This window comes from Coregonus clupeaformis, chromosome 16, assembly GCF_020615455.1.
Source record: "Coregonus clupeaformis isolate EN_2021a chromosome 16, ASM2061545v1, whole genome shotgun sequence".
Classification (NCBI taxonomy): Eukaryota; Metazoa; Chordata; class Actinopteri; order Salmoniformes; family Salmonidae; genus Coregonus; species Coregonus clupeaformis.
Genome location: NC_059207.1, coordinates 55,976,745 through 56,120,923, shown reverse-complemented (window position 1 = coordinate 56,120,923; position 144,179 = coordinate 55,976,745). Strand labels below are relative to the sequence as shown.

General features: G+C 44.3%; 3 protein-coding genes and 1 pseudogene across 4 annotated transcripts; 3 read left to right on the top strand and 1 right to left on the bottom strand.

Annotated features, from left to right (window-relative positions):
- Window positions 1–60,969: 60,969 nt before the first annotated feature.
- Window positions 60,970–75,296, bottom strand: prodhb (proline dehydrogenase (oxidase) 1b). The gene is made up of 14 exons (XM_041901669.2): window positions 74,877–75,296; window positions 73,651–73,859; window positions 71,575–71,609; window positions 71,328–71,471; window positions 70,949–71,013; window positions 70,719–70,835; window positions 69,012–69,082; window positions 68,807–68,888; window positions 68,214–68,306; window positions 65,829–65,975; window positions 65,341–65,516; window positions 64,791–64,889; window positions 64,374–64,462; window positions 60,970–63,760 (listed from the first exon to the last, which is right to left on the bottom strand). Exons 1-14 carry the CDS (start codon window positions 75,198–75,200, stop codon window positions 63,558–63,560), a joined length of 1,854 nt encoding a protein of 617 aa, XP_041757603.1. The 5' UTR covers window positions 75,201–75,296; the 3' UTR covers window positions 60,970–63,557.
- A 1,063-nt stretch (window positions 75,297–76,359) lies between these two features.
- On the top strand, window positions 76,360–107,741 carry scarf2 (scavenger receptor class F, member 2). 2 transcript variants are annotated; one of them, XM_045225797.1, is made up of 11 exons: window positions 76,360–77,196; window positions 79,976–80,034; window positions 80,481–80,582; window positions 80,726–81,245; window positions 85,271–85,489; window positions 85,978–86,106; window positions 88,725–88,828; window positions 91,085–91,199; window positions 91,765–91,889; window positions 96,890–97,048; window positions 104,061–107,741. In XM_045225797.1, the coding sequence occupies exons 1-11, from the start codon at window positions 77,087–77,089 to the stop codon at window positions 105,350–105,352; spliced, it is 2,934 nt and encodes a 977-aa protein (XP_045081732.1). In that variant the 5' UTR covers window positions 76,360–77,086; the 3' UTR covers window positions 105,353–107,741. The 2 variants fall into 2 exon arrangements, with proteins under 2 accessions (XP_045081732.1, XP_041757602.2); XM_041901668.2 differs by having other exon boundaries at window positions 76,361–77,196; window positions 96,887–97,048.
- A 9,015-nt stretch (window positions 107,742–116,756) lies between these two features.
- On the top strand, window positions 116,757–118,871 carry selenoe (selenoprotein e). The gene is made up of 4 exons (XM_041900089.1): window positions 116,757–116,920; window positions 117,142–117,218; window positions 117,794–117,872; window positions 118,548–118,871. The coding sequence occupies exons 1-4, from the start codon at window positions 116,804–116,806 to the stop codon at window positions 118,689–118,691; spliced, it is 417 nt and encodes a 138-aa protein (XP_041756023.1). The 5' UTR covers window positions 116,757–116,803; the 3' UTR covers window positions 118,692–118,871.
- A 3,300-nt stretch (window positions 118,872–122,171) lies between these two features.
- LOC121584019 lies at window positions 122,172–127,678 on the top strand (annotated as a pseudogene).
- Window positions 127,679–144,179: the final 16,501 nt, after the last annotated feature.

The window sequence follows — 144,179 nt, the reverse complement described above, 5'->3', positions numbered from 1 at the left end:
CTTCAAAAGCCACTCTGCTGCTTTCCCATTCATATTTTTAGATATTTACATGAAACGATAGGACCAGGTTCTCAGTGTTTTTCATCTACGTGTGCATTTGTGTTGGCATGTCAGCAGTATACCATATGTGCATCCATGTGTCAGTGTGTATATGCATTAGGACGTGTGTGTATCAGTGCGTTCGTGTATGCGTGCATGTCTGTTCGCAAGTGCTATGATGTATGCAGTGGCGGCTCCTGAAAAAATTCTCAGGAGGGGCAATTTTTCTGATGATTTAGGTGACCTACACACATTTAAAAAAAGATATGTCCAGCAACAACATGAAGACAGGGGCAGCATATAAGTCAATACCAGAAGCATTTATTGACTGATCTCAAAAGTGTTGGCTTACCAGGGTTGGTGGAGCCCTCAGTTTCATCTTTGCCTCGCAAAGCTAACTCAAACACTCCGCAAAACTTCACACACTGGATTAGCCGGCTGAGGATGTGGCGGTTCTTGCTAATATATTTGTTATAGTGAATATGGAATATGATATGTTGAGTAAAATGTTGTGCTAAGATCTATTTAGGTCAGGAGCTGGTTATAAGTTCTGTTCCTATCCAATAACAATGGACAAAAGGGTCCTATCTTGTCAGCCTTGTCAGCAGGTGGCCAAGGACAACACCCACGCCATAGGCCTCTCAGTTCTTCCAACTCACGAGTTCTTGCTCTGAGGACACACACACACACAAACACACACACACACACATCATCACTGTTAAACACACACACACACACACACATCATCACTGTTAAACACACACACACACACACACAAAAATCCCCTCTCTTAGGCTGAACATTTGAAGACAGAGAACCCGACTCAGAGCCAATGCAACAGTGACAGTAGCCTGCAGGGGACCTCGCCCAACTCATCAGGACCAATCAGAAGATCAGAACTACTAGATTGAACCTACTTCATTTATTGCATAAAATGTCTGCACACAATGTTTCGGGGCTCTCTTCAGAATAATAATAATAATAATAATAATAATAATATGCCATTTAGCAGACGCTTTTATCCAAAGCGACTTACAGTCATGCGTGCATACATTTTTGTGTATGGGTGGTCCCGGGGATCGAACCCACTACCTTGGCGTTACAAGCACCATGCTCTACCAGCTGAGCTACAGAAAGTGGATACTCATGGATGCGCATTGCAATTGTAAAATGTCAACACAATTGGAGACACCACGTCATTTTTGGAGACATGTTATTGACAGTAAACTATTGTAGATGCGACTGCTAACTAAATAAAACATTTTAGCTGGCTAGCTAATCATCTTAGCTAAATGTGGGGCAAACAATTCAGTTATTTACCGTTAATTTGAGGGATTGGGGTGAAAGAAATCGAGTTACATAGTGATACTTTACGATATACTGTATTGACAATATCGCAATATTTTAGCGCTAGTTGGCTGTACCTGCACCAAAACACCATTATTGTTCCTTCATAGCTTGTTCTCAATCTTTTCACATTGGGAGCAAATTTGTTTTCAGCACTTTTATTTCCATGACTGATCAAAACTCGTTCTCATGGCTTTCTGATCCCTCTGCAACAGACATATGGTGCGCAATAAAATCACAGTATCGAATCGCAATACGTATAGAATCATGAGACTCGCAATGCTGATGCATATATCTTATCGTGAGGTTCCTGGCAATTCCCAGCCCAAGTTCATTTGCCACAACAAATTTCTTCGCTAGCAAACGCGATGTCTTCTCCAAAACGGCAATGTGTCTCCAGCAATGTTTACTTTTTTGACGTTCTATGGCATCTCCACTTTCCAAGCATATATGACCACATGTAATATTTTGGTAAGTGATGCAAATAGTGAACTATGTAGGGCCAGGATGTAAAATATATGTAGCTGCAGCAATTTCTCTTATCTGATATGGTAAGTAATGGGGCTTAATTTATAGCTCCCTAAGAGTTTGACGAACGGGTCCGTGAACGCGATTCCAGATATATTTACCTCTGAATAAACTGCCTTTATTACACCATATCCACATCCAGTAAACTTGTGATTATCAACACTAACCTCATCGTTGTGGCGGCGGACAGCTAGCCTGTATCCCTCGTCATCCAGTTGAGTGAGTGGCAATGTCTTTTTTCGTTCGTACCAATTTTTGGAAAATCCTCGGGTGTAGGACTTTCCGCCTTTAGTAGAAACCTGTTGAATTATTAAATTTGGTCTGGGAGGTCCTAATTGTTTCGTTGCCAATTTATCTCCATTTGTTCGCCGACAAAAAGGAACTTCTTTCAAACAATCCACTCTTTTCTCAGTTACGTTCATGGTTACGTAACGTATGACGAAAGCGCGTAAGTGCAAGCCCACAGACACCCATTGAGATTGTATTGAAGGCTCTGAAATTTGAAAAAATAGATTTTACATGGGAGTCTATTACAGACTTCTGGGCGATTTTCAACCTGACTGAAATCGCCCCAAAAAGGGGGGAGCCATTTGAAGCACGACTTTAGCCTGATTCGACATTTAGTGGCAGTGTGGCACTGTGGCAGATCAGACGTATAGATTACAACACTGATAACTACTGTTGCCGTGATATAATTGATTAGAAAAAAAATCCCTTCCTTTTCCCGTTTGGCAGTGCGTCGCCCATATCGCCCTATTGAACAGGCCGCCCCTGGATGTATGTATGGATGCCTTCATGTCTGCAAGATGGCCTTTGTTCATCTGTGCCTGACACAGGAAGTACCCGTGCTAAGGACTATTCAACGATGGTCTGACCAATCGGAATCCATGCTTCAAGATTGTTTTAATCACGCGGACTGGGATATGTTTCGGGTTGCTTCTGAGAATAACATTGACGTATACATTGACATGGTGACTGAGTTCATCAGGAAGTGTATAGGGCATGTTGTTCCCACTGTGATGATTAAAACCTATCCAAACAAAAAAACGTGGATATATGACAGCATTTGCACAAACTTAAAGCGCGAACCACCGCATTTAACCACGGCAAGGTGACTGGGTATATGGTCGAATACAAACAGTCCAGTTATGCCTTCCGTAATGCAATCAAACAGGCAAAACGTCCATACAGAGACAAAGTGGAGTCGCAATTCAACGGCTCAGACGCGAGACGTATGTGGCAGAGGCCTCTCCCAGGTGGTGAAAGTAGGCAACGGCACTTCCATTACGCTGATCCTCAACACAGGGGCCCCACAAGGGTGCGTGCTCAGCCCCCTCCTGTACTCCCTGTTCACCCATGACTGTGTGGCCACGCACGCCTCCAACTCAATCATCAAGTTTGCAGACGACACAACACTGGTAGTCCTGATAACCAACAATAACGAGACAGCCTACAGGGAGGAGGTGAGGGCCCTGGAGGAGTGGTGCCAGGAACCTTTCCCTCAACATCAACAAAACGAAGGAGCTGATCGTGGACGTCAGGAGACAGCAGAGGGAGCATGCCCCCATCCACATCGACGGGGCCGCAGTGGAGAAAGTAAAAAAGCTTCAACTTCCTCGGCGTACACATCACTGACAATCTGAAATGGTCCACCCACACAGGCAGTGTGGTGAAGAAGGCGCAACAGCACCTTTTCAACCTCAGGAAGCTGAAGAAATTAGGCATGGCCCCGAAAAAAATGTTAAAGATGCACCGGGCTGTATCACCGCTTGGTACGACAACTGCAGGGCTCTCCAGAGGGTGGTGCAATCTGCCCAACGCATCACCAGGGGCACACTGCCTGCCCTCCAGGACATCTACAGTGAGGGAAAACAGTATTTGATCCCCTGCTGATTTTGTACGTTTGCCCACTGACAAAGAAATGATCAGTCTATCATTTTAATGGTAGGTTTATTTGAACAGTGAGAGACAGAATAACAACAACAAAATCCAGAAAAACGCATGTCAAAAATATTATAAATTGATTTGCATTTTAATGAGGTAAATAAGTATTTGACCCCCTCTCAATCAGAAAGATTTCTGGCTCCTAGGTGTCTTTTATACAGGTAACGAGCTGAGATTAGGAGCACACTCTTAAAGGGATTGCTCCTAAGCTCAGCTTGTTACCTGTATAAAACACACGTGTCCACAGAAGCAATCAATCAATCAGATTCCAAACTCTCCACCATGGCCAAGACCAAATAGCTCTCCAAGGATGTCAGGGACAAGATTGTAGACATACACAAGGCTGGAATGGGCTACAAGACCATCGCCAAGCAGCTTGGTGAGAAGGTGACAACAGTTGGTGCGATTATTTGCAAATGGAAGAAACACAAAATAACTGTCAATCTCCCTCGGCCTGGGGCTCCATGCAAGATCTCACCTCGTGGAGTTGCAATGATCATGAGAAAAGTTTTACATTTAAGTCATTTAGCAGACGCTCTTATCCAGAGCGACTTACAGTTAGTGAATGCATTCATTATTTTTCATACTGGCCCCCCGTGGGAATCAAACCCACAACCCTGGTGTTGCAAACGCCATGCTCTACCAACTGAGCTAGGCCATTCCCTCCCCTACCTTGGACGACGCTGGGCCAATTGTGCGCCGTCGCATGGGTCTCCTGGTCACGGCCGGCTACGACAGAGCCTGGATTCGAACCAGGATCTCTAGTGGCACAGCTAGCACTGCGATGCAGTGCCTTACACCACTGCGCCACTCAGGAGACGATGAGGAATCAGCCCAGAACTACACAGGAGAACTACACAGGAGGATCTTGTCAATGATCTCAAGGCAGCTGGGACTATAGTCACCAAGAAAACAATTGGTAACACACTACGCCGTGAAGGACTGAAATACTGCAGCGCCAGCAAGGTCCCCCTGCTCAAGAAAGCACATATACAGGGCCGTCTGAAGTTTGCCAATGAACATCTGAATGATTCAGGGGAGAACTGGGTGAAAGTGTTGTGGTCAGATGAGACCAAAATCGAGCTCTTTGGCATCAACTCAACTCGCCGTGTTTGGAGGAGGAGGAATGCTGCCTATGACCCCAAGAACACCATCCACACCGTCAAACATGGAGGTGGAAACATTATGCTTTGGGGGTGTTTTTCTGCTAAGGGGACAGGACAACTTCACCGCATCAAAGGGATGATGGACGGGGCCATGTACCGTCAAATCTTGGGTGAGAACCTCCTTCCCTCAGCCAGGGCATTGAAAATGGGTCGTGGATGGGTATTCCAGCATGACAATGACCCAAAACACACAGCCAAGGCAACAAAGGAGTGGCTCAAGAAGAAGCACATTAAGGTCCTGGAGTGGCCTAGCCAGTCTCCAGACCTTAATCCCATAGAAAATCTGTGGAGGGAGCTGAAGGTTCGAGTTGCCAAACATCAGTCTTGAAACCTTAATGACTTGGAGAAGATCTGCAAAGAGGAGTGGGACAAAATCCCTCCTGAGATGTGTGCAAACCTGGTGGCCAACTACAAGAAACGTCTGACGCCAACAAGGGTTTTGCCACCAAGTACTAAGTAATGTTTTGCAGAGGGGTCAAATACTTATTTCCCTCATTAAAATGCAAATCAATTTATACCATTTTTGACATGCGTTTTTCTGGATGTTTTGTTGTTATTCTGTCTCTCACTGTTTAAATAAACCTACCATTAAAATGAAAGACTGATCATTTCTTTGTCAGTGGGCAAACGTACAAAATCAGCAGGGGATCAAATACTTTTTTCCCTCACTGTACAGTACCCGGTGTCACAGGAAGGCCAAGAGGATGATAAACGACCTCAGCCACACGAGCCAAGGCCACCCCGTTATCATCCAGAAGGCGAGGTCAGTACAGGTGCATCAAAGCTGGGACAGAAAGACTAAAAAACAGCTTCTATCTCAAGGCCATGAGACTGTTAAATTGCCATGACTAGCCGGCCTTCACCCAGTACCCTGCCCTGAACTTAGTCACCGTTACTAGCCGGCCACCACCCGGTTACTAAACCCTGCACCTTGGAGGCTGCTGCCCTATGTACATAGACATGGAACACTGGTCACATTAATAACGTTTACATACTGGTGTACCTATTTCACATACTGTTTTACCTATTCTAGTCAAGGCCATCCTTTTGAACTATTGCTGTACATACACTTTATATGCAAAGGTATGTGGACACCCCTTCAAATTAGTGGATTCGGCTATTTCAGCCACACCCGTTGCTGACAGGTGTATAAAATCGAGCACACAGCCATGCAATCTCCATAGACAAATATTGCCAGTAGAATGGCCTTACTGGAGAGCTCAGTGACTTTGAACGTGGCACCGTCATAGGATGCCACCTTTCCAACAAGTCAGTTCGTCAAATGTCTGCCCTGCTAGAGCTGCCCCGGTCAACTGTAAGTGCTGTTATTGTGAAGTGTAAACGTCTAGGAGCAACAACGGCTCAGCCGTGAAGTGGTAGGCCACACAAGCTCACAGAATGGGACCGCCGAGTCCTGAAGCGTTATAGCGCCTAAAAATCGCATGTCCTCGGCTGCAACACTCACTACTGAGTTCCAAACTGCCTCTGGAAGCAACGTCAGCACAATAACTGTTTGTCAGGAGCTTCATGAAATGAGTTTCCATGGCAGAGCAGCCGCACACAAGCCTAAGATCACCATGTGCAATGCCAAGCGTCGGCTGGAGTGGTGTAAAGCTCGCCGCCATTGGACTGGAGCAGTTTCAGCATGACAATGTCCCTATGTACAAAGCGAGGTCCATACAGAAATGGTTTGTCGAGATCGGTGTGGAAGAACTGCACAGAGCCCTCACCTCAACCCCATCGAACATCTTTGGGATGAATTGGAATGCCGACAGCGAGCCAGGCCTAAACTCCCAACATCAGTGCCGACTTCACTAATGGCTGAATTGAAGTCCCCGCAGCAATGTTCCAACATTTAGTGGAAGCCTTCCTAGAAGAGTGGAGGCTGTTTAAACAGCAAAGGGGAACCAACCCATGATTTTGGAATGAGATGTTCTATTCTATGTATTCTTTAGATACACTACATATTCTATCCTCATACTGTCTATAATGTCAATACATCCCATCATAATACAGTACCAGTCAAAAGTTTGGACACACCTACTCATTCCAGGGTTTTTCTTTATTTGTACTTTATTCTACATTGTAGAATAATAGTGAAGCCATCAAAACCATGAAATAACACATATGAAATCATGTAGTAACTAAAAAAGTGTTAAACAAATATATCAAACAGCCACCCTTTGCCTTGATGACAGCTTTGCACAATCTTGGCATTCTCTCAACCAGCTTCATGAGGTCACCTGGAATGCATTTCAATTAACAGGTGTGCCTTCTTAAAAGGTAATTTGTGGAATTTATTTCCTTCTTAATGCGTTTGAGCCAATCAGTTAGCACTATTTGGTAAAAGAACAAGTCCATATATGGCAAGAACATCTCAAATAAGCAAAGAGAAACGACAGTCCCATCATTACTTTAAGACATGAAGGTCAGTCAATCCGGAAGATTTCACAAACTTTTCAAGTTTCTTCAAGTGCAGTCGCAAAAACTATCAAGCGCTATGATGAAACTGGCACTCATGACGACCGCCACAGGAAAGGAAGACCCAGAGTTACCTCTGCTGCAGAGGATAAGTTCATTAGAGTTACCAGCCTCAGAAATTGCAGCCCAAATAAATGCTTCACAGAGTTCAAGTAACAGACACATCTCAACATCAACTATTCAGAGGAGACTGCATGAATCAGGCCTTCATGGTCGAATTGCTGCAAAGAAACCACTATAAGAAGAAGAGACTTGCTTGGGCCAAGAAACTTGTTTGGGCCAAGAAACTGTCACGTTCGTTCATCGACGGGTCAGACCAAGGCGCAGCGTGTTATGCCTACATGTTTATTTGGAACGAATAAACAAGCGACAAAACAACAAACTAAACGAAACGTGAAGTCCAAGGTACACAAACAACATGCCTCACACGGAACAAGATCCCACAACCCACTAGTGCCAATAGGCTGCCTAAGTATGGTCCCCAATCAGAGACAACGAGCGACAGCTGCCTCTGATTGGGAACCACACCGGCCAACATAGAAATACATATACTAGAATATCAACATAGATATACACCAACATAGAACATACACACCCTAACTCAACATATATGAGTTCCCTGAGTCAGGGCGTGACAGTACCCCCCCAAAGGTGCGGACTCCGACCGCGCAACATAAACATTACAGGGTAGGGACCGGGTGGTCATTCCGCCTCGGAGGCGGATCCGGCTCAGGGCGTGATGACCGCTTACTCTCCGCCTCCCTGTTGCGCCCCTGGTCTGGTCTGGACCTCGGCGTGCTGCTTCCCCTCTCCTTCCTCCCACGAAGTACCAAGCCCTGTCTGGACCCTGGTGTGGGAGACCCCGAACCTGGAGAGGGGCTGACGTCTGGGTCTGGACTGGAACCGCTGACTGGAGCTGGACCCGACGACGGTGGATCGAACTGCTCTGGCTCCGGAGTGGAGCCGCTGACCGGAGCTGGATCAGGCACCGGTGGAGCGGACTACTCTGGCTCCGGAGTGGAGCCGCTGACCGGAGCTGGACTGGACCCCGGTGGAGCGGATTGCTCTGGCTCCGGAGTGGAGCAGCTGAACGGAGCTGAACTGGGCACCGGTGGAGCGGACTGCTCTGGCTCCGGAGTGGATCCGCTGACCGGAGCTGGACTGGACCCCGGTGGAGCGGATTTCTCTGGCTCCGGAGTGGAGCAGCTAACCGGAGCTGGATCAGGCACTGGTGGAGCGGACTGCTCTGGCTCCGGGGTGGAGCACCGGTGGAACAGGCACGGACCGTGCCGGACTGGACACACGCACCACTGGCTTGGTGCGGGGAGCAGGAACGGGCCGTACCGGACTGGCGACGCGCACCACTGGCCTGGTGCGAGGGCAGAAACAGGCGGGGCCGGGCTGGTGACGCGCACCCCTGGCTTGGTGCGAGGGACAGGAACAGGCCGGACCGGGCTGGCGATGCACACCACTGGCTTGGTGCAAGGGGAAGGAACAGGCCGGGCCGGCGACGCGCACCACTGGCTTGGTGCGAGGGATAGGAACAGGCCGGACCAGGCTGGCGACGCGCACCACTGGCTTGGTGCGAGGGGCAGGAACAGGCCGGGCCGGGCTGGCGATGCGCACCACTGGCTTGGTGCGAGGGGCAGGAACAGGCCGGACCGGGCTGGCGACGCGTACCACTACCTTGGTGCGAGGGGCAGGAACAGGCCGGGCCGGGCTGGCGACGTGCACCACCAGCTTGGTGCGAGGGGCAGGAGCAGGCCGGGCCGGGCTGGCGACGCGCACCACTGGCTTGGTGCGTGGAGAAGGAACAGGCCGGGCCGGGCTGGCGACGCGCACCACTGGCTTGGTGCGTGGAGCAGGAACAGGCCGGGCCGGGCTGGGAACACGCACCACTGGTTTGGTGCGAGGAGCAGGAACAGGCCGGACTGGGCTGGCGACGCGCACCACTGGCTTGGTGCGTGGAGCAGGAACAGGCCGGGCCGGGCTGGCGACGCGCACCACTGGCTTGGTGCGTGGAGCAGGAACAGGCCGGGCCGGGCTGGCGACGCGCACCACTGGCTTGGTGCGTGTAGCAGGAACAGGCCAGGCCGGGCCGGGCTGGGAACACGCACCACTGGTTTGGTGCGAGGAGCAGGAACGGGTCAGGCCGTACTGGGAACATGCACCACTGGCTTAGTGCGGGGAGTAGGAACGGGCCGGACCGGACTGGCGACACGCACCACTTGCTTCCTTCTGCTGCCTAACCAGCTCCTCTCGCCGTGCCTCTACACTTTCCTTCTCCCTTTTAGCCTCCTGTAGCCTCGTCATCCACCCCGTGTGCACCCCCAACATTTTTTTTGGGGTTGCCTCTCGGGTCTCCGTCGTCTGCACTCCTCTTCCCGTGAGGACTCCTCCGGGAACCCCCACGAGTTAGGGAACAGAAACTTGTCGTCGTCATCCTCTGACTCCTCAGTATAATACTGTTCCCAATCCTCTTCCCATGGTCGTGGGGACCCAATCTTGAAACCAACCGGGTGCAGTGGTCGGGGCTCTTCTCTCACGCTCCCCGACCACCCCTTTAGCCCCCCCAAATTTTTTTATTGGGGCTGCTTCTCGGGCCTCCTCCTCGGCCGGCTTCCGTGTTGCCATTGCTCCTCTCCTGCCTGGGCATCTACCTTCGCCCATGGCCCTTTCCCCGCGAATATCTCTTCCCATGACCACAATTTGCCCACCTGTGCCATGGCTATTCGCTCCTCCTGGGCACGCTGCTTGGTCCTCATTTGGTGGGATCTTCTGTCACATTCGTTCATCGACGGGTCAGACCAAGGCACAGCGTGATATGCATACATGTTTATTTGGAACTAATAAACAAGCGACAAAACAACAAACTAAACGAAACGTGAAGTCCAAGGTACACAAACAACATACCTCACACGGAACAAGATCCCACAACCCACTAGTGCCAATAGGCTGCCTAAGTATGTCCCCAATCAGAGACAACGAGCGACAGCTGCCTCAGATTGGGAACCACACCGGCCAACATAGAAATACACACACTAGAATATCAACATAGATATACACCAACATAGAACATACACACCCTGACTCAACATATACGAGTCCCCTGAGTCAGGGCGTGACAGAAACACGAGCAATGGACATGGTGGAAATCTGTCCTTTGGTCTGATGAGTCAAAATTTGAGATATTTTGGTTCCAACCACCGTGTCTTTGTGAAACGCAGAGTAGGTGAACGGATGATCTCCGCATGTGTGGTTCCCACCGTGAGGCATGGAGGAGGAGGTGTGATGGTGTGGGTGTGCTTTGCTGGTAACACTGTCTGTGATTTTATAAAAAATTCAAGGCACACTTAATCGGTATGGCTACCACAGCATTCTGCAGCTATACACCATCCCATCTGGTCTGCGCTTAGTGGGACTATCATTTGTTTTTCAACAGGACAATGACCCAACACAACTCCAGGCTGTGTAAGTGCTATTTGACCAAAAAGGAGAGTGATGGAGTGCTGCATCATATTACCTGGCCTCCACAATTACCTGACCTCCACCCAATTGAGATGGTTTGGGATGAGTTGGACCACAGAGTGAAGTAAAAAGCAGCCAACAAGTGCTCAGCATATGTGGGAACTCCTTCAAGATTGTTGAAAAAGCATTCCTCATGAAGCTGTTTGAGAGAATGCCAAGAGTGTGCAAAGCTGTCATCAAGGCAAAGGGTGGCTACTTTGAAGAATCTCAAATATAAAATATATATATATAAGTATAACACTTTTTTGGTTACTATGTCACACCCTGATCTGTTTCACCTGTCTTTGTGATTGTCTCCACCCCCCTCCAGGTGCCGCCCATCTTCCCCATTATCCCCAGGGTATTTATACCTGTGTTCTCTGTTTGTCTGTTGCCAGTTCGTTTTGTTTTGGCTTGCCTACCAGCGTTTTTCCCCTTGCTCCTGTCTTTCTCAAGTTCCTGTTTTCTAGTTTTCCCGGTTTTGACCTTTCTGCCTGCCCTGACCCTGAGACTGCCTGCCGTTCTGTACCTTTTGGACTCCGATCTGGATTACTGACCTCTGCCAGCCCTTGACCTGTTTCTGTAATAAACTTTTGTTACTTCAACACTATCTGCATCTGGGTCTTCTCCTGAAATGTGATATACTACATGATTCCATATGTGTTATTTCATAGTTTTGATGTCTTCACTATTATTCTACAATGTAGAAAATATTACAAAATAAAGAAAAACCCTGGAATGAGTAGGTGTGTCCAAACTTTTGACTGGTACTCTATGTGTATGCGACAATAACATTTGATTTGATCGCGGATTTGTGTTTACATGGATCTGGCGTGACTGAGATCATACACCAGTGGCATGTCATCCTTTATCCATTGAAACATCCCCATTTTGCCAAACAGGTGATATGCTTGTTTACATGGGCTAACATTAGCCTCTGACCCTGGGCCTAAGGATCTGTTTCTAGCCTCAGAATCCTAACTCATAGATTTCTATACAACCGAAGTGGAGACACGAATACCTTATCTTCATTTTCTTCATATATACTGCTCAAAAAAATTAAGGGAACACTTAAACAACACAATGTAACTCCAAGTCAATCACACTTCTGTGAAATCAAACTGTCCACTTAGGAAGCAACACTGATTGACAATAAATGTCACATGGTGTTGTGCAAATGGAATAGACAACAGGTGGAAATTATAGGCAATTAGCAAGACACCCCCAATAAAGGACTGGTTTTGCAGGTGGTGACCACAGACCACTTCTCAGTTCCTATGCTTCCTGGCTGATGTTTTGGTCATTTTTGAATGCTGGCGGTGCTTTCACTCTAGTGGTAGCATGAGACTGAGTCTACAACCCACACAAGTGGCTCAGGTAGTGCAGCACATCCAGGATGGCACATCAATGCGAGCTGTGGCAAGAAGGTTTGCTGTGTCTGTCAGCGTAGTGTCCAGAGCATGGAGGCGCCACCAGGAGACAGGCCAGTACATCAGGAGACGTGGAGGAGGCCGTAGGAGGGCAACAACCCAGCAGCAGGACTGCTACCTCCGCCTTTGTGCAAGGAGGAGCAGGAGGAGCACTGCCAGAGCCCTGCAAAATGACCTCCAGCAGGCCACAAATGTGCATGTGTCTGCTCAAATGGTCAGAAACAGACTCCATGAGGGTGGTATGAGGGCCCGACGTCCACATGTGGGGGTTGTGCTTACAGCCCAACACCATGCAGGACGTTTGGCATTTGCCAGAGAACACCAAGATTGGCAAATTCGCCACTGGCGCCATGTGCTCTTCACAGATGAAAGCAGGTTCACACTGTGACAGACGTGACAGAGTCTGGAGACGCCGTGGAGAACGTTCTGCTGCCTGCAACATCCTCCAGCATGACCGGTTTGGCGGTGGGTCAGTCATGGTGTGGGGTGGCATTTCTTTGGGGGGCCGCACAGCCCTCCATGTGCTCGCCAGAGGTAGCCTGACTGCCATTAGGTACCGAGATGAGATCCTCAGACCCCTTGTGAGACCATATGCTGGTGCGGTTGGCCCTGGGTTCCTCCTAATGCAAGACAATGCTAGACCTCATGTGGCTGGAGTGTGTCAGCAGTTCCTGCAAGCGGAAGGCATTGATGCTATGGACTGGCCCGCCCGTTCCCCAGATCTGAATCCAATTGAGCACATCTGGGACATCATGTCTCGCTCCATCCACCAACGCCACGTTGCACCACATACTGTCTAGGAGTTGGCGGATGCTTTAGTCCAGGTCTGGGAGGAGATCCCTCAGGAGACCATCCGCCACCTCATCAGGAGCATGCCCAGGCGTTGTAGGGAGGTCATACAGGCACGTGGAGGCCACACACAATACTAAGCCTCATTTTGACTTGTTTTAAGGACATTACATCAAAGTTGGATCAGCCTGTAGTGTGGTTTTCCACTTTAATTTTGAGGGTGACTCCAAATCCAGACCTCCATGGGTTGATACATTTGATTTACATTGATAATTTTTGTGTGATTTTGTTGTCAGCACATTCAACTATGTAAAGAAAAAAGTATTTATTACGATTATTTCATTCATTCAGATCTAGGATGCGTTATTTTAGTGTTCCCTTTATTTTTTTGAGCAGTGTGTTAAACCAAATTAATAATATGCCTCCGCTTACCTCTTGTTTTGTGTGTGACTCCCTAGAGTCTAGTGTATGTGCGTGGTTGTATACTTCCGTGAGTGCATTTGAAAATACATTACACAATATCCTGTCATATTCTATCATCCTCCTCCTATTACTAATCATCCAAGCCTGTCTGCTGTATCTGTCAGGTGATTGCACCCTGGGGCTCTCTGGAATTCTCAACAGTGAGACGAGACAAGAGCAGTCCCTAAACACAAACCTATAAAGAGTGAAGACGTGCATATTAATTGAAGATGTTGTGTACCAGACCTGGGTTCAGTATTTAAAATCTCTCAAAACACTTTGAGCATTTGCTCTAGCATTCATAGGCCAGATGTGTTGGGGTTGTGCTTTTGAGACTGCTGTCCTACTGTATCAAGCCAGGTAATCTCAATTATGCACAGTTTAGGTATTTTAAAGATTTTCAATAGTATTTGAACCCAGGTCTGTTGTGTACCCATAAACAGCTGTGTCATCACACAGCAGGGTAGCAGCAAGGCCCAGTATGGAATAAACTATCTCACACAACACAGCCAGTCTCTTAAATAGCCACTGTGGATCAACAACATGTTTCAGGGTGCCACAGCATCGCCCCACAATGTGTGTGTGTTTGTGTATCGTGCTGATATGAGGCACTATTCTTTACACCACAAATCATATTTTACCTTTACAGTCCTTCCAGGCTGCGATATTCAGTGTCTTCTAAATTAAGGACATGAGAATTGCAGTGTATGTGTTAGAAGGGAGGAGAGGAGGGGAATATAAAGCCTGTTTATAATGAGATCATAAACATAGTGCCAGCACATCAGCAGAGGCTGAGGATCGCAGCCTTAATTGGCTGTATAGGATAGGAAGCCCCCCTTACAACCCCCTCCCACCCTCCTTTTTTCCTTCATACAGATAGAGTTACCTGGTAGTTAATTGCATATGGGCCGGTCTGAAAAAAAAGGCTCAGGACGGAATTGAAGAACCCTGCAGTAAACACTCACACAGGTAGCCCTTTTATAAATTCATAGTATGTTTTTATGGCACCTTTAATGTCAGCTTATGCATGCATACCCATACATTATGCACACACAAACACTAACATACACTCTCTCTCTCTCTCTCTCTCTCTCTCTCTCTCACACACACACACACACACACACACACACACACACACACACACACACAGTCATGAGGGTAACATTTAACTGGGGTAAATAGGTATATTGTGCTTCATTGTTACCTCAAGAATCGAAATAATTGCTAAGGCAAGTATCCTAGCTTGGGCCTGCAAAATAATAATTAATCGTTCCAAGAAATTGACAAAGTATGATTTATGAAACTCTCAGTCCGTAATCAGTCTCGCCATGCCCTGGAACCGTCTTGGGGTAGCAAATAAGGAGGGGTTAAATTGTGCTAACCCCTCTCTCTTTAGGAAGTGCAAGGAGTGCTTTGGCAGCCCTGAAAAATCTAAACGTCATTAATCATCGCTGGAGCACCAATCTCTCTCCAGTACCCCAAAAGAGGTAATATGTACGTGTAGGTAGAGATATTAAAGTGACTACGCATAGATAATAAACAGAGAGTAGCAGCAGCGTAAAAGAGGGGGGGCAATGCAAATAGTCTGGGTAGCCATTTGATTAGATGTTCAGGAGTCTTATGGCTTGGGGGTAGAAGCTGTTTAGAAGCCTCTTGGACCTAGACTTGGCGCTCCGGTACCGCTTGCCGTGCGGAAGCAGAGAGAACAGTCTATGACTAGGGTGGCTGGAGTCTAGGGCCTTCCTCTGACACCGCCTGGTATAGAGGTCCTGGATGGCAGGAAGCTTGGCCCCAGTGATGTACTGAGCCGTACGCACTACCCTCTGTAGTGCCTTGCGGTCAGAGGCCGAGCAGTTGCCACAACAGGCAGTGATGCAACCAGTCAGGATGCTCTTGATGGTGAGCTGTAGAACCTTTTGAGGATCTGAGGACCCATGCCAAATGTTTTCAGTCTCCTGAGGGGGAATAGGTTTTGTCGTTCCCTATTCACAACTGTTTGGTGAGTTTGGACCATGATAGTTTGTTGGTGATTTGGACACCAAGGAACTTGAAGCTCTCAACCTGTTCCACTACAGCCCCGTCGATGAGAATGGGGGCGTGCTCAGTCCTCTTCTTTTTCCTGTAGTCCACAATCATCTCCTTTGTCTTGATCACGTTGAGGGAGAGGATGTTGTCCTGGCACCACACGGCCAGGTCTCTCACCTCCTCCCTATAGGCTGTCTCGTCGTTGTCGGTGATCAGGCCTACCACTGTTGTGTCATTGGCAACCTTAATGATGGTGTTGGAGTTGTGCCTGGCCATGCAGTCATGAGTGAACAGGAAGTACAGGAGGGGACTGAGCACGCACCCCTGAGGGGCCCCCGTGTTGAGGATCAGCGTGGCAAATGTGTTGTTACCTACCCTTACCACCTGGGGGTGGCCCGTCAGGATGTCCAGGATCCAGTTGCAGAGGGAGGTGTTTAGTCCCAGGGTCTTTAGCTTAGTAATGAGCTTTGAGGGCACTATGGTTTGAACGCTGAGCTGTAGTCAATGAATAGCATTCTCACATAGGTGTTCCTTTTGTCCAGCTGTGAAAGGGCAGTGTGGAGCGCATTAGAGATTGCATCATCTGTGGATGTGTTGGGGCGGTATGCAAATTGGAGTGGGTCTAGGGTTTCTGGGATAATGGTGTTGATGTGAGCCATGACCAGCCTTTCAAAGCACTTCATGGCTACAGACTTGAGTGCTACGTGTCGGTAGTGATTTAGGCAGGTTAACTTAGTGTTCTGCGGCACAGGGACTATGGTGGTCTGCTTGAAACATGTTGATATTACAGACTCAGACATGGAGAGGTTGAAAATGTCAGTGAAGACTCTTGCCAGTTGGTCAGCGCATACTCGGAGTACACGTCCTGGTAATCCATCTGGCCCTGCGGCCTTGTGAATGTTGACCTGTTTAAAGGTCTTACTCACATCGGCTACGGAGACCGTGATCACACAGTCGTCCGGAACAACTGATGCTCTTATGCATGTTTCAGTGTTACTTGCCTCGAAGCGAGCATAGAAGTAATTTAGCTCGTCTGGTACGCTCGTGTCAATGGGCAGCTCGCAGCTGTTCTTCTCTTTGTAGTGTGTAATAGTTTGCATGCCCTGCCACATCCGACGAGCGACGGAGCCGGTGTAGTACGATTCCATATTAGTCCTGTATTGATGATTTGCCTCTTTGATGGTTTGTCGGAGGACATAGCGGGATTTGTTATAAGCTTCCGGGTTAGAGTCCCCCACCTTGAAAGTGACAGCTCTACCCTTTAGCTCAGTGCGGATGTTGCCTGTAATCCATGGCTTCTCATTGGGGTATGTACGTACAGTCACTGTGGGGACGACGTCATCGATGCATTTGTTGATGAAGCCAGTGACCGATATGGTGTATTCCTCAATGCCATCGGAAGAATCCCGGAACATATTCCAGTCTGTGCAAGCAAAACAGTCCTGTAGCTTAGCATCTGCTTCATCTGACCACGTTTTTATTGACCGAGTCACTGGTGCTTCCTGCTTTAGTTTTTGCTTGTAAGCCGTCCAACTCATCCCAAACTATCTCAATTGGGTTGAGGTCGGGGGATTGTGGAGTCCATATCATCTGATGCAGCACACAATCATTCTCCTTCTTGGTAAAACAGCCTTTACACAGTCTGGAGGTGTGTTGAGTCATTGTCCTGTTGAAAAACAAATGATAGTCCCCCTAAACCCAAACCAGATGGGATGGTTTATCACTGCAGAATGCTGTGGTGGCCATGCTGGTTAAGTGTGCCTTGAATTCTAAATAAATCACAGACAGTGTCACCAGCAAAGCACCCCCACACCATAACACCTCCTCCTCCATGCTTTACGGTGGGAACTACACATGCGGAGATCATCCGTTCATTCTTCTTCTTATTGGTGTCCTTTAGTAGTGGTTTCTTTGCTATAATTTGACCATGAAGGCCTGATTGACACAGTCCCCTCTGAACAGTTGATGTTGAGATGTGTCTGTGACTTGAACTCTGTGAAGCATTTATTTGGGCTGCAATTTCTGAGGCTGGTAACTCTAATGAATTTATCCTCTGCAGCAGAGGTAACTATGGGTCTTCCATTCCTGTGGTGGTCCTCATGAGAGCCAGTTTCATCATAGCGCTTGATGGTTTTTGTGACTGTTCTTGAAATTATCCGGATTGACTGACCTTCATGTCTTTAAGTAATGATGGACTGTTGTTTCTCTTTGCTTATTTGAGCTGTTCTTGCCATAAAATGGACTTGGTCTTTTATCAAATCGGGCTATCTTCTGTATACCCCCCCCCCTCCCCCCTACCTTGTCACAACACAACCGATTGGCTCAAATGCATTAAGAAGGAAAGAAATTCCAGAAATTAACTTTTAAGAAGGCACACCTGTTAATTGAAATGCATTCCAGGTTACTACCTCATGAAGCTGGTTGAGGGAATGACAAGAGTGTGCAAAGCTGCCATCAAGGCAAAGGGTGGCTACTTTGAAGAATCTCAAATATAAAATATATTTTGATTTGATTTGTTTAACACTTTTTTGGTTACTACATGATTCCATATGTGTTATTTCATAGTTTTGATGTCTTCACTATTATTCTACAATGTAGAAAATAGTAAAAAAAAATTATGAAAAGCCCTTGATTGAGTAGGTGTGTCCAAACTTTTGACTGGGACTGTATATCCTGGTGGTATACATGACACTGGGTGGGTGAGATTCTGCCCCACAATCGATCCCATGCAATTGGTATTGCTCTGCAGGTAGAATGATTTTAAATATTTTGGGCATTAGAAAGTGTTTTCCAATCTGATTGTAGATCTTAAGGATATTGAGGAGTCAGGCTTTGAGACAGGGGATTGGGAAACTCTTAAAGGGTCATTGATCGCCATTGCTGGGGACAATCTCACTATATTTGTGGGTTTACAGAAAACTTTAGCTGTACTAAGTATTTCTGCCAATACTGCTTAGTTGACAGTGTGTCATTTCAAAGAGCACCTCGCAAGCTTGGCCCAAACAGAACAATCAGTAACTATCAAGACAGTGTTGAGGAGCTGTCCACCACTGACCAAGACATAATTCAAGGGATCAGGTTTGATTCTGTGTTCAACACTTTGAACCACTTCCATGTGTGTAAAGGGCTTCCTCCTTGTCTAGGCCACAAATTATTTAAAGGAATAGTGTCCTATGACTTGGCCCTTTTCATTAAGTATCTAGTAACTGTAGAAAAACATCACACATGTCCAGTTAAATAGGTGCATGTCACAGCTCAGACATACAGGGAGCGATGCACATAATAAGCCATGTGAGATCAAATCAAACAGAGAAAACTTGGTGGCCATGCAGCCCAGAATTTGTGTTTTCTGCGACTACTATCAGTGTATGTTGGCGATAGGATTAAAAAAACAGTAGACAGTGAGGTCTGGCAGTTGTGTCTCAAACTGAGGGAGATGGCTGAGCTAATTTGTGGCCACAAAATTAGTCACAATCAGATTGCATACTTGAGGGTTCTGATTGACGAATATGTGCATTTGAGAAGCGTTATGATCCCTGACTCCAAACTGAAACCAAAGCATAACTACTTGATACATTACCCAGACCTCATCCTGCACTTTGGGACACTCATTCGTTTGTGGACACTGAGGTTTGAGGGCAAGCATTCCTACTTCAAGGAGTGTGACTGAAAACTTCCTAACTTTAGAAACCTGTGCAAAACATTGTCTGAGAGGCACCAGTTACTCCCATCATACTTATGCAGTGGCCAGTTGTCTCCACAAAGCATGGAAGTTGTTGGTGTCATGAATGAATTTGTGGAGCAATTATATAACGATACCATTCATGGAGCTGTACAGTCAAAAGGGTTCACAAAGCAAAGCACCGCAGAGGTGTCTACAGTTGTATACAAAGGAACAAAATACACTAAAGGCCTTGTTGTAATGGGAAAAAAATTATGACGGATACACATTTGGAAAGATCTCACTGATTCTGGTCACAGGTCCATTTAATCGTTGGGGTGTATCAGTCTGTGTCACTGGTCGATCCCGGGGTTCATTTTATACCAGATTCTGTGATAAATTATGTGTGTGTTAATGCAGATAGTCTGAGTGATTATTACCCAGTACCAGTTTATAAAGTGTTAGGTTTCTCTGTTGTTTCCCGGCATCACTCAGTGTGCTCTCCTTAAACCAGTGTAGGCACGGAGGGTATTCAAGATGCAATTAAACACCAATTGCCTGAGTTGGAGACCGAGATGCTGATATCTTTGTCGGAGCATCTGAGGGTAAATGTTTGAGTGGAGAATATTAAAGACCTTGAATATGTTCAGCCGGAGGACATAAAGTACAATTTGACGCCAATACAGTGCCAGAAATTGCTTCAGTCCTTCAAGCAAAGAGGAGAGACCTGATTGATAAATGTAACATGTTCATATAATTATTACACTGACTCTCTCTCACACATACACACAAGGTTAAAAAGTAAATAGTTCATTTGTTTGCCTTCAAAATAAATGGTTTATGCTATGAGGGAGTGAGGCATATGCAATAAAAGAGACAGAAATGACCAAAAAAATACATAAAAGAAAGTAAAACAAATATACAAATGTTTCTGTAAATAGATTGTTTGTCCTCTTGTGCTGGGATGGAGTGCAGCGCATAGCCTAACAGACAGTTTTGTCTTTGTATTTGTTTTAAGACAAATGAAGAATGGATAGGTTGAATTGTTTTGGATCTGTACATAGTTTGTCATTTTCTAACGATCTGTCCCTCGACAAACATGGGTAGCCGGCGAAAAGATGAAAGATTATTAGTTAATTTTGATTGTACAACATTGTGGCATCAGTGTCAGGAGAAGAAAAGTTTTACTCCTCTCGGAAGTGAAACGATATATGGGGCAATCAAATACCTTTCTGTGTCTGGAAATAATGCAGGCAGCAGTAGCCAGCCATGCAGGGCTCTACGCTGATCTTTTTCACAAGGAGTGTGTGTTGAAAATGTAGGAGTACAATGAAAAATTAGGTGTTAAATCTAGAATCCTTTACATTTTTCTAGGCACACTGCTGTTCCTAAATTAAAATTCAAGATCGCACAGCAAAAATATTAACGCGCATATGTGAGTAAAATGGTCTATTTCATTGATAATTCAATAGGACTAAGTAAATAATCTACATTTTCAGCTGTGATCATTTCTTACTTTTGGACAATCTGTGAATGAGTAGGAACATATACCACCCTAATATTTACCCTCAAATAAAAGGTGACATCATATTCATAATCTGATCTCAAAACCAAAATGCAGATGTATAGCGCCAGTGCTCTACTCTTCACTGTTCAAATACATATGGTGAGGACTGTTTCTTACACATTGTAATTTTTGCCTAAATTGTTTTATATTTTCTTCTTTAAAGATTGGTCGCTCATCATCCCCTCTGCCTTGTGAGTCAGTCAGTGGTGTGAGTGAACTGCTGTCCCCTCCTAGTCCGGCCTCTTCTTTGCCTACAACAACAACGATTAACATGAGCACAATCTGGGTCAACAACTTCCAGGTACCTTGGCAGAAGATGCCCTCCAGCCTCAAGCAGGCCATTGCCCAAGGAAAGAGGGTAGAGGCGGCAGATAGGCAGCAGATGGTGAGGGAGACTGTCGACGCCATGCGTGAGCACTGCCCCAATCCCAACAAGGCTGAATGCAGTGAAATTGCAAAATCCATTGTAACGCAGTGCCCAAAGACTTTTGGAGACCTAACCGAGGAAGGAGAACCACTTGGCAGTGGGTACCACACCATGTTCACTAAGATTAAGACCAGAGTGGAGCATAAACATTTTAACCGCACCCAAGAGGAGCAATGAAGAAGAAAGGGACATCAGCGGATTGGCAAAAACAGCAAGAACCAAGGTAGACAGTTATGGCTGCATCAACTAGCAACCACAGGACCTTCCAGAGAAAGAAACCCCTGACTCCCTAGAAAACAAGAGGTAGGCATTGGCAACCATTTTCAGCTGTGTGGGCCCCAGAGGTGCAGGTAAGAGGGAAGTGGATGACCTGATGAAGCTGACACACTTATCAACGCTACATGATCAACACTTTACCTCCTTAAATCATCAGTGACCTCCAGGAACAGTGGACTTTCCTTTTCACCAAGTTATGGCTCTGCGACCACTTCAATACCCTCACTGGCATCGAGATTGACAGTCGCCTAACTACAGCTCTCCTGAACATGGGTGAGAGAATTGTCAACTTTTTTAAAAGACCAAGTGGAGGAGAGAGATCCAGTGCTTGCTGAATGATATCGACGGTAACATCAGAGGCAATGACGATCTAACTGCCACTGCTGCCATTCCTTTGTTTATTGTTCACTGCTGCCATTCTTCAAAGAGAAGGAGGAATCTCTGTTCCTCTTGGCAGATGTAAGGAATAGTGTTTTATACTTATAAAGTGTATATATGATTAATCATGTTTATACTGTACTACTACACGTTTTTAATATTTTTTTATGTAGTTTGGGGGATTTTAGGTCACTGCAACTCGGGTTGATGTCAAGGCGCAAAGTCCTTTGCCGGACACCCCAAGGCTGATCATGCTTGGTAATACAATTATTTGATTGTGGTACCTATCTATTGGTATCTAGTGCGTATGTACTAACACTATTACTTTTGTGTATTTCAGGAAACACTGTTGGATTCTTCAAAGTGAATGGTGTTGATCGAGGAGACAGTGGTCTATGTTTTGGACAATGAGTCCAACTTTGCTGCTGCCCTCTCTGTGCTCTTCAGCACTTTCTATCTTTTTAACATAGAATACCAGGAGTCTGCCTCTGCAACCTTGGAGCTGATACAGAGGTGAGCATTGAACATTCATTGATCCAACACTTACATTTAGCATTTGTTACAGTTACATTGCAATTATATTTCGTATTGTTATTTGTTAAATTCCTCAACTGATTTCATATATTCTGTGTTGTGTTGTACAGGTTCCTGGTGCGAATAAACACTGAAGGAACTAAATGCACAGTGGAAGCAGGAGTGAGCCACAAGACCGGAAAGGTCGTCCAGAGGACGCCATTGCCAATTAACCCCCATTTTACACACTTCCTCGCAGACCTGAAGGAGTTTGAGTGGAGAAACTCCAATATGTAAGTATACAAACACACACACACACCTGATGAACTCATAAGCTTGATTTGTGTATGGTGAAGTACATTATTGGCCAGTTTCTGTCAAAGTTCTTACCACTGTATCTCTCTCTTGCTCTCTCTCTCTCTCCTACCATCTGCAGTTGTAATGTTGCTCTTTTCAAATATTGTTATTTTTTGATTAAAGTGCAATTCATGTGAAATCCATGTTATGAATTTGAATAAATATATATATATATATATATATATATATATATATATATATATATATATATATATATATATATATATATGTACACATACTGTTTTTCTTACAATATTACATTTCAGGGAGCTTTCTTCTAAAGACAACCTGCAATGCTGCTTAGTACTGTAAAATAATTGTATATTACTGTAGGTATTTCCATGTAAATCTATAACATTATACTGGCACCAGAGTTGCAGTGGTGTGTATTCATGGAAGCCAGGCTTCCCCAATAAAAAAAATAATCTTTAGTCTCTCTGTGTTTCATAATTTTCCTTCAATTCGCGAGAGGCTGAATGTATCTCACAGGAGAAAGCATCCAAGCGAGCGAAAGAGCGCCCCTCTGTATCTCTACGTGTATGCCATCTGTCTGGTCCAAACGAGTATGACATTGTTGCCGCCCGTAGAATTGAAGGCAAGGGACGCCAGCGAGCATTTGGCCTCCCTTGATAAAAAGAGGTATACAAAATTAGCCAATCAGCATTGATCTAAACTGAGCGAGTTCAACTGTGAATGGTCCTGGCGCACCAAAACCAGTTTGGATTTTGGCGTCACGCCTATCAAATCCCATTGAGATCATACTTCACTGACAGAAAAACCTGAATTGTTGCATCTCGTTGTGATGTTGTCCTCCAGTGGCTAGCTAGCTAAAATTGGCCCTTTCCTAAATTAGCCATGGATGGAGATAGGGATTTGGACTTGTGGCCAATGATTATAACGACGGTTCTGATCCAACCATTAATTCATACATTGTTGTGCCCCTGGCTTGAGAAGATGGAAGTTCAATTTGTAGCTAGATGTAAAACAGCTAATGTTAATTAGCTAATGTTGCCTATGAATGGAAGTTAGGCTAGCGAGCAAGCATTTTAGCCAGGTAGCACATGACAACAAAATATAAAAGTGTACTGCATTGGTGTTTCTTTACAAGTAGGGTGAATCAACATGTTTTTTACTTGCACGAACGCGCACACACACACACACAGAAATCAGAACCATGGATAGCCACATTATATTTAGCTTACTTGTTGTTGGTATCTTTTAGTTGTAACTGTATTAGACTAAGCAGAGGTGATTTGATGATGTGAAGTTAAAATGGTACTGGAATAGTGGAGGCATGCTCCTGTTTTCTTTGCGACTTGCGGTGCCTCTCTGTGGTTCTAAATCAATAGTTGTTTAGTGGTCCGAAAATGTCGGAAACATGAACTTGCTTGACCATGCTGTAGGTCATGTAACTGTCTGTAAAGCAAAATAACAGTATTAAGCTGGCAACTGTGGTGCCAGTATAATGCTGTAAATCTACAGGGGAAAGTTTTACAGTGTCTGTAAAAAAGAAAAGCATAGTTACACATCCTTTTCACAGTGCCTTATTAATGAAATAACCATTTGTAGTCTACATTTCAATACTCTTGCTAGCTTGCCACTGAGCATGAATGCCTACATTGCACTGCTTTTAATCTAAGTGGTATGGAAGTGTGGATATTGCAACAGAGCCCATTAACCGTAAATAATTCAAATTGATAATTCAAATTGAATAAATAATTAAAAAGTAATGTAGCTTATAATTGTGTCATGACATCAGTACACAAGGTAAGTAACACGTCTGTACTTTCATGTTCCATACAGTGATTGATTTTTACTATACTGTAGCCTACTCTATAGTATATCTATTTAGATATAGGAATTTGATTTATAGTTCCGTAGTTATTCAAGTGATGGAGCATTGGTATTGCATTGAGATCTGATATATAGCTTTGCACTGTATAGTTTAGCAAACCAACTGATGACTCTCTCTCAGTCAGAAAGTATGGACTGATGCTGTGATGCTGTGATGGGGTGGAAACCGACCGGGGTGACAGTCATTAAGTTTCAGCGTGGCTTTCCATTTATCAGTCAAATATTCTCATTATCGATCGCTGACCTGTGACAGGCAGAGGCTGCCTGCGGGCGGTTTTGTCAATCAGACACATGACTCACTCAGAGCTGCCTGGTGTGGCCCTGGATGACAGCTGGATGAGCTCCCTGTGTGGCCCATAGTAATAGAATAACTAGAATGATATGGCCGCTGGTTCACCCAGCACATAACATTGACTTGTATGGGAATGGCGGTTCTAGTAATTATATTTACATACCCCCAGCTCTTTTTAGTTAGGAACAGTGCTTTATTTGAGCCGAATCCTGTTCCCTCTCAGTTTTTGACAATTTTGTGCCAGGATCCGGTACCTCTCTTGGCATAAAGAATAATTGTCACTGTTTGTGTGACACTCTGGCTCTAGGACTTTTGTATGTGAGCTAGAGTGTATGTTGTTTTGTTGGGGATTTGGGTGTTTTTCTATGTTGGTAGTTCTGTCGGGTGTATTTCTATGTTTGCAGGTCTGTGGGTTGTTTTTCTAGGTGTTGTATGTTGTAGTCAATGACTCCCAATCGGAGGTAACTGAGTGTCAGCTGTCGGCTCGTTATCTCTGATTGGGAGCCATATTTAAACTGTCAGTTTTCACCTTTGTTTTGTGGGTTATTGTTCCAAGTTCAGTGATATTGTTACGTTAGGACTTCACTACTCGTCTTTTGTTGTTTTACGTGGTTGCTTTATAAATAAAGTCATCATGTTCACTCCACGCGCTGCGTATTGGTCCGCTCCTTCCGACGATCGTGACAGAATAACCCACCGTAAAGGACCAAGCAGCGTAACAAGCGGCAACAGGACCTACCTAGACAGGATTTGTGGACACCTCCCTAAGGATTCATGGACTTGGGAGGAGATTCTGGATGGAAAGGGTCCTTGGGCACAACCGGAGGAATATCACCGCCCTCGTGAAGAGCTGGAGGCAGCTAAAGCCGAGAGGAGGTGGTATGAGGAGGCAGCACGGAGTCGAGGCTGGAAGCCCGAGAGGATTACCCAAAAATTTCTTGGGGGGGGGAAGGGAGTATGGCGAAGTCAGGTAGGAGACCTGCGCCTACTCCCTGGACTGACCGTGGAGAGCGAGAGTACGGGCAGACACCGTGTTACGCAGTAGAGCGCATGGTGTCTCCTGTACGCAGGCATAGCCCGTAAGGTACATTCCAGCTCCACGTATCGGCCGGGCTAGGGTTGAGCATTGAGCCGGAGGTCAGGCGGCCCTACGCATCAAGCCACCAGGGCGTCTCCTCGGGCCGGCTTACATGGCACCTGCCTTAAGCATGGTGTTCCCCGGTTCGCCCACATAGGCCGGTGCGGGTTATTCCTCCTTCCCCGTACTGGTCGGGCGACGGGGAGTATACAACCAGGTAAGGTTGGGCAGGCTCAGTGCTCAAGGGGAGCCAGTACGCCTGCACGGTCCGGTATTTCCGGCGCCACCTCTCGCTCCAGCCCAGTACCACCAGTGCCTACACCACGCACCAAGCCTCCTGTGTGTTCCCCGAGTCCTGTGCGTCCTGTTGCTGCTCCCCGCACTAGGCGGTATGTGAGTCCCCAGGGTCCAGCATGCCCTGTTCCGGCTCCCTGCACTAGGCGTTATGGGAGTCCCCAGGGTCCAGCATGCCCTGTTCCGGCTCCCCGCACTAGGCGTCATGTGCGTTCCCAGGGTCCAGCAAGCCCTGTTGCTTCTCTCCGCACTAGCCCTGAGATGCGTGTCCTCAGCCCGGTACCTCCTGTTCCGGCACCACGCACCAGGCCTACGATGCGCCTCAGACGGCCAGAGTCTGCCGTCTGCCCAACGGGGCCTGAATTGTCCGTCTGCCCAACGCCGTCTGAACTGTCCATCTGCCCAACGCCGTCTGAACTGCCCGTCTGCCCAACGGGCCTGAACTGTCCGTCTGCCCAACGCCCGTCTGAACTGCCCGTCTGCCCAACCCGTCAGAGCCTTCCGCCGACAGGATCAGCCAGAGCCTTCTGCCAGACAGGATCAGCCAGAGCCTTCGCGCCAGACAGGATCAGCCAGAGCCTTCGCCAGACAGGATCAGCCAGAGCCTTCCGCCAGACAGGATCAGCCAGAGCCTTCTGCCAGACAGGATCAGCCAGAGCCTTCCGCCAGCCAGGATCAGCCAGAGCCTTCCGCCAGCCAGGATCCGCCTGAGCCAGCCAGCCAGGATCTGCCCCTCAGTCCGGTGCTGCCCTTTAGTCAGGTGCTGCCCCTTAGCCCGGTGCTGCCCCTTGGTCCGGTGCTGCCCCTTGGTCCGGTGCTGCCACTTAGTCCGGTGCTGCCCCTTAGTCAGGTGCTGTCCCTTAGTCCGGTACTGCCTACTAAGCAGTTTGTGACTGTGGTGGGGTGGGGATCACGACCGGGGCCAGAGCCACCACCGTGGACAGACGCCCACCCAGACCCTCCCCTAGAGCGTATGCTGGTGCGCCCCGGAGTGCGCACCTTTGAGGGTACTGTGACACTCTGGCTCTAGGACTTTTGTATGTGAGCTAGAGTGTATGTTGTTTTGTTGGGGATTTGGGTGTTTTTCTATGTTGGTAGTTCTGTCGGGTGTATTTCTATGTTTGCAGGTCTGTGGGTTGTTTTTCTAGGTGTTGTATGTTGTAGTCAATGACTCCCAATCGGAGTGTAACGAGTGTCAGCTGTCGGCTCGTTATCTCTGATTGGGAGCCATATTTAAACTGTCAGTTTTCACCTTTGTTTTGTGGGTTATTGTTCCAAGTTCAGTGTATTGTTACGTTAGGACTTCACTATCGTCTTTTGTTGTTTTACGTGGTTGCTTTATAAATAAAGTCATCATGTTCACTCCACGCGCTGCGTATTGGTCCGCTCCTTCCGACGATCGTGACAGTTTGCAATGTAAACATTATAATAAAAGCAATCAGAGTTAATTCAAGTCTCCTGCCTCCTAAAAAACGCAATGTGAAAACGTGGCTGATATATTCTACAAATGTATTTGTGTTGGGCCAGCCCGGGTTTATGGTTTGTGCAACATTGTAGCCTACATAGACCAACACGTGGCCATTGCTGTGGTGAGAGAGAGAAGCACGTCTGTATCTCTCACGGTAATAGAATGAGATTCCCTTTCTATGATCTCTCTCCATCTCTCTGCTCTGATAGATATGAGCCTGCAACTCTCATCTCTCCAGCATTGCACTTCATCATTTATTTCCTTATAGAACCATAGCTATGGGAAGTGTGCCTGAGGTGCTGCAGCACCCCTGATAAATTGAAATAAATTTGCCAAAGTTATAGAATTACTGCTGTCTGTTCAGAAATAAATGAAATCATTCCGAATAGTACACCAGGAGTAAGCCTATAATTTAGCCACAGAGGATCAATAGCTTACTGTAGGCATGCGTTGTGCCCAATCACAACGCATGCCTACAGTCGGGAACGCGCTGCAAATCTGTCAGTTAACAGTATGCAGCCAAAACAGGCCTTTCGCAATATTTCAAATACAATCACGGGAAAACACAGATTGGAAAGCAAATGGATCCTGCTGAAAAGAGATTACTAATCTGTCTGTAGGCTGCCAAGTTATCAACTTCCAAATACGCCTATTGAGCGAACAGCATTGTTTGACAAAATAAACAAGAGAGATAAGCTTTTGGCACCAGCGCATCGGCCATCTCAGGTGAGTGGGTGCGTCACTGAAACTTTTTTAGGAATATAATTTCCTCCTCAAATTGTACAATATGTGTCTCCACACACCTAGGCCTGGGCTATTGATGGATTCAAGACAAGGTCTGCAAAAGTGTTGCCCTCCACTTCCTGGAGGACCGAGTTTTGAAATCAGTGGAATGTCCGGTGGAAGCAGAGTATGGTAGCTAAGGACATGGAGAAAATTCTGACGTTTGATTGCAAATATGCGGAGGGAGTCGAAAAGAAAACACACAGAAGGCTGTTGTATAAAACACCTGTCACCGGATTACATGTTAAAACTAAGGGCAACCATGGCATTTGTGAGAGGGAGAAGCGTTCATCCATGTACAGTATATGGGTAAGAGAGTCTAGCTAGCTACATTTTCAGATATTATATGTTTCTAATTTAGTCAGAAAGTCATTTTCATTGCAAGTTAAAGTGTACTGTTAGCTAGCTAGTATGATCTTTGTAGTAATATTATTCGTATCTCAGAGGCATTTGCATTGCTAGTTATAGCCTAATATTAGCTTGCTAGCTAACATTGTATCTAGTTGGTTAGCTACCTGCAGATTCATGCAGAGTAGTAACATTATGAGTTGGGATTATGGTTCATTTTCTAGCTAGCTAGCTAGCTAGCTACATGTCTAAACAAAAGACTCCACTATGCATGATACCATTTCAATATACCGTTTACAACTTCTGTATCCTCTGCATGTGACAAATAAACATTGATTTGATTTTATATAGTGTGTGTTTACAAGAGACGGTAATCTGAAGAACAACATGACCTGCACCAAAGTCAAATTAGGATATAACGTTAGGCCAACGAGACAGTGTCCAAGTTCTAAAATTATCCGGTAGAATGCCCTGTTTTTATCTCGTCACACTCACAGCCGTAAACTGTTTTCTGTAATTAGCTTGCCATTAACTTGTAAATAATGATCTCGTTGTGAGTTTATTTTCTTGTAATAATGAATACAAATTATCTAAAGTTAAGACGGTGTCAGCTATATGATGTGTTCATTATTTGAACTGGCTAGCCAGCTAACTTAACGTTAGCTAGTCTCGAGTGTGTCTCGAGTGAGCCCCATCTCAGTAGGCTACGTCCTGGATACTCGCACCAGACCCGTCTCAGCGAGGCTGGAAGCCCATCAATTCAGAGTTTAACATTGGCATGCGTATTCAAAAGTCCTCCACCTGCTTTTCAGTCTTATTTCATAACAGACACAGCGAATAGAAATGGTTTACACAGGCCTATACTGTGGAGTTGCTTGTTTGTCAAGTCATGAACAATACAGTGAAATGGTACCTTGCATAGTGGAGTCTTGCTATTCTGTATTCTAGGCCTATATAATTGTATAAAAAACTGATTAATTCCCGAAGCTGTTCATGAGCTATGTCATTTATTTATCAGCTGAATAGAGCTTGCGAGCTTGTTACCTCTGGTTCATTCAGCCATCCCTATGGGGAAAATTAATGGGGAAGGAATAGGTTTTTGGGATAAACACCGAAAACAAGGTCTGAGGTGAACACAGGCTTTGGAGATCTTATATGTTTTGTTCTATGAGATAATTCCAGTCAGTTAACATGACCTTTATGAATTATGGAGCCTTTATCTGCTTTTTAAAAATCATATAAACGCTTCAAAATTCACTAAAAGTGAGTTAGCTGATGATTATCTCATAGAATAAAAGGCCATTCATCCGGTGCCGGAGAAGATGGCTGCTGTTTTACAGCCCTCTAACCAATTGTACTATTACAGTGGGGAGAACAAGTATTTGATACACTGCCGATTTTGCAGGTTTTCCTACTTACAAAGCATGTAGAGGTCTGTAATTTTTATCATAGGTACACTTCAACTGTGAGAGACGGAATCTAAAAATCCAGAAAATCACATTGTATGATTTTTAAGTAATTAATTTGCATTTTATTGCATGACATAAGTATTTGATACATCAGAAAAGCAGAACTTAATATTTGGTACAGAAACCTTTGTTTACAATTACAGAGATCATACGTTTCCTGTAGGTCTTGACCAGGTTTATACACACTGCAGCAGGGATTTTGGCCCACTCTTCCATACAGACCTTCTCCAGATCCTTCAGGTTTCGGGGCTGTCACTGGGCAATACGGACTTTCAGCTCCCTCCAAAGATGTTCTATTGGGTTCAGGTCTGTTGACTGGCTAGGCCACTCCAGGACCTTGAGATGCTTCTTACGGAGCCACTGCTTAGTTGCCCTGGCTGTGTGTTTCCGGTCGTTGTCATGCTGGAAGACCCAGCCACGACCCATCTTCAATGCTCTTACTGAGGGAAGGAGGTTGTTGGCCAAGATCTCGCGATACATGGCCCCATCCATCCTCCCCTCAATACGGTGCAGTCGTCCTGTCCCCTTTGCAGAAAAGCATCCCCAAAGAATGATGTTTCCACCTCCATGCTTCACGGTTGGGATAGGGTTCTTGGGGTTGTACTCATCCTTCTTCTTCCTCCAAACACGGCGAGTGGAGTTTAGACCAAAAAGCACTATTTTTGTCTCATCAGACAACATGACCTTCTCCCATTCCTCCTCTGGATCATCCAGATTGTCATTGGAAAACTTCAGACGGGCCTGGACATGCGCTGGCTTGAGCAGGGGGACCTTGCGTGCGCTGCAGGATTTTAATCCATGACGGCGTAGTGTGTTACTAATGGTTTTCTTTGAGACTGTGGTCCCAGCTCTCTTCAGGTCATTGACCAGGTCCTGCCGTGTAGTTCTGGGCTGATCCCTCACCTTCCTCATGATCATTGATGCCCCACGAGGTGAGATCTTGCATGGAGCCCCAGACCGAGGTTGATTGACCGTCATCTTGAACTTCTTCCATTTTCTAATAATTGCGCCAACAGTTGTTGCCGTCTCACCAAGCTGCTTGCCTATTGTCCTGTAGCCCATCCCAGCCTTGTGCAGGTCTACAATTTTATCCTTGATGTCCTTACACAGCTCTCTGGTCTTGGCCATTGTGGAGAGGTTGGAGTCTGTTTGATTGAGTGTGTGGACAGGTGTCTTTTATACAGGTAACGAGTTCAAACAGGTGCAGTTAATACAGGTAATGAGTGGAGAACAGGAGGGCTTCTTAAAGAAAAACTAACAGGTCTGTGAGAGCTGGAATTCTTACTGGTTGGTAGGTGATCAAATACTTATGTCATGCAATAAAATGCAAATTAATTACTTAAAAATCATACAATGTGATTTTCTGGAGTTTTGTTTTAGATTCCGTCTCTCACAGTTGAAGTGTATCTATGATAAAAACTACAGACCTCTACATGCTTTGTAAGCAGGAAAACCTGCTAAATCGGCAGTGTATCAAATACTTGTTCTCCCCACTGTATGTGTGTTTTTTCGCGTTATTTGTAATTTATTCTGTACATAATGTTTCTGACCATAAAGAGCTTCTGGATATCAGGACAGCGATTACTCACCTTGTATTGGAGGAAGATTTTTTCTTCAACAAGTGGGGCGCGAAGGATATTCTACAGACACCCGACAAGGCCCAAATCCCCATCATTCGCATGAGAAAGAGACAGAGATATCGTGGACGTAGGTCAGGGTGCCTTGTAAGGATCCGACGGCGAGCGAGTAAACTGCCTCTTCTATCAATCCTATTAGCCAATGTTCAATCATTTGAAAATAAATTAGATGACCTAAGATTAAGGTTATCCTACTAACGGGACATTAAAAACTGTAATATCTTATGTTTCACCGAGTCATGGCTGAACGACGACATGCTGGCGGGATTTACGCTACATCGGCAGGATAGAACGGCTGACTCCGGTAAGACAAGGGGTGGCAGTCTGTGTATATTTGTAAACAACTGCTTGTGCATAAAATCTAATACTAAGGAAGTCTAGGTTTTGCTCGCCTGAGGTAGAGTATCTCATGATAAGCTGTAGACCACACTATTTACCAAGAGAGTTTTCATCTATATTATTTGTAGCTGTCTATTTACCACCACAAACCGATGCTGGCACTCAGATTGCACTCAATAAGCTGTATAAGGCCATAAGTAAACAGGAAAACGCTCATCCAGAGGCAGTGCTCCTAGTGGCCGGGGACTTGTGCAGGGAAACTTAAATCCGTTCTACCTCATTTCTACCAGCGTGTTAAATGTGCAACCAGAGGAACCTGCAAGTTCCCAGACATTTCTGGGGGGAATGGCCCTAGCCCTCACCCTCCGATCCAACAGGTCCCAGACGTGCTCAATGGGATTGAGATCCGGGCTCTTCGCTGGCCATGGCAGAACACTGACATTCCTGCATTACAGGAAATCACACAAAGAACAAGCAGTATGGCTGGTGGCATTGTCATGCTGGAGGGTCATGTCAGGATGAGCCTGCAGGAAGGGTACCACATGAGGGAGGAGGATTTCTTCCCTGTAACGCACAGCGTTGAGATTGCCTGCAATGACAACAAGCTCAGTCCGACGATGCTGTGACACATCGCCCCAGACCATGACGGACCCTCCACCGCCAAATTGATCACGCTCCAGAGTACAGGCCTCGGTGTAACGCTCATTCCTTCCACGATAAACGCGAATCCGACCATCACACCTGGTGAGACAAAACTGCGACTCATCAGTGAAGAGCACTTTTTGCCAGTCCTGTCTGGTCCAGCAACAGTGGGTTTGTGCCCATAGGCGACATTGTTGCCGATGATGTCTGGTGAGGAACTGCCTTAAACAGGCCTACAAGCCCTCAGTCCAGCCTCTCTCAGCCTATTGCGGACAGTCTGAGCACTGATGGAGGGATTATGCGTTCCTGGTGTAACTCGGGCAGTTGTAGCTTAGTGCTTAAGAGCGTTGTGCCAGTAACCGAAAGGTCACTGGTTCTAATCCCCGAGCCGACTAGGTGAAAAATCTGTCGATGTGCCATTGAGCAAGGCACTTAACCCTAATTGCTCCTGTAAGTCGCTCTGGATAAGAGTGTCTGCTAAATGACTAAAAATATTAGTAATCCTGTACCTGTCCCGCAGATGTGATGTTCGGATGTACTGATCCTGTGCAGGTGTTGTTACATGTGGTCTGCCACTGCGAGGACGATCAGCTGTCCGTCCTGTCTCCCTGTAGTGCTGTCTTAGGCGTCTCACAGTACAGACATTGCAATTTATTGCCCTGGCCACATCTGCAGTCCTCATGCCTCCTTGCAGCATGCAGTTTTTTAATGTAAGGAATCCCTCTTTATCTCCATCTCTATCTCTATCTCCATCTCCATCTCCATCTCCATCTCCATCTCCATCTCCATCTCCATCTCCATCTCCATCTCCATCTCTATCTCTATCTCTATCTCTATCTCTATCTCTCTCTCTCTCTCTCCTTTAAATTACAGCATTACCCGCCCGCCGTTCATTTACCCCGACCAGACCGTAGCCAGATCGTTAATCAGGGTGACCTTTTAACACGTCATTTGATACAGCTTAGGGAGCCATTTTGTGCCCTAGCTCCTCTCCGTCATGTCATTGGTCAAATATATGTCGCTCTGTAATGGCAGGTCAGAACTCATTTTTTTGTTGGTGTTAGTATTGATGAGATTAGTGAAGCGAGAGAGAGACCGCGTCTAGTGTGCTCAGACAGCATTCTGTCTGGATGTGTCCTAAATGGCACCCTATTCCCTATGTAGTGCACTACTTTGACCTGGACACACAGGGAATAGGGTGCCATTTGGGACAAAAGCAGACAGTCTCTCGCTAATACCATCAAGGTTGACTGGGATAGCAACAGCTGGAGTGGGGGTCCTTGTCTACTGTAATACAGTGTGGCATGATCTATTCTGTCTTTCTATTGGTGATGACTGAGCCAGCCAGCCAGGGTTGGAGTCTGAAATTTAATCACAGAATTGGGGAGTAATTCTATTTCCTTTCAGTCCAATTTGTGTGTTTGCATGTCTGTGTGTGTCTATTTGTATCTGTTTGTGTCTGTGTGTATTGTGTGTAATGTGTTTGAGAGTCGCTGTTTATTTCAGTATTTTTGTCCTGGTTTTACCCTAACCACACAGTGTATGTTGGTCCATATCAGACCTGTATCAATATCTGCAGCAGCCCATATCCCTGTAGCTCTGAGCATTTGTGTATTAGCGTTGGGTACAGAGTGCTGTAGATGGCATGGGAGCAGCAAGGGAAGACCAGGGATGATCTCTCCTCTGGGTGATAATGAGGAACTATTCAGTACAGTAATCCTAGCCTGGAAGGAGCGTCAGCCTGCCTGCAAAACACACACACTAACTCACACTCACTCACACACACACACAAACACGTCCCAGTCCCCACTGACATCTCCACAGCAGGAAATCACAGCCACACAGTCGTACCTCAAGCCTCGCCCTGCCGAGGTGTTATGATATTTCTCATCTGCTTTGCTGCTTATCTGAGAGGCAACCAGATTGATAGTAAAGCACCAAAATAGATTCTGGGGAGAAGAGAGGAGGATGAGGGGCTTTCTGTTGACTAATGAAAGCCTGGGGTTAAGCCCTCTTTTAGAAAAGTGTGTAGAAGATACAAGGGGAGTTGAAATATTAGCAGTTTTGTGAGTGTGTGTGTGTGTGTGTGTGTGTTCCTACATATGTGAGCACTTGTTGGCTGCTTTTCCTTCACTCTGCCCTCCGACTCATCCCAAACCATCTCAATTGGGTTGAGGTCGGGGGATTGTGGAGGCCAGGTCATCTGATGCAGCACTCCATCACTCTGCTTCTTGGTAAAATAGCCCTTACACAGCCTGGAGGTGTGTTGGGTCATTGTCCTGTTGAAAAACAAATGATGGTCCCACTAAGCCTAAACCAGATGGGATGTATCGCTGCAGAATGCTGTGGTAGCCATGCTGGTTAAGTGTGCCTTGAATTCTAAATAAATCACAGACAGTGTCACCAGCAAAGCACCCCCACACCATAACACCTTCTCTTCCATGCTTTACAGTGGGAACTACACATGTGGAGATCATCCGTTCACCCACATCGCGTCTCACAAAGACACAGCGGTTGGAACCAAAAATCTCAACTTTGGACTCCAGACCAAAGGACACATTTCCACTGGTCTAATGTCCATTGCTCGTGTTTCTTGGCCCAAGCAGGTCTCTTCTTCTTATTTGTGTCCTTTAGTAGTGGTTTCTTTGCAGCAATTCGACCATGAAGGCCTGATTCACACAGTCCCCTCTGAACAGTTGATGTTGAGATGTGTCTGTTACTTGAACTCTGTGAAGCATTTATTTGGGCTGCAATTTCTTAGGTTGATAACTCTAATTAACGTATCCTCTGCAGCAGAGGTAACTCTGGGTCTTCCATTCCTGTGGTGGTCCTCATGAGAGCCAGTTTCATCATAGCTCTCGATGGTTTTTGCAACTGCACTAGAAGAAACTTTCAAAGTTCTTGACATTTTCCGTATTGACTGACCTTCATGTCTTAAAGTAACGACGGACTGTCGTTTCTCTTTGCTTATTTGAGCTGTTCTTGCCATAATATGGACTTGGTCTTTTACCAAATAGGGCTATCTTCTGTATACCCCCCCTTGTCACAACACAACTGATTGGCTCAAACGCATTAAGAAGGAAATAAATTCCACAAATTAACTTTTAAGAAGGCACACCTGTTAATTGAAATGCATTCCAGGTGACTACCTCATAAAGCTGGTTGAGAGAATGCCAAGAGTGTGCAAAGCTGTCATCAAGGCAAAAGGTGGCTATTTGAAGAATCTCAAATATTAAATATATTTTGACTTGTTTAACACTTTTTGGGTTACTACATGATTCCATATGTGTTATTTCATAGTTTCGATGTCTTCACTATTATTCTACAATGTAGAAAATAATAAAAATTAAGAAAAACCCTTGAATGAGTAGGTGTGTCCAAACTTTTGACTGGTAGTGTATGTAAAGATAATAATCCTTGAAATATCAATGTAGGGATTATGCAGTTTATGGCGGCTGATATCACAGGGAGTAGAGTCCTGTTATCCAGCGACATTATCGTATTGTGACTGCAAGAGGGTTAATGGAAGGAAATGTGTGCTGGACATAAAGAGAAGAAGTGAAGTGTTGTGTGCTTCTGTACGTGTTTGTTGTAACATTCTTTAGGAAACCTATATTACATACTTTAAGATAAGAGAAAAACATACATCTGTGCCTGTGGTTTATGCTCTTCTGCTCTTACAGTTAAATATATTCTGGATTCTGCCCTTATTATACTATATGGCTGGAAGTTTTGAATCATGATGTGCAATAACACTGAGAAGCATGTCCAACCCATAAGAAAAAATGTAACATATGATATTTCCCTAACTAAAATAGGTCAGCATGAAAATTCACACACTAAAAACGGCTTTTGGAGGACTAGTGATGGGCTGGAAGCTGGATGGGATGTGTGAGGTTCATTCACAGCTCGAGTCTTATCATAGGAAAGGGAAGATCACTACTACCACCTAGTGTTAAATTCTGGTACTATATTCCCCTACCGGAATGTATTCTATCCAGAGCACTGCTCACCTCTATATTTGCTTGGTCTGAAGTGTGTGGGCTTAGAGGTATGAATCATAATTTCAGCTCGGCCGTGGGTGGCAGAACGCAACAGAAAAATAAAGGATATCCTTTTCTTGTGGATCACATGCCGCCTGCCCGCCGAATCTCTCGAAGCCCACACACAGAAGAGAAATCAATGAAGATGTTTTAGACTTGGCTGCTGTACAGTCGGCTTTTATATGCTGGATTCTACCCTTCTGCCCAGGGTCAGGAATAAAGAGTGAGGAATAAGGAACGGTAGGAGTGGAGGCACTGTGCCGTATCTATGTCCATCATCCTTCAATAACAATAGCAATTATTAATATCCTGTTTGGAGATGGAGAGGTATAAACGTATCTTTCTTTTTCTCTGCTCGCTTCCCCCATAACACATCTAATGACATTATAAGTCCACAGTCCCTCTAAGGAAGGAAGCATTGTAGAGGTATAGGAGGTCATTGTAGAGGTATAGGAAGTCATTGTTGAGATATAAGTAGGATGTGATGATGATGATGTGGTTCTCTTCTCTGCTTCCTCCCACAACAAATCAGTCCATTTGATGAAGTTCTAAGTTCAAAGTCCCTCTGAAGTCATCAGGCAGGAAGGAACTAAAACATGATAGGCCCTTTGTAGTAATGAACAAACACTATAATATAGAGTAGGCACAGTATCATCAGCCTTCGTCTTCCCAAGGTGCAGGTGCTAGTGCAAGAAGAAGAAAACCAATCTGCTGTCTTTCTGTTTCTGTTCCTTTATCTCTCCTCCTATGGCTATGGCGTCTCAAATGGCACACTATTCCCTACTTAGTGCACTTCATTCGACGAGGGCCCATAGGAATCTGGTCGAATGTAGTGCAGTATATAGGAAATAGCCTAGTTCTCCCCTGCATCAGGTATGGGATGATGGAATCCATCCAGCCTTGGAGGTTTCTTTTTCTTCTTTTTTTTCTTTTTTAAGAACAGGTGGCTTGGACATAAGACAGTCTCATTTTTCACAAGCATCCTCGTTGAGCTGCTGAAGGCCAGACTAATGATAAAATAATTTGCCCGGTCCCATTCATTCCTCAGCCCCTGACTGATAGATAGATGGTTGGGAGAAATCAAGGCCCTGAAATAACTCCTGGATGGTTGTTCTTTTCACCACCCACTACCCACTAGTTTCTCTGCTGGGTAGTGTAGCTCTAACAGTGGGTATCCTCCTTCATTACAACGCACACACACGAGTGAGCACACAGACACGAAGCATGAACGCACACACTCTCACTCTCACACACACATTCAGACACATGGACACACACCACATGCACACACAGGCCTAAACACACGCACTAGGGGAAACAGTGAGCTCTGTTACCTTCAAGTAGGTTTCGGTTTTGCTAGGTTGTTGTTTTTTCAGATTTTTGTTTTAAGTCTATCTCAAACCTTAACCCTTACCTTAACCATTCGGAGTTAATGTCTATACCAGCTACTGATATCTGACATGCTGATATCGAAACACACATGGGCACACACGCCCAGGAGATCTGTAGCCTATGACAATCGGAATGACTCATCGTTCATAGTAAAATGGTGTGGCTGAGAGCAACAGCAACAACGTGATGCCAAATAATCTCTCTCTCTCTCTCTTTGCCTTTAAACGTCGCTGGCTGTGAATGCCTTACTCTCAACGGACCAATGAGATTTGTTAGCGCCCATCCCATCTGTTGCGTTTACGTGTTATTTGTTTACTCATTGGCTGACATTAGAGCCGCCAACCAAGGGGAGCTGTGTGTAATGAGTCTTTCTTTCCTTCTTAATGCGTTTGAGCCAATCAGTTGTGTTGTGACAAGGTAAGGGGGTGTACAGAAGATAACCCTAATTGGTAAAAGACCAAGTCCATATTATGACAAGAACAGCTCAAATAAGCAAAGAGAAATGACAGTCCATCATTACTTTAAAACATGAAGGTCAGTCAATCCGGAAAATTTCAAGAACTTTGAAGGTTTCTTCAAGTGCAGTCGCAAAAACCATCAAGCGCTATGATGAAACTGGCTCTCATGAGGACTGCCACAGGAAAGGAAGACCCAGAGTTACCTCTACTCCGAGCATGCGCTGACCAACTGGCAAGTGTCTTCACTGATATTTCAACATTTCCCTGACTGAGTATGTAATACCAACATGTTTCAAGCAGACCACCATAGTCCCTGTGTCCAAGAACACTAAGATAACCTACCTAAATGACTACCGAACCGTAGCACTCACATCTGTAGCCATGAAGTGCTTTGAAAGGCTCACATCAGCACAATTATCCCAGAAACCCTAGACCCACTCCAATTTGCATACCGCCCCAACAGATCCACAGATGAAGCAATCTCTATTACACTCCACACTGCCCTTTCCCACCTGGACAAGAGGAACACCTACATGAGAATGATATTCATTGACTACAGCACAGCGTTCAACACCATAGTGCCCTCAAAGCTCATCACTAAGCTAAGGACCCTGGGACTAAACACCTCCCTCTGCAACTGGTTCCTGGACTTCCTGACGGGCCGCCCCCAGGTGGTAAGGGTAGGTAACAAAACATCTGCCACGCTGATCCTCAATACGGGGACCCTCAGGGGTGTGTGCTCAGTCCCCTCCTGTACTCCCTGTTCACCCATGACTGCATGGCCAGGCACGATTCCAACACTATCATTAAGTTTGCCGACGATACAACAGTGGTAGGCCTGATCACCGACAACGATGAGACAGCCTATAGGGAGGAGGTCAGAGACCTGGCCGTGTGGTACCAGGATAACAACCTCTCCCTCAACGTGATCAAGACAAAGGAGATGATTGTGGACCACAGGGGGAAGAAATAGGAAAAAGAAGAGGACTGAGCACGCCCCCATTCTCATCGATGGGGCTGTAGTGGAACAGGTTGAGAGCTTCAAGTTCCTTGGTGTCCACATCACCAACAAACTATCATGGTCCAAACACACCAAGACAGTCGTGAAGAGGGCACGACAAAGCCTATTCCCCCTCAGGAGACTGAAAAGATTTGGCATGGGTCCTCAGATCCTCAAAATGTTATACAGCTGCACCATCAAGAGCATCCTAACTGGTTGCATCACCACCTGGTATGGCAACTGCTTGGCCTCCGATCGCAAGGCACTACAGAGGGTAGTGCTTACGGCCCAGTACATCACTGGGGCCAAGCTTCCTGCCATCCAGGACCTCTATACCAAAGACTCCAGCCACCCAAGTCATAGACTGTTCTCTCTGCTACCGCATTGCAAACGGTACCGGAGCGCCAAGTCTAGGTCCAAAAGGCTTCTTAACAGCTTCTACCCCCAAGCCATAAGACTCCTGAACAGCTAATCATGGCTACCCGGAATATCCACATGTACATGTTACCTCAATTACCTCGACTAACCGGTGCCCCCGCACATTGACTCTGTACAGGTACCCCCTGTATATAGCCTCCCTACTGTTATTTAATTTTACTGCTGCTCTTTAATTATTTGCGATTTTTTACTTATCTGTTTTTTACTTAACACTTTTTTTAGTTTCTTAAAAGCTGCATTGTTGGTTAAGGGCTTGCATGTAAGCATTTCACTGTAAGGTCTACACCTGTTCAATTCGGCGCATGTGGCAAATACAATTTAATTTGATTTGAATTGATTTGCAGAGGATAAGTTCACTAGACTTAACTGCACCTCAGATTGCAGCCCAAATAAATGCTTCACAGAGTTCAAGTAACAGACACATCTCAACATCAACTGTTCAGAGGAGACTGCATGAATCAGGCCTTTAGGGTCAAATTGCTGCAAAGAAACCACTACTAAAGGACACTAATAAGAAGAGACTTGCTTGGGCCATGAAACACGAGCAATGGACATTAGACCAGTGGAAATCTGTCCTTTGGTCAGATGAGTCCAAATTTGAGATTTTTTGGTTCCAACCGCCATGACTTTGTGAGACGCAGAGTTGGTGAACGGATGATCTCCGCATGTGTGGTTCCCACCGGGAAGCATAGAGGAGGAGGTGTGATGGTGTGGGGGTGCTTTGCTGGTGACACTGTCTTTGATTAATTTAGAATTCAAGGAAAACCTAACCAGCATGGCTACCACAGCATTCTGCAGCGATATGCCGTCCCATCTGGTTTGTGCTTAGTGGGACTATAATTTGTTTTTTAACAGGACAATGAGCCAAAACACACCTCCAGGCTGTGTAAGAGCTATTTGACCAAGGAGAGTGATGGAGTGCTGCATCAGATCACCTGGCCTCCACAATCACCCAACCTCGACCCATTTGAGATGGTTTGGGATGAGTTGGACCACAGAGTGAAGGAAAAGCACCCAACAAGTTCTCAGCATATGTGGGAACTCCTTCAAGACTGTTGGAAAAGCATTCCTCATGAAGCTGGTTGAGAGAATGTCAAGAGTGCGCAAAGATATCCTCATGTCAAAGGGTGGCTACTTTGAAGAATCTCAAATATAAAATGTATTTTGATTTCTTTAACACCTTCGGAAAGTATTCAGACCCCTTGACTTATTCCACATTTTGTTACTTTACAGCCTTATTCTAAAATGGATTAAAACATTTTTAAAAACCTCATTAATCTACACACAATACCTCATAATGACAAAGCGAAACAGGTTTTTAGACATTTTTGCAAATGTATTAAAAATAAAAACGGAAATACCTTATTTACATAAGTATTCAAACCCTTTGCTATGAGACTCGAAATTGAGCTCAGGTGCATCCTGTTTCCATTGATAATCCTTGAGATGTTTCTACAACTTGATTGGTGTCCACCTGTGGTAAATTCAGTTGATTGGACATGATTTGGAAAGGCACACACCTGTCTATATAAGGTCCCACAGTTGACAGTGCATGTCAGAGCAAAAACCAAGCTATGAGGTCAAAGGAATTGTTCGTAGAGCTCCGAGACAGGATTGTGTCGAGGCACATATCTGGGGAAGGGTACCAAAAAATGTCTGCAGCATTGAAGGTCCCCACGAACACAGTGGCCTCCATCATTCGTAAATGGAAGAAGGAGGTGACCAAGAACCCGATTGTCACTCTGACAGAGCTCTAGAGTTCCTCTGTGGAGATGGGTGAATCTTCCAGAAGGACAACCATCTCTGCAGCACTCCACCAATCAGGCCTTTATGGTAGAGTGACCAGACGGAAGCCACTCCTCAGTAAAAGGCACATGACAGCCCGCTTGGAGTTTGCCAAACGGCAACTAAAGACTGTCAGACCATGAGAAAGAAGATTCTCTGGTCTGATGAAACCAAGACGGAACTCTTTGGCCTGAATGACAAGAAACACGTCTGGAGGAAACCTGGCACCATCCCTACGGTGAAGCATGGTGGTGGCAGCATCATGCTGTGGGGATGTTTTTCAGCGGCAGGGACTGGGAGATTAGTCAGGTTCGAGGCAAAGATGAACGGAGCAAAGTACAGAGAGATCCTTGATGAAAACCTGCTCCAGAGCACACAGGACCTCAGACTTGGGCGAAGGTTCACCCTCCAACAGGACAAGGACCCTAAGCACACAGCCAAGACAACGCATGAGTGGCTTTGGGACAAGTCTCTGAATGTCCTTGAGTGGCCCAGCCAGAGCCTGGGCTTGAACCCGATTTAACATCTCTGGAGAGACCTGAAAATAGCTGTGCAGCAACGCTCCCCATCCAACTTGACAGAACTTGAGAGGATCTGCAGAGAAGAATGGGAGAAACTCCACAACTACAGGTGTGCCAAGCTTGTAGCATAATTCCCAAGAAGACTCAAGGCTGTAATCGCTGCCAAAGGTGCTTTAACAAAGCACTCAGTAAAGGTTCTGAATACTTATGTAAATGTGATATTTCAGTTTTATTTATTATACAGTACCAGTCAAAAGTTTGGACACACTTACTCATTCCAGGGTTTTTCTTTATTTTTACTATTTTCTACATTTTAGAATAATGGTGAAGACATCACAACTATGAAATAGCACATATGGAATTATGTAGTCATTATGTGGTATTGTGTGTAGATTGCTGATTATCATTATTATTATTTTTAATCCATTTTAGAATAAGGCTGTAAAGTAACAAAATGTGGAAAAAGTCAAGGGGTCTGAATACTTTGCGAAGGCATTGTGCATATATATATATATATATATATATATATATATATATAAAGTGTTAAACAAATTAAAATATATTTTAGATTTTAGATTTTTCAAAGTAGCCACCCTTTGCCTTGATGACAGCTTTGCACACTCTTGGCATTCTCTCAACAGCTTCACCTGGAATGCTTTTCCAACAGTCTTAAAGAAGTTCCCACACATGCTGAGCACTTGTTGGCTGCATTTCCTTCACTCTGCGGTCTGACTCATCCCAAATCATCTCAATTGGGTTGAGGTCTGTGTATTGTGGAGGCCAGGTTGTCTGATGCAGCACTCCATCACTCTCCTTCTTGGTAAAATAGCCCTTACACCGCCTGGAGGTCTGTTGAGTCATTGTCCTGTTGAAAAACAAATGATAGTCCCACTAAGCCCACACCAGATGGGATGGCGTATCACTGCAGAATGCTGTGGTAGCCATGCTGGTTAAGTGTGCCTTGAATTCTAAATAAATCACAGACAGTGTCAACAACAAAGCACCCCCACACCATAACACCTCTTCCTCCATGCTTTATGGTGGGAAATACACATGCAGAGATAATCCGTTCACCCACACTGCGTCTCACAAAGCCACGGCGGTTGGAACCAAAAATCTCCAATTTGTACTCCAGACCAAAGGACAAATGTCCACCGGTCTAATGTCCATTGGTCATGTTTATTGGCCCAAGCAAGTCTCTTGTTCTTATTGGTGTCCTTTAGTAGTGGTTTCTTTGCAGCAATTCGACCATGAAGGCCTGATTCACGCAGTCCCCTCTGAACAGTTGATGTTGAGATGTGTCTGTTACTTGAACTCTAAAGCATTTATTTGGGCTGCAATTTCTGAGGCTAGTAACTCTAATGAACTTATCCTCTGCAGAAGAGGTAACTCTGGGTCTTCCATTCCTGTGGCGGTCCTCATGAGAGCCAGTTTCATCATAGCGCTCGATGGATTTTGCGACTGCACTTGAAGAAACTTTCAAAGTTCTTGAAATGTTCCATACTGACTGACCTTCATGTCTTAAAGTAATGATGGACTGTTGTTTCTCTTTGCTTATTTGAGCTGTTCTTGCCATAATATGGACTTGGTCTTTTACCAAATAGGGCTATCTTCTGTAAACGTTTGACTGGTAGTGTATATATACAATTCTTCTATCCTACGTATTCTACAGATATACTAAATATTCTACACACACACACACACTGGACTCTGATTTTGCTCATCCTAATGTTATATACTATATTTCTTAATTCCATTCTTGTACTTTTAGATTTGTGTGCATTGTTGTGAATTGTTAGATTTTACTGCACTGTTGGATCTAGGAACAAGCATTTCGCTACACCTGCAATAACATCTGTTAAATATGTGTATGCGACCAATCAAATTTGATATGGATTTTTTTTTGTACTGCTATTAGCCCATACAAATGAATAACAGATGGAACAACAGTCCCATTTTAATTTTTTTTAAGGAAGTTTGTTCTGAAGTGTCTGTCCTATATCTGAGAGATATAAGAAAGATCAGGATTTTATTTTACATGTATTTAACCCCTTATTTTTGGAACTAAACAGCAGAGTTGTGGACTCAAGACACATGACTTGGACTCGATTCTGACTCGAGTCACAAATTTGATGACTTGACACTTGACTTGGTATAAAATAACTTGGACTTGGAGCCTCAAGACTCGGTACTCGACTTTGACTTGAGACTGATGACTTAAAATGATCTGGGCTGGTTTTGTAATGTTTTGTCACTCATTTTGTGGCACCGAGTCTACTTGGATTGATCTACATGCAGCCAGAGATAGTAGCCGCAGCATCGCCCTTGCAAAAAAACTGCAACAGATTGGCTAGTGAAACGCACACTCTGCACTCTGATTGGACCAGCAAACTGTCAATCAACACAGGTTGGGTGAGCTAGCGAGCAGATTGCTGATTTGCTGTACAGCTATAGGATCGGGTGCAGCACAAACGTCAGCCATTAATAAATAAATATACAGCTCCAAATATTGTTTGGTGATCAAGAATATTAACTGTTTACTTTTCAAGCTCACCAGCAATGGGGCAACAATTACTAGAATAGGTCTACTGGGCTTTTGGTATGTAACAATTGCTGGATATTGATAATTTACTCATGAAGCTTGCATTTGGAATTTGTTCAAATCAAATATTACTTTGGCGAAGACGCACCATAAGCGTTGCTCTTCACCTGCACTCTCCAAACTCCCGCCAGTGGATATTGCTTTTTTTCTCGTGGTAAATCTATATTCCATTTAATACTACAATAATTGCTAGTGCTTCATCATTCCATTACCTTACTGTTTATTGCAAAACGTAGACATTTCTGTTTCATGTTTGATAGGCCTACGCAGTGGCGATTTTAGCATGTAAATCTTGGTGGGGCAAACTAAAAATAGTTTTTTTAGATGCATCCCAGCAAAGCCACTACACAACACAACACAACACTAAACAATACATTAATGGCACTATAACGGTGACAAACGGTGCCCACAAACTGTTAGGGCCTACATAAAGCTGTCCCAACAGCAGAGCTTTCTTTTCAGCACCATGGAGTGAATCTTTACCACCGCTACACCTGGCTATCAGCGTAGCCTTGTCTGGCAGTGAAACAGATCATTCAGCATCATTTACTGCCTTTAAAAAAACATAGCTGATATGGTTGACTTGTTTAAATAAATGTGGTTTCTACTGACAATTGAGATGTACAAACTATGGCATAAGGGAACGACGAGTGGATAAGAGGCAATCCGTAATTTCAATTAAGACATTCATGAGCGAGCTAGGACGGACGTAGTTAATATAACTATTTGTTCAGCACTTTTGAAATGTACAGCGACAGAATTCAGAACATGGACCGTTCTTACAGTATTCTCCCTGTACATGAAGTCAGAACCGTAGGATAAATAAAGGGGGCATATAAGCAGACAATGAAATCCCTTACAATATTCAATGATTACATTTCTCTAAAACAGGCTGTAGGCTACATGTGCAACAACAAGTCAGAACCGTAGGCTAAGTTATGAGGGGGAAAGGGACCAAATTATTAGGGTGAGGCAGATGGGCTACTAACAGCTTACTACACAACATACACTTAGTATTACTTTATTAGTTACAGTATACATATCTCCCTGGCATATTACATATTATGCAGCAGCATACAATACATTTTGGGACTCACCTTGTTGTGCTGTGCTCACTTGAATAGGAAGGTGGCGCGGCGGTCCTTGTGGGCAAATTCTGTCATCAAACTTTGTCATCAAAGTCTTGCATTCTCTGGATTTATGCTGCTTTCAAGACAACTGGGAATTCTGAAAAAAACAAGGTCGAATCATGACGTCAGTGATCTACAGGTCAGAGCTCTAGAAAGAGGCCAGAGTTCCCAACTTGGAATTCCGAGTTGGATGACCGTTCAAAACGTATTTTCCCAGTCGGAGCTCGTTTTTTTCAGAGTCCCAGTTGTCTTGAACTCACTGAAGTCTGACATTTCCCAGTTCCGAGTTTGCAGTTGTTTTGAACGCGGCAGAAGTCATGCTGGATTGACAGCATGGCCAATGTATTCAAACTTTTCTGGCCCATGGTGTTGAATGTTTATCCTTTTTAAGCTCGGTAAAGGGACCCTTAAACCCAGACTTGGACCACACACCCACTCCACTGAATAGCAGGCTTGTGATTGCTTTGCAATGCTTGCAGTTAGCCACTGATTCCTTCCAAACCACTCATTGTTCAATTTGCGATTTCCAACTTGTGTAATGTTTACGATACATGGGCCTACGATACATTTTCATTTTATACCCAACAATTTCTTACCCTGATCTGAGTGGGCGCGATGTTTATAGTGCACATGAACATTCACAAGACTCATGAGGTATAAGCTATGTTTATTTAATTAAATGTATAGTTTCCTTTGTTCATATTTCCCGGGTTATGTCAGAGTTCCATGTGTCTATGTCCTATGTCTCTGTCATTTTTGTTGTGCTTCATAGGAGCGCACGCCTTAGTGCACATAGAAATAGGCTACTTGGCCTGCGCTCCACGCTTTGGAGTAGGAACATTGAATAACAGAAAATGATTGTTCCATGTATGCATGGTGGTAGAATATCATTAATAATCATTGTCTGATTAAGACTAATGTACAAATATAACAATGGATGTGGAAATTACCTTTTCAATTGTAGAACCAGTTTATTGGTTGTAATTGCCAATTGGGTAATTGTATGGTCCTGTGGCCAAGTGCTTATTATGTAGGCCTACCTGTTTGAGCTCCTTTTAGACAGATTCAATTTGGTTTCTCAGATAGGACAGGTTAAGCCTGATATAGAGGCTATTTCTTTTGGGCTATTGCCAATGTATATTTGGTAAATCTACTTGTATATTTTGTATGATGTGTTGCTTTCACCATTGGATCACCAAGACCTGTAAATAAATCTACACTTTGTGTCACGCCCTGGCTCTGGGGACTTTTTAATGTTGAGCCAGGGTGTGTAGTGTCTAGGTTGTATTTTCTATGTTTCGTTCTAGTTCGTGTTTTCTATGTTGGCCAGGGAGGTTCCCAATCAGAGGCAGCTGATTCTCATTGTCTCTGATTGGGAACCATACTTAGGCAGCCGGTTGGCACTAGTTTATTGCGGGATCTTGTTCTGTATAGGTTTGTGTTGGTGAACCTGTAGACTTCACGTATCGTTTTGTTGTTCATGTATTAAGTACTCATTAAAAGATGTACGCATATCACGCTGCGCCTTGGTCCGGTTCCTTCGACGATCGTGACACTTTGAGCACGTCAACCTGCTTTGCCTTCTGCTGATTTCATGCCCTTGACAGCTACAAGGTACATCTTTTACAATTACATAGGCTAATAAAAATATGTTGTAGACAAAATAATGAAAAGAGCTGTCCTGTAGCCTCGATAAATAGACAAAGATTTGTAGTTGAACAAGTCGTTGCATGTATAGATTTAGTTTTATTACTTGAGACTTGAGGCAAGATGATGCCGACAGACATGGCAGCTCTGCTTCTAGCTCCCAAGCAACTTTGCAGTATATCTTTATTTTGTTTTGTTATTTCTTACATTATTAGCCAGAATATTTTTGTGTTATTACATACAGCCGTAAATAACTTTTGGATATCAGAGGTAACTCACCAGCATTCTGACCAGAAATTGTCACGTCTCCTTCCCTTGCTCCCCGATTCGCCGGTCTACTGAGCCACCAGTCTGAGCGCACCACCTCAGCAACATCGGAATGGAAACCCAACGAAACCTAATCACCTCCAGCGCACCTGCACCTCATCATATCATCACCACCCCTATATAGCCCTGGACTGTTCAGTGTTGTGTAGTGTGTGATTGTTAGAGTCTTGTCGTGTACTCGCTCTTTGTTGTTCTCTTGCTCAATGTTAAGTAAACCTTTACATTGTTGATTCCTGCGTCTGTATCCTGCCTCTTTGTATCCTCAGTACTCGTCACAGAATCACACACCAATCACGAAGATGGATGCAGCAGGTAATCCTCCTGGAGTTTCCCAGCGCCTCGACCACCACCAGCAGCAGATTGCCCAGCTGAACGGCGCCATGCAGGAAGTGCTCCAAACGCTGCATAAACTGACCATCGCTCCGGTTCCACCTCAGGGAGCGGCGAGTGCACCCAGTCCACCCGTGCTATCACCAACGTCTTAGGGACCCCTTGCTCTGCCAGAGCACCATGACGTGAAAACTACGAAATGTAGAGGCTTCCTGCTACAGGTTTCACTGTATCTGGCGCGTCAGCGTGGGGCATCTCCATCGGACCAAGCCTGGATAGCGCTGGTGATTTCGCTACTGAAGGGAAAGGCGCTGGATTGGGCCACGGCAGTCTGGGAGGGAGGTGAGGCTGTGGAGCTTTCCTACTCCACCTTCCTCGCTCGGTTCAGGGCGGTGTTCATCATCCCACGGAAGGAAAGGATGGGGGTGAGCGTCTCCTCCGGCTACAACAGGGAGAGGGGGCTGCATTTGAGGACGCCCTGAGCTTCCGCACTTCACTCTCCCAATCACCATCACCATTCCCAGACTACCGGAGCACCACGAGGAGCTGTCCTTCCACATCGTCATGTCACCCCTTCACCGGATCGTCTTGGGATTGCCCTGGCTTAGACTACACAACCCCACCATCAATTGGATCACCAAGAGGATCACAGCCTGGTCCCCCTCATGCCGGAGGACCTGCCTGCCGGTGGTTTGTTGTTCCACGTCAGTGGAGAGTCCGGAGTCCACCCTCCAGCCCAACATTCCACGTGAGTACGCAGATCTTTCTGATGACTTCTCTGCCTCCAAGGCTAAGTGTCTCCCTCCTCACAGGCCCTGGGACTGCGCCATTGACCTGCTGGAGGGACAACACCCCCCGAAGAGTCGCATTTACTCTCTCTCCATAGCGGAAACTGAGGCCATGGAGAAGTATGTGGCGGAGACCCTGAAACAGGGGTTCAACAGATGATCTACCTCTTCTGCCTCCGCCAGCTTCTTCTTTGTGGCCCAAAAAAACAGAGGACTGAGGCTGTGCGTTGACTACCGGGGGCTTAACGCAGTCACCACCAAGTACCGGTACCCCCTCCCTCTGGTTCCATCGGTCATCGAGCAGCTGCGAGGGGCCCGGTACTTTACCAAGTTGGACCTGAGGAGTGCCTACAACCTGATCCGAATCCGGGAAGGAGGAACACGTCAGGGATATCAGAGCGGTCCTACTCCGCCTCCGGGAACACAGCCTGTTGGTGAAGGAGGAGAAATGCAAATTCCACCAACAGGCCATCTCCTTCCTGGGATACAGGATCAGTCCTCAGGGGGTGTTCATGGAAAGAGCGAAGACGGACACCGTCAGGTCATGGCCAGTCCCCACCACCATCAAGGGACTACAGAGCTTCCTGGGTTTTGAACATTTCTACCAGCGTTTCATCAGGTCCTTCAGCTCCATAGCTGCCCCGCTCACCTCTCTCCTTAAGGGGGGGCTCAGAAGGGGGGCCTGGAACCCTGAGGCTGACGCTGCCTTCAAGAGGCTGAAGGAGAGGTTCACCACAGCGCCCATCCTAAAACACCCAGATCCAGCTCGTCCTTTCATCCTGGAGGTGGACGCATCTGAGGAGGGCGTGGGTGGGGTCCTCTCCCAGCGGCAAGGTAAGCCAGAGAAAATGTATCCCTGTGCCTTTTTCTCAAAAATGCGTACCCCCGCAGAGAGGAACTATGGAGTTGGAGACAGGGAGCTGTTGGCGGTGGTCCTCACTCTGGAGGAATGGAGACACTGGCTGGAGGGCGCAGTCCATCCATTCCGGATTCTCACTGACCACCGGAATTTGGGGCACATACGGGCAGCGAAACGGATTAACTATTTTCAAGCCAGGTGGGCCCAATTTCTTACTCGCTTTCAGTTTATTCTGTCCTACCGCCCAGGATCCCAGAATGTGAAAGCCAACACACTCTCCAGGATGCACCATACCAGAGAAAGGAAGGATCTTGGGGGTCCTATCCTGCCTCCGTCTCTCATCGTGGCACCTGTCATTTGGGATGTGGAGGAAGACATCCGCCTGGCGGATCAGGAGGACCCAGCGCCTGCCAACGCCCCTCCGGGGCGCGTGTATGTACCCACCAGGGTCCATGAGCGCACACCACCCTTACGGCAGGACACTCCGGTATGATGCGCACTACATTCTCTCTCACAAAAATACTGGTGGCCCACCTTGGCTACTGACGTCTCCTGCTATATCAACTCCTGATCCGTATGTGCCCAAACGAAGACACCTCGGAACGTCCCGGCAGGCAAACTAGTTCCTCTCCCGCTGCCTCAGCGACCTTGGTCACACCTGTCCATAGACTTTGTCACGACCTTCCACATTCTGACGGCTTCACCACAGTCCTGGTGGGCGTAGATCGGTTCTCCAATCATGCCGTTTTTTGCCACTAACTGGTCTTCCTTTTGCTCTCCAGGTCGCTGAGGTCCTGTTCAACAGGTCTTCCAGCATTATGGACTTCTGGAGGACATCGTCTCGGACCGTGGCCCCCAATTAACCTGCCAAGCCTCACTTCCGGGTATAGGCCTCAGTCAAATGGACAGGTGGAGCGCATGAACCAGGAGCTGGGGAGGTTTCTTCGTTGCCACTGTCAGGACCGGCAGGGTGAGTGGGCGAGGTTTCTTCCCTGGGCAGAATATGCCCAGAACTTCCTCGTTCACTCCTCCACGGGGCTCACTCCCTTCCAGTGCGTCCTGGGGTACCAGCCGGCCCTGGCCCCAGCCAGACCGATGCGCCCGCTGTCGACGAGTGGTTCCGCAGGGCCGGACAGGTCTGGGACGCCACCCATGTCCATCTCCAGAGGGCCATTCGTCGGGCAGAAGGACCAAGCAGACCGCCACCGCAGTGAGGCCCCCGTATTCCAGCCTGGTGATCGCATCTGGCTGTCCACTAAAAACCTCCCTCTCCACCTGCCGTGCAAGAAACTGAGCCCCCGGTTTGTGGGGCCATTTAAGGTCCTCCGGCGTATAAATGAGATATCGTACCGGCTGCTCCTTCCCCCTCACTACTGTATCTCACCCACTTTTCATGTGTCTCTCATCAGGCCGGTGGTACCTGGTCCACTGGTGGATGCCGTCCCCCGGGGTACGCCCCCTCTACCCCTGGACATTGACGGGAGTCAGGCGCATGCGGTGAGGGACCTGCTGGACTCCAGATTCTGTGGGGGATGGCTCCGTTACCTGGTGGACTGGGAGGGGTATGGTCCTGAGGAGAGGAGCTGGGTTCCGGCTGGGGACGTTCTGGACCCCAACCTAATTCGGGACTCCCACCGTTGCCACCCTGACCGGCCCGCTCTTTGTCCTCGGGGTCGTCTTCTTTGCCGGCGACGTCCTGCGGCCAGAGCCTCGCGTCCGGGGGGGTACTGTCACGTCTCCTCCCGTTGCTCCCCTCCGGCCTCTGATTCGCCGGTCTACTGAGCCACCGGTCTGAGCACACCACCTCAGCAACACCGGAATGGAAACCCAACGCACCCTAATCACCTCCAGCGCACCTGCACCTCATCATCTCATCACTCCCCCCCATATATAGCCCTGGACTGTTCAGTGTTGTGTTGTGTGTGATTGTTAGTGTCTTGTCGTGTACTCGCTCTTTGTTGTTGTCTTGCTCAGAGTTAAGTAAACCTTTACATTGTTGATTCCTGCATCTGCATCCTGCCTCTCCTTATCCTCAGTACCCGTCACAAAAATACGACTTTCGAATTGGATCCTTTGTTCGTACCCCCCAAGGCAATTTGACTTATCCCAGAGGCTGCTCCAAGATGCCGCCGGCGGAGAAGAGGTGTTTGGAGTGGAATTCTAGTCCGACTCAGGAGGCGTGCACACCATCCACCGCTTCCGAGTATATTACTCGCTAATGTTCAGTCCCTGGACAATAAAGTAGACGAGCTCAGAGCGAGGATCTCCTTCCAGAGAGACATCAGGGACTGTAACGTACACTGTTTCACGGAATCATGACTCTCTCCGGATATACTGTCCCCGTCCATACAGCCAGCTGGGTTCTCAGTACATCGTGTAGACAGGAATAAAGAACTCTTCGGGAAGAAGAAAGGCGAAGGTGTATGTTTCATGATTAACTACTCATGGTATGATTGTAATAATGTACAGGGACTCAAGTCCTTTTGTTCAACCGACCTAGAATACCTCACAATCAAATGTCGGCCAGATTATCTCCAAAGATAATTTTCTTCGGTTATAGTCACAGCCGTGTATATTCCCCCTCAAGCCGATATATAGACGGCCCTCAAGAACCTACACTGGACTTTGTGCAAACTGGAAACCACATATCCTGAGGCCGCATTTATTGTAACTGGGGACTTTAACAAAGCACATTTGAGGAAAACGCTACTGAAGTTCTATCAACACATTGCCTGTAGTACTCACGCATCAAAAACTCTTGACCACTGGCCCTCCCCCGCATTCCCCTCGGCAAATCAGATCACAACTCCATTATTTCCTCCCTTCCTATAGGCAGAAACTCAAACAGGAATTACCCGTGCTAAGGTCTATTCAACGCTGGTCTGACCAATCGGAATCCATACTTCAAGATTGTTTTGATCATGCGGACTGGGATATGTTCCGGGGTGCCTCTCAGAATAACATTGACATATACACTGACACGGTGACTGAGTTCATCAGGAATTGTTCCCACTGTGACTATTAAAACCTACCCAAACCGAAACCATGGATAAATGGCAGCATTCGCGCAAAACTGAAAGCGCGAACCACTGCATTTAACCATGGCAAGGTGACTGGGAATATGGTTGAATACAAACATTGCAGCTATGCCCTCCATAAGGCAATCAAACAGGTAAAACATCAGTACAGAGACAAAGTGGAGTCGCAATTTAACAGCTCAGACAGGACACGTGTTTTGCAGCAACTCCAGACAATAACGGATTACAAACGAAAAACCATCCACGTCGCGGACACCGACGTCTTGCTCCCGGACAAGCTAAACACCTTCTTTGCTCGCTTTGAGGATAGCAGTGCCACCGACGCGGCCAGCTCCCGAGGACTGTGGTCTCTCGTTCTCCGTGGCTGACGTGAGTAAGACATTCAAGTGAGTTAACCCTCGCAAGGCTGCCGGCCCAGACAGCAACCCTAGCCGCATTCTCAGAGCATGCGCAGACCAGCTGACTGGAGTGTTTATGTATATCTTCAATCTCTCCCTATCCCAGTCTACTGTCCCCACTTGCTTCAAGATGTCCACCATTGTTCCTGTACCCAAGAAAGCAAAGATAACTGAACTAAATGACCATCGCCCCGTAGCACTCACTAATGTGAGAGGCAAGTTAAGGATCATTCCACCTTACCTGACACCCTAGACCCACTTCAATTTGCATACCGACCCAATAGATCCACAGACGATGCAATTGCCATCGCACTGCACACTGCCCTATCCCATCTGGCCAATATGTTCATTGACTACAGCTCAGCCTTCAACACCATAGTACCCTCCAAGCTCATCATTAAGCTCGGAGCCCTGGGTCTGAACCATGCCCTGTGCAACTGTGTCCTGGACTTCCTGACGGGCCGCTCCCAGGTGGTGAAGGTAGGAAACAACACCTCCACTACGTTGATCCTCAACACAGGGGCCCCACAAGGGTGCGTGCTCAGCCCCCATGACTGCATGGCCACGCACACCTCCAACTCAATCATCAAGTTTGCAGACGACACAACAGTAGTAGGCCTGATTACCAACAATGACGAGACAGCCTACAGGGAGGAGGTGAGGGCCCTGGCGGAGTGGTGCCAGTAAAATAACCTATCCCTCAACAAAAGGAAGGAGCTGATCGTGGTCTTCAGGAGACAGCAGAGGGAGCACGGCCCCATCCACATCGACGGGACCGCAGTGGAGAAGATGAAAAACGTACAGTTCCTCTGCGTACACATCACTGACAATCTGAAATGGTCCACCCACACAGACAGTGTGGTGAAGAAGGCGCAACAACGCCTCTTCAACCTCAGGAGGCTGAAGAATTTCTGCTTGGCCCCTAAGACCCTCACAAACTTTTACAGATGCACGATTGAGAGCATCCTGTCGGGCTATATCACCGCCTGGTACGACAATTGCACCGCCTGCAACCACAGGGCTCTCCAGAGGTTGGTGCGGTCTGCCCAACGCATCACCAGGGGCACACTGCCTGCCATCCAGGACACCTACAGCACCCGATGTCACAGGAAGGCCAAAAAGATCATCAAGGACATCAACCACCTTGAGCCAAGACCTGTTCACCCCTCTATCATCCAGAAGGCGAGGTCAGTACAGGTGCATCAAAGCTGGGACCGAGAGACTGAAAAATAATATAATAATAATAATATGCCATTTAGCAGACGCTTTTATCCAAAGCGACTTACAGTCATGTGTGCATACATTTTTACGTATGGGTGGTCCCGGGGATCGAACCCACTACCCTGGCGTTACAAGCGCCATGCTCTACCAATTGAGCTACAGAGGACCACAAAAACAGCTTCTATCTCAAGGCCATCAGACTGTTAAATAGCAATCACTAGCCGGCCTCCACCCAGTAACCTGCCCTGAACTTAGTCACTGTCACTAGCTGGCTACCACCCGCTTACTCAACCCTGCACCTTAGAGGCTGCTGCCCTATTTTATTTTTTTATTTTTTTATTTCACCTTTATTTAACCAGGTAAACCAGTTGAGAACAAGTTCTCATTTACAACTGCGACCTGGCCAAGATAAAGCAAAGCAGTGCGATAAAAACAACAACACAGAGTTACATATGGGGTAAAACAAAACAAAGTCAAAAATACAACAGAAATACATATATATACAGTGTGTGCAAATGTAGCAAGTTATGGAGGTAAGGCAATAAATAGGCTATAGTGCAAAATAATTACAATTAGTATTAACACTGGAATGATAGATGTGCAAGAGATTATGTGCAAATAGAGATACTGGGGTACAAATGAGCAAAATATATAACAATATAGGGATGAGGTAGTTGGGCGGGCTAATTTCAGATGGGCTGTGTACAGGTGCAGTGATCGGTAAGGTGCTCTGACAACTGATGCTTAAATTTAGTGAGGGAGATAAGTGTCTCCAGCTTCAGAGATTTTTGCAATTTGTTCCAGTCATTGGCAGCAGAGAACTGGAAGGAATTGTGGCCAAAGGAGGTGTTGGCTTTGGGGATGACCAGTGAGATATACCTGCTGGAGCGCAGACTACGGGTGGGTGTTGCTATGGTGACCAATGAGCTAAGATAAGGCGGGGATTTGCCTAGCAGTGATTTATAGATGGCCTGGAGCCAGTGGGTTTGGCGACGAATATGTAGTGAGGACCAGCCAACAAGAGCGTACAGGTCACAGTGGTGGGTATTATATGGGGCTTTGGAGACAAAACGGATGGCACTGTGATAGACTACATCCAATTTGCTGAGTAGAGTGTTGGAGGCTATTTTGTAAATGACATCGCGAAGTCAAGGATCGGTAGGATAGTCAGTTTTACGAGGGCATGTTTGGCAGCATGAGTAAAGGAGGCTTTGTTGCGAAATAGGAAACCGATTCTAGATTTAACTTTGGATTGGAGATTCTTAATGTGAGTCTGGAAGGAGAGTTTACAGTCTAACCAGACACCTAGATATTTGTAGTTGTCCACATACTCTAGGTCAGACCCATCGAGAGTAGTGATTCTAGTCGGGTGGGCGGGTGCAAGCAGCGTTCGGTTGAAGAGCATGCATTTAGTTTTACTAGTGTTTAAGAGCAGTTGGAGGCTACTGAAGGAGTGTTGTATGGCATTGAAGCTCGTTTGGAGGTTTGTTAACACAGTGTCCAATGAAGGGCCAGATGTATACAAAATGGTGTCGTCTGCGTAGAGGTGGATCTGAGAGTCACCAGCAGCAAGAGCGACGTCATTGATATACACAGAGAAAAGAGTCGGCCCAAGAATTGAACCCTGTGGCACCCCCATAGAGACTGCCATAGGTCCAGACAACAGGACCTCCGATTTGACACATTGAACTCTATCTGAGAAGTAGTTGGTGAACCAGGCGAGGCAGTCATTTGAGAAACCAAGGCTATTTAGTCTGCCAATAAGAATGCGGTGGTTGACAGAGTCGAAAGCCTTGGCCAGGTCAATGAAAACGGCTGCACAGTACTGTCTATTATCGATCGCGGTTATAATATCGTTTAGGACCTTGAGCGTGGCTGAAGTGCACCCATGACCAGCTCGAAACCGGATTGCATAGCGGAGAAGGTACGGTGGGATTCGAAATGGTCGGTGATCTGTTTGTTGACTTGGCTTTCAAAAACTTTTTGAAAGGCAGGGCAGGATGGATATGGGTCTGTAACAGTTTGGATCTAGAGTGTCACCCCCTTTGAAGAGGGGGGATGACCGCGGCAGCTTTTCCAATCTCTGGGGATCTCAGGCGTTACGAAAGAGAGGTTGAACAGGCTAGTAATAGGGGTTGCGACAATTTCGTGGCTAGTTTTAGAAAGAAAGGGTCCAGATTGTCTAGCCCAGATGATTTGTAGGGGTCCAGATTTTGCAGCTCTTTCAGAACATCAGCTGTCTGGATTTGTGTGAAGGAGAAGGGGGGGCATGGGCAAGTTGCAGCGGAGGGTGCAGAGCTGGTGGCCAGGGTAGTGGTAGCCAGGTGGAAAGCATGGCCAGCCGTAGCAAAATGCTTGTTGAAATTCTCGATTATTGTAGATTTATCGGTGGTGATAGTGTTTCCTAGCCTCAGTGCAGTGGGCAGCTGGGAGGAAGTGCTCTTATTTTCCATGGACTTTACAGTGTCCCAAAACTTTTTGGAGTTAGTGCTACAGGATGCAAATTTCTGTTTGAAAAAAGTTAGCCTTTGCTTTCCTAACTGCTTGTGTATATTGGTTCCTAACTTCCCTGAAAAGTTGCATATCGCGGGGGCTATTTGATGCTAATGCAGTACGCCACAGGATGTTTTTGTGCTGGTCAAGGGCAGTCAAGTCTGAGGAGAACCAGGGGCTATATCTGTTCTTAGTTCTGTATTTTTGAATGGGGCATGTTTATTTAAGATTGAGAGAGGAAATTACTTTTAAAGAACAACCAGGCATCCTCTACTGACGGAATGAGATCTATATCCATCCAGGATACCTGGGCCAGGTCAATTAGGAAGGCCTGCTCGCTGAAGTGTTTTTGGGAGGCGTTTTGACAGTGATGAGGGGTGGTCGTTTGACCGCGGACCCGTTACGGACGCAGGCAATAAGGCAGTGATCGCTGAGATCCTGGTTGAAGACAGCGGAGGTGTATTTAGAGGGTAAGTTAGTCAGGATGATATCTATGAGGGTACCCATGTTTACGGATTTAGGGTTGTACCTGGTAGGTTCGTTGATATTTTGTGTGAGATTGAGGGCATCTAGTTTAGATTGTAGGATGGCCGGGGTGTTAAGCATATCCCAATTTAGGTCACCAAGCAGTACGAACTCTGAGGATAGATGGGGGGCAATCAATTCACATATGGTGTCCAGGGCACAGCTGGGGGCTGAGGGGGGTCTGTAGCAAGCGGCAACAGTGAGAGATTTATTTCTGGAAAGGTGGATTTTTAGAAGTAGAAGCTCAAACTGTTTGGGCACAGACCTGGATAGTATGATAGAGCTCTGCAGGCTATCTCTACAGTAGATTGCAACTCCACCCCCTTTGGCAGTTCTATCTAGACGGAAAATGTTATAGGTGGGGATGGAAATTTCAGAATGTTTGTACGTACAGTAGACCTGGAATCACTGGTCACTATATTATCGTGTTTACATACTGTTTTACTCATTTCATGTGTATGTACTGTATTCTACTGAATTCTAGTCAATGCCACTCTGACATTGCTCATCCTAATATTATATATTTCTTAAACCCATTTTTTTGCTTTGAGATTTGTTTGTATCGTTGTGAATTGTTAAATACTACTGCACTGTTGGAGCTAGGAACACAAGCATTTCGCTACACCTGCAATAACATCTGCTAAATATGTGTATGTGATCAATAACATTTCATTTGATTTTGACTTGAAAACTTGTGAGACGACTCAACTTTACTTACTCTTAGAATGCACAACTTGGACTTGACTCGAGTCTTGACCCGTTCTACTTGGGACTCGACTTGAGACTCGCACCTTGTGACTGAAGACTTGCTTGTGACTCGAATAATAGTGACTTGGTCCCACCTCTGCTAAACAGTGTAAGCCCTGTCTAAGCCGGGGGGTTCTACTAAGCTACATGGAATTGTTTTAAGAAAGTCATACCAAGGATCATTTTGCAATTGGATTTTGAATTTTAAGACCCCTTTAATTATCAAAAACATGTTTTTTTAATTACTTGATGAAAATATGTATTTGGCATTACTGCTATTAGCCCATTCGAACGCATTGAATAACAGATTCACCACATGGAACAACAGATAGTCCCCCCCAAGAAAATCTAAAGGAAGTTTGTTCTGAAGTGTCTGTCCTATATCTGAGAGATATATGAAAGATTAGGTTTATTTTTTTAAACAGATTTACATGTATTTAAACCGTTTTTTATGGCACTAAACAGTCTCAGTTTAATTTTTTTCAACTGGTACCGGGGGACCTTCAGACTTGTGATGCCTGTGGGGGTCTGTGTTTGTGAGAGTCTCACCTTTCCACAGAAGGGTCATATTAGTGTGTAGGCGAAACTGTTCGGATGCTACAGACATAAGTTGGCAGATTGTCTGTCCCAACTTCACACAAGTACCAAGACACAAAACTAAGAACATCATCATATTTGTGAGAGTCTAATCTTTCCATAGAGGGGTTATAATAGTTTTTAGGCCAAACTGTTCGGACGCTACAGACAATTTTGTGAGAAGACCGATTTCCGGGATGTCTCATGGTCTGACAAACATCGCTCTAGCTCTGTCAACTTTCACCGCAGATGCAGAAGTGCGATATAGGCGGATGCGGTGGATTGAGACGCATCCAATGCAAAAAGAAAAACAGATATCTCGAGCTTAAACTGACAGATTTTCATGGGGATTTTTTTATAATGCTAATTCAATTTATGTGGGGGCGCAGAAATCGACCTTAGTGGGTTAAAGACAAAACTGGAGGAAATTGATACAAAGAACTGAAATGATAATGTGTGTTGTTGATTTGACTTGAGAATGTGCTGAATGGTTGAACGCAAAACCATGACTTATAAATAACTGTTTTTAAATTGGTCCTTCGTGTTAGTCTCTAGCAGCCTGTTTCCCCCACAAGAATATCCACAAGCTGACATGGTACTCTCCTAATGGAAGACACAAGAACCAGATTGACCAAATCTTGATGGTCCTGATGGTCAACGGCAAGTGGAGAAGCTCGCTGAGGGACGTCAAGGTGTTTCGGGGGGCAGATGTTGCCAGTTACCACCATCTTGTGACTGCCAACATCAAACTAAAACTAAACTAAAACATTCAGGACCACCAACAAAAGGAACACCAAGATTTGATGTTGTCATGCTGAGGGACCAAACCGTCAAGAAAACCTTCATAATGCAAATTCGCAACAAGTATCAAGCCCTTTCAAACAACACAGAAGAAGATGAGGAAGAGACTGAGGAAAATATATATAGGAAGTGGGAGAAAGTGGTTAAAGCTTACAGTGAAAGCAGCAAGAAAACCATAGGACACATAAGAAGGCAACACAAGGAATGGATCACCCCAGAAACATTGGAAATTATAGAAAGAAACATCTACCTTTCACACAATTTGTCTCCGGAGAATCATGCACATCTTCTTGCCAAACACAATATCAAACACCAACCTCCTTAGACAAACGAAGCAGGAAGCCATGGATGCCATACTCGATACGCTGCTGGAGCTGGATTGGACACGTCCTGAGAAAGAGTACAGACTCCATCCCAAGAATAGCTGTCCATTGGACTCCAGAGGACAATCGGAGAACAATCGACACTGAGCTCCAACAACATCAGTAAAGCTGGTGCACATTGGAAAAGACGGCCAGGGACAGACAGAAATGGAATGCCTTTGTTGATGCCCTATGCGCCAGCCAGCGTGACGAGGATGAGTGAGTTAGTCTCTACTTCACTCTGCTTGCTCATCCCAGATCCAAAAGAACCCGTCACTTTCCAGCTCGTGGCATGATATACTGCATACAACATGGTATGGTGGTTTAGAGTAGGTTAAGTGGCAGGAGATTACTTATGTTATAGTATAGGTATGATGATATCACAGATGGGGAATAAGATTTATTTTTCCTTCTTTCAATAAACCTATGGAGATTTAGCTGTCATATGAACCGTACAAGCTTTGAATTGATAAAATACATCATAAACAGAATCCCCATTGTCTATTTATCCTTTTCCCAAATAGATGTACTTTTTTGTTACCAGTCTATACTCTGTGACAAACATATTTAAAATCGAATCTATATATATAGATACACTGCAGTGGTGTGTGGGTGTGTGTGTTTGCATATCAGCACTGATATTGCCCTGTCAAAGAGTGCATGTAATGTTGCTGAGACCAGGGAAAAGGCACAAATTGCTGTCTGATATCAATTAAATCCTAACCACAAACATAAGGCAAACAAAACAAACAGTCTGAAGCATTCCATCACCACAGGGGCTCTCATGAGACAACACTGCACTTAACATTTTTGCCATTCAGCAGACACTCTTATCCAGTGACTAAGTGCCTTGCTCAGGAGAACATCGACAGATTTGTCACAGTCAGCTTTGGGATTCGAGCCAGCAACCTTTCAATTACTGGTCCAATGCTCTTAACCGCTAGGCTACCTGCCACCCTACCTGCTGCCCACATGTAAAGTGATTACAGTCAACCTCTTGCATAAGAAACGTCAACACTCATTACATAAAGTAAATTAGGAAAAGCTCAGTTTAGAAGGTACTGACAGTGGATCTGGAGTTCCATTGTTTCCTTACTAGAGAATGTCCTGAAAGTCAAAAAGAACAGTTGATTGAGTAAGTGTATTGGATGGATACAATTGTTGACAAACAAATGTGAGTTGAGCTATAAAACGAAACACAACACAACTCAAAAATGAACGTTATTCTCAATTCACCAAGAAACGTATAGCAGAAACGTAGGGCTGGATTCAATGCGTATCACTGAAGTATCGCTGAAGATCCGCATTGACATTGAAAGGTCATTTCCGAATGAGCCGACATTTGCAGCGTTTACTGTGAATGCAGTCTCCGCCAACGTGGGAACATTGCCATTAAATTAAATTTGAGCTATAACGATACAGATGGAATTGAGCCCCTACATTAGACACTGCGTTTCTGTAACACAAAGAGTTCTTCTGACCAATTTGCCTACGATGAATAACACATCATCTCCCTCCCCTATTCAGTGTGAGAGCACAATATCACAGGCAATTTAATGATCATCTGCAGAAGAATTGTCGCTGTCACAGAGTCGCAGGGTGATAATTATTGGGAAGCATGATTAGTTTCTGACTGAGATATTAATGGACTGTCAGTAATGAAACAGGCTCTAACCTACAATTATCACACAAAATGACCCATACTGGGAGTCTAACTTAAAAGCTCGGCTATCAAAAGAGGGCGATAACTTTGTGATTTCTCCATTTGCTTTCAACTTTAACAAGACTTGTTGATGTGTTGAGAGTTCGAAGTTGTGTGCATTCATACAAAATGACCCATACTGGGAGTCTAACTCAAAAGCTGGGCTATCAAAAGAGGACAATAACTTTGTGATTTCTCAATTTACTTTAAACTTGTACAATACTTGTTGAGGACTTGTTCATTCTTCTTGTCAGCCATTTTGATCATAAACTCACTTTGTGAAACACATTTTGAATAAAGAAATGAACAGCTTTTCACAGATAGCTAAAGTATATTTACAAGAGACAAGGTTGGAGTGCTAAATCCAACATATTTAACATGACATTTACATGCCAAATGGACAAATAAATAGCACACTCAGTATCAGCTATTTGAAGTCCAGAATCATATACAGTACTGTAATTGCATCCCTGGATATGAACACAATCAAAACTAGGCTACTGGAAAACCAACCCTCCAGACCCTTTACAGTATATATTTGCAAAGAACTCTTATTGATTCAAACTAAACTAGCTCTGTCTATGAGAGTGTAATATGTAATACAGTACTACAGTAATATTATTATTATTATTATTATTATTATATAGTACTACAGAGGCACCAGTGTGTGTAGACAAGTATACAAACTCACCCTAGATTTATGTACAGTATACATTTCCAAAGAACACTATATGATACTACCTTTAAAACATTATGTAGGAAATCTACAGAAATACTCCTCAGAGGTTTTTGTATCCTCAAGAAGCATTATAAAGTAAAAGGGATGTTGTTGGATATTTTACAGCCATTTAAATCAAGCCTGTTATGTTTTTATTATTGTTGTCCCTCTAAATAGAGCTATAAAAAGCAGCGAGCGACGGGTGGACTGGGCCAGCCTGACATTTTAGGGAGTCCTGTTGGAGTAGTAAAGATGCCCATATGATGTATGCAGCGCTATGAGGATGCTGAGGACACCAAGAGGAATGCTTACAGAGAGAGAATTAAGAGAGAGGGAGAAAGACGAAGAGAGGGACATTGGGGGAAAGAGAGAGGGAGAGAGATGGCTAGGGGGAAGGGGAAGAGATGAACAGAGAGAGGGGTGTTATGAGCGAGCAAACAAGTAGCCGGTAAGAATAAGACAGAGAACATGACACAGAGAGAGAGAAGGAGACAGAAAGAGAGAGCACTAGAAAGAGAGTAGGCAGCACAGACAGACAGCTAGCTAGCTGTGATCTCATAGTGCCGGCTCAGGCTGAGGTCTGTAGAAGACCTGTCCAGAGGCCAGCCTGCGTTTCAGCTCCTTCCACAGCAGCTCCCTCTCCCTCTGGGAACCCTTCATGAAGCCCCTGTTCTCCTGGGCACGACGGGATAGGTACGGTATCACCTCGTTCACCGGCCCGTATGGAACATACTTATAGACAGGGAAACCTGCCTGGCCTGGTGGAGAGAGACAGAGGGGTAGAGAATGAAATTTATTGGGGCAGATTTTCAGTACAAACCAAATAAATATTATACTTGGCTAGTGTAATGGAATTAGTGAGTTGGGAATCTACTCAACTAATCGTGCACTTAAATTTTAGACCACACAAAGTTGAACAGGTTGTATTTTTGCTAGGCTAGAGCAAAAGCCTGCACATCCTGTGGCTCCCCAGCACCTCAGTTGATCACCAAGATTTAGTCCAATATAATGTATTTGATTGACAAACTAGTGCTGTGAGCCAACAACAGTCATGGCCAATTTGTATCAGTGCAAGTCCCAGAACATAATCTGACTGCCACGTGTAACTCCATATGTACACATTGAATGGTAAAGAGGTTCCATGTGTCAACACAAATAACTGACTGCTATTGGGAAATGGCCAATACTAATCCTATGGAATCCAAACAGGGCCAATAGGCCATCAAATCAGCAGTGCTCTGTGAGGTCAGAGAGCTCCGTTTGTCCCTGCGTCCCAATAATCTGTCCTTTAGGCATGGCAAGTGCAAACTTGGACTATTGGGAAGCTAACCAATCAATCAATTAACCAATCAATCAGTCAGTCAGTCTCACCCAATGGGAAGCTGATTTGGTCACACATGCCCAGCAGCTGTCCGAAGTACACCTTGTTCTCCGTGGGAGTCAGGCCCAAGTCATTCATCCTGTGTCAACAAGAGGAAAAGTATAACAGTTATCTTTGTATGGTATATGACAGTGATGTCCATGAAACTGAGAGATGAGGTACCTGGGCATAGAGACTTCCTTTGGACACATTTTGTTACTGCATGTGCAAACAGCTCGAGCTAGCTCTAGTGGTGAAAGGGACCCGTTAGCTTTCCACATACATAGTATGTGCTTTGAGCATGAGAAAAGCTCGATAGAAATGCAATAACCACATGTGTTAGAGTTTGAGCAGGAAAACTAGGCAGAGAGCCATCCTCAGTGTGTCTGTGTCAAGCCAAGGCCATGCAGTGCAGTGATGAGACTTGCCTCCTGATGGTGTGCTTCACTGTGTCCTCGTTGTGAGAAGCAACCATGACATTGGCATTTCTGTTCAGTCCAATCTCATCCAGGACGTAGTCTAGACACCTTACAAAGTACAGACATGACAGACATGTTAAGTAAACGGCAGGTAGCCTAGCGGTTAATAGCGTTGGGCCAGTAACCGAAAGGTCGCTAGTTTGAATCACTGAGCCGACCAGGTGAAAAATTGGTCGATGTGCCCCTGAGCAAGGCACTTAACCCTAGTTGCTCCTGTAAGTCACTCTGAATAAGAGTGTTTGCTAAATTACTAAAATAAACAAATGCAAACCATGGTGCTCTCTGTGTGAAACAATGTTACACAGCTGTGTCTGAAATGGCACCCAATTCCCCATAGTGCTTTACCTTTGGTCAAGTCAGAGCTAGAGAGTTTAGTTTATAGGCCATTCAGCACCTTAACAGGTTCTTAAAAACAATTGCTATTAAATACAAATTGAAGAATGTATTAAGTATGTATTTAAGCACCGTGAGTAACTAAATACGCACATCCATCCCTTACCTGTGGTACATCATGTTAGTGGTCTCATAGTCAGGGTTGATGGGGTCCTCGTATCCAATCTCCTCCGCTCTGCTCCTCTCCTGGTACATATAGGCCCCACGCACCAGCTTGGCCCCAAAGAACCATCCCTCACGCCTCGACAACTCAACATCCATGGTCATGATATCATAGGCCTCCTACAATGGAAGAGAGAGTGAGAGGGAGGAAGTAAAGGAGGGATATTAGGGACACCGGTCATCTGGATAATAATGGCATATAAGCTGTTTATAAGAAAACCTTCAAATGAAGTGTTTCAGAGAGTTGCAGGTAAGACATGACTACATACAGTATGAGCATAGAAACTCAGTGACAGGATGTCTCCTCTCTATCTGAATGCACGTGTTGTGTAAAAGGGTCTCTAGTAGCCTCAGCTCCCAGGCTTCAACTTTCTTGTGACGTGACAAACAAGACTTGGAAGGAAGGCAACGAGAGACGAATGGATCTCTAACCTTGAGGTAGCACTGGTAGGTGTTGAAGATGACAGGTTTCCCTCTATTGTAGATCCTCTGCATCTCCACAGTCAGTGTGCTGATGGCGGGCTGGAAGTAGGTCTGCTCTGCATCCACCATTAGACGAACACTGTGCTCCTCTGCATGCTGCAACACAGACAGCCAGAACAGGTGAGTTCCACTTCAATCCACACATGAGCTCAGAGCTTTTCTCAATAAACCAAGGAAACTAAAGTAGTAGCTAATTATGAGATGATAAGATGACGTGGCATTTTTTTATTAATTTTTTATTTAACCTTTATTTAACCAGGTAAGCCAGTTGAGAACAAGTTCTCATTTACAACTGTGACCTGGCCAAGATAAAGCAAAGCAGTGCGATAAAAACAACAGTTACATATGGAATAAACAAAAACAAAACATACCGTCAATAACACAATAGAACATCTATATACAGTGTGTGCAAACTTAGTAAGTTATGGAGGTAAGGCAATACATACAGTGGGGAGAACAAGTATTTGATACACTGCCGATTTTGCAGGTTTTCCTACTTACAAAGCTTATAGAGGTCTGTAATTTTTATCATAGGTACACTTCAACTGTGAGAGACGGAATCTAAAACAAAAATCCAGAAAATCACATTGTATGATTTTTAAGTAATTCATTTGCATTTTATTGCATGACATAAGTATTTGATCACCTACCAAACAGTAAGAATTCCGGCTCTCACAGACCTGTTAGTTTTTCTTTAAGAAGCCCTCCTGTTCTCCACTCATTACCTGTATTAACTGCACCTGTTTGAACTCGTTACCTGTATAAAAGACACCTGTCCACACACTCAATCAAACAGACTCCAACCTCTCCACAATGGCCAAGACCAGAGAGCTGTGTAAGGACATCAGGGATAAAATTGTAGACCTGCACAATGCTGGGATGGGCTACAGGACAATAGGCAAGCAGCTTGGTGAGAAGGCAACAACTGTTGGCGCAATTATTAGAAAATGGAAGAAGTTCAAGATGACGGTCAATCACCCTCGGTCTGGGGCTCCATGCAAGATCTCACCTCGTGGGGCATCAATGATCATGAGGAAGGTGAGGGATCAGCCCAGAACTACACGGCAGGACCTGGTCAATGACTTGAAGAGAGCTGGGACCACAGTCTCAAAGAAAACCATTAGTAACACACTACGCCGTCATGGATTAAAATCCTGCAGCGCACGCAAGGTCCCCCTGCTCAAGCCAGCGCATGTCCAGGCCCGTCTGATGTTTGCCAATGACCATCTGGATGATCCAGAGGAGGAATGGAAGAAGGTCATGTGGTCTGATGAGACAAAAATAGAGCTTTTTGGTCTAAACTCCACTCGCCGTGTTTGGAGGAAGAAGAAGGATGAGTACAACCCCAAGAACACCATCCCAACTGTGAAGCATGGAGGTGGAAACATCATTCTTTGGGGATGCTTTTCTGCAAAGGGGACAGGACGACTGCACCGTATTGAGGGGGAGGATGGATGGGGCCATGTATCGCGAGATCTTGGCCAACAACCTACTTCCCTCAGTAAGAGCATTGAAGATGGGTCGTGGCTGGGTCTTCCAGCATGACAACGACCCAAAACACACAGCCAGGGCAACTAAGGAGTGGCTCCGTAAGAAGCATCTCAAGGTCCTGGAGTGGCCTAGCCAGTCTCCAGACATGAACCCAATAGAAAATCTTTGGAGGGGAGCTGAAAGTCCGTATTGCCCAGCGACAGCCCCCAAAACCTGAAGAATCTGGAGAAGGTCTGTATGGAGGAGTGGGCCAAAATCCCTGCTGCAGTGTGTGTGCAAACCTGGTCAAGACCTACAGGAAACGTATGATCTCTGTAATTGTAAACAAAGGTTTCTGTACCAAATATTAAGTTCTGCTTTTCTGATGTATCAAATACTTATGTCATGCAATAAAACGCAAATTCATTACTTAAAAATCATACAATGTGATTTTCTGGATTTTTGTTTTAGATTCCGTCTCTCACAGTTGAAGTGTACCTATGATAAAAATGACAGACCTCTACATGCTTTGTAAGTAGGAAAACCTGCAAAATCGGCAGTGTATCAAATACTTGTTCTCCCCACTGTAGGCCATAGTGCAAAATAATTACAATTTAGTATTAACACTGGAGTGATAGATGTGCAGAAGATGATGTGCAAATAGAGATACTGGGGTGCAAATGAGCAAAATAAATAACAATGTAAATAACAATATGGGGATGAGGTAGTTGGGTGGGCTAATTACAGATGGGCTGTGTACAGGTGCAGTGATCGGTATGATGTAACGTGACATAGCATAACATTGCTGAAGATAACATAAACATGGCTTGGTTTCAGATAGCATTTTGACCTCCCTGTGTTTACCTTGGCAAGTACATCCAGCCTCTGGAGCATCCTCTTCATCTGTTTCTCCTCCTCCTCTGTGAACTTATTGAGCAGGGGCTCCAGCTGACCAGTCTGGACAAACAAACAAAGGACAGCCTAAAATACCTTTACCTGAGGCTCAATAAATTACACTGTCTGAGCTAACACCGGAGATAAATAGATCACACACACAGAGACCCGAGGGCCTTTACCTTCAACAGACTGGCTTTGTCTAAGCTAAGATAAGTAAGCATTAACACATGGCCTCGTGCCTTCTCACACTGCTGAGGTGTGCGGTTATTCCCTGGAATTGCTCAGCTGTCATGTGTTAAAGCTTACATAGGGAATGGCGTGCCAATTCAAATCATTTCAGGCCCAGTGAGTCACAAGAGGTGTAAATCCTTTCAAACATGAATTCACCATTCTGGGATCAACTCTAAACTGAATGGTCAATCTTATCAACTTATTTACTCAAACAATTGAAAGTCCACCACAGGGTTTGGAGGTGTTTACAGACCACTTAAGTATGAAACAAATCCATATGGTGCTTATCTTCTGGAGTACTTTCATTGCCTTTGCCGTGTCTTGCTTACCTTTAAATTTGGGACAACCAGTAGATCTGATATCTTTATTCTGTCGTCGATCAGGCTATTCCAGTCCAGCCTGTCAATGGTTCTGGTGGGGCACAGAGAAATACCACTTTTAGTAAGGCAAATATAGTTGTTATGAGGGGCTTTTTCAACAAAGTATGCAAGGAAAATTACTGCTTGATATGAAATAATACAGTATTATTTTTACCCTGATCCTTGTTTCTCTCCAGTGAACCAGCCATGGAAGTCACCTGTGGCCCCCAGCTTGGTCATAAACTCCTGTATGGACAAATAGGCATTTATGTCACATTTGACCATATATGTAGTAAGACGTTGTTATCTCAATGGATCAAACAGGTCAAACAAGGGGTGATCACCTAAAAACAAGTCCATATAAACCCTAAAGAACAGCAACTGTGTTCTCAGGGTTGGGTAAGTTACTTTCTAAAACTAATCCGTTACGGTTACTAGTTACCTTCCCAAAATTGTAATCAGAATCGTAACTTTTGGATTTCCCAAACTCAGTAACGTAATCTGTTTACTTTCAGTTACTTTTTGATTACTTTCCCCTTAATAGCCACTAGAAGAAGACAAAAATGTATATTACCAATTGAAAGACATCTATTGCAGGGTAAATACATTTTAGAGTTTACATAGCTGGCCATAAATGGATGTTGCATTTTACTTTGTGGGTTGGTTATGTAGGCTTCTTCTGACCCATTGCTTTCTACTATAGATAATACGATTAGGCTATATCTTTACATTTAAAAACAAAGTCTGTCAGATTTCCTGTCATTCCAATTAATGAATACACCTTGATATTCAAGACTTGGAAATATAGATTAGCCAAAATGTTTTACCTGAACATAACCCAAAAACGAAGGACTTATTAACCTACTCTGTTATTTATGTTTCGTTGTCATGGAGGACTGATTGGGGTCATTGCTTCGAGTAAAAAAATTAATGCTGCTCTCATGGAATGGCATGCTTTGAGCACTACTGAAAAGTGCAATTTGCATGTGACAAATGAATGCCATATGCTGCATTTGCTATAGGCCTATTGTTTGCGTTTTTGTTGGTGACGCTTTGATATCTCAATAATTTGCAGCTGTTTGGGATAATTCCATCAAAAGTGTGCGAGTTTGAGCATCTGTCCGTTAGGCCTATGGATTTTTTTTTTAATCAGCACGAATTAGATTGAGCAATAAAAGCCCCACTTAAATTAAACTAGTTTTTGATAGTAGAGTAGTGGCCTGAGGGTACACACTTAATGTGTTGTGAAACCTGTTGTAAAATGTAATGTCATGTTTTTAATTGTATACAATTGACTTCATTTTGCTAGACCCCAGGAAGAGTAGATGCTGCCTTGGCAGCAGCTAATGGGAATCCATAACAAATACAACTAGCTAAATGAGAGAGCAACAGTGTGATTCACATCAATGTGCTATGTAGATATCAATAATAAGTGATATCCACCACTGCTGTTGTCCTTAACTCCAAGCGTGTATTCAAGTTGGATAATCTTTGGATGCCGACAGCAGTCGCGCCATTGGAAGACATAGCTTGGACTGTAGCCTACAAAAGCCTATTCATACTATTTTCCTGCGATCCATCAAACGTATTTGGTGTGTCATCATACTGGTCTTTGACTTGTGTTCAGACTCGCTCACACCGAACGAATATAAACATGCGCCTTTTTTCAATGCCGATTTGAATGTAATTGAGAAAACTGCAGGGTGTCAAATAGGTTTTGGGCACAAAAAAAAATCTGATTTTAAAAGTAATCCAATAAGTAATCATCTAGTTTTTCAGAAGTATCTGTAATCTGATTACAATATTTTTGCTGGTAACCTAATGGATTACAGGTACTTTTTTTTGGTATCCATTACTGCCCAACCCTGTGTGTTCTGTATACCTGTAGTGGTTGCAGCTCTAGCCTCTGCTCCAGAGCCTCCATGCCATCTCTCCCCTGCTGTGCTGCCAGGAAGCTGAAGAAACGCCTCCATTTCACCAGCACCTCCGAGAACTGGAGCTATAGAGGTAGAGAGCAAAACCAAGCATTATAGCGCTTTACCAGAGAGTCAAGTATCAGCTAAGTGTGTGCTACACATTGATGTTGAATGAGGTGAGTACCCCCTTACTTACCAGGAACTGAGGTCGTCCCAGTGCAGTCATCTTGATGGCAGAGAAGCCATCCACTGAGCTCCCACCTGGATGAATATTGATAGCTGCTCAGTGTAAGCCACAGTAATATCAATCAAAAACAGCAATATATAAATTCATGGAAATGGGAAGCTGATGCATTTTGCATTATGTTGTCTAAACAGTAGGGTTACATAGCGGGATATTTTGCTAAGTAATAATTACGGTCTCGCGTTCATGAGTGTCCATTACTGAGTGTCATGATGCCAAGAAACTACAAATTGGTATATGGTAATTGCTATTATTCTCCACAGAGAGTCATTTAATAAAAAACTCCATCCCAACCACCCAGCCTTCGTATTCTTTATATCCACAGGCGTACCAGATGCTTTGATACACTTTAGGAAGGTCTCCATGTGTTGGTCACATTTGGCCTCATCAGTGTAGAAGTATGTCCTGGCACCGGTCACTCCCCCTCGGCGGTCCCCGAACTGTTGGTGAGCCTTGTACTTCTTTTCTCTGTGGCCTGCAGGGGGCAGTAAACACATCAGCATCCCTCCCTATTGCAACCAGTTGCATCATATAGTTAGGGCTCAAATGGGAGCAAAACAACCCAAGGACGGACTTACCCATGCTTTCTTTCTCTGCAGCGGACACACATGAGCTGACAATGAGAAAAGAAAAGAGAGGAGAATTGATTAATTGGTTGTGGACACAAAGTTTAGTATTATAGTGTTTTGGACACAAAGTATTATAAAAGAGCTCTCTCTCCACACACATGCATGCACGCACACGCACGCACACACACACACACACACAAACACACACACGTTCAATTCCTTGGTGACCGCTTGGCACATCAAGCCCCGTTCCACTTCTATAAATAAACACCATTCCATGTACCATATTGCCCTTGAGGCACAAGCCAGTGGATATAGCACACATCTACCCACAGGTGGCCCCAGATTGACTGAAGCTGAGCTGTCTCCCTGCCAATGTCTTGACCTTCCTGAAAGGGCAACCAGACACACTATACCATCACAGATCAAAGGACACATGGGCTGACTTGCATCACAGGACACTATATTGGGTATTTTGGTGGTTATTGGTGCTAACCTTGGTGGGTATTTGGACGTCACTGTCAGTGTGTTTAAATAGAAGGAAGTTGAAAGCTATGATGCGTGTCTGGACTATAAGTGCCAGACGTTTTACAACATGCTTGGGATGGAACTGTAAATGTCTGGGTGATGGTTTGTTTGTTGGTTTGCATATTTGTGTGTACATGTATGAGCTTGTGAAAAATCTATTATTTTCTATTTTATTTTCCTGGATGGCCAAGCATCCCTGTTGTTTGTGTCCTACTCTAGCTGGTGAGTTAACGTTACTATAGCAGTCGTCTTGCATCAAAGTAGACTAGCTACTTCTCCCTAGCGTATGCCTTGCAGGTCTGTTTTTTGACCAACAGAGAGGCCTGACTGAGACTTCCAGACAAAGCAGAAAATTAAGCAGAGCACTAAGGTGACGGTATGTGTATTGGGAGTGTTTGCATATTAAACAAGATATCTGAGTCAACAGAGATATATTCTGAGTCAACAGAGCTGATCGACTGCTGATTGTAAAATGTACCTGACCGGAGTAACTTCCTTCCGAGTGAGTGAGTGAGTGAGTGAGAGAGAGAGAGAGAGAGAGAGAGAGAGAGAGAGAGAGAGAGAGAGAGAGAGAGAGAGAGAGAGAGAGAGAGAGAGAGAGAGAGAGAGAGAGAGAGAGAGAGATATATATATATATATAGAGAGAGAGAGAGAGAGAGAGAGAGAGAGAGAGAGAGACTCAGTCCTTTGACAGTATGTTCCTCTCTCGCTCTCTCTCTCTCTCTCCCTCTCAATTCAATTCAATTTCAATTTAAGGGGCTTTATTGGCATGGGAAACATATGTTTACATTGCCAAAGCAAGTGAAATAGATAATAAACAAAAGTGAAATAAACCGTTATCTCTCTCTCTCACTGGACTAAATGTTGACAAAATGTCTTATTTACTTATTTGTAGGTGTATAACCTCAAAATTAGTTGTCCTTCAAAGAGGGGCCAGAAAAGTGAGTTAAGAAGAAAAACAAAATTCCTTAGCATAACTAACTGCCATTATCTCACACACATCACTCAGAGAGAACGGTTGTGTAAGTTTTTCCTGGCCTGTCATACAGGCTTATATCAGAGCTGGGATCAACTCATGTGACAGAATTCCTGAAGAGTGAGTTCCGAGAGGCCAGCCAATCCAACGAGGAGGGCCTTGACCAAACTGACCAATGGGGTCTGGACAGACTAGTGTTTACATCCTAAGAGGGATATCAAATTATAGCATGTCCCTGCTTTCAAACGAGGGGGAAATCATACTTGTGGTCGTTCACTCTGGTTAGATTTGGATGCCTCTGATTTGATCAAAAATAAGGAAATTACATTAGTTTGGGCAACTAAATCTGTATGTGTGAAAAATAGAACTTGTTTTGCTTAAAACAATGCTTGTGTGCTTTCATAAGTAAATAACACACAGATGCAGTACTTTCTATGTTCCCTAATCCTTATCGAAACCTAACTGATGGCAGGAAATGCATACATCAAACAACCACCCATATTCCTTTCCTATTCAGTTGGGGAATCTCATTTGATATAGGTCAGGAACAGCAATTTTAGAGTAATAAGCAATTTACTTACTCCATCTCGTTAGTCACTGCATCCTCCTGTGTGAGGTCCTCCTCTACACTGTAGTCCAGGACAGAGCCCACTCCGAAGGCCCTGTTCTTTTGAATCAGAGGCTTGATGGACTTGTGGTCCTCTCCCGCCACAAACTGACCGTAGAATGTCATCTTCATAAACTGCTCAAATGCCTTCTTCCCCAGTAGGAACTTACTGATATCCATCAGCTAAGAAAAATAGGGAAATGCATTTAGGGCTCGATTCAATCTGTAGCGCTGAGCATCTGCGGTATAGCGCGATTTAAATGTAAAGGCAATTTTCGATTGAGCCGACATATGCAGTATTTACAGTGAATGCAGTCCCTGCAAACAAGTAAATATTGCCTTTAAATTTAAATCACGCTATTACCATAGATCTTCAGCGCTACGGATTTAATCAATCCCATAATTGTGTGGTAATAATGGTAATAAATCCTTTATTAATGCTACATAACATTGTTATAGCATTTGTCATGAACACCATCTTTTGCAGTTTGTGGATATTTCACTGAGGTGATGACCTCAAGGTGACAGCAAACAGTAGGAGGAGGGCCAGGCAAGCCAGGCACAGTGATGTTCTATAAGAGGGAGTAATTCCACACTATAAATAGACAGCTTGGTGGTAACGTTATCTAGTGATAGGCACACAGCATGCTAGGTGGACGACAGGATTACTGGAAGAGACATAATAGATTCCTTTCTGACTGCACCTGTATGCACACCCTTTAGGTTAACTGAATGTTAAACAACTATGTTTATGTTTTCTTATACCATGTCAAATAAGAGTTCCCTCACTGGAAAAATTGAGTTATTCTGTTCTATTTCATTCGATTTCATTCTGTTTCTTATATATTCTATATTCTATCAAATGCAGATTGTCCTGCATTTAGAAAGTCATTTGGGCCTTCTGTGTTGTCTTTCTTCTATTATTCCTCTGTAGCTCAACTGGTAGAGCACGGCGCTTGTAACGCCAGGGTAGTGGGTTCGATGCACACGTGACTGTAAGTCACTTTGGATAAAAGCGTCTGCTAAATGACATATTATGATTTAGCATCCTTCTAAAGGACAGACAGATCAGAAAGTGAAACCACCTCAGCAGGATATAGAGAGACATGCATTAAAGTGTCTCTAATGCAGTTTATGTGTCTCACCAACTTGAGCTTCTCAACAAAAAACTAAAACAAACTTGATGCAGGAGGTTCATACCTCCTTATTCTTATCAACCAAAAGGTCATAAGAGCACAATTTGAAAACCACCAAACTTCTGAGCAGTTCTAAATTGTCTTTACTCTTGTATGCTTCCTGTGTCTGCTCAAAGTCAATAGAGATCTTTGGAGAGGAGGAAGCATTTCTGCTTTTCCTTGAAGAGTAGGACTGTGCGCCGGCGTCCTCTCTGTTGTTGACATCCTGGTCCGCCTGAGTTGAGGCGACAGTGGACTGTGCTCTCCGGTTAGAAAGGGCATTCAGTCTTCTGAAGTTTATATCCACGCCTGCCCGAGCAAGGGCAGGTACAGTTTTGACAATTGACATGAGTTTTGAGGTGTTGCGTTGGTCTCAGCGGAGCTAACTAAGCAGGTGAGCGCAGCATCGCTTGTAGGCTGCTTGAAATTAGTTGCGCATTTATCTGCCACACGTATTCGTATCTACTCCGTTCATGCATATTTACAGTAGTTTAATTCTGAAGTACCGGTTGGTGGAAAAACCCTGACGCATGCATATTGATTTTGACGTAATAGGTTAATTACGACACGTCTATATTGAGACCTCATTTGTCACGATTTTCAGGTGGACTTGAGCAAGCAAGACCATCTATCTGTCCCCTGTCATGAAATCTTATGGAATAGTGACTTCGTTTTTGTGTAGGCCTAATGTTGCACCTTCAACATCAGTAAAAATAGTAAACAATATTGTATTGAAAAACTATGGCCATATACTAATAACCCACAGTCATCTCTGTGGTTATTTTGCCAGTTCATTTAATGAAACAGACGGGGGAGCCATTGTCTTGCAAAAGTATAGCCTAATTAGTAGTCATCTGTTACATTTCGATACAATGAAGTTGGCCGTAAAATACCAAATTGGGACTATTGATTGGGACTAACATTCATATTACAAAAATGTGAATAAATACATTTAAGTTTGATACTTGATAGAATTAATCTTATTCTTATCAAATTATTATTCTTATTACTCTCTAATTTCTCTATTTTTACATTAAACAATTAAGTGTCCTACTTCGCCAATCAAAGATGTCCCAATTTGCCAGTGTCGACAGCAAAACAATTGGTCTCAGGACAATTTCTGTTTGAATAAGATTCATCCATCCTTTATTGCTTTTATATAGTGTAATATAGTTCTTAACCTATTTAGAATGGCATTATTTTTTGGGGGGGGGGGTTTCAGAAAGTGCCCTACTTTACCAATACTCACCCTATTATTATTATTATTATTATTATTATTATTATTATTATTATTATTATTATTATTATTATTATTATTATTATTATAAGTAGGCCTATGTATTATAGTTTATATTTTGAGGAAAGGTTGTCATTGAAGAACCTAGGCCTATATCATATTGTCCCCATGTGGCACACCCACTTTTGTGTGTTGCTTATGGCTTATTTTCTCTGAAAAGAAATCAACTGTTGCGCACGAAAAGTATGCTCGCTTGACTCTGTGTAACTAACTGCAGGCAAGGCTAGAGTAACAAATCAGGAATTGCCTGCCCCCCGTCACTCCTGAGAGCGCAAGTGAAAGAGAAGACAATAAAACGTTATTAATATTTGATTTAAAAAAGAAAAAAAGAAGGAGTCTTTGCCTCGCAAGTTGAAAGATTTAGTTTTTCTACTCTTTTGTTTTGACCTATTCCATAGCACTGGGCACAAAACATAAGATTTGTGGCCAAGTTATGGTTGGTGGCAATAAGCGGCTGCTTTTATTGTCGGTGGAGGATGCCTTTTGGATTCTGCTACTTTCCTGATGCCTCTTTCATTCTTCTTTATTCTTCTGAAAATGTATGGAATAATGAATGGTTTACTATTACAAGTCAGCAATGAAGGAAAGTCATCATTCGAGGAGATCGAATTGCGTGTTCAAGTTTGGGTTTTATAACTTCTTTGGAACTGTGCTCTGTGTGGTTTGGTGTCGCTACACATTCTTTCAACTTTTGGGTACGTCGATGGCGTAGATGGCGCAGTGGTAAGCCTTTTCTCCCCAACTGGAACCTGGATCATACCTCGAATACTTGGATAAAGCTTCTGAAGTTCCCACAATAACAACAACAAAAAAAACGTTTACCGCCGTGGATTATAAACGAAACCCTGGAGAGCAGAATAATAGGAGCAATTGCAGTTTTCTGGAGAGGGGGAATGCGGAGAGAAAGAGGCATCTAGAAGGATGCTGTTTCTTGTAAAATGGAATTGAAGATCATTTTTGAAGTTGTTGTGGTGGTTTGTTCCATTTTTTCATCGAGTTTTAGCCAAGAACTCAATCCCAAAGGCAGGAATGTATGCAAATTGCCAGGGTAAGTATAGCTGCACTGCGGACGCGGAATAACGTGCTTCTGTCGATAAAAGAAGGAGTTGCCTGCTTCTATCGCTCTCCATGCAATGCAACTACTAAGCTACTTGTTTATTATTCAGGTCAAATTCTGAACTATTGTGCTTTGATTATTGACTGCTCACATTGCAAAAGTCTGTTTTAGACTCGGGTATGAAGGTTTATTTTGCCCTTCACTACCTAAAATAGTTCATTTTCGATATTGCGTAAGCTAGTTAGTCATATTTATTTTCAAATGCAGTCTCCTTACACAAGGAGGAGTCCATCTGAGGAGCAGCCATCCAAATGCTACCTACATCTGGAACCATGCGTAATGTTCTATAATTTCACATAGGGGGCGCTTCCAGGCGCTATATATTTAGTGACACTGGCTTGAAGTCGTGGCATCAGCTATATGACTGAAAATAACCACACAAAATTGTATGGCTGCAACTGCAAAAAACAAAGGAAAGTTCTAGACTGAACGTATAGACAGCTTGGTGTCCCAATGTTTTCATTTATCAGATTCAGAACATGTGTATGTGTGTGGGGTGGGGGTGGGCGGTGGTTGTGGAGGGGGACTGAAAACCACATGTCAAAGGAGGGTCGGGTGTAGGACCAGAGTCTGTGGGATCTGTTGATATTTTGGCATTCCATAATAGAGGTCATAGCCCTTCTGTGGTCTGGCCTTATACACGTTTAAATGTCATTACAAGAAGACGCCTGGGCCTATCCTTACCTGTTAGAATATGACTCAATAGACAATGGTGAGCATTTGCAGTGCCTCATGGGCAAAACACGTTCCTTTGTTGTCAAAGTTGTTGTCAAAGTTGTTGCCAAAGTGTCTATAGTTGGTATGAAGGTCATTACTTTAACATTTAGCATCCCTGAGGAGTTTTAGTGCTTACTGTAAACTATTCTCAAATCTTTTATCTTCAACACAATCACACAAGTTCACCGCTGGCTCCACTCTCAATTTAACGTCTCTATCACAATCCTATTCTTCGTGTTTTTACATGCTTGCATGATTGCTTTTTTTGCAGTGCACCACCCCTATCATTTTCTTTCATTTGTGCATTTTGTTTAATCTCTTAACTGGGTTCACTGCTCACAGGAAGAATTGAGGGAAGTAGTTGTTTTTTTATCATTGCTGCTCAGCACTTCCTATCTGTGTCCTCGTGTTACTAAATCAGCTCGCTGACTGTAGTGGGGTCATTGACAACGTTAACAACATTGGTTAACACATCATTGTTTGTCAGTATTCAATGCATCATAAAGTACCATGGGAAAGTGAGAATTGCAAAGAAAACCCATAAAAATGGGGAAAAGCTGCTATCTGATTTTGTCAGTGTCGAGAAACAAATATTATGTTATTGAATGAGGTGTTCAGTACTAGAACACCCTTAGAAGTGCCAAATGTAACAATACTGTGGGCGAAAAAGTTTAGGCTAATTTGAGTAACGAAAGACAAATGTGGGACCTGCTTTGATCATGAGAGACCAATGTGAGTCCTGCTTTATGTCAAAACGTCACATTTGTTACACAATGAACATAATGTGTCTTTTCCAGAGCTGTGATGGATTGAGCTGTGTGTCAAAGGTCAGATGGGGTCATCTAAAATCACAGATACCGCTGGCCACCTTGGAAACACTTCACTGAAAGGAGATTTGATTAATACTGTACAAACAGCTTCTTGTCAGCTATAAATGAACCCACACAGCTTTTTATCCATGCATTAGCTCATTCTTGCGTCTTTAGACCTAATCCAGAATAGTAGGCCTAAATAAGACCAGTATCCCTCAGACTCTTCCTCTGTGTGACAGACCCAGCTCTGAGACAAAACAGAGAGGCTGAGATAGTGTTTTTAACACATGGCAGGTTTCAGAGGGGAAAAACAGCGCATGTGTGTGTCTGTGTGCACGTGTACGTGCATGCGCGCTCGCGCGCCCTGACTGAAGGGAGAATGCCGCCCCAACACTTTAGAGGAAGTAAAAGTGTGGCGGGGGGCTCTGGGAGGTCAGTGGTGTGGGAGGAAGAAGAGAAGCATCTGTCCTTTCCTGACAGAGCAGAGCGGAGAGGAGAGCAGTGCGGAGGGGATCTATCGTTGCTTCAAGCTAGACCGCCAAAGACTGCCTCTCTAAACACACTCCTCACTCCTTCCTGGCTAGACGTGGGGTCATCTTTAAACAGTATTTGTTTTCTTTCTGATACCAAAGCTGTGCTTGATTGAGACTGACTGACACACTGGATCAATGGGATAGTCCCAAAAGTGCAAAACATCACCCTCCAGGCATGCCTGGAAGGTTCAATCACACGTTCAAAGTATTCGAAAGAAAACAAATACTTTTTGAACCGTGGTTGTAGCTAGCTAGCTATTGCTAGAGTTGCTCCTCTATATTCTCCCTGGGTTAGCACTTCAGAGGCTACTATTGTTCTGACTGTTGACTGCTGACAGACCGGGCAGGAGAGGTCGGGGTTGAAGGCGCGCTGCAGAAAGGGATGTTTATGAGAGAAGTGTGTTATTCATATTTACCCATTTCTTTGCACATGGAAAGCATATGGAGAAAGAAAGAACAAATGCTGCGCAGACGTTTAGAGGATTCAGCGTTTGCCACATGATGGAGAAGTGTGAGGACTGAGGAGATGAAAGGATAGTAGTGGTTGTGCAGGGCGGTGGCGTGTTGTTATGCTCCAGTGTGTGTTTACGTTTTCTTGCTTATCTTCTTCCTCTCTGACAATCTCGTATTTCTTCTCCTCTCTTTCAGGTCACCAGGCTTTGTGTGCTGCAGCGGGTGGGGGCAGATAGGAGAGGAATGTTTGACACGTATGTATACAGCATATCAACATCATAGCATAGTATTTCAATATCTACATGTTTATATCTTGGGCTCCCGAGTGGCGCAGTGGTCTAAGGCATTGCATCTCAGTGCTTGAGGCGTCACTACAGATCCCCTGGTTTGATTCCAGGCTGTATCACAACTGGCCGTGATTGAGAGTCCCATAGGGCGGCGCACAATTGGCCCAGCGTCGTCCGGTGTAGGCCGTCATTGTAAATAAGAATTTGTTCTTAACTGACTTGCCTAGTTAAATAAAGGTAAAAAGAATATATATATATATAATATATATATCACTTAGGGCCTGTTTCCTGGACAGAGATTAAGCCTAGTCCTGGACTAAAAAACGATTTCAATGGAGATTCTCGGGTCGGGGAAACCAGCCCTCAATGTTTAATATGTGGACCTGTAGTGATTCAGTACATCCTCCCCCTAGCTCTCTGTGAAGGTAACTTCACCTGTAAGGAAGATGAGGTGTGCGTCAGGCCCAACGAATGCCGCTGTCGCCATGGATACTTCGGAGCCAGTTGTGATACAAGTAAGCACCTTGTTTTTCGGACACATCTCAAACGTCTTGTCCTAAACCATCAGAAAGGACATATTCACCTAGATATAAGGCATCAGAGAAATGTTTGTGATGTTCTCACCATAATATCCACCACTTCATCCCTCCTTTCCCAGAGTGCCCCACCCAGTTCTGGGGCCCCGACTGCAAGGGCAAGTGCCAATGCTTTCCCAACGGCCAGTGTGACGACGTGACGGGCAAGTGCACGTGCAACCCCAACCGCTGGGGGCCCAACTGCGAGAAGCCCTGCCTCTGCCAGAAGGGCAAATGTGACCAGGACACGGGCACATGCACTTGCCAATATGGCTTCTGGGGCCCTCAGTGTGCAAACAACTGCTACTGCAGTCTCAACTCTGTGTGTGACCAGAACACAGGAAGGTGTAACTGTAGTCCAGGCTGGACGGGGAGGAATTGTGCCATCCAGTGTAACTGTAATAACTCGCCATGTGAGCAGTTCACGGGTCGTTGCCAGTGCCGGGAGAGACTGTGGGGCCAGCGGTGCGAGAGATATTGTCAGTGTATCCATGGGAAGTGCAACCAGGCGGACGGCTCGTGTACCTGCACACCGGGGTACCGAGGGAAGTTCTGCAGGGAACCGTGTCCCGCAGGGTTCTACGGACAGAACTGCAGGAACAGGTGAGGAACCACTGGAGAACATGACTCTGTGTTATTATAACCGAACATAAGACATTTTTCATGATAGTGTAGCAGCTGGGAAACTGAAAAGCCAAGGAGCCTTATGAACAGGGCTTTCTCTTAATTTTTTCCAAGGATCTTAATGTTAATGTATTTTCCCTGATACGTATTATATTGTGGTTTTGGAGTTTTGATTGGAAATATGATTTGACATACGCTCCAGCTGATAACCCTTAACATATCTTAAAATAAATGTGTAGTGTTTACAGATTTCTATAAAATGTGACCTAGAAATAATTACAATATGAGTGAAATATTAATGAAGTATTTTAAAATCAGCTTTTCTGCGTTGGAATGGTGTGGGCGTACCCCAACAACAGAATGGTGTGGGCGTATACCTGTCAAAAAAATGATTTGTGCGAGTATAGAAAGAGTCAACAGCATTATTTGGGTATGAGTTAACAGAATATAAACTTTTGAAATTGAGATTTTCACTGGACAGTTACTTTAAACATGATAGTGTATTAGGGCGATATTGTGGAATTGGTATTCACATTATCTCATAATAATCATCCAATATGCTGAAGCCATTCAGGTTAAGTGATTTACCTTGCTCAAAGTCTGCAGAACTCATGTTATACATGAGCTGCTACATAGCCACTTTCCCACACTTCTCTGACCTCTATGTCGTAGATGTTATAAGAAAAGAAGTCTCCAGGTTTTGCTCGCCTGAGGTAGAGTATCTTATGATAAGCTGTAGACCACACTATTTACCAAGAGAGTTTTCATCTATATTTTTCATAGGTGTCTATTTACCACCACAAACCAATGCTGGCATTAAGATTGCACTGAATGAGCTGTATAAGGCCATAAATCAACAGGAAAACGCTCATCCAGATGCAGCACTCCTAGTGGCCGGGGACTTTAATGCAGGGAAACTTAAATCCGTTCTACCTCATTTCTACCAGCATGTTAAATGTGCAACCAGAGGAAAAAAAACTCTAGACCACCTTTACTCCACACACAGAGACGCATACAAAGCTCTCCCTCGTCCTCCATTTGGCAAATCTGACCATAACTCTATCCTCCTGATTCCTGCTTATAAGCAAAAACTAAAGCAGGAAGCACCAGTGACTCGGTTAATAAAAAAGTGATCAGATGACGCAGATGCTAAGCTACAGGACTGTTTTGCTAGCACAGACTGGAACATGTTCCGGGATTCTTCAGATAGCATTGAGGAGTACACCACATCAGTCACTGGCTTCATCAATAAGTGCATTGATGATGTCGTCCCCACAGTGACTGTACGTACATACCCCAACCAGAAGCCATGGATTACAGGAAACATCCGCACTGAGCTAAAGGGTAGAGCTGCCGCTTTCAAGGAGCGGGACTCTAACCCGGACGCTTATAAGAAATCCCGCTATGCCCTCCGACGAACCATCAAACAGGCAAAGAGTCAATACAGGACTAAGATTGAATCGTACTAAACTGGCTCTGACGCTCGTCGGATTTAGCAGGGCTTGAAAACTATTACAGACTACAAAGGGAAGCACAGCCGCGAGCTGCCCAGTGACACAAGACTTCCAGACGAGCTAAACCACTTCTATGCTCGCTTCGAGGCAAGCAACACTGAAGCATGCATGAGAGCACCAGCTGTTCCGGATGACTATGTGATCACGCTCTCCGTAGCCGATGTGAGTAAGACTTTTAAGCAGGTCAACATTCACAAGGCCGCAGGGCCAGACGGATTACCAGGACGTGTACTCCGAGCATGTGCTGACCAACTGGCAAGTGTCTTCAAAGACATTTTCAACATGTCCCTGACTGAGTCTGTAATACCAACATGTTTCAAGCAGACCACCATAGTCCCCGTGCCCAAGGACTCTAAGATAACCTGCCTAAATGACTACCGACCCGTAGCACTGACGTCTGTAGCCATGAAGTGCTTTGAAAGGCTGGTCATGGCTCACATCAATAGCATTATCCCAGAAACCCTAGACCCACTCCAATTTGCATACCGCCCCAAAAGATCCACAGATGATGCAATCTCTATTGCACTCCACACTGCCCTTTCCCACCTGGACAAGAGGAACACCTACGTGAGAATGCTATTCATTGACTACAGCTCAGCGTTCAACACCATAGTGCCCTCTAAGCTCATCACTAAGCTAAGGATCCTGGGACTAAACACCTCCCTCTGCAACTGGATCCTGGACTTCCTGACGGGCCGCCCCCAGGTGGTAAGGGTAGGTAACAAGTACTCCTGAGTGGCACAGTGGTCTAAGGCACTGCATCGCAGTGCTAACTGTGCCACTAGAGATCCTGGTTCGAATCCAGGCTCTGTCGCAGCCGGCCGCGACCGGGAGACTCATGGGCGGCGCACAATTGGCCCAGCGTCGTCCAGGGTAGGGGAGGGAATGGCCGGCAGGGATGTAGCTCAGTTGATCGAGCATGGCGTTTGCAACGCCAGGGTTGTGGGTTCGATTCCCACGGGGGGCCAGTATAAAAATATATATATATGTATTCACTAACTGTAAGTCGCTCTGGATAAGAGCGTCTGCTAAATGACTAAAATGTAAATGTAAAATGTAACAACACATCTGCCACACTGATCCTCAACACGGGGGCCCCTCAGGGGTGCGTGCTCAGTCCCCTCCTGTACTCCCTGTTCACCCATGACTGCATGGCCAGGCACGACTCCAACACCATCATTAAGATTGTTGACGACACAACAGTGGTAGGCCTGATCACCGACAACGATGAGACAGCCTATAGGGAGGAGGTCAGAGACCTGGCCGTGTGGTGCCAGGATAACAACCTCTCCCTCAACGTGACCAAGACAAAGGAGATGATTGTGGACTACAGGGAAAAAAAGAGGACTGAGCACGCCCCCATTCTCATCGACGGGGCTGTAGTGGAACAGGTTGAGAGCTTCAAGTTCCTTGGTGTCCACATCACCAACGAACTATCATGGTCCAAACACACCAAGACAGTCATGAAGAGGGCACGACAAAGCCTATTCCCCCCTCAGGAGACTGAAAAAGATTTGGCATGGATCCTCAGATCCTAAAAAAATTCTACAGCTGCACCATCGAGAGCATCCTGACTGGTTGCATCACCGCCTGGTATGGCAACTGCTTGGCCTCCGACCGCAAGGCACTACAGAGGGTAGTGCGTACGGCCCAGTACATCACTGGGGCCAAGCTTCCTGCCATCCAGGACCTCTATACCAGGCGGTGTCAGAGGAAGGCCCTCAAAATTGTCAAAGACTCCAGCCACCCTAGTCATAGACTGTTCTCTCTGCTACCGCATGGCAAGCGGTACCGGAGTGCCAAGTCTAGGTCCAAAAGACTTCTCAACAGCTTCTACCCCCAAGCCATAAGACTCCTGAACAGCTAATCATGGCTACCCAGACTATTTGCACTGCCCCCCCACCCCATCCTTTTACGCTGCTGCTACTCTGTTAATTATTTATGCATAGTCACTTTAACTCTACCCACATGTACATATTACTTCAACTACCTCAACTAGCCGGTGCCCCCGCACATTGACTCTGCACCGGTACCCCCCTGTATATATAGCCTCCCTACTGTTATTTTATTTTACTTCTGCTTTTTTTTCTCAACACTTTTTTTGTTGTTGTTTTATTTTTACTTTTTTGTTAAAAATAAATGCACTGTTGGTTAAGGGATGTAAGTAAGCATTTCACTGTAATGTCTGCACCTGTTGTATTCGGCGCATGTGGCCAATAAAATTGTATTTTATTTTATTTTATTTTATTTGAAAAGGCAGTATGGAGGTGTAACATTTCTACAGGTTCCTGGAAATGTATATACAGGGCCCGCTAAACTATGGAGATAACAACACGAATATTCGCAAAACAATGTTACTAAATAGTCTTGGTGTCAATAGGTCAGGCCAAAGGTAGTGCACCATAGGGAATATGATGTTAATATGGGGCCATTTTGTAAGCAAATGTCTCAACCACCATCCTGATGCCCTCTCTCCCTCCATGTCCCCAGGTGTGGCCACTGTAAAGGCCAGCAGCCCTGTAAGATAACAGAGGGGAGGTGTGTGACCTGTGAGAGGGGCTGGAACGGGACCAAGTGTGATCAGATGTGCCTGCCAGGCTTCTTCGGAGAGAACTGCCTGGACGTGTGTCCCCCGTGTAAAGACGGCCACTTCTGCAACCGCATCGACGGAAAGTGCTCTCACTGCAACCCCGGCTGGATCGGGGACAGGTGAGAGAACACACACATGGAATGGAAACACAAACACACATACACACACATAAACACTTCTGGTTTTTGTTTCTACCTGGTAGTTTATTGCACTCACCTGGTGTCCCAGGTCTGAATCAGTCCCAGATTCAAAGGAGAGGATGAAAACTAGGAGTGTTTTGGCCCCTCCAGGACCGACATTGAACAGCCCTGCTCTAGTACAATTTAAAACACTTGAAAACATAACTTCAAACAAAGACTTACAGTTATGCTAATATACACTTGAATACAAAGCTAGAGAAAGTATTAATTGTTGTCTACTTTTCAGCACGTCAACGTGTAATTTACATAGGTACTGCATTACAATGACTATTTCAAATACTTGAACTTGTACTTGTACTGACACAGGCTTTCATGTTGTGCTAATGTTTCTGAGACATGATTCACAGCTGATGTGACAATGACCATAATCACAACATTCCTTCCTGTTTTGTCTCCCTGGTCGGTAGGTGTGAAGTGCGCTGTCCCAACGGGACTTATGGGGATAACTGTGAGAATGACTGCAGCCACTGTTTTAACGGCATTTGTCACATTGCTACCGGAGAGTGCCTGTGTGAGCCGGGATTTTACGGGACCTAGTGAGTCAGACCTCTCACCAAAACATTTTAATGTTTACGCTTCCCTTCACCGCTACAAAACACAGAGAGCAATGGCAGTTGGTGTCATTTAAGATGAGGGAGGACAATCTTTTTTTTAATGAACATGGCCTTATTTCTATTGCATCATATTGGATGACTGTCATTCATATTCCATTCACCCAGTTCAATGTAACATTGATAGGTTTAGGCTACTACATTATACTGTTTTAGCGGCGTCTGTCACATTGCTACCGGAGAGTGCCTGTGTGACCCGGGATTTTACGGGACCTAGTGAGTCAGACCTCTCACAAAAACATCTTCATGTTTACGCTTCCCTTCACAGCTACAAAACCCAGAGAGCAATGGCGGTCGGTGCCATTTAAGATGAGGGAGGACGATATTTTATTTAATGAGCTTGGCCTTATTTCTATTATAGCATATTTGATGACTGTCATTCATATTCCATTCACCCAGCTCAATTACATTTACATTTACGTCATTTAGCAGACGCTCTTATCCAGAGCGACTTACAAATTGGTGCATTCAACTTATGATAGCCAGTGGGACAACCACTCCTTTTATTTTTTTATTTTTATGGGGGGGATGGTGGAGGGGGGGGTAGAATGATTACTGTTATACTATTCCAGGTATTCCTTAAAGAGGTAGGGTTTCAAGTGTCTCCGGAAAGTGGTCAGTGACTCCGCTGTCCTGGCGTCGTGGGGGAGCTTGTTCCACCATTGGGGTGCCAGAGCAGCGAATAGCTTTGACTGGGCTGAGCGGGAACTGTGCTTCCATAGCGGTAGGGGGGCTAGCAGGCCAGAGGTGGATGAACGTAGTGCCCTCGTTTGTAACATCAATAGGTTTAGGCTACTAAATGATACTCAAATTTTCCCTATACCCATCATGAGGTTGCTACAACCTAGCCTATGAATGAAAGTTTACAATGTAGGAGTACAGGTTGAGAGAAATTTTAGTAAGCAAGGTGACAGACATTGACACATTCAATACCGCTTTGCACAGTCTTGCTTGCAACTAGCTGATCTAGGGTGTAATCATTAGTCAAACACTTGCAAACTAGAATTTCTATTGGACAAATTCAGGTATGTTTATTCCCTTTTCATTCCGTTTGTTTCCGTTTAAGAAACGTTTTTCAACAGAATCGGTGGAATGAATACACCCCTGTTCACATGCAAACACACTTCACTTTCATAGCAGTCACATAAAACAGCATGATCCCTTTGATCTTTGGATTATTCCTTCTCGCATCTACGCCCTCTCCTCCTGTCACCTTTTCCCTTCACTTGTGGACTTCAGTGCACAACACATTAACTGTCTGTGACCAGGCAAAAAAAACGTTACAAGCCAAACTTTCATATCATAACAGCTAACCGCTACACACAGCCTACATCGTTGTCACCATATTAGCTACCGTCAAGTCAACATAGCTACTAGAAATAACGCGTTAGTAAACCCGCTACAATCATGCAGTACAGTGTACAGTTAGCAAGCAGTTTACCAGTTACACCGGCGGGCCCCGGTGGCAATAAATTAATAAAACCAAAAGCTTACCTTGACTTGGAAGAGTTCCAGTGTTGGATAGCCATAGCCAGCTAGGTAACATATCATCCCTCTCTGTTTGAGCCAGGTGTTTGAGTAGGCTAGCTGTATTTCACTAGCTAAGTAAGTGAAAAAAATATGAAATATAGCTAGCTCTCTCTCTCACTCTCTCTCTCTCTTGCTTCTCCTTCATTTTTGAAGAAATTGATTTGTTCAAAACTGTTCAACTATTGTCTTTCTCCTTTCTCTTTAAGTCAACTACTCACCACATTTTATGCACTGCAGTGCTAGCTAGCTGTAGCTTATGCTTTCAGTACCAGATTCAATCTCTGATCCTTTGATTGGGTGGACAGTATGTCAGTTCATGCTGCAAGAGCTCTGATAGGTTGGAGGATGTCCTCCGGAAGTTTTCATAATTACTGTGTAAGTCTATGGAACGGGGTGAGAACCACAAGCCTCCTAGGTTTTGTATTGAAGTCAATGTACCCAGAGGAGGACGGAAACTAGCTGTCCTCCGGCTACACCATGGTGCCACCCTACAGAGCATTGCTGAGGCTACTGTAGACCTTCATTGCAAAACAGTGTGTTAAGTCAATTATTTGGTGACGTGAATATATTTATTATAATTCTATCTAAAAATAATAACTTTTTTAATGTTTCACTATTTGTATTTTTATCAAATTCACTGAGGATGGTCCTCCCCTTCCTCCTCTAAGGATGCTTCACTGCCAGAGAGAGTGTCCAACATTACATGTTTTCTCTCTGCTGTTTTTTTCCACTCATCCGTGCTTCACGCCTAGAGTTTCCTGTCTACATGACCAGAGCAGGAAACACTTTAGACCCGTAGACCTCTAGCATATCTCTGGTCAGGTCACATGTTCAGGAAAAACTCCTGGCTGTACTCATTGCTTATTCAGTCAGTACAGGGAAGTAGTCAGTATCATATTGTTATTATATTTTATTTTTTACTGTCTTTGAATCCCTGTGCCACTGTCTATTTCATTGTATGTGTCTCACATGGACACAGTAACTAAGTTGTTTGTGTCTTCTCTATCTTGTAGCTGCAATATGACGTGTCAGATGGGTCAGTATGGAGTGAACTGTGCCCAGACCTGCTCCTGTCACGACAAGAACTGCAACCCAATGTCTGGGACCTGCAACCTAGGTAAGGAAACCAACCCACTCTCTTTCCTTAGTCACACACATGTGCACGCACACACACACACACACACACACACACACACACACACACACACACACACACACACACACACACACACACACAGAGAGAGACACAGAGAGACAGAGAGACACACACACACTCTGCAACCTACGTAAGGGAACCACTCTCTTTATTACCTCATTCACTTTTACAGATCTGGGAGAATGTTAGGTCACTGTTTTTGAAGGTAGCCATGCTGCAAGACCTAAAATGTAGATGTAAAAAAGGCGTTCTTAGCAGAGTACGTGGGGCGTCAAACCCTGGTGCTTCTAGTGATAAAGAAGTTTTTATATTTTGGAAAGAAAGGCAGGACATAAAGAAAACACACGAAACCATAGGGAACATATCAAATGTGTGCACTGCACATGAAGGTCCCAAACCCCTTGCTTGAACTGTTTGTCTAAATAGCCAGTTGATAGCGGTGACGCGCCTCATGTATAGAATGTCTGTGAGTTGGACGGAGACAATGCTCATCCTAAATGGCACCCTTTTCCCTATATAGTGTACTACTTTTGACCAGAGCCCTATGGGGGAGACAATGAGCACTAGCACACATGTCTATTCAGGTCAATGTAGTAGAGTTAACATGGAGGGAGCCTAATGGTGTTTCCAGACTGCCTGGTGTCTTTTTTTCGTCTGTGTTTGTTGGCCCTCTTCCTGTCCCGCTGGAGAGAGAGAGAAAGAGGAAGAGGAAGAGAGAGCTGGAGGAAGAAAAGAGATGGAATGGGGGGAGGAGAGCAGCTTGAGGAAACAGGGTTACCAAATGGACATGTTAGGAAGCAGTGATGATGTCACCAGGTCAGGCCTTTGGGTTCTGCCAGGCCAGTTTCTTCCTTTTTCCAGCTGTGAACACAGAGGCCTTACACGCCACACCCAGGCCATACTTTCATTCATCCACAGCCTCTATGACAGCGGAGGGGCGTAGAGGGCCAGGGGCCAGCAGTATTTATCTATATGCTAACTTATAGGTTATCTCACTTATGGTGTCATCTGGCTGCACAGTGTATGTGTACTGTTGAGATGAAGGGTCTGAAATGGCATCCTATTCCGTATGCAGTGCACTGCTTTTGATTAGGGCCCATAGGGCTATGGTTAACAGTATAGCGCACTATGTAGGGGATAGTGTGCCATTTCGGTCACACCCTAAGAGATGCTTATGCAACAGACGGACTGCTATTCTGTTTAAGTGTATCCAGCTTAGAAAGGGAGGGGTGCTAATAAATCATCAATGAATTATGGCGGTATAGGGAGTGTAGTAGAGCAGTGATAGAATGCCGCAGCCCGTCTGGTGTTCAACCTTCCCAAGTTCTCTCACGTCACCCCGCTCCTCCGCACACTCCACTGGCTTCCAGTTGAAGCTTGCATCTGCTACAAGACCATGGTGCTTGCCTACGGAGCTGTGAGGGGAACGGCACCTCCGTACCTTCAGGCTCTGATCAGTCCCTACACCCAAACGAGGGCATTGCGTTCATCCACCTCTGGCCTGCTGGCTCCCCTACCTCTGCGGAAGCACAGTTCCCGCTCAGCCCAGTCAAAACGGTTTGCTGCTCTGGCACCCCAATGGTGGAACAAGCTCCCTCACGACGCCAGGACAGCGGAGTCACTCACCACCTTCCGGAGACATTTGAAACCCCACCTCTTTAAGGAATACCTGGGATAGGATAAAGTAATCCTTCTACCCCCCCAAAAAAAAAAAAAAGAAAACATTGTAAAGTGGTTATCCCACTGGCTATAAGGTGAATGCACCAATTTGTAAGTCGCTCTGGATAAGAGCGTCTGCTAAATGACGTAAATGTAAATGTAAAAAATAGAAAAGTGAAAAGATGGGGTTTGACAGACATTTCAGAAGTAGAATCCACAACAGGAGATAGATAAAGCAGGTGGCGATTTAATAGAAGAAGGCTGTTTCATGGAAGTCAATTAGTCTGTTTCACATTGTCTATAATTTGGATACCTCTATCTCTTCAATGCCCACTTAATGGTACAAATGATAGGCCTACAGTATTTCCACAGTGTGGAGGGTCAACACAGTGCACGACAGATTGAATTTCAGCTCCAGAGTTCTGATTCTGGGAGTTCAGGTAGTTCTGACAGAGAGTAACGTTAGTTTACACCAGATATATTATACAAATGGCTCTGGTTGGCACTGGCAGTCTGGCACACCCAAAAATCCCTGCTTGTGTCTGTCTGCTTTTTCAGAGCCCAACCAGCGGATGGGCGTGATCGCAGCAGGAACCCTGGTCTCTTTTCTGCTCATTGTCCTCCTCTCGCTGCTTTGCTGCTGCTGCCTCTGCCGAAATAAAGATGACCACAAGTGAGTGACAGACACGGGCCTGGTGTAGAGCGAGGGATGGGGATGGGTTGGAAAGGAAGAGTGGGCCGTTTGCCTTCCTTGCTAAAATAGCTCATGCAGATGGCTCCATCCTTTGAAATAGTTTTTTGCCCTTGTATCTTATATTGTCACTGTCGGAATAAAATAAAAATGGCAAAAATGGATCTACAAGGTTTTTCTTTTGACAGTGACAATATATAGTATTACATTACAACTGTACATACAGTCAAGTTAGGGCCTGGAGGAAAGACTGATCAGGAAAGACTCTGGGTCCTTGTTATAAGTTACAATAAGGGCCTTAAGTATTTCCTGGTTAGTTCACGTGGTAAGGAATAACTGCAGGCTCTGCATAGTATGTCATTTGTAGCCAAATCAAAAATGGGTCAGTATGATATTGTGTGTGGTCTTTTTCTTCATGTGGTCCATGAGATGTTGCTTGTACTGCAAGTGTGTCAATACAGATGAACATCACCCACATTTGAATCGATTTGTGGTGTTTAGTAATTAATTTGTTTTCCATGGCGTCACCCCTCCCTCTTTCCCTCAGTCCTGACCAAGACAACTCTACCAACAGCAAAAAAGCCAAGCGGATCCTATGTGGAAGATTCAGCCGAATCAGCACCAAACTCCCCCGGATCCCACTGAGACGACAGAAGCTGCCCAAAGTAGTCGGTAAGCCCCAATCCCTCCTCCCCATAGGCAACCATGCCAAGACAGAATCTGCATCCTAAATGGCATCCTATTCCCTAAATAATGCACTACTTTTGACCAGAGCCCTATGGGCCCTGGTTCAAAGTAGTTTACTCTATAGGGAATAGAAGGTGCCATTCGGGATGCGTCTACAGCCACTTTCTTCAATACGATACTGTCTTGTTTGTTTGTGTATATGCTCCATGTGTCTCTGGATGATCCCATAGTTTCTGTGTCATAGTCATTGCAAGCCTCTTTAACTCTTCAGCAAGAGGGAGAGAGCATTTTCATTTTACCTTTGCTCTGTAATACCTCGCTCTGCGACTCTCTGTGGAGTGGTTTTCAGACAATGAATAGGGTTGAAAAGTGTACTGCGACTGCCAAATGGGTATGGGGTTTCATCTGAGAGGAATGCACTGGTTGCAGGGCTTATTATTCTTGGCACCCTTAAATACCATGTGTTCATGTTATTACAACCCTAAACGGGCCCTCTCTTTTTTCCCTCCTTCCTAAGAAAGTGAGTTGAGTTCCTCCTCTGCTGGGCTGAAGGCGCTGTTATTAAGAAAGAAAGGGTCAGTGTAGTGGTGTGGTGCTCGGGAGGTCTGAGTGGTGTTGAGTGATACTTTATCAAAGGCTACTCTGTTTGTGTCAACATGGAGAGGAGAGGAGGGAGAGTAGCTCCTGTCTGTCTATGTGGAGGGAGGGAGAGAGGGAGGTGGAGGAAGGTCTCGTGGTCTGGGATAGGATTGTCTGTCAGGACCCATCTCAAGTCAGCTTAAAGGACATTACACATAGCCTACATACTGAATAACTCTCCTTTGTCTACCCAGATGCCTTCTGGAATCTCTAGACATTCCAGACACGGCCACGTTCTGTGCCGTTCTGCTTTGGCTCTGCAATGTAGGAGTTCAATTGAATCATGGCTCTCTAGACTGGTTCTGAATGCATGGATGGAAGAGCTCTGACAGGGTTCTGACTATATTTTGGAATGGAGAAATGCCCTATTTGTGGGATATATTGTAGTTACCCTAAGTTGCTATTCAGTGCAATATGACCGGTGATGGGGAAGGAGTTAAAAAGCGGTGACCTTGTTTCTCTCCTCTTTCACGATGAGTAGCATGTGCTTCTCCACTTCTTTAGCTGATTATTTCAGCTAGCAGCTGTATTCATTGTGCCTGCGTAGAAACACACACTGGAACAGTATTGTCTTTGTCATCCAGTGTCATGGGACATTAAGATCATTTTTCACAAACACCCTCAAAGTTTACTGTAACTTATAAACAATCCGCCAGAGGCTACAGAAATGGCATTTTGTTAAAAGTCTATGCGTATGACCTCCTTTCAAACAAACAAGCCCTTTCATTATTTTGTGCACAAAGCATATCGTGCGATGTCTGGATTGCAATCAAGCAAATCAAGGAGAACAAACTACCACTTTGGGAATTTGGAGAGAGTAGAATAGAGTTTTTGGTTCAAACCAAAACCAATTCTCTCTAAGTTTTCCTCCCTCACATTCAACAATACATGACAACACACTGCTATAAAACGACTAAATGTAAGAATATACTTTACAGTCCTTCTACCAGTGTTATAGACTCTCTTGTTCATAAGGAGAGATAAACTGGTCAGCTTCTCTCTCTCTCTCTCTCTCTCTGTCTCTCTGTCTCTCTGTCTCTCTGTCTCTCTCTCTCTCTCTCTCTCTCTCTCTCTCTCTCTCTCTCTCTCTCTCTCTCTCTCTCTCTCTCTCTCTCTCTCTCTCTCCCCCTCCCTCCCTCCCTCCATCGCTCTGCTCTGCTTTGCTTTCCTCATTGCCTGCCCACAGAAGCGTGGCCTGCCTGCCAGCGTTTTGAAACTCTACCCTCCCTGGGGCGCCGTCAGTCCCTTCAACATTCCACAGGAGGCCCACTGGACTCGAAACAGGAAGTGGCCAAATTTACCCCAGCCTGTGTCAGACCTATGATTTACCCACACTGGGGTCAACATACTACAACAGATGTGGCAAGACAAAAGGAAAGATGAAATAGGGGAGGAAGAGGAAGAGGGGGAGGAGGGAGGAAGAAAACATTTGCTCTGTCTTTTGCATAGCTCGTATAGCTCCTCCGCTCCTTCATACATAAACGTTCCCCCCCATCCCCCATCCTGTACTAAAACCTCCACACTGCTTATAGTTTGTCATTCCATTCTAAGCATATTTATTCCACGCCCTACACTATAGTTAGCTATCTCACGCTCTGCTGGCTGCCTTCCCCCATTTCCATTCCATAGCCCTCTGTGTGTGCGTGTGTGTCACAAATGGCACCCTATTCCCTATACTGTACAGTGCACTACTTTTGACCAGGGCTCTGGGGGATATAGGGGATAGGGTGCTATTTGGGATGCAGTTGCATGTCCGAATGCTTCCCTGTGAAAAGTGATGTGGAGCGGGACCACCTGCTCCAGGGTAGCTGGCCTCACAGGCAGCTATGATAGGCCTGTACAGCTGGAGCTCGTCAAGAAATGCACAGTTGTCCAATGGACTGTGTAGGCTGAACTTTGGTCTTTCAGTGCTGTCCTGTCTCTCCCTGAAGAATCCATCCGGCTCCAGACTTTTAGTCTGGTGTGAACATTCAACCACAGCAGTTGTTCAGTGAAGCATGAAAGAGAATGAATGGAATTAAGAGCCAGTTGGTTAGTTGGTCAATTGAGGTTACTTACAGTAGGCCCTATTGGACACTGCATCAGTCTTGAATAATATAGTCTAGCACAGACATTGGTTAAGTCAACTGGGACATTCTGCTATTGTACCTCCATGGCATTGGAGTCGTCTGTTCATTATACTCTAGCACAGCAGGGCTGTTACAATAGTCATAAAGTGCAAACCGTCCAAACAGAAAGTCTGGTGTATTTATTTATGCATCTCCTTTATTGAATTTGAGCAAAATATTTATCAGCTGGAAGAAAAGCCTTTTTTTTCTGTGTCCGTGGATAAATATTTGGGTGGGCACTGTTTATATTATATTGTTTGTAACGGCTGCCATTGCTACAGTCCAACTAATCTACATCAAGTCAATTTCCTCCATTTAATCCCATCACCATGGCGGTATTATGTAGAATTTGAACAATATCTGAACAATATTGGGATATTACCAGATATAATGACAGGAACAATATTAGAAGTATTGAGATTGACTCTGCAGTATGAAGGACATCCTCATAGTACCCACCATTTTCAGTGGAAATTCCCACCAACATAGAAAGTCCCCTTGCGTCAATCTAATTAACAAAATAAAAAAAACGTCCGAACAGTTTGGCCTACAAACTAATATGGAAAGAAGAGACTCTCACGAACATGATGGTGTGCTCCATTTTGCTCTATGACATCCACAAGCCCCATAGGACTTGTCTGAAGTTGGTACCGCCGATGTGTCAAATTTTGTCTGTAGCATCCGAACCGTTTGGGCTACAGACTAATATGGAAAGATGAGACCCGAACACAAGTGTCACAGGACTCACAGGACTGAAGGAAACCCCATACTGGTTAAAACAATTAATGAAGTAGTTTTGTGCCCCCCCCAAAAAAAGGGGCTAAATATGTGTAAAAAATATATACAAATCCAGAGATTTCGTATATCTCCTAGATATAGGACAGACACTTCAAAATCTAATTCCTAATGATACATTTTTGAACTGTCTGTTTGACCATTTATGAATGTGTTATTCAATGTGTTTCTATGGGGTATAGCAGGCCCAATTCTATATTTTTATTTGATCAAATAATAAAAAATGCTCATCTGATACCTACAGGGGTCCTAAAATTCAAAAATCTAAAAGCTAAATGATCCATGGTATGACCATCTTAAAACAATGCCATATGTTAGCTTAGGAGAACCCCCCACCCCACCCCACCCCAAGGCTTAGTTAACAAGCGCTGTGAGAATAGTACAATAATGCTGCTCTTGCATTTACACATCTCCTGGTACTCATTTAACTGTAGCTGTACCACACCTGCTTGTGTTGGTGTTAGCAGAGGTCAGTTGTTTTACAGTTTGGGAGATGACTTCCATGCCACAACGTTCATACCATAAACTCATAACACAATAAGGACCACAATGGAAATACGTTGTAAAACTTTTGAGATATATCCTCGATGATTTTAAATGCAGTAAATCCACTTGTGTGGCTGAATTGTGTTTAAAATGGTCAAATAAATCATGTTGAATACATAGAGACTCAGTGTAGTTGGAGGGGAACTTCCAGCCAAGAGAGGGTTTAGTTTTAGCTTAGCGTTAGCGGAGAACAAACGGATGGGCTCATGTGTCATCGAGTGGAGGGGGGAGGGTGTAAATTGACATATCTGATGTGGTTAGTGTCCAGTTAACGCCCAGTCACACACACACACACACACACACACACACACACACACACACACACACACACACACATACACACAAACACAGTCAGTCTACAGCCAGTTGGGGAAAGGAGAAGAGGAACCACAGACATCCCACACGAACACAGCTGTCCCCAGACTGAAGGGTCAGCAGAATACATCAACATCTAAAGAGGAGGAAGGGATGCAAGGAGGGAGGGAGGCAGGGAGGGAGGGAGGAGGGAGGCATGGAGTGAGGGAGGCATGGAGGGAGGGAGGCATGGAGGGAGGGAAATTACCTACATTTAGGAAATGGAGCATTCTCTGTCTATTGCAATGATAACTAAAGGAAAACTCGAACTTATTTCTCAGTAAATAGCAGTTTGTTCAAGGAATGTAGAATCACGCAGATTGTCACAAAATACCAACAACAAATCAACATGAAAAGTTTATGAACACTATTGAAACACTCTAGCTAGTTCAAGCCAGACTCCCTTACAACATCAACACACACCACAACATCTTGTGGAATCAGTGTCTCTCGATCTGTTGTTCTTGTAAGGTAGTCCTGTCAATCTACTTCTCTCTGACCCCTGCTTCTCTGTGTTTGTTTTCTCTCCCTGTCCCCCAGTAGCCCACCACGACCCTGAGAACACATTCAACTGCAGCTTCATCGAGCCCCCCTCTGTCGTCGAGCAGCCCTGCCCCTCCTCCTGGTCGTCCCAGGAGTCTTTCGATTCCTTCGAGGAGGAACCCAGCGATGATGGCCCCGTATACTGTGTACCCCATGAAGGTAAGTCGTTACACACACACACACACACACACACACACACACACACACAAACACACACACACACACACAGAGAGAGACGCACAGACGGACACAAGGACGACAGACCTGTCTAAACAATGTGTGCCCCATGAAGGTGGGTCATCAGGAAAGAACAATAAATACCGTGATTAGCCACAGCTACTCCACAAATAAACACATCCAGGCACGTACGGATGCATGCACACACACACGTTCACACACAAATGTTTGAACACACACTTGGAGTGGGATTTGTTTGTCACAAAGTGGAAAGGAAGAATATGTCCTAGGATGACTGAGCACTGAGTCACACACTTCTGCAAAGCTAATTAGAGAGATAGGATAGTTAGTTATCCTTATCGTGTGCCATCGAGCCCTGTCCCTTGTGTTGATGTGAAACCATAAACAGGAAATATAATGGTAAAGTCATCCAATTCATGAATCACTCCTTGTAGTTTGGTGGAAAGCATCATGGCCTTCAGTTTATCTTTCTTTTAGCTTAGACTCCCAGTTAGTTTATTGTTTTTGGAGGTCTCAATATTTATTTATATTATTCAAGAAGATAAATATGATGTACACTCATTCTAAATAATGTAAACATGCCTCACATATGCATGCTTTATCCCTGATGATGCACTAATACTGTATATGAAGAGTTTCATTAAAAACCGCTATATATCCATTTTCAGAAACGTTGGTAAATTAGCTTTCAATGTTTAAAGAAATTATGAAAGAGATTGCTGTGTTTTTCCACTATCTAATCATGGCAATGACAGATATGTACAGTGGGGAGAACAAGTATTTGATACACTGCCGATTTTGCAGGTTTTCCTACTTACAAAGCATGTAGAGGTCTGTAATTTTTATCATAGGTACACTTCAACTGTGAGAGACGGAATATAAAACAAAAATCCAGAAAATCACATTGTATGATTTTTAAGTAATTAATTTGCATTTTATTGCATGACATAAGTATTTGATACATCAGAAAAGCAGAACTTAATATTTGGTACAGAAACCTTTGTTTGCAATTACAGAGATCATAGGTTTCCTGTAGGTCTTGACCAGGTTTGCACACACTGCAGCAGGGATTTTGGCCCACTCCTCCATACAGACCTTCTCCAGATCCTTCCAGTTTCGGGGCTGTCGCTGGGCAATACGGACTTTCTGCTCCCTCCAAAGATTTTCTATTGGGTTCATGTATGGAGACTGGCTAGGCCACTCCAGGACCTTGGGATGCTTCTTACGGAGCCACTCCTTAGTTGCCCTGGCTGTGGGTTTCGGGTCATTGTCATGCTGGAAGACCCAGCCACGACCCATCTTCAATGCTCTTACTGAGGGAAGGAGGTTGTTGGCCAAGATCTCGCGATACATGGCCCCATCCATCCTCCCCTCAATACGGTGCAGTCATCCTGTCCCCTTTGCAGAAAAGCATCCCCAAAGAATGATGTTTCCACCTCCATGCTTCACGGTTGGGATAGTGTTCTTGGGGTTGTACTCATCCTTCTTCTTCCTCCAAACACGGCGAGTGGAGTTTAGACCAAAAAGCACTATTTTTGTCTCATCAGACAACATGACCTTCTCCCATTCCACCTCAGGATCATCCAGATTGTCATTGGCAAACTTCAGACGGGCCTGGACATGCGCTGGCTTGAGCAGGGGGACCTTGCGTGCGCTGCAGGATTTTAATCCATGACGGCGTAGTGTGTTACTAATGGTTTTCTTTGAGACTGTGGTCCCAGCTCTCTTCAGGTCATTGACCAGGTCCTGCCATGTAGTTCTGGGCTGATCCCTCACCTTCCTCATGATCATTGATGCCCCACAAGGTGAGATCTTGCATGGAGCCCCAGACCGAGGGTGATTGACCGTCATCTTGAACTTCTTCCATTTTCTAATAATTGCGCCAACAGTTGTTGCCTTCTCACCAAGCTGTTTGCCTATTGTCCTGTAGCCCATCCCAGCCTTGTGCAGGTCTACAATTGTATCCCTGATGTCCTTACACAGCTCTCTGGTCTTGGCCATTGTGGAGAGGTTGGAGTCTGTTTGATTGAGTGTGTGGACAGGTGTCTTTTATACAGGTAACGAGTTCAAAGAGGTGCAGTTAATACAGGTAATGAGTGGAGAACAGGAGGGCTTCTTAAAGAAAAACTAACAGGTCTGTGAGAGCCGGAATTCTTACTGGTTGGTAGGTGATCAAATACTTATCTCATGCAATAAAATGCTAATTAATTACTTTAAAATCATACAATGTGATTTTCTGGGTTTTTGTTTTAGATTCCGTCTCTCACAGTTGAAGTGTACCTATGATAAATATGACAGACCTCTACATGCTTTGTAAGTAGGAAAACCTGCAAAATCGGCAGTGTATCAAATACTTGTTCTCCCCACTGTATTTGTTTAAAATCTATTACTTGATGGTTTAATTTCAGAGAGACAAATAATCATGTTTTTTTGCTAAATGCTAAATATCCGCCTCACTTTCAGAGAAATAAGTAGTACTGCTAGGTTTTACACAGTCAAATGTAACAAATAACTACATTTCTAATAAAGAAATGTACAAATTATACATTTGTGACTTCAATATTAAAACACTTTTTTTATTTTTTATAATTCAATACAGTAATATGAGATCTGTATGTAAAACATTTACATTTGACATTTTTGTCGTTTCGCAGATGCTCTTATCCAGAGCGACTTACAGCAAATGTATTCATGTAAAGATAGCTAGGTGAGACAACCACAGATCTCAGTCAAATATACAGAATATGAACATTCCATTCCAGCTAAACAATGGATATATAGCATATTGAACAGTGGGTGTAGTGGTGTATATTCAAGTGTATATATTCAAATTTTGCCTACATTTTTCCAAATTGTGCCCTGCGTGAAAATTTCTATGAGAAACAGTGACATACACTCTGAATGACCTAAAATGATTTATTCCATATTGATATTTCACAGTCAGGCCAACCCAAGCTGTACTCTGCAGTAGGCTAATACTATTGAAACAGATAAACTAAGTCAGAAATTCACAGGTTTTAGATTTTCCCCAATTGTTTCAGGTTTTCGTTTTCTTTTACAGAAAAACAACAAAATGTTATGTTCTAAGTCCATGACATTGCACATCAGGAGACCATTTTGAGGTCTGGGAAAATCAAAGAAATTGTTATTTTTGATAGAAGTTAACCTTTAATTCAAGTGTGCAGGCACCTAGCACTATTGTTTGATTAGCTGTGTTTCTGTAGCACATGATATGGAGTTTGCAAAAGAAATGGCCACTGGATTGATGCAAATAATCATCATGATATCATTCTGACAGGTAGGCGTGGGCTACTTTGTAGCTATTTTTATTTCACCTTTATTTAACCAGGTAAGCCAGTTGAGAACAAGTTCTCATTTACAACTGCGACCTGGCCAAGATAAAGCAAAGCAGTGCGATAAAAACAACAACAACACAGAGATACACATGGGATAAACAAAACATACAGTCAATAACACAATTGAAAATCTATATACAGTGTGTGCACATGTAGTAAGTTAAATAGGCCATAGTGCAAAATAATTACAATTTAGTATTAACACTGGAGTGATATATGTGCAGAAGATGATGTGCAAATAGAGATAATGGGGTGCAAATGAGCAAAATAAATAACAATATGGGGATGAGGTAGTTGGGTGGGCTAATTACAGAATGGGCTGTGTACTGGTGCAGTGATCAGTACGCTGCTCTGACAACTGATGCTTAAAGTTAGTGAGGGAGATAAGAGTCTCCAGCTTCAGAGTTTTTGCAGTTCGTTCCAGTCATTAGCACCAGAGAACTGGAAGGAATGGCGGCAAAAGGAGGTGTTGGCTTTGGGGATGACCAGTGAGATATACAGTGGGGAAAAAAAGTATTTAGTCAGCCACCAATTGTGCAAGTTCTCCCACTTAAAAAGATGAGAGAGGCCTGTAATTTTCATCATAGGTACACGTCAACTATGACAGACAAATTGAGAATTTTTTTTCCAGACAATCACATTGTAGGATTTTTAATGAATTTATTTGCTAATTATGGTGGAAAATAAGTATTTGGTCACCTACAAACAAGCAAGATTTCTGGCTCTCACAGACCTGTAACTTCTTCTTTAAGAGGCTCCTCTGTCCTCCACTCGTTACCTGTATTAATGGCACCTGTTTGAACTTGTTATCAGTATAAAAGACACCTGTCCACAACCTCAAACAGTCACACTCCAAACTCCACTATGGCCAAGACCAAAGAGCTGTCAAAGGACACCAGAAACAAAATTGTAGACCTGCACTAGGCTGGGAAGACTGAATCTGCAATAGGTAAGCAGCTTGGTTTGAAGAAATCAACTGTGGGAGCAATTATTAGGAAATGGAAGACATACAAGACCACTGATAATCTCCCTCGATCTGGGGCTCCACGCAAGATCTCACCCCGTGGGGTCAACATGATCACAAGAACAGTGAGCAAAAATCCCAGAACCACACGGGGGGACCTAGTGAATGACCTGCAGAGAGCTGGGACCAAAGTAACAAAGCCTACCATCAGTAACACACTACGCCGCCAGGGACTCAAATCCTGCAGTGAAAGACGTGTCCCACTGCTTAAGCCAGTACATGTCCAGGCCCTGTCTGAAGTTTGCTAGAGTGCATTTGGATGATCCAGAAGAGGATTGGGAGAATGTCATATGGTCAGATGAAACCAAAATAGAACTTTTTGGTAAAAACTCAACTCGTCGTGTTTGGAGGACAAAGAATGCCTAGTTGCATCCAAAGAACACCATACCTACTGTGAAGCATGGGGGTGGAAACATCATGCTTTGGGGCTGTTTTTCTGCAAAGGGACCAGGACGACTGATCCGTGTAAAGGAAAGAATGAATGGGGCCATGTATCGTGAGATTTTGAGTGAAAACCTCCTTCCATCAGCAAGGGCATTGAAGATGAAACGTGGCTGGGTCTTTCAGCATGACAATGATCCCAAACACACCGCCCGGGCAACGAAGGAGTGGCTTCGTGAAGAAGCATTTCAAGGTCCTGGAGTGGCTTAGCCAGTCTCCAGATCTCAATGCCATAGAAAATCTTTGGAGGGAGTTGAAAGTCTGTGTTGCCCAGCGACAGCCCCAGAACATCACTGCTCTAGAGGAGATCTGCATGGAGGAATGGGCCAAAATACCAGCAACAGTGTGTGAAAACCTTGTGAAGACTTACAGAAAACGTTTGACCTGTGTCATTGCCAACAAAGGGTATATAACAAAGTATTGAGAAACTTTTGTTATTGACCAAATACTTATTTTCCACCATAATTTGCTAATAAATTCATAAAAAATCCTACAATGTGAATTTCTGGATTTTCTTTCCTCATTTTGTCTGTCATAGTTGACGTATACCTATGATGAAAATTACAGGCCTCTCATCTTTTTAAGTGGGAGAACTTGCACAATTGGTGGCTGACTAAATACTTTTTTTCCCCACTGTACCTGCTGGAGCGCATACTACGGGTGGGTGTTGCTATGGTGACCAATGAGCTAAGATAAGGCAGGGATTTGCCTAGCAGAGATTTATAGATGACCTGGAGCCAGTGGGATTGGCAACGAATATGTAGTGAGGGCCAGCCAACGAGAGCGTACAGGTCACAATGGTGGGTAGTATATGGGGCTTTGGTTACAAAACGGATGGCACTGTGATAGACTACATCCAATTTGCTGAGTAGAGTGTTGGAGGCTATTTTGTAAATGACATCGCCGAAGTCAAGGATCGGTAGGATAGTCCGTTTTACGAGGGCATGTTTGGCAGCATGAGTGAAGGAGGCTTTGTTGCGAAATAGGAAGCCGATTCTAGATTTAACTTTGGATTGGAGATGCTTAATGTGAGTCTGGAAGGAGAGTTTACGGTCTAACTAGATACCTAGGTATTTGTAGTTGTCCACATATTCTAAGTCAGACCCGCCGAGAGTAGTGATTCTAGTCGGGCGGGCGGGTGCAAGCAGCGTCTGATTGAAGAGCATGCATTTAGTTTTACTAGCGTTTAAGAGCAGTTGGAGGCTACTGAAGGAGTGTTGTATGGCATTGAAGCTCGTTTGGAGGTTTGTTAACACAGTGTCCAATGAAGGGCCAGATGTAGACAAAATGGTGTCGTCTGCGTAGAGGTGGATCTGAGAGTCACCAGCAGCAAGAGCGACATCATTGATATACACAGAGAATTGAGTCGGCCCGAGAATTGAACCCAGTTAACATTTAATATAGAAGGTTTTGGGGAAAGCCTTTCCATCTACCAGAAGGAGGTTAGGACTATCATTACCATCCCTATATTTTTCCTGTTCCTTAATTGTATGAAACCTGGATGTTACTTCATATTATGAGGCATTTCTTACCTTGCTTCAAAGTAGCCTATAGCCAAAATCCCACCATAGAAACGTGGAGGCAATTATTTTTTATAAAGACTTACTCATATGCGTTCTCCTGTTCTATTGGTTTTCTTTCAACTTTCTTTCATTATCTAGCAGCCAAAGGCATTATCCTAATCATATTAGCAACCCATGATAGTTGTTGCATCTTTAAATCTCCCCTCTTTCTAACGGATATTTCCATCTCGTTCCATGAAACCGCTTGCATGTGCAGTGTGCAATTTAGAAAGTTTTTTTTCTCCCTCATATTGCATTTTGGAACATTCACGCATTGGCCTACTGACATGTGTACATTGCTGCGCCTAAAATGTGAAGAAATAATAGTGTATCAACATTTGAAGCTAAACATTCCGATCCGTTCCATCAGCCCTATTAATTGATACGGCGTATACCTCCACTATCACTACTTTGATACGTATACGTAAGAAGTGAGTATACGCAATGCCCATTGAGAAATAAGTGGGTATAGACGGCGTATACCTGCGTATACCCTCCACTACACCACTGGTCTTGAATAAAACATCTGAGAACAGTACCATCCAAACTAAACCTGTCTCTCATCAACGATCTGTCTTACTGTCCCATAGAGTCGCTGAATGAGAGTAAGGAGAAGCCAGCAGCTGAGAAGCCATCTGCAGCAGCTGCCCCCAGTGAGGACGATGCAGGGGAGTACACCTCTCTGAAAGACACCAGCGCTACCAACACCACCACCCCCAAGCCCCAGGCTGGGGACGGGAGCGAAGCACCCCTGCTCAAGTCCTCAGACAGCGAGGGCTCCACCAGCGGCTCTGAGTCGGCCATCGGGGCCCTCTACGCCCGCATTGCACGCCTCTCCAAGAACTCCAAGGATGAAGAGGATGGGGGTGGCAGCACAGTTACAATAGAGGTCAAAGGTAACGGCAAGCCACCATCCCCGGGAGGGAAGGCCACTACCACCACCAAACCACGCCCGCCAGACCCTTCCACCAAACCCAAGGTGTCGTGGATTCATGGGAACACCGGGGGTACCACGCCCCAGGTGGAGCAGCTGAACCAGGGGGGTAAGGGGCTGACAGTGCCCAAGGAGAGGACAACCAGGAGCTCCAGCGACAGCTCAGCCAAGAGCGAAGAGAGGCAGAGGCTGAAGGAGACGTCCAAGGAGAAGAGGAACCAGGAGGGGAAGGGGACGGAGGTCAATGGTTCCCCCAGTAAACACAAGGCCCATCGGCTGGGAAGGTCCGGGGAGGACATTAACCACATGGAGCACATAAATGGAGTGGTGCAGAACGCTCTCAAGAAGATCGGTAACTTCCACAACTCCAACTCTGACAAGAAGGCGGCCGAGAAGGCAGCCGCTGTGGGAACCCCTAAGGAACCGCCCAAGAGCCCCAAAGTGATCCACCCACACATGAACTCAGAGGCCGCCACACTCCTGGCCGCCCAGCTCAAGGAGAAGACGCAGAGCATCAACCGGAATGAGGGCACTGGCCTGGTAAAGACCAACGGCCTGTCCACCCCAGCCTTCCGGGACCGAGGAGACCGGGAGAAGCCCACTCCTCCGCAGAAGGCGAAGCGGACCACTCCGCCCACCCCAGGCCACCAGGGCTCCAACAAGCCTCTGCTGCCAACCACCACCAGCCTCCAGAAGACGGTGGGTGTGGGGGTCCCCACAACGGACCCAGCCACCCCGGAGGTCGCCCCTAAGAGCCCGGAGAAGCAGGACTTGAATGGCTCCAGGGTGGGAGAGGGTGGTGGTGGTGGTGCAGGGGACGTCATGCCAAAGAAGACCCCCATCAAAAAGCCTCCCAGAAAGAAAGGCAAGGACGGGACTTTGGATACTACTCTGGAAACTAAGACACCGACAAAGACAGCAATTATGCCACCGCAGATAATCAAATAGACAATTTTTTACTCCAAGACCTATTGACCAGGATGTTTCTCACACACAGGGCAATGTTGACAATGGGGAATGAATGACTTTTCTTCCAAAGGAGACATGCAAAAGGACTTGGTGGTTGTTCATCAAAGGAATGTATTATGTGTGTGCTGTGTGTCCAGGACCAGTGGGAAGTAAGTAGAACTTTGTTTAAACTGTGGTTCTTCTCATTGGTGTGGGAGTGGGTTTGTATTATATCGAACTCATATACCTGCAATGTATCAGTTTTCCACTTCAAAGCCGGACATAACTGTGGGAGTGGGAGAGTTCTGACAGCAGCATACAATCATCTTCTATTTTTCTTCCATCTATACTATATCTCCCCAATGCCCACCACTATATTTATATAGGAATTTCTGACAATAATTGTAATTTAAAATGTTTTTCCTCAACATTGTATGTGATACAAATCTAATCTATGCAAAGTGAGGTCTCAAGTTGAACCAAGGTACTGAGAATACAAATACAGTATTTGTCTGTTTGATTTAAATTTGCCAGTTTCAATAAGGAACATTCCATAAAGGTGATTATTGAGTTATTTGTATCTTTTTTTGTTGCTATGTTGTCCACAATCTAATGTTTTAGCTGAAGGACAGTAACTTTCTTCCACAGTTTTGTCAGTCACAGTTAATTGACAATGAAATTAGTAATCAATGCAAACTTTTAAGGAAGCACTTGTTGACATTCCCCTCCTAACAGATCTATAGCCCTGTATTCTAAAGGCATGCACTATATTACCTGGATATGCTGTAAAAGCAGCTAAAAAAAGCTTTCGTCAGGCCTATTGAACAGCTAGTGTAAATGTCTTACTCTTAGATTCTTTCCCACTCAATAGTTTTCAGCTTGATTCTTACCCACTAATAAATGTGGGTAGGCATGTTCCTTATTCCAAATGTTTCTGTGCATTGTTTCTGCAGCCATTGTTTTCTAAGGAGCATATAGAGACAGATGTATTGCCACTAGATATTTGGCCACTAGAAACAGTCTGTGAGAGGCATTGGCTTATCTGGTTTTTCTCACCATCATGTTGTTTATTAAGGTTGAAGTCATGGTTGAATTCCACATCCAGAGGGAACGCAACAGATATTTTACATACATTTTGATACTTCGATCATTCTTTACCAATGGATGAATCGTCCACCTACCTGACAGACAATCTACTCATGTTACATTACAAGGTTTACTTTTTCTTAACTTGAATTCCAGTGCGGCTAATTAGCTGAATAATGCTAGCTAATTATAGCTAATTGGTTAAAGAGGCCTTTTTGAATCGAGGGTAGCACTTACCCCCAAAGGGATGTATTGTTTAATCAACATTTCATATTGCATTAAGTTTTACTGGTTGTATACATATGAGGATTACAACATTACAAGAGGACGCTCGTATAAAAGAGTATGGAATATAAATACAACACTTCATTATAAAACAATCAACCAATCTGCATAATATAAAGTAGTACAAAAGTGGCAGTGGTTCAGACTGTGGATTCAGATTTACTGTACATTCCACAGTTTTCAGAGCTATTTGATAGTGCTTATGATTGTTTTTGGTGTCTTTCCTACACTTATGTTGTTGATGTTTTCATTTTTTTTATGGTACAGTCAGCCTACTCTTTACCAGTGTTCTTTTTCTACATGTGAAGGTGTTTTTGTATTAGTATAATTGTATATGTTTGTAAGCTGCGCTTATATGAATTATTTTGCTACTTCTTTTTACTCTGTTTGTGTCAATGAACTGGCTTTCATGTTACATGTGATTGTTTGCGTCAGGCTCTCTTCAGCCACAGTATGATTATGTACTTTGTAAAGTTGTCCTTGGCTTGTCATTTCCCTTTTTTCTATCGATGTTATTGTTTGTTTAACACTTAACTGCATGAAGCAGAGTGAAACTTATCTAGCATTAATAGCTACACAGGAAATATATAGCCTACTCTCTTTATCTTATTGACTTTCCCAATTGCTATCATTCTGTCCATAGGAAATATCAAATATCAAAACTTCAAAGGATTATACAGGATGTGCATTATTGTGTTACCACTGTTATTAAGTACATGTAACTAAAACCATATGAGTTTGTGTGATTATAAAGTGCCAATTTAAGCAAGCGGAAAACATATCTTTTTATATCTGACTGACTGGCCTCTGCCTGCTTTCACAGGCTACAGTACATATCTGTAAGCAGGGCTTCAAAACGCTGCAGAAACATTATCAGCGATACGGTATATTTGTAACTCATCATTCTGTTTTGTTTGTTTGTCTGATCTGATTTTCAGTCAGTTTATTGTTGTTGAATTTGTGTTTGTTCATTTACTTATTTGAAATAAAAGCGATACATGTAGCTATATGGAAATGATCACCTCTCTCACATTAGTCTGTGAACCTATCCCTCAGTAAACCTTTTGCGTGCTAAAATATTATCATTACCATCACACAAACATCACACAGCGGCCCTAGCGTATTGATTTCAGACATATAGCTCCCTTCCCCCATTTGTAGCCTAAAACCATCCATCCCCTTAGCAATAATTGATATTTTACAGTTTCCGGTGACTCCTGGCTGCCTCTCTCCTGGAGATGAAGAGGATACAGAGACTTTTTCACAGTCACAGTCGATCATCAAAGAGGCAGAAGAGCCAGAGGACCCACTGTTGTGCTCCTCCTGAGGGGCACAAGAGCTCCTTTCATAGGAGAAAACAGTGGGAACTCTGTGCTAAGGACCCCAAAGTTAATGCATCACACGCTGCATATTTATACTCTTTTGGGGGAGAGAAAGGGGATATAGCCAGGAGCTGTGAAGGAGTGTATGGATGGATCATGTGGTCGGGTAATTGAATCCAGAAGACCGGGTCATTGACTTGGGCCTGCACTGCTGACATGGTGCTCCACTTCCATGTTTTTTTAACTGCATGTGTGTGCGAGCATGCGTGCGTGTGTGTCTGTGTGTCTTTCTGCGAGTGTGTGTGTATTTCTTTGAGTGTGTGTATGTGTGTGTGTGTGTGTGTGTGTGTGTGTAGCATAGACTAAACAAAGCGCCCCCTATGCACAGCTAGACTGCAAACTAGGGCACGGTCAAGACGTGACACAGAGGTCGACTACAGCTTCTGACCACACTGTGAATACAAAGAGACGGTCTGAGCCAATCATATCCCAGACAGACCTAGAGAAAGCAGTTATATTTGTCTTGATTGACACATGGCGTTTCTACATTGTGTTTTTAATGTAAATACCTTTCTAAAATAGACCCTCCCTCCACTAACTACCATATTGAGTTTGTCATACTGACCAGGGCCGGCCCTGGGCATAAGTGACATAGGCAACATCACCAATTTTTTTCCTAGTTGCACAGTGCTCCTAAAATAAAACTATTTAGTTGCATATGCAACCAAATTGGTCGGACTTTAGAGCCCAGTCTCCGCCGTCAAGAGGGGGGCCACTAAAATGTTTTGCCTGTGAGGTGGGGGTTCCCCCAATTAAATCTCGCCTAGGTCCCCCAAAAGATTAGGGCAGGCCCTAATACTAATTCACCACATCCCAAAGAACTCTCGACTACTGTATTCACTGTTTGGCTGTATAACTGACAGAGTGTAATGGTATAGAACTTACTGAATGTTAGAGTGTAATATAACTTATTGAACGTAAGAATGTTATCGAACGTATTGTCAGAGTAGAACTTACTGTCGTGGAACTTGCAGATGGTGGAGGTTCTCAGCCCAGCATTGCAATATCTGTCACACAGTTGCTCTCCCTCAACATGCCATATAAGACAGGAATGAATGAGATGGCATATCTGCATTTAATCAGTGTCTTTTGAGAATGACAGGCGCAATCTAACCTTTAAATACAATTTAAACAATGCCTTTGGCCTGAACACTGAAGTATTCCTGTATACAGATGTTGTGGTTTTGGAGGGTTATGATTCCATCCAAAGTGAAACATTGGTTAGAGAAATATGAAAATATGTGCTCACTTGTTATTTAGATGCTCAAAGCTTCTCATGCAATTTGTAAACCACAGTATTAGAAAAACAACCAAACCATGTAGGATAACTTCCAGGTATGGCAGTCAAACTGTTAGGGAGGAATAGTGTGGGTGGGAAGTGCAATGACAAGTTGACTGACAGTCTAAACAGAAGTTGGATCTTGGCACATATTACGGCAGTGTAGTGTGCCAGGTCTATAGAAACAGCAACTAAAACAACTAGAAGTGCAGTGAGTCAGCCAAGCTAACAGCCCTAGAACCTAGAAGGCCTATTCAGAACCCTGCGTTACGATGGTAACAGGAACAGACTGCATCCACATCTGGTAACCATTTCAGCCCTAGCTGCAAAAAAAAAAAAGGAAGAAAGAAATGTATGAGTGAGGGAAAAAATACAAATATTTTCTGCAATGCAAAGCAGAAAAGAAAATGGGACAAAAAATATATATATATAAAATATCAATGTTTCTGTGAATAGAATGCATGGAGAAAATGTTTTTATATTCATACGTTATGGATATTAGAGCGAGCCTCACCGGATGACGTGCACTGCTTGTAAGATGACATATTGGACTAAGCAGAGTATTTCAGCATTGAGGGAGAAGTACAGGTTCACTCAAGTCGCCATAAGTTTTCATAGTAAATTCCTGACTTGAAACTATACACATATCATTGAAAGTATCTCATCTACTGTCTGATGTTCATGGCAACATATTGTAACATATTATCTTACAGCAAGAGACATTGTTTAATTGCAGTGCTTTGTCACGTTGAGTGTCATTGTTCAGCATGTGGAGCTGCAGTAGCTATGAAATGACTTTTACTGGAAATGGAGCTGGCGTTTTCCCTCGCCCTAAACCACTCACACACACACACACACACACACACACACACTAACCACAGCACGCTGAGGTCAGTGTTTCACCATAAGGAAATAATGCTGGGATCCCATATGTGTTTATATATTGCCAGTGACATCTACTTGCTCCGTGATTTAACACTGTCATTATAATAGTATAATATAGCCCAAAACTCAAAACTCCCTCACAATGGCACCACACTCAAATGGGATATTCTGACATACTATGCTGGTTGAAGACAACCACATTGCATGCGATCCCAAATAAACATTCGGCAACACTATTATGATATATCTGTCATAGAAATACAAAAAAGGATAATGGGTAAGTAATAAAATAATATTTAAAATAAGTATGTCATGTAATGCAATTATGCTTAACGTGTGGGTTTGAAGTGTCAGCAGATATTGAAACATCAGGATTATTATTTTTTCTGCAAATTATAACTAAATCCAAAGAGTGCTCTACTGAAACAACAAGGCCTTTATAGTGTAGGCTAACAAAGTTGTGACATGCAATGAAACAGTTATCTCAGCGCAGTATTAACCTATAATACTAGGGTGGGGTTATACCAAGTATAATTTTGATATTTGATTTGGAATTTTAAGACCCCTTGAAGTATAAAAAAAATAGTAAAACATTATTTGATTAAGTTTTATTTGGCCTTACTGCTATTAGCCCATACAAACGCATTGAATAACAGATTCACTACATGGAACAACAGATAATCCCCTCATAAAATCTAAAGAAAGTTTGCTCTGAGGTGTCTATCCTATATCTGAGAGATATAAGAAAGATCAGCAAACATTTGTTATTTAATTTTTGTACATGTATTTAACCCCTTAGTTTTTTTACTAAACAGTCTCCATATATGCTTCCATAAATGTTTTCAACTGGTACTGGGGGACCTTCAGATGAGTATTGTGAGGCCTGTGGGCGTCCTAGAAAAAAACAACTCATATTAGTCATATTAGTGTGTAGCCCAAACTGTACGGACGCTACAGACCGAAGTTGGCAGATCGGCTGTACCGACTTCAGACGAGTCCCAAGACACTTGTGGGAGTCGTAGAGCAAAACGGAGAACACCATCGTATTTGTGAGAGTCTCTTTCCATAGAGGCGACATAATAGTTTGTAGTTCAAACCGTTCGGACGGTACAGATGATTTTGTGAGAAGAGCGATTTTCGGGATGTCTCATGGTCTGACAAACATCGCTCTAGCTCTGTCACCTTTCTCCACAGAGGCGGAAGTGTTACATCGGTGGATGCGGTAGATTGAGACGCATCCGATGCAAAAAAAAAAAAGAAATCTCTAGCTTAAACTGACAGATTGTTATTGGTATTTTTCTATTATGCTAATTGCATTTTCGCACGGACATTGACCTTTTTAACATTCAACCACACTGCTTCTGTAGTGAAGACACTTTGTTAGTAAGCATGGTTGTATGATTCATTAGTTATCATCTTGTCTTGTTGTAAACATGGCATAACTGATGAATGGGAATACTTTGGGAGAGAATGAATACATCTACAATCCGTCTCCATCCAGATTGTTTTATGGTGGAAAGAGAGGGGTATGCAAACAGTTGTCTGGGACTTTAAATAGCCTTAACTATTTTTTCCCCCTTTGTCAGCATAATTCTGCTGAGAGAGTATTAAGGAGCTCTGTCTCTAATAGAAAACAGGTCAGTCAAACGCTCTCTCTCTCTCTCCCTTCCCCTCTCACTTTCTCTCTTCCTTTACTCTCTGTCTCTCGCTGTCTCTCTCATTCCCTCTAGCCCTCTCTCTTGCTTTCCATCCTTCCCTCGCTCTTTCCACACCCCCATCCACTATCTATGCAGACGAGGCAGTGTGTCTCCAGGTTTCAGTTTTCACATATTCCAGAGCTTTTTAACTTCCTCTCTAACCTGGAGTAGAGAACCTCACTATGCTCCAGAGATTGGGATGGAAAATGGTCACAAGATTCAGCTCTTTCTGTCCAAAAGCTGGAGAGGGAAATGATTCAGAGCAACAGAGCGTATATTTTTATGCACTGAACCAATGGTCCTACAGTCAATGTAATCAAAAGCATACTGATAAATACACTCAAGCCTCAAGCGGTTGCAGACATTGAGTACATTGTATGAGATGCAGGCATTCTTTTGACTATTTTCGGTGCCAAGAATTACTGAAACGTATGTTGCCACCATGGACTTTCCCCTCTCTGGCTCGCCTCCTGCCTAACTAGATCCGGCTTGCCTTATCGCTGTCTTGCTCTCCCTTTTCCAGCCAAGTCATGGTTATTCACACCCTCTTTATCCTGGCTTAATTTGCTGAGATGATACGGCTCTCAATTCTGCCCACCCAGCTTTCTCCAGGGTTTGATAATGGCCGTCTGACTCTCTAACGCTAAATGGAACACAGGGAGGGCGCGTCACTGCTCTGTGTCTGTGTGTGTCCCAGGCTCACACTGAAGCCATTACCCCCTCCCAGCCACACACACACCGTGGCCATGTGTTTTCCATTAGCAGGCTGAGATTAGAGAGGGGAGCAGCAGTGGTAGTCTGTTTGCCCCGTAGCCTCTCTGATGTGGTCAGCGGCTGGACATCGGTCATTGCAAAGCTCCCGCATCCGGCATGATGTCAACTCACGCCGCCTCACTAACTCGCTAGTTATCCTCAAATCTAAGTATGTAGCTAGTTATCCTCAAATCTAAGTATGTAAACATTGCCCCCCCACCTCACACCACCACAATAAAGAAAACAACTGTATTCTCCGTTGAAGTTCAGCTTTTATTCAGGTGTGGAGGTCAGTGACTAGTTTCTATGGAGTTGTATGCACATGGCTGAATTGAAAACAAAGATGTAAAGCTGGGATATTATCATTTTTGCATGATGTCCATCGTCTGGTTTGTGCCACATTGCCAAATGCTCAAAATGGATTATCATCATGAATTAGATGTACATGTATTATGTGTCAGCAGAGGGTATAGGCCGTTTTAGCTCTTGGACCTGAGCAAAAGTAGAGCCATGAGTTTGCCCTGACCATGTTGCTTGACCAGGAATAACTCTGGGCCCCTAAATGATTGTATATGCAACTCTAGTGTGCAACCCTGTTACCAAGCCTACTGTTACCAACCCCTATTTTACAGGCAGCAGTATTTCCAGCAGACAGAGACAGCCAGGGAGGAAAGCCTTAATTCCCTCTGCAGCCCTGAGGGTCCAGACAGGATCAAACACACAGCCAGACCCCTGTTACTGTTAGTGAAGCTCCCCGCCGCACTGCCACATTAGTGGAGAGAGAGAGTAGAGGAAGTGTATGTCTCTATAACAAGCCCTGACGACTGCTGAATGTGAAGAAACTAAGAGACAGGAGACAGGACAGATAGACACACAGACAGGGACCTGCAGATCTGTTGGGGAAGAGAGAGGGGCTTCCGTTTGGTTCCCCTCATTATGCATATATACGGGATGGCGTGCTGGGAGTCTAGTACACTCACAATGGACATGACAGGAAGGAGGGAAGAGCTTTTTGAGGTGGATGTTTGATCTTGCTCCATGTTCTTTGTGGAAATAGGCCTGTTGCTATACTGTATGTATACAGACCAGATGTCATATAGATCCTACGAGGAGTTGGTTTTCACTAGGGCCCAGAGTTTTTTCTCACCTGGTCATATGGTCTGTAGAAACTCCTACTCCAGGGTTTCTCAAACCTGGTCCTCGGGACCCCAAGGGGTGCACGTTTTGTTTTTTGCCCTAGCACTACACAGCGGACTCAAATAATCAACTAATCATCAAGATTTGATCATTTGAATCAGCTGTGTAGTGTTAGGGCAAAAACCAAAACGTGCACCCTTTGGTGTCCCGAGGACCGAGTTTGGGAAACCCTGTCCTAGTCCGATGTACGATAGGTACGATGGATGATGGAAGAATATACTGGGATGATTTGACAATACCGACAGTGATTTGTTTTTTATAGCAGCATGGAGTGTGAATTTGTATAGGCTTGACACTGGAGTCTAAGTTTGTGGAATGGGGAACAAGATATGTGGTCCTCTGTAGCTCAGCTGGTAGAGCATGGCGCTTGTAACGCCAGGGTAGTGGGTTCGATCCCCGGGACCACCCATACCTAAAAATTTATGCACACATGACTGTAAGTCGCTTTGGATAAAAGCGTCTGCTAAATGGCATTTAATTTTTTTTATTTAAAATATGAGATGAATGGAGGTGAGTGTGCCTTTGTGTTCATGAATGTGACGCTTTATGTCAGGTATGACTGAGTTCCTTCCTATTTTTACTGCATTTATTTGCCTGTCTTTTTACAGGAATCAGTTATCACCATGTGACCTATCTCACTACATCACTACACCATCATTTTCCCTCTCGTTGTCAGCAGATGGATGGTTGTAACCTCTCTTTCTGGCATGCTCTCCAACATAGAAGGAGGCCTACACACACATACAGGGAGAATACATATGGTATGCATCCACACATATACAGTACTCACAGAGGCATGCCAAGAATACCCCACCCCCATCTTCTCCCTTCTCTCTCTTTCCTTCTCCTGCTGTTTAAAATGAATTGTAGTTGGATTGTTCTGCTGCTCAATCTTGGCCAGCAAACTTACAGTGTGAGAAACATGGCTGGGTTTATAACACAAATAAAGATAAATTAAAGTAAAACTATAACTATTTTCCGTGTCGGAGGGGGCCTGTTCTGTTCAGTTTGGGCTGTGGATTTACAGCCACAGCCAAGGGGAGGAAACTCTGTTAAACTCTGTTAAAATGAGGACTGCTTTGCCATTTGACACATCATAGCTTGCACACATCGAACTGCTGAACGTTGAGGGTTGAACCTCAAGTTCTAAGCTCTAGCCTGGAAAAGATAGAGAGAGATGGTTTTGCTTTAGCATTCCAATCTAGAAGGGTTTATTTTTCTTGGAAACATAATTGTCTGTGGCTAGAATTTGGAAGTAGGCTACGTTTTACCAGCCAATCTGCTAGGAAATAATAGCCAGTTTTTGTTGCCCTCTAGTGTACATGTCATGCCTCTGTTTCATTGACAGAGGAAAAGCAAAGGTTCTACTATGGAATAGGACAACAGAACACTTGTTTTCTTGTGATGTACTGTATTGTGTCATGGGATTTGACTGCATTTTAAGGGGACCCCTGTAGATCAGTTGGTAGAGCATGGCGCTTGCAACGCCAGGGTTGTGGGTTCGTTTCCCACGGGGGGCCAGTATAAAAAATGTATGCACTCACTAACTGTAAGTCGCTCTGGATAAGAGCGTCTGCTAAATGACTAAAATGTAAAATGATTAAAGGTATGCTTATTCAATGTAACCATTTATTTCCACCTGACATACTGTTGTTCTACTGTAGCTCCATCTGTGGGGAAATAGAGAAATGTTCTAATGTGCCACATTCTAAAGTGTTTTACTATGTTTCAATATTCCCTGCAGCACACAGTTTAGCAGGTATTTTACCATCATACATACAGTGAGGAAAAAAAGTATTTTATCCCCTGCTGATTTTGTACGTTTGCCCACTGACAAAGACATGATCAGTCTGTAATTTTAATGGTAGGTTTATTTGAACAGTGAGAGACAGAATAACAACAAAAAAATCCAGAAAAAGATTGACAGTGCTTTTGTGTTTCTTCCATTTGCGAATAATCGCACCAACTGTTGTCACCTTCTCACCAAGCTGCTTGGCAATGGTCTTGTAGCCCATTCCAGCCTTGTGTAGGTCTACAATCTTGTCCCTGACATCCTGATAAGAGCTCTTTGGTCTTGGCCATGGTGGAGAGTTTGGAATCTGATTGATTGATTGCTTCTGTGGACAGGTGTCTTTTATACAGGTAACAAGTTGAGATTAGGAGCACTCCCTTTAAGAGTGTGCTCCTAATCTCAGCTCATTACCTGTATAAAAGACACCTGGGAGTCAGAAATCTTTCTGATTGAGAGGGGGTCAAATACTTATTTCCCTCATTAAAATGCAAATCAATTTATAACATTTTTGACATGCGTTTTTCTGGAATTTTGTTGTTGTTATTCTGTCTCTCACTGTTCAAATAAACCTACCATTAAAATTATATACTGATCATTTCTTTTTCAGTGGGCAAACGTACAAAATCAGCAGGGGATCAAATACTTTTTTCCCTCACAGGCTTAACAAGTTGAAGTAATTGCACTGCAGTGTGCCATGAGGTCTGTTTTCACTGACATCATGATCTGGGAAAAAGTGATAAGGATGCAGGTGTCCTTAAGGGTTGCTACAGAGACAGAGGATATTTTACAGAGTTAGTCAGGGGTTCCAATCCTGTACATTAACATCTATATTTATATTCAAGCCATTTCAAGTGGAACAAGTACCATTCCCATCTGGTGACTATTCCCCATAATGTCTGTCATTGAGAATAAACCAAAAGAAAACCCAAAAGAAAAATACTCATTTTCCCAATAGACCCTCTCCCCCCTTGGCCCTGCCACCTGGTTCAGTCCAACCTGAGCACGTGTCCATGGTCACCCGAAAGGTAGTTTAAAACTGTGTCAGCTATTGAAGAACTCCATTGAAGACGCAAGAAGCAAGGTTTAGGCTCAAACATGTGGGCCGCTTTGTTGCTCACGCTGGCCTTTTCTGCTACAAGAATGACGGCAGAAAAATATGTCACAGATATTGCCGTTGAAGAGAGACCTGTAATAGCCAAGGGCATACTTAAGGTAAGTCTTAAATGTGAATGATGTGGTGATTAAATGTGTGACATTAATTTACTCATGTACTCTGTGAGAGCTGAACATTCCTTCATTAAACGTTCTACATAGGATCAGGACACATATTTATTGTTGATACATGAAGTCTTCACTATCTTTGATCTAACTGAGAAACACATTAGACATGGTGGTTGTGAATGAAAAATACTCATTGTCTGTTTTTCCCTTAGGCTCCAAGTGTGGTTGGATGAGCCATCAAGAAGATGCCTGAGCTCTATACGTTTCTCATGGAGCGATGGGCATTGTAGTATCCTTCTATTGGTTTCTGTGTAGATCTCAAATAGATTTATGAGGCTGGATTATAATTTTATTATGGTTACTATGTAGCTTTCTAATGATTTCTTGGGAGATCAAGTTTGCATTGTATTGTAGTATGTTAGCATTACCTCATATGGTTACATGGTACCTCACGTAATCTTTTTCCAAAATTGACCCAACCAATAAAGCCTTTTATAGTTTCTCATGACCTTCCAGATAAACAAGACAATGTGTGTTAGCGACAACCCAGTTTTATGCCATCATGAATTGGCCTCAAACCACAAGTGGGTCCAACAAAGTTCTTCAAATCCATCATGTGTCACTGTTCAAGTATGTTGAATGATGTTTGATCTCACTTGAAATATATCCAGAAGTAGATTGTTCTTGAATTTGTTGGTGTTCTTGTATCCTACGGGCGGAGAGTGAGCCTAGTCCTGGATAAATAAAAAAAATGCTTAATGGAGAATCTTCACTGAAATAGATTTTTAGTCCAGGACTAGGAATAATCTGTGCTCAGGAAACTGGCCCTACATGTGTTTTCCTTGAGCCTACTTTCCATTGAAGTCACAACCTGGAATATGATTCAGGGGAGGAGAAGAATCCACATCTGATCTTCTACAATGATAAGGATGAGGTTGTTCAGGTAAGATATGATACCCATTGAAGGTGTTACATATTGTAGCAAATTCAGGGGGTAGCTCTGGCTGGGACTTGAACCCAGGTTCAGTGACCATCAAGCCAACACGTTAACCATTACGCCAAGAGCTCCGAACCTCTTGACAAAGTCTCTGGGTGTTCAGTTAAGGTTGTTACATTAGCCCCTTCCTTTGGGAGAGCTTGTCCCCACACTTCTCTATACCAAGTACCTTACATGTACATGCCTCTCCAAAGGCCTCATGGGCGTCATCCCACTTCTGACACCAATGTAGTGGATTTGGGGGTAGGCCTGACAGGGCCTCAAACCCAGGTCCAGCGACTGTATAGCCAACACCTTAACTCTTACGCTAAGAAGTCAAAACTTTTTGACTAATGTTGTGTTAAGATCGCTATAATATTGTCTAAAGGTCAGACAAAGATTATCAGCTAAATGATTGGGGAAATAACATCTATTTTCTGACCTTGACTCAAGCATGACAAGATTAGAGGGGAATAAATAACTATTGCAAGAAGACATTACACAATAAAAAAATAGGAACATATAGGTGTAATCTAAAACAGTTCAAGAGAAAGAGACATGACAGTGATGTTGTATATCTTACATTATGGTTGCCTGCCTGTACCGAATGCAAGCATTTTGTGTGTGTGTGTGTTGTATCAGACTGTCCCTGTAAAGAAGATGAAGGTGGATGAGATCAGCAGTCTGCTGGACTCACTGGGTTTCTACAAGAGATCTCAGAAGGGAGAGGAGGTGCCTGAGGAGTTTCAGTACTTTCCCCTGCATGCCCCCAGGGATGAGCTGTGAGCACAGTGACATCTCGTGGCCATACTCTATCACTGCACCCTGTCACACATGACGAGTGGGGCCCCAAGGCCACAACATAAGCCAGGCCCCAGTCTGAGGACTACAGACTCTGTGCAGTTGAGCAAAGCAGAGCGCTACTACACTGTCTCACTGTAATTGAAACATTAATTGAATCATGAATTTGTCAATAAAAGTTTTCACAAGTTATGTAAAATGTGTCTCTTACTGACTTTTTGTGGCTGACTACCATTACGTAGAGGTCCTATTAACTTGCTATGTAATAAACCCTCAAAGATCCAGAATGGGGTGAAAATGGCAGCCAGATTGGCCAGGGAGAAATCCAAACCAGTCTAATTGGGGTGAATGGCAGAATTTACATAATCCGGATTTTACTTATGCAGGAAAATAAAAGTAAGCCATGTGATGTATTAGAAATTGTGTAATAGAATTATTGTCAACAGAAAATATTGTCATATAATTATAAATACAGTTTATATGGGTTGTTGGCCAGTTTTCTGTCTAAATAGCCTCTATAATATATGTAAACAGAACATAAATGTCTCAATTGTTGTTTTCTTGGAAAGCTATGAGTGCTATTATATGATACAATATCAGTAATTTTTGCAAGTCCAACTGATTTCAGCCAGTTTATGGCTGTGGATTGACTGCATTGTTTGAATGGAATGTTGGAATATTGGCAGTTAATTTGAAAAATTAATGGAATCATTCCTCTTAAACTGGCAGGAAAACTAGCTAACAAACATCCAGCGCAGATAAATTCTTCAAATTCATTATTTTACACAATATCTTATCACAGCACTTGCAAACCATGGTTGACCAACTCCCTGACCAAAACGTCTGACCTTTATACCATCATAAGAAGGTTCATGTCCATCTAGTGTTCAAATTCCTAATTATATGCTTACAACACTTTCTATCTTCCATCAAAACATGATTTATCTACATCTCATTAAAGTCATAGAGCAAAGTTTCACCAGGTAATGATTGACATTAGTTAGTGTAGCAAACTAAATAGCCTTGGTTTCTCAAATGACTGCCTCGCCTGGTTCACCAACTACTTCTCAGATAGAGTTCAGTGTGTCAAATCGGAGGGCCTGTTGTCTGGACCTATGGCAGTCTCTATGGGGGTGCCACAGGGTTCAATTCTTGGGCCGACACTTTTCTCCGTGTATATCAATGATGTCGCTCTTGCTGCTGGTGACTCTCAGATCCACCTCTACGCAGACGACACCATTTTGTATACATCTGGCCCCTTCATTGGACACTGTGTTAACAAACCTCCAAACGAGCTTCAATGCCATACAACAATCCTTCAGTAGCCTTCAACTGCTCTTAAACACTAGTAAAACTAAATGCATGCTTTTCAATCGAACGCTGCTAGCACCCGCCCACCCGACTCAGAATCACCACTCTCGACGGGTCTGACCTAGAGTATGTGGACAACTACAAATATCTAGGTGTCTGGTTAGACTGTAAACTCAACTTCCAGACTCACATAAAGAATCTCCAATCCAAAGTTAAATCTAGAATCGGCTTCCTATTTCGCAACAAAGCCTCCTTCACTCATGCTGCCAAACATGCCCTCGTAAAACTGACTATCCTACCGATCCTTGACTTCGGCGATGTCATTTACAAAATAGCCTCCAACACTCTACTCAGCAAATTGGATGTAGTCTATCACAGTGCCATCCGTTTTGTCTCCAAAGCCCCATACACTACCCACCACTGTGACCTGTACGCTCTTGTTGGCTGGTCCTCACTACATGTCTGTCGTAAAACCCACTGGCTCCAGGCCATCTATAAATCACTGCTAGGCAAATCCCCGCCTTATCTTAGCTCATTGGTCACCATAGCAGCACCCACCCGTAGTCTGCGCTCCAGCAGGTATATCTCACTGGTCATTCCCAAAGCCAACACCTCCTTTGGCCACCATTCCTTCCAGTTCTCTGCTGCCAATGACTGGAACGAATTGCAAAAATCTCTGAAGCTGGAGACTCTTATCTCCCTCAATAACTTTAAGCATCAGTTGTCAGAGCACCTTACCGATCACTGCACCTGTACACAGCCCATCTGAAATTAGCCCACCCAACTACCTCATCCCTATATTGTTATTTATTTTGCTCTTTTGCACCCCAGTATCTCTATTTGCACATAATCTCTTGCCACATCTAGCATTACAGTGTTAATACTATTGTAATTATTCTGCACTATAGCCTATTTATTGCCTTACCTCCATAACTTGCTACATTTGCACACACTGTATATATATTTTCTGTTGTATTTCTGACTTTATGTTTTTTTTTTTACCCCATATGTAACTCTGTGTTGTTTTTATTGCACTACTTTGCTTTATCTTGGCCAGGTCGCAGTTGTAAATGAGAACCTGTTCTCAACTGGCTCAACTGTGGTCCTCTGTAGCTCAGCTGGTAGAGCACGGCGCTTGTAACGCCGAGGTAGTGGGTTCGAACCCCGGGACCACCCATACACAAAAAAAATTTATGCACGCATGACTGTAAGTCGCTTTGGATAAAAGCGTCTGCTAAATGGCATATTATTATTATATTATATTATTATTATATATTATTACCTGGTTAAATAAAGGTGAAATAAATAAAAAAATATATGTGTGATGTTGATTTAAAAGAGGACCTGCATTAATCCTTATATCAATTACAGGGGATTCCCAGCTAGCACTTAATGTTCTGAGAACCATATGTTTCTTAGAGCTTGGTGAATGTGTGGTTGTCCTATGGTTATTTTGCATACAACCTTCCCACAACTTTCTGGGAATGGTGCAGGATAGTTGCTTGGCATTAGGACATTCTCAGCACATTTAAGGAACTTGACAAAAAAACGTAATTTCCATGGTATGTTATTACTTTAACAGAACGTTTCCTAAAAGTTCAAACATGGTACAGTACTTTTCATTTTTATTTTGGGAATGTTCTAGGAATGTTCTCCAACTGGTTTGACATTGGGAATGTTCTCAAATTGTTCCCAGAATGTTAAGAAGCAATGTTCTTCTGTGGGAATTTCAGTACTTCAGCATAACGTTTCCTACAGGTTTCCTCATGGTTCTATTTAAAGTCATGTTCTCAAATTGTTCCGATAACATTAAGAAAACTTTCCATAAAAACCACAAGAAAACGTTCATAACGTTCAGAGAACATTCTAAGAATCTTATTTAAAAATGTATACATTCTATTATCAGCATCAATAAAACTCTCTCTATCCTCTATCTTGTAAAGTGTGTTCAGGTATGTTGGCCGCGCCCACTAATTGGCCACACCTGATCTTAATTAGTGCTTGTTTCCTTTGAAATGGGGTCTGTTTGAATAGACTAAAATGAACAGCTTTGTATGTGTAAAAAAAAACATGTCATGTTAGCTCCATCCTGGTGGCGCAGTGGAATAATTCCATCAATAAAGGATAGAAGATTATAGGTTCAAATCTCCACTGATGCCGTGTAACAATAAAAAATACATGTGTTTACATGATTAATGCCTAAGGAAATTAATTTCTGTGTGTCCTATCTGTGCTTGGCGCTAATAAAGAGTTACCCAAAATAAGATGGCATTCTATTAAAAGTCTTATAGAAACATTCAGTGAAAGTTTTAAGGAAGTTATCAAAAAAAATCGAAATAACCCATAATTTCAGTTCTCAGAGCGTTAATAAAACCTCCCAGGAAAACTTTCAAGCCACCAGAGTAAAATGTTCTCAGAACCCCTCTGCAACCTAAAACCTTTCACTTCTGTTCTCAGAACATTTAAAAAACGTTCAGTTTTAAAGGTCAGGAAACGTATGGCTTCGTTCCTACAATCAATGTGAAACCAAAAACATACGTTCCTTCAACTTCCAAGGAACCAAATGTTCTAGCTGGGAAAATTGTCTCCATTGATGGGTTTTATCTATTGTCGTTATTTTCACAAGTAATGTTCAATTTGACGTCTGAAAAGACCTTCTATTCCCACTAATTAAAACCCTAACAAGGTGCAGAGCCACAGCCACCACGCAGCTATGTCTGTCTAGGGTGCTAATCCCTCTGTCATCCCTTCTCATTCCACTCTGATAATCTAATTAACAGACACTGCTGTCTGGTTAACTAACTAATCCCTGCAGCCCTCAATCACACACACACCATTACACACACACTGTTGCTGCCTTCACCCACACAAACAAACTGATAGCAGGCATGGTTATATTGGGCAGCCACCATACCTGTGTTCTACTCCCCCACACCCAAGAACCTGCATATGGGCCTCCGTCGGTGGGTCTGGGTTCACCAACAACAGGACAGGGAACTTTAGCAGTGACTACAGCAAGGAGCAAGACGACAAAACAGGTAGGCCTGTTTCCAAGAACAGGCAGAATATTGTATGATGTTTCAAATAGCCTATGTATTCAATATATTTGTTACTCTGAAATGTATTTGAAGAAGTATTTTAGGAAAGTATTTCATATACTTTTGGAGAGTGTTCAGGAAAGCATTTATATACTTCAAATGTATATACTTCAAATATACATTGTTTTATGGTCAATCTATCTCTTTGTTTCTATATTCCAATCAATGAGTTGTCCCACCTTCCCCTTCAGATGCTCCTCTACTTCAACATATTCTAGTTCCCATGCTGGTAGGTCTCTGCTGTTGTCATGTTGGATCACAAGGTGGCTTCTTCCTACTGACTTCACAGAGGTTGCCTCAAGGTTCCACAGTGCTTTGTTTATTATTTATAGCATACCCAAATCAATAATGCGTTATTTGTCTTTCTTGTCATAGTTGTATTACCTGCCTGGGTACTACCAAGCTCTCCTTGTGACTGGAGTGGTTCTGCTTACCATCTGTGAAATCACCAGGCTCTATCTGGGCTATATCGGCACCCTCAAAGAGAAGGTAACTGAAGCCAACTTCCTCTCTGGAACAGTGGCATGTATTCATGGATGCCAAGGGAAGCTATGCTTCCCCCAATAAATGGACCAATAAAAAACTGGGGAATAAAGTAAAAAATAATGTATCTTTCGTCTCTGTATTTCATAATTGTTCTTCAGTTAGCAAGAGGCACACTACATGACCAAAAGTATGTGGACACCTGCTCGCAAACATCTCATTCCAAAATCATGGGCAATAATATGAAGTTGGTCCCCCCTTTGCTGCTATAACAGCATCCACTCTTCTATAACAGCCTCCACTAGATGTTGGAACATTGCTGCGGGGACTTGCTTCCATTCAACCACAACAGCATTAGTGAAGTCGGGCACTGATGTTGGGAGATTGGGCCTGGCTTGCAGTCGGCGTACCAATTCATCCCAAAGGTGTGCGATGGGCTTCGAGGTCAGGGCTCTGTGCAGGCCAGTCAAGTTCTTCCACACCAATCTCAACAAACAATTTCTGTATGGACCTCACTTTGTGGACGGGGGCATTGTAATGCTGGAACAGGACTATTTCTTCCCCAAACAGTTGCCACAAAGTAGGAAGCACAGAATTGTCTAGAATGTAATTGTATGCTGTAGCATTGAGATTTCCCTTCACTGGAACTAAGGGGCCTAGCCCGAACCATGAAAAACAGCCCCAGACCATTATTCCTCCTCCACCAAACCTTACAGTTGGCACTATGCATTGGGGCAGGTATCGTTCTGCTGGCATCCGCCAAACCCAGATTCGTCCGTCGGACTGCCAGATGGTGAAGTGTGATTCATCACTCCAGAGAACGCGTTTCCAGAGTCCAATAGCGGCAAGCTTTACACCCCTCCAGCCGACGCTTGGCATTGCGCATGGTGATCTTAGGCTTGTGTGTGGCTGCTCGGCCATGGAAACCCATTTCATGAAGCTCAGTTCAGAACAGTTCTTGTGCTGATGTTGCTTCCAGAGGCAGTATGGAACTCGGTAGTGAGTGTTGCAACCGAGGACAGACGATTTTTACGCACTACACGCTTCAGCACTCGCCGGTTCCGTTCTGTGAGCTTGTGTGGCCTATCACTTCGGGGCTGAGCCGTTGTTGCTCCTAGACGTTTCCACTTAACAATGACATTACTTACAGTTGACCAGGGCAGTTCTAGTAGGGCTTGTTGGAAAGGTGGCATCCTATGACGGTGCCACGTTGAAAGTCACTAAGCTCTTCAGTAGGACCATTCTACTGCCAATGTTTGTCTATTGAGATTGCATGGCTGTGTGCTCGATTTTATACAGCTGTCAGCAACGGATGTGGCTAAAATAGCCGAATCCACTAATTTGAAATTGTGTCCACATACTTGTATATACAGTGCCTTTGGAAAGTATTCAGACCCCTTGACTTTTTACACATTTTGTTACGTTACAGCCTTATTCTAAAATGTATTAAAATGTTTTTTCCCCTCATCAATCTACACACAATACCCCATAATGACAAATCAAAAACAGTTTTTTTGACATTTTTGCTAATTTATAAAAAATAAAAAACTGAAATATCACATTTACATAAGTATTCAGACCCTTTACTAAGTACTTTGGCAGCGATTACAGCCTTGAGTCTTCTTGGGTTTGATGCTAGAAGCTTGGCACGCCTGTATTTGGGGGAGTTTCTCCCATTCTTCTCTGCAGATCCTCTCAAGCTCGGTCAGGTTGGATGGAGAGTGTCGCTGCAGAGCTATTTTCAGGTCTCTCCAGAGATGTTCGATCGGGTTCAAGTCCGGGCTCTGGCTGGTCCACTCAAGGACATTCAGAGACTTGTCACAAAGCCACTCCTGCATTGTCTTGGCTGTGTGCTTAGGGTCGTTGTCCTGTTGGAGGGTGAACCTTCGCTCAAGTCTGAGGATCTGAGCGCTCTGGAGCAGGTTTTCATCAAGGATCTCTCTGTACTTTGCTCCGTTCATCTTTCTCTCGATCCTGACTAGTCTCTCAGTCCCTGCCGCTGAAAAACATCCCCACAGCATGACGCTGCCACCACCATGCTTCACCGTAGGGATGGTGCCAGGTTTCCTCCAGACGTGACGCTTGGCATTCAGGCCAAAGAGTTCAATCTTGGTTTCATCAGACCAGAGAATCTTGTTTCTCATGGTCTGAGAGTCTTTAGGTGCCTTTTGGCAAAATCCAAGCGTGCTGTCATGTGCCTTTTACTGAGGAGTGGCTTCCGTCTGGCCACTCTACCATAAAGGCCTGATTGGTGGAGTGCTGCAAAGATGCTTGTCCTTCTGGAAGGTTCTCCCATCTCCACAGACGAACTCTGGAACTCTGTAAGAGTGACCATCGGGTTCTTGGTCACCTCCCTGACCAAGGGCCTACTGCCCCGATTGCTCAGTTTGGCCGAGCGGCCAGCTTTGGGAAGAGTCTTGGTGGTTCCAAACTGCTTCCATTTAAGAATGATGGAGGCCACTGTGTTCTTGGGGACCTTCAATGCTTCAGAAATATTTTGGTACCCTTCCCCAGATCTGTGCCTCGACAAAATCCTGTCTCGGAGCTCTACGGACAAATCCTTCCACCTCATGGCTTGGTTTTTGCTCTGACATGCACTGTCAACTATGGGACCTTATATAGACAGGTGTGTGCCTTTCCAAATCATGTCCAATCAATTGAATTTACCACAGGTGGACTCCAATCAAGTTGTAGAAACATCTCAAGGATGATCAAGGTCTCATAGCAAAGGGTCTGAATACTTATGTAAATAAGGTATTTCTGTTGTTTATTTTTTATACATTTGTAAACATTTCTAAAAACCTGTTTTTGCTTTGTCATTATGGGGTACTGTGTGTAAATTAATGAGAAAAATAAAATATTTAACCCATTTTAGAATAAGGCTATAACGTAACAAAATGTGGAAAAAGTCAAGGGGTCTGAATACTTTCCGAATGCGCTGTATGGTGTATCTCACCGGAGAAAGCATCCGAGCGAGCAAAACAGCGCCCCTCTGTATGTGTAGGCTATCTATCATGAGCTAGATCAAATTGATCAAATTGGCCCTTTCTTAAATTAGCCATGGATGGAGATTTGGACTTGTGGTTTTACTTAATTCTCCGTACCTGGCAGTGATTATAATGGCGATTCTGATCCAACCATAAATACATGCATTGTGCCCCTAGCCTGAGAGGATGGAAATTCAATATTTAGCTAGATGTAGAAGGCTAATATTAACTAGATAATGTTGCCCATGAATGGAAGTTAGGCTAGCAAGCAAGCATTTTAGCCAGGTTGCCTCTCAGAACCATGGACAGCCACATCATATTTAGCTTAGGTTGATTGGACGAAATAGTTTTTGGTATCTGCCACTGTGTCTTCTTATTATCTCGGCCTTTAGGCCTATATATCACAGTCGCAAGGCATATCAACTAACAGGTTATAGTGGAAACAACGCAATTATCCAAACACATAGGTTGTAATATGTTTGTTTTTTTGGGCTTGGCTTCCCCAGTGATTTTATCCATGCACAGCTACTGCTCTGAAAACAACATTTGCTTTATGTGCTCTCTTCTTCCCCCTTCCACAAATGTCTGATCTGTTTGAGTGCTTTGTGTGTGTATGTGTGTAAACGTTCCCACTGAGTGCACTTTTGGCTAGGACGCCCCACTGAGCCTGTGCGTGTATGTGTGTGTGTGTGTGTCTTTCTCTCTCCCTCTCTCTCTCTTCCTCTCTCTTCCTCCCTCTCTGATCAGGTGCCAGAGCTGGCTGGCTTCTGGCTGATCTCCTTCCTGTTCCAGCTCTCTATCCTGCTCTTCTTCCTGACTGACGAGGACCTCAAAAATCCTCCCTCTGGAGAGGGCTGTCCACTCCCTCTACCTCCTCTTCATTCTCTCAGAGCTCCTGGCTGCCTTTTTCGTAGGATGTCACAAGGGAATCAATCAATCAATATCTTATTTTTTTCGTGAATGGGAAATGTGTAGTGCAGTCAGGTTACAAAAACAACATTAAAACAATTCACATTGGGGAATAGAAGGCAGTGTGCAGATGATCTTTTTACCTTTTATGGGACTTTTTTTTAATATACATTACCAGTCAAAAGTTTGGACACACCTACTCATTCAAGGGTTTTTCTTTATTTTCACTATTTGTTACATTGTAGAATAATAGTGTTGACATCAAAACTATGAAATAACACATATGGAATCATGTAGTAAAGAAAAAAGTGTTAATCAAATCAAAATATATTTTATATTTGAGATTCTTCAAATAGCAACCCTTTGCCTTGATGACAGCTTTGCACACTCATGGCATTCTCTCAACCAGCTTCACCTGGAATGCTTTTCCAACAGTCTTGAAGGAGTTCCCACATATGCTGAGCACTTGTTTGCTGCTTTTCCTTCACTCTGCGGTCCGACTCATCCCAAACTATCTCAGTTGGGTTGAGGTAGGGGGATTGTGGAGGCCAGCTCATCTGATGCAGCACTCCATCACTCTCCTTCTTGGTAAAATAGCCCTTACACACCCTGTAGGTGTGTTGGGTCATTGTCCTGTTGAAAGACAAATGATAGTCCCACTAAGCCCAACCAGATGGGATGGCGTATCGCTGCAGAATGCTGTGGTAGCCATGCTGGATAAGTGTGCCTTGAATTCTAAATAAATCACAGAAAGTGTCACCAGCAAACCCCCACACCATAACACCTCCTTCTCCATGCTTTACGGTCAGAAATACACATGCGGAGATCATCCGTTCACCCACACGCGTCTCACAAAGACACGGCGGTTGTAACCAAAAATCTCCAATTTGGACTCCAGACCAAAGGACACATTTCCACTGGTCTAATATCCATTGCTCATGTTTCTTGGCCCAAGCAGGTCTCTTCTTCTTATTTGTGTCCTTTAGTAGTGGTTTCTTTGCAGTAATTCGACCATGAAGGCCTGATTCACACAGTCCCCTCTGAACAGTTGATTTTGAGATATGTCTGTTACTTGAACTCTGTGAAGCGTTTATTTGGGCTGCAATTTCTGAGGCTTCTAACTCTAATGAATTTATCCTCTGCAGCAGAGGTAACTCTGGGTCCTCCATTCCTGTGGCGGTCCTCATGAGAGCCAGGTTCATCACAGCACTTGATGGTTTTTGCGACTGCACTTGAAGAAACTTTAAAAGTTCTTGAAATGTTCCGTATTGACTGGCCTTCATGTCTTAAAGTAATGATGGACTGTCGTTTCTCTTTGCTTATTTGAGCTGTTCTTGCCATAATATGGACTTGGTCTTTTACCAAATAGGGCTATCTTCTGTATACCCCCACTACCTTGTCACAACACAACTGATTGGCTCAAACATTAAGAAGGAATTAAGCATTAAGCATTAAGAAGGAAAGACATTCCACAAATTAACTTTTAAGAAGGCACATCTGTTAATTGAAATGCATTCCAGGTGACTACCTCATAAAGCTGGTTGAGAGAATGCCAAGAGTGTGCAAAGCTGTCATAAAGGCAATGGGTGGCTATTTGAAGAATCTGAAATATAAAATATATTTTGATTTGTTTACACTTTTTTGGTTACTACATGATTCCATATGTGTTATTTCATAGTTTTGATGTCTTCACTATTATTCTACAATGTAAAAAATAGTGAAAATAAAGAAAAACACTTGAATGAGTAGGTGTGTCCAAACTTTTGACTGGTTTGTCTCCTGAGTGGCACAGTGGTCTAAGGCGCCGCATCGCAGTGCTAACTGTGCCACTAGAGATCCTGGTTCGAATCCAGGCTCTGTCGCAGCCGGCCGCGATCGGGAGACTCATGGGCGGCGCACAATTGGCCCAGCGTCGTCCAGGGTAGGGGAGGGAATGGCCGGCAGGGATGTAGCTCAGTTGATAGAGCATGGCGTTTGCAACGCCAGGGTTGTGGGTTCGATTCCCACGGGGGGCCAGTATAAAAAAATAAAAAAATATTCACTAACTGTAAGTTGCTCTAGATAAGAGCGTCTGCTAAATGACTAAAATGTAGTGTAAATGTAGGTAGGGGTAAAGTGACTATGCATAGATAATAAACAGCAAGTAGCAGCATCGTAAAAAAAAAAAAGGGTTGGTCAATGCGAATAGTCCGGGTAGCCATTTGATTAACGGTTCAGCAGTCTTATGGCTTGGGGGTAGAAGCTGTTAAGAAGCCTTTTGGACCCAGACTTGCGGTAGCAGAGACAACAGTCTATGACTAGGCTGGCTGGATTTTACAATTGCTGGATATTGTGATCTGTTATAAAATTATGATTTTGTTATGAAATTATGAGTTGATGCACTGTTTTATAATTGTCCTGTTCATTTACATAAATCATGTGTGTTTCAAAACAGTCTTTCAGTTCTGTTACTTTGATGATTGATAATGGTAATGGTAGTTATAACCAGATGGGGGCACTAAATGACCATAAGAGGGATAGTAAACATTGAAGAGTGTGGCAAAGTCCCAATGGTAAGGCTAAATAAATTATCATGCTGCTTAGATCCTGGTGAGAGATATTTTCTGATTATCTAAGTGTAGCTTGTCAGAAGCTTTTGTGGATAGATAGGGAGACAGAACAATGACAGCACAAAAATTGACAGCACAAAATCTCCAAAGAATATTAATTCAATTTCAATCCTATGTGCCATACAAGTTATTTGGTTGAGATAAGAGGAAGAAAGATTGGTAACAGTACATTTTATTATCTTCATAAAGTTTCTTTCAATAGAATATTTCAATTTCACAACTAAAAACATTTAATATCCAACTTACAAGTAACCTAGTACTCAAGCAGCGGTCTTAAAGGTAATCTTAAAAAGAACACTATGATTGTATCACTAAGTAATACTAACAGCTTCAATGCTTTTCCAGTCAAGCTAATCTCTCTGACTGATATAGCCTACTGTGCAATCCAATCAATGCTGATGAAAAGTAGTCCTGTGTAAATAGCGTTTCCCTCATGGTCTCCTCTACAGAACCCATTTACCAGACGACCCTGCCCTCCCCGGCCTCTCCTGAATCACGTTTCATAAGTTTGAATTCCAAGAAGAAGAGGAATAGGGGTAAGAAAAAAAGTGAAAGAAATCCCTCTAGAGGTTCGGACACATCTGAGGCAGCTCTCCTCACTGCTGCGACTTCTCCGGCTTCTCATCAAATTGACTTTATTTTAGCTGAATGTGGTGAATAAAACAGGGGACATAATGCTCCCTATCTCACCAAACATGTTGTTTCCCTTGTGCTTTCCCTTTGAAATGGGCCTGTGAGTTCTGAGTGTCTCTCTCTGTCTGTACCCTAGGATTCTTTTGTATTTTTTTTCTTTCTTTCTTTCTTCTTCATCCTCCCTTTGTTGCAGAGTATTGTCCTCTCTCTCTCTCTCTCTCTCTCTCTCTCTCTCTCTCTCTCTCTCCTGATGCGGTGGGCCCCGTCTTCTCCTTAATTATAATTGGGTGCAGCTTCAAGGTAATCACAAATGTGATCCCTGAGACGTGTGGTGGTGGTGGTGCTGTGAGAGCTGTGTGAGGCGCAATGAGAAATGACCACCTTCTGGATCTGTGTGTGTGTGTGTTTGTGTGTGTGTGTGTGTGTATGTGTCTAGAGAATGACACATACACACATGAATACACATGAATCAGTAATCCCCTCGATAGTGAGGGTCTGACTGGCTGTCGTGACATCCAAAATGTGTGGGTCCCTCCTTGCACAGGTGCCAAAAATGTGTGCATCTGCTTATTATCTGTGACTGTGATGATCTAAAGTTTAGGCGCCATTAAAAGATGTACGTGTCTCTCTCTTCTCTCTCTCCTTCTCTCCCTTTTCTCTTTTGCACCCTCTCTCTCTCTCTCTCTCTCTCTCTCTCTCTCTCTCTCTCTCTCTCTCTCTCTCTCTCTCTCTCTCTCTCTCTCTCTCTCTCTCCAGGGTATTTTGATTATGTTTTGGGATGAGCTGCAATCTCTTACTCTCATTCCCACAGACATGATGACGTGTAGAGTAGGGCCTGTTGGCTTGTTGTGGGAATGAGAGTAAGAGATTGCAGCTGTAGATGGGAACACTCGAAGGATAGCTTCATTATTTTGCACCAGCTGTGGCACAAATAATGTTTTCATACCTCAACAGATAGGTGGGAAACCTGACTGTTCACCTTGGATTTTACTTTTTTGGTGATGGTTGAGCATAGGCTACTCATGTAAGTACATAGTACTAGAGAGAGATACCTCATAATTCTTAACAGTGATACAAATCCTCAGTAAAATGTAGACAAACATACAACATGTAGGCCACTATTTTTACAGCATGTAGCTCTGTAGCTCAGTTGGTAGAGCATGGCGCTTGCAACGCCAGGGTTGTGGGTTTGTTTCCCACGGGGGGGCAGTATGAAAATGTATGCACTCACTAACTGTAAGTCGCTCTGGATAAGAGCGTCTGCTGAATGACTAAAATATATCACAGGCATAATCTCAGTCTAGACAATACCAAACATGGTCACCTTTCCTCATCCTCCACATTGTTTCCATCATATTTCAATCTCTAATGCTGAGCCCAGAGGAAATAGAGAGATTTTGACACCATCCTCGTAGTGGCTCATATTGGGAATCAGGTGAAGATTGGCGCCGGAACCTTGCAATCTGAGTGTGATTGCCTGTGTTAGGGGGGATGCCAGGGCCCAGGGTAATTCACTTCCCTCAGTCAGTGGTTTAAATGGCCACTCAGGGTTCTGCATGAGAAGGACCACATTACATTGCTGGGCTCAGTGAGACAGGTGGATCTGAATGTGTTGCTATGAGCTAACTGTGAACCTGACAGTTATTTAAGTGTTTGCTGTTGGTATTTGTCAATGATTTAAGTGGTTTTTCAATGCATGTACTGTATTTAGCTTTTCGTTTTGCCCTAATGAGTAAGCGAGTTCTTGCATATTATGGCAATATAGGCATGTCTTTCGGTTCTGTTTAAGATGAGTTCTTAGGACTATCAAGTGTGATATACATTCATGTCAGATAAGAGCAGTCATCTATGCTTATTTATTTGTTGGGTGCACAAAGTATATAATTGACTTTCAAAATCTGACTTTCGCCAGGATGGAGCTTTTGCTTTGAAACAACTCCCTGCAATTAATGTAAACAGAAGATGCCTTAAGAGAGTGTGAAACTTTGATTGTTGTTAAAGGTGGGAGCAGAAGGATCCCGGTTAACCCAGAACTAAAGTATCACTTGATTGGTCAGCTGCTCAATTACGTTTTGTGTCCATAGAGCCATTTCTGTTGACCATCAAACTTCACGTTCGAGTGAAAAGTGTGCATACCAACGTCAAAAAGCTCTGTAGCAGGATAGCTAACACTGATGTCAGGACCATGTCAAACTTAACAGTGAGTGAGTGATGACTATGAAAACACGCAAGACTGATGGCTATGTTCAACAAGTATATTAATCATCATCTGTGATTTTTTTGCTGGCTTGCTAGCTTGCTAGGCAATCAATCCTCTGATGACATCCACGGTGTTGTAGACAATAACCATCTGATTACATGTTAACTTGCACAAGCTGCATTTGAAGTTGCATGTGATCGTATCCACTGCTAGATAAACAACAAGGCTTCTGACGAGGAAATGCACAGGCAATTTTTCATGAAAAGCTAGAACGAGGAGCAGAACCGGAACGATCTCTCTTTGCAATGTCCTTTCCCCTACCGAAATTCGAAAGATGCTAACACCTGCAAAATCGTTATTTGTGCAAATAACCATTGACGAAAAACCAAACACTGGAACAACTGCTGCTCGTAATCCTATGCATCCCATTCAGTCCCGACAGACACTCTCGGTTTGCACACAGAATCTTTCCACAAAATATTTTAAGTTTTGACAAGCGAGTGGTTTGAGTGGTTTGAGAGCTAAAACAGCATATGATTCACTCACACTAATGGGAAAACACATCTAATCTAATGGATATCCTGGGCCCAGTTTTTCAAAAGTTATGTATTCGGATTTCGGCTATCGGATAGGATTGAATGCATATTAATAGAACAGGATCCCCCGTTCAAGTAAATGATTCATCTGTTCAATTCATTCAATTTCTATGCATTTAATCCTATCCAATAGGCGAAATCCAGATCGATAACATTTGAAAAACTGGGCCCTGGTGATCCATAGTCTGGCTGACACCTAACTCTCGATGTACTCCTGACTTCAGAGTCTGGAATGGCTCTTTGATGTTGTCGGCACAATGGGTTGATAATGAAGGAGGCTGTGCTTTTACTGGTTGGCTATCTTCTGTGTCTTTCTCATTGAAACACCAACACACACACCACACACAGCCCCTGAGCTCCCCCCCTTACATTACGGTTGGATTTTCAACTCCAAACAACAAGAGGTCTCAACCCCCGAGGGAGAAAAAAAAACATTTGAGAGAACCAATCAAACCCGCCACACAATTTCTGAGTGAATATTGAATTAACAAACAGCCTCCTTTCCAGACCAATATGGTCACCGCTCTCCCTGCGCTGTGTCACGTGGGTCGTGCCAGCCAGGCTAGGGGATCCACACATCAAGCTTAAAAAACATATACATACACACACACACTCACATCATCATCATTTCAGGAAAATATGACAGTATGTGATATCTTGTGAAATGCCGGTCACTTCTGTGTACTGCAGGCCTCCAAGGCACCAAAGATGAAAAACAAACAATAACTTTTACAAAACAGAAATGATTGGTACATGAGAATAACATTTAATTACAGCTATGGCTAGGATTAACTCATTACAGTCTAAGCCCTGTATAAGCCGTTTTAAGAAGGATCATTTTGCTATTTGATTTTGAAGCATAATTTTGCTATTTGATTTAGAATTTAAAAATCAAGATATAAGACAAATAAATTTTAAAAATACATGTATTTAACCCCTTATTTTTGGAACTAAACAGTCTCCATATATGCAGTACCAGTCACAAGTTTGGACACACCTACTCATTCAAGGGTTTTTCTTAATTTTTTACTGTTTTTTACATTGTAGAATAATAGTGAAGACATCAAAACTATGAAATAACATATGGAATCATGTAGTAACCAAAAAAGTGTTAAACAAATCAAAATATGTTTTATATTTGAGAATAACGATTAGGGTTAGTACTTCAGTTTCCTCTGTTTTTTCAGTGGCAGTGTCATTGCCGAAACAAAGACAGTTCAGCCAAGTTGTTCTGCGTATTTTGAGGAGAACGAGAGGAAGCACTCACCTAGTTATTTTCAGATTCTCATTTTGCTCTTTTGTAGCTTTGTCAACTTTGTGCCCACCCCTTTCTGCAACCCTTCTAATTTAGTGTACCCTGAGCACAGAACCTGTGTGGAATTCCCGGTCTCCGGCAGCGTTTGGAACTACCGATCATGTCTGCCTGACGGAGACATAGATTACCCCAGAGAACACTGATACTCAAGCTGCTCTCTAGTCAGCTGAATATTTGTTCTCTCATAGTCCTAGAGCATCTGGTCATTGCGGTGGTGGCACAGGGCTACTCATTTCTTCTTATTGGAGAATGTATATTTTCCCCCTCTCTCACCTGTCCATATCCTCATTTGAATTCCATGATGTCATCTATCGCCCACCAGGTGCCTCAATGAGCTTGACACCTTGATAAGCTCATTTCCCGACGATGGCTCACCATGCATCATACTAGGCAACTTCAATCTCCCAACACCTGCCTTCGGCCCTCCCGCTCCATGGCTGTGTGACTCTTTGCGAGCTCACAGAAGAAGGGCTTTGGGCATCTGAGCAAAAATTGAGGAAAACAAAATTTCCGGAGGACCTACCGCTGTATCTGCTGCTAAAGCTGCTTTCTATCACTCTAAATTTCAAGCTTCTGTCTCTAACCTTGGGAAACTATTTTCCACTTTCTCCTCCCTCCTTAATCCTCCACCTCCTCCCCCTCCCTCTCTTCAGACGACTTTGTCAACCACTTTGAAAATAAGGTTTATGACATCCGTTCCTCATTCACTCAGCATATTCTCTGTCTTGGCACCCCAATGGTGGCAAAGTCCATCTTCCCGAAAACATCTGAAACCTTACCTCTTCAAAGAGGATCTTAAATAATCCCACAGCACCTCTGCGTTCGACAATGTGAACCATCAGATCCTCCTCTCCACCCTCTCAGGGCTGGGTGACTCAGGCTCTCCACACTCTTGGATTGCATCTTACCTGGCAGATCGCTACTACCAGGTTGCGTGGAGAGGATTTGTCTGCACTACGCGCTCTCACTAATGGTGTCCCCCAAGGCTCGGTTCTAGGCCCTCTCCTCTTGTTCTATACACACTCACTCGGCTCCATCATATCCTAAAATCGTCTCTCCTATCCTCCTATCATCCAGGCTCTGTCGTAGCCGGCCGTGACCGGGAGACCCATGGGGTGGCGCACAATTGGCCCAGCGTCGTCCAGGGTAGGGGAGGGAATGGCCGGCAGGGATGTAGCTCAGTTGGTAGAGCATGGCATTTGCAACGCCAGGGTTGTGGGTTCGATTCCAGTATGAAAAATAAATAAAAATGTATGGACTCACTAAACTGTAAGTCGCTCTGGATAAGAGCGTCTGCTAAATGACTAAAAATGTCAAAAAAATTTTGCTATGCAGATGACACTCAAATACTTTTCTCTGTCCCCCCTTCTGACACCCAGGTGGTGATACATCTCGATATGCCTGGCAAACATCTCAGCTTGAACGTCGGCCCACCACCTCAAGCTCAACCTTGACAAGACAGAGCTGCTATTCCTTCCAGAGGCCTGCCCGCTCCAAAACCTCTCCATCACGGTTGACAACTACACAGTGTCCCCCTCCCAGAGTGCAAAGAACCTTGGCATGACCCTGGACAACACCCTGTCGTTCTCTGCAAACATCAAAGCAGTTACTCACTCCTGCAGGTTCATGCTGTACAACCCTCAGATTCAACTCTGGACCTCGAAGCCAGTTCCACTGCTTTTTTTAATTGTTCCCCTCTAATCCAGACTGATTTAGACCTGGAACACCAGGTGGGTGCAATTAAGTATCAGGTTCAACAGATAACCAGCAGGCTCCGGACCTCATAGGGTAAGAGTTGAATACCCCTGCTCTACAACATCCGTACAACCTTCCCTCACAGAGAGTGGTGCAGGTCCTAATGCAGGCACTTGTCATCTCCCGTCTAGACTACTGCAATTCTCTGTTGGTTGGGTTCCCCACTTGTGTCATCAAACCCCTGCAACTTATCCAGAACGCCGTAGCCCACCTGGTGTTCAACTTTCCCAAGTTCTCCCATGTCACCCCGCTGATCTGCACATTCCACTGGCTTCCAGTCGAAGCTCGCATCCACTTCAAGACCCTGGTGCATGCCTACGGAGCAGCAAGGGGAACTTCTCCTCCCTGCCGTCAGGCTATGCTCAATCGCTACACCCCAAACCGAGCACTCCGTTCTGCCACCTCTTGGCCATCCCACCCCTACAGGGGTCAGCTCCCGCTAAGCGCAGTCAAAGCTCTTCTTCTCTGTCCTGGCACCCCAATGGTGGAATGATGCAAATGAATGCTTGACAGGACCTATGGACATGTATACAGTGATTGATGAGCTTCTGTGAGTGACCGCACCTACACAGGAGATGACCTAACCGCGTGGCTGGGCTGTAAAAAATAACTGATATAGTTAAGGAAGTTTGTGTTCAACCAGCATATTTAAAACACAGTATTAGGCATAGGGGTCGAAATTGGTTCAGTTTAGGGCTACGGTTATTGTTATAGTTGAGGTTAGAATTGAACCTTGATGTGGACATGAAGTTAGGATTATGGCTGCTTTTAGGGTTAGGGCTAGTAATAGGGTTAATACAGACATTTCATTTCTTCATATTATTTTGTTAGCTTCACATAAAATAAACATGTCAATCCTCAATTATAATTCCATCAATGTCAAATTCTCGAATGTAGTATTTCCAACCCAAAGGACCACATCCTCCTGGGGAGAGAGAGAGAACAGAAATATTTAGTAGTATTTTGTTAGGATCTCCTACTCTTCCTGGGGGTCCAAACAGGAAACACAACAAACAAAATACACTGCTCAAAAAAATAAAGGGAACACTTTATTAACACAAACTTCAAGTCAATCACACTTCTGTGAAATCAAACTGTCCACTTAGGAAGCAACACTGATTGACAATAAATTTCACATGCTGTTGTGCAAATGGAATAGACAACAGGTGGAAATTATAGGCAATTAGCAAGACACCCCCAATAAAGGACTGGTTTTGCAGGTGGTGACCACAGACCACTTCTCAGTTCCTATGCTTCCTGGCTGATGTTTTGGTCACTTTTGAATGCTGCCGGTGCTTTCACTCTAGTGAGAGAGAGAGAGAGAGAGGGTAGTAGTCATGCTGTACTTCGCTCCGCAGGTAATATGACACATTACATTACAATGGAACGATTTGATTAGTGTAATGTTAACTAGCTACATAGTTGTATTTGTATCAAAGATAAAGGTGTAGTATAGAGAAACTATCGAGGTTAGCTAGCCAGCTACATTCGTTCGCAGCGACACCGTTTTTCAAACAAAGTCAACACCGCAGCCATTGCTAGCTAGCCAACACTACCAGCTAGCAGTACTGTAGCAACTAAATACAATATCCTTTTAGCCAGCTACATTCGTTCGCAGCGACGCCGTTTTTCAAACAAAGTCATCACCGCAGCCATTGCTAGCTAGCCACAGCTACCAGGTAGCAGTACTGTAGCAACTAAATACAATATAATTTTAGCCAGCTACATTCATTCGCAGCGACGCCGTTTTTCAAACAAAGTCAACACAGCAGCCATTGCTAGCTAGCCAACACTACCAGCTAGCAGTACTGTAGCAACTAAATACAATATCATTTTAGCCAGCTACACTCGTTCGCAGCGACGACGTTTTTTCAAAAACAAAGTCAACACCACAGCCATTGCTAGCTAGCCAACACTACCAGCTAGCAGTACTGTAGCAGCTAAATACAATTTAATTTTAGTCAATGAGAATTTTGCAACATAAAGCTTCCCTTTCTGAACATTCGAGATGTGTAGTCCACTTGTGTAGCTAGCATGACTGACTTTGTGCTAGCTAGCCAACGTTTAATTATTGCTGCGTTATGAAAGGAACTAGACACGGACACGAATTATCTGTTTAGTGTGTTAACACACTATTGGTAGTTTGTTGTAACCAAGTATTGGTGCTAAACCGTGTGTTATTGGATGCTAGCATGCTAGTTAGCTATGGCGTCATTGGATACGGTGCCCTGGGCGGTTTTCATGGAAGAATACTGTACCAAGTTAGCTAGCTGAATAAAGTAAGTTAGAGTCTATTCCTAGAAACATTGAACCGCTGTAGTTTACAACAATTTGGGAGAGTTATATTCGGGTGTTTCAGTGAAACAATTATAGTTTCTGAGGTGGAAGTTGGGAGAGTTATATTTGGGAGTTGTGGTGAGGGAGGCCCCGCTCTCTCCTTTCCCAGATGTTTAGTTCATTTTATTCCGATCTCCTCTGCATTATTGTAGCCATCTGCTGCAGCCTGTCAACTATGCCTCTGCCTATCCCTGTTCTCTCCTCTCCGCACAGGCTACACAAACGCCTCACACCGCGTGGCTGCTGCCTCTCTAACCTGGTGGTCCCTGCACGCACGACCCACGTGGAGTTCCAGGTCTCAGGCAGCCTCTGGAACTGCCGTTCTGCTGCCAACAAGGCAGACTTCATCCCAGCCTATGCTACCCTCCAGTCCCTCGACTTCTTGGCGCTGACGGAAACATGGATTACCACTGAAAACACTGCTACTCCTGCTGCTCTCTCCTCGTCTGACCATGTGTTCTCGCATACCCCGAGAGCATCTGGTCAGCGGGGTGGTGGCACAGGAATCCTCATCTCTCCCAAGTGGACATTCTCAATTTTTCCCCTGACCCATCTGTCTATCTCCTCATTTGAATTCCATGCTGTCACAGTCACTAGCCCATTTAAGCTTAATATCCTTGTCATCTATCGCCTCCAGGTTCCCTTGGAGAGTTCATCAATGAGCTTGACGCCTTGATAAGTTCCTTTCCTGAGGATGGCTCACCCCTCACAGTTCTGGGGGATTTCAACCTCCCTACGTCTACATTTGACTCATTTCTCTCTGCCTCCTTCTTTCCACTCCTCTCCTCTTTTGACCTCACCCTCTCACCGTCCCCCCTACTCACAAGGCAGGCAATACGCTTGACCTCATCTTTACTAGATGCTGTTCTTCTACTAATCTCACTGCAACTCCCCTCCAAGTCTCCGACCACTACTTTGTATCCTTTTCTCTCTCCCTCTCCTCCAACACTACTCACTCTGCCCCTACACAGATGGTAATGCGCCGTACGCAACCTTCGCTCGCTCTCTCCCGCTACTCTCTCCTCTTCCATCCTATCATCTCTTCCCTCTGCTCAATCCTTCTCCTCCAATCTCCTGATTCTGCCTCCTCAACCCTCCTCTCCTCCCTTTCTGCATCCTTTGACTCTCTATGTCCCCTATCCTCCCGGCCGGCTCGGTCCTCCCCTCCAGCTCCGTGGCTTGATGACTCATTGCGAGCTCACAGAACAGAGCTCCGGGCAGCTGAGCGGAAATGGAAGAAAACTAGACTCCCTGCAGACCTGGCATCTTTTCACTCCCTCCTCTCTACATTTTCTTCATCTGTTTCTGCTGCTAAGGCCACTTTCTACCACTCTAAATTCCAAGCATCCGCCTCTAACCCTAAGAAGCTCTTTTGCCACATTCTCCTCCCTGCTGAATCCCCCCCTCTCCTCCCTCTCTGTGGATGACTTCGTCAACCATTTTGAAAAGAAGGTTGACGACATCCGATCCTCGTTTGTTAAGTCAAATGACACTGCTGGTCCTGCTCACACTGCCCTACCCTATGCTTTGACTTCTTTCTCCCTCTCTCTCCAGATAAAATCTTGCGACTTGTGACGGCAGGCCGCCCAACAACCTGCCCGCTTGACCCTATCCCCTCCTCTCTTCTCCAGACCATCTCCGGTGACCTTCTCCCTTACCTCACCTCGCTGATCAACTCATCCTTGACCGCTGGCTATGTCCCTTCCGTCTTCAAGAGAGCGAGAGTTGCACCCCTTCTCAAAAAACCAACACTCGATCCCTCCGATGTCAACAACTACAGACCAGTATCCCTTCTTTCTTTTCTCTCCAAAACTATTGAGCGTACCGTCTTTAGCCAACTCTCTTGCTATCTCTCTCAGAATGACCTTCTTGATCTAAACCAGTCAGGTTTCAAGACTGGTCATTCAACTGAGACTGCTCTTCTCTGTGTCACAGAGGCTCTCCGCACTGCTAAATCTAACTCTCTCTCCTTTGCTCTTGTCCTTCTAGACCTGTCTGCTGCCTTTGATACTGTGAACCATCAGATCCTCCTCTCCACCCTCTCCGAGCTGGGCATCTCCGGCGCGGCTCACTCTTGGATTGCATCCTTCCTGACCGGTCGCTCCTACCAAGTGGCGTAGCGAGAAGCTGTCTCCGCACCACGTGCTCTCACCACTGGTGTCCCCCAGGGCTCAGTTCTAGGCCCTCTCCTATTCTCGCTATACACCAAGTCACTTGGCTCTGTCATATCCTCACATGGCCTCTCCTATCATTGCTACGCTGACGACACACAAATAATCTTCTCCTTTCCCCCTTCTGATAACCAGGTGGCGAATCGCATCTCTGGCAGACATATCAGTATGGATGATGGATCACCACCTCAAGCTGAACCTCGGCAAGACGGAGCTGCTCTTCCTCCCGGGGAAGGACTGCCCGTTCCATGATCTCGCCATCACGGTTGACAACTCCGTTGTGTCCTCCTCCCAGAGTGCGAAGAGCCTTGGCGTGACCCTGGACAACACCCTGTCGTTCTCCGCTAACATCAAGGCGGTGACCCGATCCTGTAGGTTCATGCTCTACAACATTCGGAGAGTATGACCCTGCCTTGCACAGGAAGCGGCACAGGTCCTAATCCAGGCACTTGTCATCTCCCGTCTGGATTACTGCAACTCGCTGTTGGCTGGGCTCCCTGCCTGTGCCATTAAACCCCTACAACTCATCCAGAATGCCGCAGCCCGTCTGGTGTTCAACCTTCCCAAGTTCTCTCACGTCACCCCGCTCCTCCGCACACTCCACTGGCTTCCAGTTGAAGCTCGCATCTGTTACAAGACCATGGTGCTTGCCTATGGAGCTGTGAGGGGAACGGCACCTCCGTACCTTCAGGCTCTGATCAGTTCCTACACCCAAACGAGGGCATTGCGTTCATCCACCTCTGGCCTGCTGGCTCCCCTTCCTCTGCGGAAGCATAGTTCCCGCTCAGCCCAGTTAAACTGTTCGCTGCTCTGGCACCCCAATGGTGGAACAAGCTCCCTCACGACGCCAGGACAGCGGAGTCACTCACCACCTTCCGGAGACATTTGAAACCCCACCTCTTTAAGGAATACCTGGGATAGGATAAAGTAATCCTTCTACCCCCCCCCAAAAAAAAATATAAAAATATTGTAAAGTGGTTATCCCACTGGCTATAGGGTGAATGCACCAATTTGTAAGTCGCTCTGGATAAGAGCGTCTGCTAAATGACGTAAATGTAAATGTAAATGTAGTGGTAGCATGAGACGGTCTACAACCCACACAAGTGGCTCAGGTAGTGCAGCTCATCCAGGATGGCACATCAATGCGAGCTGTGGCAAGAAGGTTTGCTGTGTCTGTCAGCGTAGTGTCCAGAGCATGGAGGCGCTACCAGGAGACAGGCCAGTACATCAGGAGATGTGGAGGAGGCCGTAGGAGGGCAACAACCCAGCAGCAGGACTGCTACCTCCACCTTTGTGCAAGGAGGAGCAGGAGCAGCACTGCCAGAGCCCTGCAAAATGACCTCCAGCAGGCCACAAATGTGCATGTGTCTGCTCAAACGGTCAGAAACAGACTCCATGAGGGTGGTATGAGGGCCCGACGTACACAGGTGGGGGTTGTGCTTACAGCCCAACACCATGCAGGAAGTTTGGCATTTGCCAGAGAACACCAAGATTGGCAAATTCCCCACTGGCGCCCTGTGCTCTTCACAGATGAAAGCAGGTTCACACTGAGCACATGTGACAGACGTGACAGAGTCTGGAGATGCCGTGGAGAACGTTCTGCTGCCTGCAACATCCTCCAGCATGACCGGTTTAGCGGTGGGTCAGTCATGGTGTGGGGTGGCATTTCTTTGGGGGGCCGCACAGCCCTCCATGTGCTCGCCAGAGGTAGCCTGACTGCCATTAGGTACCGAGATGAGATCCTCAGACCCCTTGTGAGACCATATGCTGGTGCGGTTGGCCCTGGGTTCCTCCTAATGCAAGACAATGCTAGACCTCATGTGGCTGGAGTGTGTCAGCAGTTCCTGCAAGAGGAAGGCATTGATGCTATGGACTGGTCTGCCCGTTCCCCAGACCTGAATCCAATTGAGCACATCTGGGACATCATGTCTCGCTCCATCCACCAACGCCACGTTGCACCACAGACTGTCCAGGAGTTGGCGGATGCTTTAGTCCAGGTCTGGGAGGAGATCCCTCAGGAGACCATCCGCCACCTCATCAGGAGCATGCCCAGGCATTGTAGGGATGTCATACAGGCACGTGGAGGCCACACACACTACTGAGCCTCATTTTGACTTGTTTTAAGGACATTACATCAAAGTTGGATCAGCCTGTAGTGTGGTTTTCCACTTTAATTTTGAGGGTGACTCCAAATCCAGACCTCCATGGGTTGATAAATTTGATTTCCATTGATAATTTTTGTGTGATTTTGTTGTCAGCACATTCAACTATGTAAAGAAAAAAGTATTTAATAAGATTATTTCATTCATTCAGATCTAGGATGTGTTATTTTAGTGTTCCCTTTATTATTTTTAGGGATGTACTTAACACTACATAATACAATAGCAATGTTGATTCAATTAGAGTAGGAAGTTAGGTGACTTCTGATTCAATTCCCATCTTGGCAGTGGTCCATGACTGCCCAGCATGAGAATGTACTCACTTCTCAACCAACACCCGACAGACAGGATGTCAGACATCGGGAATATGATAGTCTGTCAGCCTTCATGAAAATTCATGTTACTCCCCCTTGAATTTTTTGGGGGACTTTCATAAATCATATCTTGTAATTCATAACATACCAAATGCCTCTGTAGCGAAAATAGGCCTATTTATTTCTTCAACAACACACTCATCATAAGTTGTAAGCAAGCTAGTTACAGTGCCTCCTAAACACTTGATTGACATGGGGGGAAAGAGGGTGACCTATCAGCTGATCGTTGATGATTTATGTAAATCTGCTAGGTAGCTAGGGCAATTTATTTTACTGATTGTGATTTATCTTCAATGCTTGTATCAAATAATAACTTAATAATATTCATAATCTTCTAACTCATGATATGTGGCTGGCTAGTGTCTTGTGTGGATATTTTGGTATTTTAGTATATGTTGGTTAGCTAGAGTGTAGACTAGCTGTGTTGCTGCTGACCTGACTGAAGAAGGGTTGGATTGGGTCGGAGGGTCGTTGATGCAGCCACTCCTCTCTGTCTTTCTGCCTTTCTCTGCTGCATGTGTCAGCCAACCTGACCG

Excerpts from the sequence above, each read along its gene's own strand:
- prodhb (XM_041901669.2), bottom strand. The coding sequence starts at position 75,200 with ATGTCAATTGTCAAAACTGTACCTGCCCTTGCTCGGGCAGGCGTGGAT. Across the intron at positions 69,083-70,718 it reads TAGAGCTGCAACCACTACAG|GAGTTTATGACCAAGCTGGG; the intron begins GTATACAGAACA and ends TTGTCCATACAG. Across the intron at positions 63,761-64,373 it reads CCAAATCAGCTTCCCATTGG|GCCAGGCAGGTTTCCCTGTC; the intron begins GTGAGACTGACT and ends TCTCTCCACCAG.
- scarf2 (XM_041901668.2), top strand. The coding sequence starts at position 77,087 with ATGGAATTGAAGATCATTTTTGAAGTTGTTGTGGTGGTTTGTTCCATT. Across the intron at positions 85,490-85,977 it reads CCCGGCTGGATCGGGGACAG|GTGTGAAGTGCGCTGTCCCA; the intron begins GTGAGAGAACAC and ends CCTGGTCGGTAG. Across the intron at positions 91,890-96,886 it reads GAAGCTGCCCAAAGTAGTCG|TAGCCCACCACGACCCTGAG; the intron begins GTAAGCCCCAAT and ends CCTGTCCCCCAG.